We start from the raw sequence: 144,179 nt of genomic DNA, 5'->3' as shown, positions 1-144,179 counted from the left end.
TAACCCCGGATGAAAACTAGAAAGAAGCTATCCGTGAAAATGCTTTGCAATGTGTGGATTCATCTCACAAAGTCAAACCTTTCTTTTAATTCAGCCAGTTGGAAACTCTTTTTTTTGTAGAATCTGCAAAGAGATATTCAGATCGTATTAGTCCTAGAGTGAAGAATTGAATATCCAAAGATAAAAACTAGAGATAAATTATGTGTGAAAACCCTTTGCAATATGTGGATTCACCTGACAGAGTAAAACGTTCCTTTTGCTTTAGCAGGTTGGAAACTCTTTTTGTAGAACACAGGCAGGGACATTTGTGAGCCCTTTGAAGGCTATAGTGAAAAACTGATATCTAGTGATGAAAACCAGAAGGAGTCTATCTGGGAAAATGCTTTGTGATGTGTGGATTAAACTCACAAACTCACAGAATGAATCTTTATTCTGATTTAGCAGGTTGGAAAAACTTTTTTTGTAGTATCTGCAAAGATATATTGAGAGCCCATTAAGCCAGTAATGAAAAACTGAATATTCCACCATAAATACTAGAAAGAAGCTATCTGTGAAAACATTTTGAGATGTGTGGATTCATCTCACAGAGTAAAACATTTATTTTGATTCGACGGGGGGGAACAACTTTTTTTTAATAGAATCTACAAAGGGACATTTGGGAGCCCATAGAGACCTATATTGGAAAACTGAACATCCCATGATTAAAACTGAAAAAGAAACTATCTGTGAAAATGCTTTGTGATTTGTGGATTCATCTCACAGAGTTAAACCATTCTTTTTTCAGCAGCATGGAAACTAATTTTTTTGGAGAATCTGTGAAGGGACATTTTGGAGCTCATTGAGGCCAATAGTGAAATACAGAATATCCCTTGAAAAAACTAGCAAGAAGCTATCAGTTGAAATGCTTTGCAATGTGTGCATTCATCTCACAGAAGTAAAAGTTTCTTTTGATTCAGCAGGTTTGAAGCACTCTCTTTGGAGAATCTACAAAGGACATTTGGTAGCCCATTGAAATCTGTATTGAAAAAACAAATATCCCAGGATAACTGGAAAGAAGCTATCTGTGAAAACGCTTTGCAATGTGTGGATTCACCTCACAGAGGTAAACCTTTCTTTTGATTCAGTTGTTTGGAAACACTCCTTTTGTAGGATCTGTGCAGGGACATTTACAAGCCCATTGAAACCTGTAGTGAAAAACTGACACCCTGCAATAAAAACGAGATAGAAGCTATCTGTGAAAATGCTTTGTGATGTGTGGATTCATTTTACAGGGTTAACCCTTTCTTTTGACACATCAGGTTGTAAGCATTATTTTGTAGTATCTGTGCAGGGACATTTGGGGGCCCATTGAGGCTTATAGTGACAAAAAAATGAATATCCTGTAATAAAAATTAGAAAGAAGCTATCTATGAGTACACTTTGCACTTTGTGTTTTCATCTTACAGAGTTAAATCTATCTTTTGATTCAAGAGGTTGGAATCACTTTTTCTAAATCAACAAGTGAATATTTGGGGGCCAATTGACCCCTACAGTGAAAAACTCAATGTTCAGCAAAAAAAAAAAAAAAACTGCAAACAGTCTATCTGTGAAAATGCTTTGAGATGTGTGTATTCACCTCACAGAATTAAATCTTTTTTTAATTAGGCAAGTTGGAAACACTGTTTTTGTAGAATCTATGAAGGAACATTTGGGGGCCCATGAGGCCTGTAGTGAAAAACTGAATATTCCCTGAAAAATTACTAGAGAGAAGCTATCTGTGAAAACAGTTTTTGATATATGGATTCATCTCACAAAGTTGAAACCTTTCGTTTGATTCAGCAGGTTGGAAACACGCTCTTTGTAGAATCTACAAAGCACATTTCGTAGCCCATTGAGGCCTATACTAAAAACAGAATATCCCACAATAGAAATTAGAAAGAAGCTATCTGTGAAAATGTTTTATGATGTGAGCATTCATCTCACAGAGTTAAAACTTTCTTTTGATTCAGCATGTTGGAAACACACTTTTTGTAGAATGTGCTGAGGAACATTTAAGATTTTATGATGGCCTCTCATGAAGAACAAAATATTACCCAAAAAACTAAAATGAAGCTATCGGTGGAAATGCTTTTTGAAGTGTGAATTATCCTCACAGAGTTATACCTTTCTATTGAATCTGATTGTTTGAGAAATTATTTTTGTAGAATTTGTGCAGGGACATTTGGAAGCCCATTTAGGCCTATAGTAACAAACCCAATATCCCGTGATATAAACAACAAAGAAGACAACTGTGAAAAAGTATTACAATGTGAACACTTATTTCACAGAGTTAAACCTTTCTTTTGATTTGGCAGGTAAGAAACACTCTTTTTGTAGAATCTGTGAAGGTATATATGGGAGCCTACTGAGGCCTATAGTGAAAAAAAAAATTTCCTGATAAAAACTAGAAAGGAGCTATCTGGGAAGTCACTTTATGATGTGTGGATTCACCTCACAGAGTTAAACCTTAATTTTTATTCAGTAGTTTGGAAACACTCACTTTGAGGAATCTATGAAGGACATTTGGGATCCCATTGAGGACTGTAGTGAAAAACCGAATATCTCACCATAAAAACTAGAAAGAATCTATCTGTGAAAAAACTTTGTGATGTGTGGATTCATCTCATAGTGATAAACTTTTTCTTTGATTTATCAAGTGGGAAATACCCTTTTTGTAGAATCTGTGAAGGGACTTTGAAAACCCATTGAGGCCTGTAGTAAAAACTGAATAATTTTTGAAAAAAAATTTAAAAAACTATCTGTGGAAACGTTTTGCAATGTGTGGATTCATCTCACAGGGTTAAACCTTTCTTTTTATTCAGCTATTCAACAAGTTAGGAACACTTTTTTTGTAGAATCTGCAAAGAGACATTTGGAAGCTTATTGAGGCCTACAGTAAAAAACTGAATATTCCCTGAAAAAGATAAACAGAAGCTATTTTTGTAAATGCTTTGTGATGTGGGGATTCATCTCACAGAGTTAAACCTTTCTTTTCATTCAGTAGGTTGGAAACCCTCTTTTTGTAGAATCAGCGCAGCGACATTTGGGAGCAGATTGAGGCTTGTAGTGAAGAACTGAGTATTCCACTATAAAAACTAGAAAGAAGCTATCTGTGAAGATGCTTTGTGATGTGTGGATTCATCTCACAGAGTTAAACCTTCCTTTTGATACTTCAGGTTGTAAACACTCTCTTTGGAGTATCTACCAAGGACGATTGGGAGCCTATATTGGCCTATAGTGAAAAAATGAATATTCCACAATTAAAAACTAGATGGAAGCTCTCTGTGAAAATACTATGCAATGTGTGAATTCATCTCACAGAGTTAAACCTTTCTTTTGATCCACCAGGTTGGAAACACTTTCTTTGAAGAATCAACCTAGGATATTTGAGAGCCTATGGAGGCCACTATTGAGAAAACAAATATCTTGTGATAAAAACTAGAAAGAATCTATCTGTGACAATACTCTGCAATGTATGAATGCATCTCAAAATGGTAAACCTTTTTTGTGATTCAGAAAGTTGGAAACCCTCTTTTTGTAGAATGTGCATGGGGACATTTTTTATTTTTGGGGGGTTTAGGGTAAAAAATAGAATATTCCCTGATAAATATTAAAGAGAAGCTATCTGTGAAAATGCTTTCTATGTGTGGATTCATCTCTTGGAAGTAAACCATTCTTTTGATTCAGAGGGTTGAAAACGCTGTCTTTGTAGAATCAGTGAAGGGACATTTGGGAGCCCTTTGAGGCCTATAGTGAAAAACCGAACATTCCCCCCAACAAACTAGAAAGAAGCTATCTGTGGAAATGCCTTGTGTTTAAGTCACACAGACTTAAACTTTTCTTTTGATTCAGCAGGTTGGAAACACTCTTTTTTATCGTCTGTGAAGGGACATTTGGAGCACATTGAAGCTTATAGTTAAAACTGAATATCTCTCAATAAAAACAACAAAGAATCTATCTGTGGAAACACTTTGCAATATGTGGATTCATCTCACAATGTTAAACCTTTGTTTTGATTCAGCAGGTTGGAAATACTCTTTTTGTAGAATCTACAAGGGGACATTTGGGAGCCCATTGAAGCCTACAGTGAAAAACTGAATATTTTTTAATAAAACCTAAAAGAATCTATCTGTGAAAACAATTTGTGACGTATGGATTAATCTCACAGAGTTAAACCATACTTTAGATTCAACAGGTCGGAAACACTGTCTTTGGAGTATCTATGAAGGATATTTTGGAGCCCATTGAGGCTTGTAGGCTCAATATCTTGCAATAAAAACTAGAAAGAAGCTACTTGTGAAAATTCTTTGTGATGTATGAATTTATCTCACCGAGTTAAGGCTTTCTTTTGATTCAGTCTGTTTGAAACAATTTTTTGTAGAATCTGTGCAGGGACATTTGGAAGCTCATTTATGCCTATAGTGAAAAACCAAACATCCCATGATAAAAGCAAGAAGTAAGCAAACTGTGAAAATGCTTTACAATGTGTGCATTCATATCACAGAGTTAAAACTTTCTTTTGATTCAGCATTTTGGAAACACTCTTTTTGTAGAATCTATGAAGGAACATTTGGAAGCTCATTGAGGCCTATAGTAAAAAGCCGAATATCACATGATAAAACCTAGGAAGGAAGCTATCTGTGAAAATGCCTTGTGGTGTGTGGATTAATTTCACAGAGGTAAACTGTTCTTATGATTCAGTAGTATGGAAACACTCTTTTTGTAGAATCTGCAAAAGGACATTTAGGAGCCTATTGTGACCATTCGTGAAAAACCAAATATCCGGTGATAAAAACTGAAAAGAAGCTACCTGTAGAAATGCCTTGCCATGTGTGGATTCACCACACAGATTTAAACCTTTCTATTGATTCAGCAGGTAAAAACACTCTTTTTGTAGAATCTGCGCAGAGACATTTAAGAACCCATGGAGTCCTATAGTGAAAAACCTAATATTCCATGATAAAAACTAGAAAGAAGCTATCTGTGAAAACACTTTTTGATGTTTGGATTCATCTCACAGAGATAAACCTTTCTTTTGATTCCGCAGGTAGGAAACAATATCTTTGTAGAATCTACGAAGGACATTTTGGAGCCCCTTTACCCCTACCATGAAAAACCGAATATCCCGTGATAAAAACTAGAAAGAAGCTATTTGTGAAAATGCTTTGCAATGTGTAGATCCACCTTGCAATGGCAAATCTTTCTTTTGATTAAGTAGCTTGGAAAAACTCTCTTTGGAGAATCTATGAAAAACATTTTGGTGCACATTTAGGCCTATAGTGAGAAACAGAATACCCCATGATAAAAACTTGAAAGCAGCTATCCATGAAACTGCTTTGTGGTGTGTGGATTCAGCTCACAGAGTTAAGCCTTTTTTTTGTTTCAGCAGGTTGGAAATACTCTTTTTGTAGAATCTGTGAAGGGACATTTGGATGCCAATTGAGGATTATGTTGAAAAAGTGAATATCCTGTGATAGAAAATATAAAGAAGCTATCTGTGAAAATGCTTTGCGATGTGTGGATTCATCTCACAAAGTTAAACCTTTTTTTATTCAGCATGTTTTTATAAGTTTTTTGGAGAATCTATGAAAGACATTTGAGAGTCCATTGAGGCCTATATTGAAAAATTGAATATCCCAAGATAAAAACTAAACTAAAAAAAAAAAAAAGGTACCTGTAAAAACACCTTATGATGTGTGGATTCATATTACGATGGTAAACCTTTCTTTTGATTCAATAGTTTGGAATCACTCCATTTGTAGAATCTGTGTAGAAACCTTTTGAAGACCCTTCAGGCCTATAGTGAATAAATGAATATCCCACAATAAAAATTAGAAAGAAGTTATTTGTGAAAACTATTTGCAATGTGTGGATTTATCTCATGGAGGTAAATTTTTTTTTTATTTAGTAGGTGGAAACACTCTCTTTGTAGAATCTGTGAAGGGATATTTTGGAGCCTAATGAGGCGTATGGTGAAAAACCGAATATTCCATAATATACTCTAAGAGGAAGTTATCTGTGAAAGTGCTTAGTGATGTGTGGATTCATCTCACAGAGATAAATCTTTCTTTGGATTCAGCAGGTTGGATACACTCTCTTTATAGAACTGGCGAAGGGACTTTTGGGAGCTGATTAAGGCCTATAGTGAAAAACCAAATATTCTTTCAAAAAAACTGAAAAGAATCTATTGCAGAAATGCATTGCAATATGTGGATTCACCTCATAGAGTTAAAACTTTCTATTGATTTGGCATGTTGGTAACACTCCCTTTGGTGACTCTGCTAAGGACATTTTTGGGCCCTTTAGAGCTGTAGTGAAAAACTGAAATGCTGTGATAAAAACTACAACGAAGATTTATGTGAAAATGCATGGTGATGTATGGATTCATATTTCAGAAATAAACTTTCTTTTGATTTGGAAGGTTGTTTACACTCTTTTTGTAGTGTCTGTAAAGGGACATTTTGGAGCCCACTGAGGCCTATAGTAAAAAGCCATATATCCAGCAATAATAACTAGAAAGATGCTAGCTGTTAAAACGCTTTGTGATGTGTAGATTCATCTCACAGAGTTACACTTTTTTTGCTTCAGCAGGTTGGAAACAATGTCTTTGGAGAATCTACAGAAGACATTTGGGAGTCCATTGAGGACTATAGCAAAAACGAAATATCTCTCAATAAAAATTTGAAAGAAGCTGTTTGTTAAAATGCTTTGCAATGTGTGGATTCATCTCACAATGGTAAATTTTTCTTTTGATTCAGTAGGTTGGCAAAACTTTTGTAGAATCTGCAAAGGGAGGTTTGGGAGCTTCTTGAAGACTATATTAAAAAAAAATTCCAAGATACAAGCTAGAAAGAAGCTATCAGTACAAACGCTTTGTGGTGTGTGGATTTATCTCACAGAGTTAAACCTTTCTTTTGATTCAGCATTTTGAAAATACTCTTTTTGGAGAATGTATGAAGGACATTTGGGAGCCTATTGAGGCCTATAGTGAAAAACTGAATATCCTGCTAAATAAACTAGAAAGAAGCTGTCTGTGAAAATGCTTTGTGATGTATGGATCCATCTCACAGAGTTAAACCTTTCTTTTGATTCAGCAGGTTGGACACATGGTTTTTGGAGAATCTGCGAAGCCCTTTGAGACCTATAGTGAAAAACCGAATAGTCCCTATAAAAAAAAGAAAACTAAAAAGAAGCTATCTTGGAAACACTTAGCAAGGATTTATCTCACAGTGTTAAACATTTCTTTTGATTCAGCAGGTTGGATACACTCTTTTTATAGAATTGGCAAAGAGACATTTGAGAGCCAATTGAGGCCTATAGTGAAAAACCAAACATTTCTGCTGAAAAACTAAAAAGAATCTATTGTGAAAACACTTTGCAATATGTGGATTCATCTCATAGAGCTAAACCTTTCTATTGATTCAGCATGTTGGTAACACTCTTTTTGGAGCTTCTGCAAAGGACATTTTGAAGCCCTTTTCAGGCTGTAGTGAACAATAAAATATACCATGATAAAAACTAGAAAGAAGATTTCTATGAAAACGCTGGTGATGTGTGGATTCGTATTTCAGAGGTAAATTTTCTTTTGATTCAGGAGGTTGGATACACTCTTTTTGTAGTATCTGTAAAGGGACATTTTTGAGCCTATTGAGGCCTATGGCAAAAAACTGAATATCCCATGATAATAACTAGATAATAACTAGAAATAAAAATTATTTTTAGTCAACACTTTTTGTAGAGTCTGCACAGAGACATTTGGAAGCTCACTTAGGATTATAGTGAAAAGCTGAATATCTCACGATTAAAACTAGAAAGAAGCTATCTGTGAAACAATTTGTGATGTGTGGATTCATCTCACTGAGTTAACCCTTTCTTTGACTCAGCAGGTGGAAACACGATTTTTGTAGAATCTACGAAGGACATTTGGGAGCTCATTGAGGCCTATAGTGAAAAACCAACTATACTGCACTAAAAACTAGAAAGAAGCTATCTGTTAAAAATACTTTGTGATGTGTGGATTCATCTCACAGAGTTAAACCTTTCTTTTGATCAGCTGGTTAGAAACACTCTTTTTAGAGAATCTACGAAGGATATTTTGGATCCCATAGAGGCCATTAGTGAAAAACCAAATATCCAATGGTAAAAACTAGAGTGAAGGTATCAGTGAAAATGCTTTTTGATGTATGGATTCATATCACAATGGTAAACCTCTCTTTTGAAAGAAACTGCAAAGGGACATTTGGAAGCCCCTTGAGGCCTATAGTGAGAAATCAAATATCTCATGATAAAAACCAGAAAGAAGATATTTGTGAAAATGCTTTGCTGTGTGTGATTCACGTCATGATCATAAATTTTTCTTTGTATTCTGTAGGTTGGAAACACTCTTTGTAGAATCTGCGAAGTAACATTTGGAAGCCCCTTAAGGCCTATAGTGAAAAATTGAATCTCCTGTGATAAAAACTAGAAAGAAGCTGTCTGTGAAAATGCTTTGTGATGTGTGGATTCATCTCATGGAGGCAAACCATTCTTTTTATTCTGTAGGTTGGAAACACTTATTTAGTAGAATCTGCAAAAGGACATTTGGAAACCTCTTCAGGCCCATAGTGAAAAACCGAATATCCCATGTTGAAAACTAGAAAAAAGATATCGGTGAAAAGACTTTGTGATGTATGGATTCATCTCACAGAAGTAAACCATTCTTTTGATTCAATAGGTTGGAAATACTCTTTTTGTAGAATCTGTGATGGGATATTTTGGAGCCCATTGAGGTGTATAGTGAAAAACTGAATATTACATGATATAAACTATGAAGAAGTTATCTACGAAAATGCTTTGTAGAGAGGAGCCAAGATGGCCGAATAGGAACAGCTCCGGTCTACAGCTCCCAGCGTGAGCGACGCAGAAGACGGTGATTTCTGCATTTCCATCTGAGGTACCGGGTTCATCTCACTAGGGAGTGCCAGACAGTGGGCGCAGGCCAGTGGGTGCGCGCACCGTGCGCGAGCCGAAGCAGGGCGAGGCATTGCCTCACCTGGGAAGCGCAAGGGGTCAGGGAGTTCCCTTTCCGAGTCAAAGAAAGGGGTGACGGACGCACCTGGAAAACTCCGGTCACTCCCACCCGAATATTGCGCGTTTCAGACCGGCTTAAAAAAAGGCACACCACGAGACTATATCCCACACCTGGCTCGGAGGGTCCAAAGCCCTCGGAATCTCGCTGATTGCTAGCACAGCAGTCTGAGATCAAACTGCAAGGCGGCAGCGAGGCTGGGGGAGGGGCGCCCGCCATTGCCCAGGCTTGCTTAGGTAAACAAAGCAGCCGGGAAGCTCGAACTGGGTGGAGCCCACCACAGCTCAAGGAGGCCTGCCTGCCTCTGTAGGCTCCACCTCTGGGGGCAGGGCACAGACAAACAAAAAGACAGCAGTAACCTCTGCAGACTTAAATGTCCCTGTCTGACAGCTTTGAAGAGAGCAGTGGTTCTCCCAGCACGCAGCTGGAGATCTGAGAACGGGCAGACTGCCTCCTCAAGTGGGTCCCTGACCCCTGACCCCCAAGCAGCCTAACTGGGAGGCACACCCCAGCAGGGGCACACTGACACCTCACACGGCAGGGTATTCCAACAGACCTGCAGCTGAGGGTCCTGTCTGTTAGAAGGAAAACTGACAAACAGAAAGGACATCCACACCGAAAACCCATCTGTACATCACCATCATCAAAGACCAAAAGTAGATAAAACCACAAAGATGGGGAAAAAACAGAACAGAAAAACAGGAAACTCTAAAATGCAGAGCACCTCTCCTCCTCCAAAGGAACGCAGTTCCTCACCAGCAACGGAACAAAGCTGGATGGAGAATGATTTTGACGAGCTGAGAGAAGAAGGCTTCAGACGATCAAATTACTCTGAGCTACGGGAGGACATTCAAACCAAAGGCAAAGAAGTTGAAAACTTTGAAAAAACTTTAGAAGAATGTATAACTAGAATAACCAATACAGAGAAGTGCTTAAAGGAGCTGATGGAGCTGAAAACCAAGGCTCGAGAACTACGTGAAGAACGCAGAAGCCTCAGGAGCCGATGCGATCAACTGGAAGAAAGGGTATCAGCAATGGAAGATGAAATGAATGAAACTAAGCGAGAAGGGAAGTCTAGAGAAAAAAGAATAAAAAGAAATGAGCAAAGCCTCCAAGAAATATGGGACTATGTGAAAAGACCAAATCTACGTCTGATTGGTGTACCTGAAAGTGATGCGGAGAATGAAACCAAGTTGGAAAACACTCTGCAGGATATTATCCAGGAGAACTTCCCCAATCTAGCAAGGCAGGCCAATGTTCAGATTCAGGAAATACAGAGAACGCCACAAAGATACTCCTCGAGAAGAGCAACTCCAAGACACATAATTGTCAGATTCACCAAAGTTGAAATGAAGGAAAAAATGTTAAGGGCAGCCAGAGAGAAAGGTCGGGTTACCCTCAAAGGGAAGCCCATCAGACTAACAGCGGATCTCTCGGCAGAAACCCTACAAGCCAGAAGAGAGTGGGGGCCAATATTCAACATTCTTAAAGAAAAGAATTTTCAACCCAGAATTTCATATCCAGCCAAACTAAGCTTCATAAGTGAAGGAGAAATAAAATAATTTACAGACAAGCAAATGCTGACCGATTTTGTCACCACCAGGCCTGCCCTAAAAGAGCTCCTGAAGGAAGCGCTAAACATGGAAAGGAACAACCGGTACCAGACGCTGCAAAATCATGCAAAAATGTAAAGACCATCGAGACTAGGAAGAAACTGCATCAACTAACGAGCAAAATCACCAGCTAACATCATAATGACAGGATCAAATTCACACATAACAATATTAACTTTAAATGGAAATGGACTAAATTCTCCAATTAAAAGACACAGACTGGCAAGTTGGATAAAGAGCCAAGACCCATCAGTGTGCTGTATTCAGGAAACCCATCTCACGTGCAGAGACACACATAGGCTCAAAAGAAAAGGATGGAGGAAGATCTACCACTCAAATGGAAAACAAAAAAAGGCAGGGGTTGCAATCCTAGTCTCTGATAAAACAGACTTTAAACCAACAAAGATCAAAAGAGACAAAGAAGGCCATTACATAATGGTAAAGGGATCAATTCAACAAGAGGAGCTAACTATCCTAAATATTTATGCACCCAATACAGGAGCACCCAGATTCATAAAGCAAGTCCTGAGTGACCTACAAAGAGACTTAGACTCCCACACATTAATAATGGGAGACTTTAACACCCCACTGTCAACATTAGACAGATCAACGAGACAGAAAGTCAACAAGGACACCCAGGAATTGAACTCAGCTCTGCACCAAGCGGACCTAATAGACATCCACAGAACTCTCCACCCCAAATCAACAGAATATACATTTTTTTCAGCACCACACCACACCTATTCCAAAATTGACCACATAGTTGGAAGTAAAGCTCTCCTCAGCAAATGTAAAAGAACAGAAATTATAACAAACTATCTCTCAGACCACAGTGCAATCAAACTAGAACTCAGGATTAAGAATCTCACTCAAAGCCACTCAACTACATGGAAACTGAACAACCTGCTCCTGAATGACTGCTGGGTACATAACGAAATGAAGGCAGAAATAAAGATGTTCTTTGAAACCAACGAGAACAAAGACACAACATACCAGAATCTCTGGGACGCATTCAAAGCAGTGTGCAGAGGGAAATTTATAGCACTAAATGCCCACAAGAGAAAGCAGGAAAGATCCAAAATTGACACCCTAACATCACAATTAAAAGAACTAGAAAAGCAAGAGCAAACACATTCAAAAGCTAGCAGAAGGCAAGAAATAACTAAAATCAGAGCAGAACTGAAGGAAATAGAGACACAAAAAACCCTTCAAAAAATCAATGAATCCAGGAGCTGGTTTTTTGAAAGGATCAACAAAATTGATAGACCGCTAGCAAGACTAATAAAGAAAAAAAGAGAGAAGAATCAAATAGACGCAATAAAAAATGATAAAGGGGATATCACCACCGATCCCACAGAAATACAAACTACCATCAGAGAATACTACAAACACCTCTACGCAAATAAACTAGAAAATCTAGAAGAAATGGATACATTCCTCGACACATACACTCTCCCAAGACTAAACCAGGAAGAAGTTGAATCTCTGAATAGACCAATAACAGGAGCTGAAATTGTGGCAATAATCAATAGTTTACCAACCAAAAAGAGTCCAGGACCAGATGGATTCACAGCCGAATTCTACCAGAGGTACAAGGAGGAACTGGTACCATTCCTTCTGAAACTATTCCAATCAATAGAAAAAGAGGGAATCCTCCCTAACTCATTTTATGAGGCCAGCATCATTCTGACACCAAAGCCTGGCAGAGACACAACCAAAAAAGAGAATTTTAGACCAATATCCTTGATGAACATTGATGCAAAAATCCTCAATAAAATACTGGCAAACCGAATCCAGCAGCACATCAAAAAGCTTATCCACCATGATCAAGTGGGCTTCATCCCTGGGATGCAAGGCTGGTTCAACATACGCAAATCAATAAATGTAATCCAGCATATAAACAGAGCCAAAGACAAAAACCACATGATTATCTCAATAGATGCAGAAAAAGCCTTTGACAAAATTCAACAACCCTTCATGCTAAAAACTCTCAATAAATTAGGTATTGATGGGACATATTTCAAAATAATAAGAGCTATCTATGACAAACCCACAGCCAATATCATACTGAATGGGCAAAAACTGGAAGCATTCCCTTTGAAAACTGGCACAAGACAGGGATGCCCTCTCTCACCGCTCCTATTCAACATAGTGTTGGAAGTTCTGGCCAGGGCAATCAGGCAGGAGAAGGAAATAAAGAGTATTCAATTAGGAAAAGAGGAAGTCAAATTGTCCCTGTTTGCAGACGACATGATTGTTTATCTAGAAAACCCCATTGTCTCAGCCCAAAATCTCCTTAAGCTGATAAGCAACTTCAGCAAAGTCTCAGGATACAAAATCAATGTACAAAAATCACAAGCATTCTTATACACCAACGACAGACAAACAGAGAGCCAAATCATGAGTGAACTCCCATTCACAATTGCTTCAAAGAGAATAAAATACCTAGGAATCCAACTTACAAGGGATGTGAAGCACCTCTTCAAGGAGAACTACAAACCACTGCTCAAGGAAATAAAAGAGGATACAAACAAATGGAAGAACATTCCTTGCTCATGGGTAGGAAGAATCAATATCATGAAAATGGCCATACTGCCCAAGGTAATTTACAGATTCAATGCCATCCCCATCAAGCTACCAATGACTTTCTTCACAGAATTGGAAAAAACTACTTTAAAGTTCATATGGAACCAAAAGAGAGCCCGCATCGCCAAGTCAATCGTAAGCCAAAAGAACAAAGCTGGAGGCATCACACTACCTGACTTCAAACTATACTACAAGGCTACAGTAACCAAAACAGCATGGTACTGGTACCAAAACAGAAATATAGATCAATGGAACAGAACAGAGCCCTCAGAAATAACGCCGCTTACCTACAACTATCTGATCTTTGACAAACCTGAGAAAAACAAGCAATGGGGAAAGGATTCCCGATTTAATAAATGGTGCTGGGAAAACTGGCTAGCCATATGTAGAAAGCTGAAACTGGATCCCTTCCTTACACCTTATACAAAAATCAATTCAAGATGGATTAAAGACTTAAATGTTAGACCTAAAACCATAAAAACCCTAGAAGAAAACCTAGGCATTACCATTCAGGACATAGGCGTGGGCAAGGACTTCATGTCCAAAACACCAGAAGCAATGGCAACAAAAGCCAAAATTGACAAATGGGATCTAATTAAACTAAAGAGCTTCTGCACAGCAAAAGAAACTACCATCAGAGTGAACAGGCAACCTACAACATGGGAGAAAATTTTCGCAACCTACTCATCTGACAAAGGGCTAATATCCAGAATCTACAGTGAACTCAAACAAATTTACAAGAAAAAAACAAACAACCCCATCAAAAAGTGGGTGAAGGACATGAACAGGCACTTCTCAAAAGAAGACATTTATGCAGCCAAAAAACACATGAAAAAATGCTCATCATCAGTGGCCATCAGAGAAATGCAAATCAAAACCACTATGAGATATCATCTCACACCAGTTAGAATGGCAATCATTCAAAAGTCAGGAAACAACAGGTGCTGGAGAGGATGTGGAGAAATAGGAACACTTTTACACTGTTGGTGGGACTGTAAACTAGTTCAACCATTGTGGAAGTCAGTGTGGCGATTCCTCAGGGATCTAGAACTAGAAATACCATTTGACCCAGCCATCCCATTACTGGGTATATACCCAAATGACTATAAATCATGCTGCTATAAAGACACATGCACACGTATGTTTATTGCGGCATTATTCACAATAGCAAAGACTTGGAACCAACCCAAATGTCCAACAATGATAGACTGGATTAAGAAAATGTGGCACATATACACCATGGAATACTATGCAGCCATAAAAAATGATGAGTTCATATCCTTTGTAGGGACATGGATGAAATTGGAAACCATCATTTTCAGTAAACTATCGCAAGAACAAAAAACCAAACACTGCATATTCTCACTCATAGGTGGGAATTGAACAATGAGATCACATGGACACAGGAAGGGGAATACCATACTCTGGGGACTGTGGTGGGGAGGGGGGAGGGGGGAGGGATAGCATTGGGAGATATACCTAATGCTAGATGACGAGTTAGTGGGTGCAGCGTACCAGCATGGCACATGTATACATATGTAACTAACCTGCACAATGTGCACATGTACCCTAAAACTTAAAGTATAATAAAAAATAAAAAAAATTAAAAAAAAGAAAATGGAAAAAAAAAAAGAAAAAGAAAATGCTTTGTGATGTGTGGATTCATCTCACAGAGTTAAATCTTTCCTTTGACTCAGCAGGTTGGAAACACTTTGTGGAATATCTGATGGAACATTTTGGAACCCAGTGAGGCCTATAGTGACAAACAGAATATTCCTTGAAAAAAAGTAAAAAGAAGCTATCTGTAGAAACACTTTGCATTGTGTGGATTCATCCCACATAGTTAAACCTTGGTATTGATTCAGCTGGTTGGAAACACTCTTTTTTGTAGAATCTGCAAAGGGATATTTAGGAGCCCATTGAGGCTTATAGTGAAAAACTTAATATCCTGTGATAAAAACTAGAAAGAAGCTATCTCTGAAAACGATTTGTAATGTGTGGATTCATCTCACAGAGTTAAACATTTGTTTTTATTCAGTAGTTTGGAAACACTCTCTTTCAAGAACCTACAAGCATATTTGGGAGCCTATTGAGGCCTATATTGAAAAACCGTATATCCTGCAATAAATACAAAAAAGAAGTTATCTCTAAAACTGCTTTGCAATGTGTGGATTCTTCTAACAGAGTTAAACTTTCTTTTGATTTAATAGAGTGGAAACACTCTTTTCATGGAATCTTTGAAGGGACATATGGGAGCCCTTTGAGGTCTATAGTGAAAACTCAAATATGCCATGATAAAAACTAAAAAGAAGCTTTCTGTGAAAACGCTTTTTGATGTGTGGATTCATCTCACAGAGTTAAAACTGTCTTTTGATTTGGCAAGTTAGAAACACTCTTTTTAAAGAATCTGTTAAGGGACATTTCGGAGTCCATTGAGGCCTATAGTGAAAAACAAAATATTCCCCCCAAAAAAACTAAAAAGAAGCTATCTGTGGAAATGCTTGAAGTTGTGTGGATGCATCTCACAGAGTTAAATTTTTCTTTTGATTCAGCAGGTTGGAAACACTCTTTTTGTAGCATCTACACAGAAACATTTGAAAACCCCTTGAGGGCTATAGTGAAATACTGAATATCCTGTGATTAAAAAATAGAAGTTATCTCTGAAAATCATCTGTGATGGTTGAATTCATCTCACTGAATTAAACCTCTTTTTTCTTTCAGCAGGTTGGAAACACTGTTATTGCAGAAGGATATTTGGGAAACAATTTAAGTCTATAGTTAAAAACTCAATATCCCATGATAAAAACTAAAAAGAAGCTATCAGTGAAAATGCTTTGTGATGTGTGGATTTATCTCATGGAGGGAAATCTTTCTTTTGAGTCATTAGGTTGGAAATATTCTTTTTGTAAAATTTGTGTAGAGACACTTGGGAGCCTATTGTGAGAGCCATAGTAAAAAACTCAATATCCCATGATAAAAACTAGCAGCTATCTGTGAAAATAATTTGTGATGTGTGGATTCATCTACTAAGTTAAACCTTTCTGTTGATTCAGTAGGTTGGAAACACTATTTTTGTAGAATCTGTGAAGGGACATTTGGGAGCCCATTGAAGCATATAGTTAAAAACTGAATATTCTGTGATAAAAACTAAAAGGAAGCTAATTGGAAAAATGCTTTGAAATGTGTGGATTCATCTTATGGAGGTAAACTTTTCTTTTGACTCATCAGGTAGGAAACACTGTCTTTGGAGAATCTATGAAGAACATTTATTAGCCTATAGTGAAAAATGGAGTATCTCGCGATAAAAACTAGAAGGAAGCTATCTGAAAATGCTTTGCGATGTGTGGTTTCATCTCACAGACATAAACCTTTCTTTTAATTCAGTAGGTCGGAAACATTCTTTGTGTAGAATCTGTGAAGGGACATTTGGAAGCCCATTGAGGCCTGTACTGAAAAAAAATGCCCAGACATAAAAACTTAAAGAAAGCAATCTGTGAAAATTCTTTGGGACTCCACTGAGGTCTATAGTTAAAAACTGAGTATCCCACAATAAAAACTAGAATGAAGCTATCTGTGAAAAAGCACTGCGAGCTGTGAATTTACTTCACAGATTTAAAACTTTCTGTTGATTTAGCAGGATGGAAACACTCTCTTTGGAGAATCCCTTGAGGCTTATAATGAGAAAAAGAATATCCCATGATAAAAACTAGAAGAAAGCTACCTGTGAAAAAAACTTTGCAATGTATCAATTCATCACACAATGGTCAACTTTTTTTTGATTCAGTAGATTGGAAACAGCTTTTGTAGAATCTGTGAAGGGACATTTTGGTGCTCCTTGAGGCCTATAGTGAAAAACTGAATATCCTGAAATAAAAAAAAGGAAGAGGATACCTGTGAAAATGCTTTTCAAGGTGTGGATTCATCTCACAGAGGTAAAACTTTCTTTTGATTCAGCAAGTTTGTAACACTCTTTTTGTAGAATCTGTGATGGGACATTTTGGAGCCCATTGAGGCCTATAGTGAAAAACCTGAATTTTTTTTAAAAAACTAAAAACAAGCTGCCTTTGGAAATACATTGTGATGTATGGATTCATCTCACAGAGTTAACCCTTTCTTTTGATTCACCAGGATGGCAACACCACTCTTTTCATAGAATCTTTGAAGGGACATTTGAGAACCCCTTGATGCCTAAAGTAAAAAACCTAATATCTTGCAATAAAAACTCAAAACAAGCTAGCTGTGAAAATCCTTTGCAATGTGTGAATAAATCAAACAGGGTTAAATCTTCTTTTTATTCTGCAAGTTGAAAACAGCCTTTTTGTACAGTCTGCAAAAAACATTTGGGAGCCCATTGAGGCCTGCAGAGAGAAAGGAATATCCCACAATAAAAACTCTAAAGAAGCTACCTGTGAAATTGCTGTTCAATGTGTGGATTTATCTCAGAGAGTTAAACTATTATTTTGATTCAGCAGGTTGGAAACACTCTTTTTGTAGAATCTGTGCAAGGACATTTGGGAGCCCATTGAGGCCTATAGTGGAAAAATGAATATCCTGCAATAAAAACTAAAAAGAAGCAATTTGTGGAAATGCCTTGGGATATGTGGATCCATCTTACAGAATTAAACTTTTCTTTTGATTCAACAGATTGGAAACACTCTGTGTGGAATCTTCAAAGGGAAATTTGGGAGCCCATTGAATCCTGTAGTGAAAAACAAAATATCCCCCATAAAAACTAGAAAGAAGCTGTGTGTGAAAACGCTTTGAGATGTGTGAATTCATCTCACAGAGTTAAACCTTTCTTTTGATTCAACACGTCGGAAATGTTCTTTTTGTAGAATCTGCGAGGGGAAATTTTGGGAGCTTATTGAATCCTATAGTAAAAAACCAAACATCCGGCGATAAAACTAGAAAGAAGCTATCTGTGAAAACTCTTTGTGATGAGTGGATTTATCTCACAGAGTCAAATTTTCTGTTGATTCAACAAGTTGGAAACACTCTTTTTGTCAAATATGCAAATGGACATTTTGGAGCCCATAGAGGCCTATAGCCTAAGCCAAAATATCCTGTGATAAAAACTAGAAAGAAGCTATCTGTAAAAACGCTTTCATGTGGATAAATCAAAGAGTTAAAACTTTCATTTGATTTAGCAGGTTGAAATCACACTTTTTATAGAATCTGCGAAGAAACTTTTGTGATCCCATTTAGGTCTAGAGTGAAAAACCTAACATCCCACAATAAATAATAGAAAGAAGCTATCTGTGAAAACGCTTTGCATTGTGTAGATTCTTCTCAGAGAGTTAAACCCTTTTTTTGGATTCAGCAGGTTTGAAACACTCTTTTAGAATCTGTGAATGGACATTTAGGAGCCCATTGAGGCCTACAGTGAAAAACGGAATATGCCATGATAGAGACTAGAAAGAAAGTATCTGTGAAAACACCTTATGATGTGTGGATTCATCTCAGAAACTGAGTCTTTTTTTTCTGATTTATCATGTTTGAAACACTCTTGTTGTAGAACCTGCGATGGGACCTTTTGGAGACTATTGAGGCCTAAAGAGAAAAACAAACTATCCTGTGATAAAAACTAGATGTGTGAAAATGCTTTGCAAAGTTTGGATTCAACTCACAGATAAAACATTTCCATTGATTCAGCTGATTGAAAACACTCTTTTTCTTGAATATGCAAAGGGATATTTGGGGGCCTATTGATGTTTAGAGTGAAAAATCGACATCCAGCGATAAAACATAGAAAGAAGCTACCTATGAAAATGCTTTGCAATGTGTGTATTTACCTCACACAATTAAGCCTTTCTTTTGATTCAGCAGGTTGGAAACACTTTCTTTGGAGAATCTACAAAGGACATTTTTGAGCCCGTTGAGGCCTATAGTGAAAAACTGAATATCCCATGACAAAAACTAGAAAGAAGCTGCCTGTGAAAATGATTTGTGATGTGTGGATTCATCTGACAGAGTTAAATTTTTATTTTGATTCATTGGAAACTCTCTTTTGGTAGAATCTGTGAAGAGGCATTTGAGAGCCCATTGAGGCCTATAGTGAAAAATAACACATGATTAAAAATACAAAGAATCTATCTGTGAAAATGCTTTGCAAACTGTGGATTCATCTCACAGAGTAAATCTTTCTTTTGTTTCAGCAGTTTGGAAACACTCTTTTTGTAGAATCTGCAAAGAAACATTTGGGAGCCCATTGATATCTATAGTGAAAAACTGAATATCCCATGATAAAAATTAGAAAGACGATATCTGTGAAAATGCATTGCAATGTGTGGATTCATCTCACAGATATAAAGGTTTCTTTTCATTCAGCAAGTTGGATACATTATTTTCGTAGAGCCAGCGCACAGATGTTTAGGAGCACATAGAGGCCAATAGTGAAAAACTGAATATGCCACAATAAAAACTTAAAGAAGCTGTCTGTGAAAATGCTTTGTGATGTGTGGATTCATCTCACAGAGTTAAAACTATCTTTTGGTTCATCTGGTTACACTCTTTTTTTAGAATCTATGAAGGGACATTCGAGAGACCACTGAAGCCTGTAGAGAAAAACTGACTATCCCACAATAAAAACTAGGAAGAAGCTATCTGAGAAAATGCTTTGCAATGTGTGGATTCATCTCACAGAGTTAAACCATTCTTTTGATTCAGCAGGTTTGAAACACTCTCATCAAAGAATCTATGAAGGATATTGGGTACCCATTGGGGCCTATAGTGAAAAACCATTTATTTTATGATAAAAAAAGTGAAAGAAGCTTTATTTGAAATCACTTTGTGATGTATGGATTCATCTCACAGTGTTAAACTTTTCTTTTGATTCGGCAGCTTGGAAACACTCTTTTTGTAGAATCTATGAAGGGACTTTCGGGAGCCCGTTGCAGCCTATAGAGAAAAACTGAATATACTGCGATAAAAACTAGAAAGAAGCCATCTGTGAAAATGCTTAGTGACATGTGGATTCATCTCACTAAGTTAAGCTATTCTTTTGATTCAGGATGTTGGAAACTTTCTTAGGAGAATCTATGAAGGACATTTGGGAGCCCAATGAGGCCTATAGTGAAAAACTAAATGTCCCCTGATAAAAACTAGAAAGAAGCTGTCTGTGAAATTGCTTTGTGATGTGTGGATTTATCTCACAGATTTAAATCTTTTGATTCAGCAGGTTGGAAACATTGTTTTTGTAGAATCTGCGCGGGGACATTTGCTAGCCCATTGAGGCCTATAGTTAAAAACTGAATATCCCATGATAAAAACTTCAAAGAAGCTATCTGTGAAAATGCTTTGCAATGTATGGATTCGTGTCACAGAGTTAAAACTTTCCTTTGATTCAGCAGGTTGTAAACATTCTTTTCGTGGAATCTATGAAGGGACATTTGGGAGCACATTGAGGCTTGTAGTGAAAATCCAAACATCCAGTGATAAAAACTAGAAAGATATTTGTGAAAAAGCTTTGTGCTTGTAGATTGATCACACAGAGTTGAATGTTTTCTTGGTTAAGCAGGTTGGAAACACTCTTTTTTCAGAATCTACAGGAAACATTTGGGAGCCCATTGAAGCCTATAGTGAAAAACCAAATATCCCATGATAAAAAATACAATGAAGCTATCTGTGAAAACACTTTGTGATATGTGGATTCATCTCACAGAGTTAAACCTTTCTTTTGATTCAGAAGGTTGGAAGCACTCTTTTTGTAACACCTATGAAGGACATTTGAGAGCCCATTGAGGACTATGGTGAAAAACCGAGTATTTTGCAATAAAAACTAGAAAGAAGCATTGGTGAAACTGATTTGTGATGTTTGCATTCATCTCACAGAGGTAAAACTTTCTTTTGATTCAACAGGTTGGAAACTCTTTTTGTAGGATCTGTGAAGGAACAGTTGGGAGCCCACTGAGGCCTATACTGAAAAACCAAGAATCCCACCATAAAAACTAGAAAGAAGATATCTGTGAAACTGCTTTTCAATGTGTGCATTCATCTCACAGAATTAAACCTTTATTTTGACTCAGCAGGTTGGAATTTCTCTTCTTGTAGAATCTGTGAAGGAACATGTGGGAGTCCATTGAGGCCTACAGTGAAAGATTGATTATCTCCAGATAAAAACTGGAAAGAAGCTATCTGTGAAACTGCTTTGCAATGTGTGCACTCATCTCACAGAGTTAAACCTTTCTTTTGATTCAGCAGGTTGGAAATACTCTTTTGTTAGAATCTGTGAACTGACATTTGGGAACCCATTAAGGCCTCTGGTGAAAAATTGAATATTCCTTGTAAAATACTAAAAAGAAGCTATCTGTAGAAATGCTTTGTGATGTGTCGATTCATCTCATAATGCTAAACTTTTTTTTGAATCAGCAGGTTTAAAGCACTCTTTTTGTAGAATCTGTGAAGAGACATTTTGGAGCCCTTTAACGCCTACAGTGAAAAACTAAACAATATGTGATAAAAACTAGAAATAAGCTATCTGTGAAAATGCTTTATGATGCGTGGATTCATCTCACACTTGTAAATGTTTGTTTTGATTAAGCAGGTTGGAAACACTCTTTTTGTAGCATCTTCATAGAGACATTTAGGAGTCTACTGGGTGCTATAGTAAAAATCCGAATATCTTGTGATAAAAATTTAAAGAAGCTATCTGTGAAAATGCACTGTGATCTTTGGATTCTTCTCATAGTGTAAAACCATTCCTTTTATTATGGAGGTTGGAAACACTCTCTTTGTAAATCTGTGAAGGATATTTTGGAGCCTACTGAGGCCTATAGTGAAAAACAGAATATTTCATAACAAAACCTACAAAGAAGCTATCTGTGAAAACACTCTGTGATGTTTGGATTCATCTCACAAAGTTAAACCTTTCTTATTATTCAGCATGTTGGAAACACTCTTCTGTTAGAATCTGCAAAGGGACATTTTGGAGCCCATTGAGGCCTCTGGTGAAAAACAGAATATTTTCCCCAAAATGTTAACAGAAGCTATCTGTGGAAATGTTTTGCAATGTGTGCATTCATCTCACAGTGTTAAACCATTTTTTTGAATCAGCAGGTTGAAAGCACTCTTTTTGTAGAGTCTGTAAAGAGACATTTTGGAGCCCATTGTATCCTATAGTGAAAAAATGAAGAACGTGCAATAAAAACTAGAAAGAAGCAATCTGTGAAAATGTTTTGTGATGTGTGGATTCATTTCACATAAGTAAACGTTTCTTTTAATTCTGTAGGTTGGAAACACTCTTTTCATTGAATCTGTGAAGGGACGTTTGGGAGCCCATAGAGGCCTATAATGAAAAACAGAATATCCTCTGACAAAAACTAGAAGGAAGTTCTATGTGAAAATGCTGTGTGATGTGTGGATTCATCTCACAGAGTTAAACCTTTATTTTAATTCAGCAGTTTTGAAGCACTGATTTGTAGAATCTGTGAAGGGACATATGGGAGTGCACTGAGCCCTATAGTGAGAAACCAAATATTCCCAGAAAAAAACTAAGAAGAAGAAATCTGTAAAAATCCTTTGCTATGTGCAGATCTAAGTCAGAGAATTTAACCTTTCCTGTGATTCAGCAGGTTGGAAACACTCTTTTTGTAGAATCTGTGAAGGGACTTTTGGGAGCTCATTGAGGCCTATAGTGTAAAACCAAATCTTCCACAATACAAAGTAGAAAGAAGCTATGTGTGAAAACACTTTGCGATCTGTGGATCCACCTCACAATGATGAACCATTCACTTTATTCAGTTGCTTTGAAACACTCTTTTTGTAGAATATGTGAAGAAACATTTGGAAGCCCCTTGAGGTCTATAGCACAAAAGAAAATATCCTGTAACAAAAACTAGAAAGAAGCTATCTGTGAAAATGCTTTATGATGTGTGTATTCATTTTACAGAGTTAAACTTTTCTGTTCATTCTGCATATTGAAAAAATTCCTTGTATAGAATCCACGAAGGGACATTTAGGAGTTCATTAGGGCCTATAATGAAAAACCAAATATCCTGAGACAAAAACTAGAAAGAAGCTATCTAGGTAATGCTTTGCAATGTGTGGATTGCAAAGTGTGGATCACAGAGTTAAACTTCTTTTGACTCAGCAAGCTTTGAACACTCTATTTGTAGAATATGCAAAGGGACATTTGGGACATAGTTAAAAACCGAATATTCAGCAGATTGGAAACACTCTTTTGTAGAACCTGTGAATAGGCATTTGGGAGCCCTTTGAGAGCTATAGTGAAAAAAAAATATTCCATGAAAAAAACTAAAATGAATCTACAGTGGAAATATTTTGCCATTTGTGGATTTATCTTACAGAGTTAAACCTTTCTTTTGATTTGGCAGATTGGAAACACTTGTATTATAGGATCTGTGAAGGAATATTTGAGAGCCCATTGCAGTCTACAGTGAAAAATGAATGTCCTGTGTTAAAAACTAGAAAGAAGTGTGAATTCATCTCACAGAGTTAAACTTTTCTTTTGTTTCAGCAGGTTGGAAACACTCTTTTTGTAAAATCTACAAAGGACATTTGGGAAACTATTAAGACCTATACTGAAAAACTGAATATCCTGTGATGAAAACTAGAAAGAAGCTACCTGTGAAAATGCTTTGCGATGTGTAGATTCATATCACAGATGTAACTCTTTCTTTTGATTTCAGGAGGTTGGAACCACTCTTTTTGTTGAATGTTCAAAGAGACGTTTTGAAGCCCATTGAGGCATGTAATGAAAAACCAAATATCCCATGATAACAACTAGAAAGAAGCAATCTGGGAAAACACTTTGTGATGTGTGGATTCATCTCACAAAGTTAAACTTTTCTTTTGATTCAGCAGGTTGAAAACTTTTTTTGTAGAATTGGCGAAGGGACATTTAGGATTTCACTGAGGCCAATCATGAGAAACTAATATACTGCCATAAAAACTAGAAAGAAGCTATGTGTTAAAACGTTCTGCAATGTGTAGATTCATCTCCCAATGGTAAACTTTTCTATTGATTCAGTAGGTTGGAAACACAATTTCTGTAGGATCTGCCAAGGGATATTTGGCAGCCCCTTGAAGCTTATAGTGAAAAATCAAATATCTCATGATAAAAACTAAAAAGAAATTATCTGTGAAAATGCTTTGTGATGTGTGGATTCATCTCACAGAGTTAAACCTTTATTTTTATTCAATCGGTTGCAAACGCTGTTTTTGTACAATCTGCAAAGGGATATCTGGGAGCCCCTTGAGGCCTATTGTGAAAAACTGAATATACTGCAATAAAAACTAGAAAAAGCTATGTGTAAAAATGCTTTGCAATATGTGGATTCAACTCACAGATTTAAACCTTCCTTTTAATTCAGCAGTTTCAAAAGCCTCTCTTTGTAGAATCTGCGAAGAGACATTTGGGAGCCCATGAAGGCCTATAGTGAAAAACAAAATATCCCAAGATAAAAACTAGAAAAAACTATCTTTGAAAACGCATTACCATGTGTGGATTCATCTCACAAATTTAAATATTTCTTTGATTCAGCAGGTTGGAAACACTGTTTTTTGTTTTTTTGTTTTTTTGTTTTAGAATCTGCAAAAGGACATTTGGGAGCCCATTGAGGTCTGTAGTGAAAAACCGAATATCCTGTAATAAAACTAGAAAGAAGCTATCTGTGGAAACACTTTGTGATGTGTGGATTCATCTCACAGACTTCAACCATTCTTATGATTTAGTAGGTTGAAAACACTCTTTTTGCAGAATCTGTGAAAAAACGTTTGGGAGATCATTGAGACCTATAGTGAAAAACCGACTATTCCACCATAAAAACTAGAAGGAAGCTATCTGTGAAACCACTTTGCAATGTGTGGATTCATCTTACAGAGTTAAACCTTTGTTTTGATTCAGCAGGTTGAAAACACTTGTTTTGTAAAATCTGTGAAGGGACATTTAGAAGCCCATTGAGGCCTTCTGTGAAAAAATGAATATCCCTAGATGAAAACTAGACAGAAGCTATCTGTGAAAATGCTTTGTGATGTGTAAGTTCACCTCACAGAGTTAAACCTTTCTTTTGATCCAGCAGGTTAGAAAACTCTTTTTGTAGAATCCACAAAGGGACATTAGGAATCCTATTGAAGACAATAGAGAAAAACAGAATATCCCAGGATAAAAACTAGAAAGAAGTTACCTGTGAAAATGCTTTGCAAAGTTTGGATTCATCTCAGAGAGTTAAACTGTTCTTTTGATTTGGCAGGTTGGAAACACTCCTTTTGGTGAATCTACAAAGGACATTTGGGAGCTCATTAAGGTCTATAGAGAAAAACCAAATATACCGAGATAAAAACTAGAAAGAAGCTGCCTGTGAAATCACTTTATGATGTATGGATATATCTCACAGAGTTAAACCTTTCTTTTGCCTTAGCAGATTGGAAATGCTCTTTTTGTAGAATCTATGAAGGGAGATTTGGGAGACAATTGAGACCTATAGAGAAAAATGAAATATCTCATGATAAAAACTAAAAAGAAGATGTCTGTAGAAGTTTTGCAATGTGTGGATTAATCTCACAGTGTGAAGCCCATCTTTTGATTCAGCAGGTTGGAAACACTCTTTTTTTTTTTAATCTGCAAAGGGACATTTGGGAGCCCCTTGAGGCTTACAGTAAAAAACTGAATATCCTGCAATGAAAACTAGAAGGAATCAATGTGTGAAAACACTTTCTGATGTGTGGATTCATCTCAAAGAGATAAACTTTTTTTGATTCAGCAGGTTGGAAACAGTTTTCTTGCAGAAACTGAAAAGTTATATTTGGGAGCACATTGTGGCCTATGGTGAAAAACCAAATATCTCATGATAAACCCTAAAAGGAAACTGTCTTTGAAAATCTTTTGTCGTGTGTGGATTCATCACACAGAGTTAAACCTTTTCTTTGATATAGCAGGTTGAAAACACTTTTTGTGGAAACTGCAAAGGGACATTTTGGAGGCCATTGAGGCCTATAGTGAACAACCAAATATCCCATGATAAAAACTAGAAAGAAGATATCTGTGAAAACGCTTTGGAATATGGGGATTCATCTCACAGAGTTAAACTTCTCTATTGATTCAGCAGGCTGAAAACACTCTGTTTGTAGAATCTGTGAAGGGAAATTTAGGAGCCCATTTTGGCCTATAGTGAAAAACTGAATATTCTGTAATGAAAACTAGAAAGAAGTTATCTCTGAAAATGCTTTGTGATGTGTGGATAAATCAGAGTTAAACCTTTCTTTATGTGAAGCAGGTTGTAAACAACCTTGTTGTAGAATCTGTGAAGGGACATTTGGGAGCACATTGAGGCCAATAGTGAAAAACCAAATATCCCACAATAGAAAATAGAAAGAAGCTATCTGTGAAAATGCATACCAACGTGTGGATTCATCTCACAGAGTTAAACATTTATTTTGATTCAGCAGGTTGGAAACACTCTCTTAGTAGCATCTATGAAGGACACTGGAACCCTATTGAGGCCTATAGTGAAAACTTGATATCCCATGATTAAAACTAGAAAGAAGCTATCTGAGAAAACACTTTGCAATGTCAAAATTTATCTTAATGAAAAGAGTTAAACCTTTCTTTTCATTCAGCAGTTTGGAAACACTCTTTTTGTAGAATCTGTGAAGGGACATTTGGTAGCCCATTCTGGCCTATAGTGAAAAACTAAATATCCCACAATAAAAACTAGAAAGAAGCTATCTGAGAAAACACTTTCTGATATGTGGATTCATCTGAAACTTAAACGTTTCTTTTGATTCAGTAAACAGTCTTTTTGTAGAAAGTGTGAAGGGACATTTGGGAGGACATTGAGGCCTATAGTGAAAAACCGATTATACCATGAGAAAAACTAAGAAGCAATCTGTGAAAACACTTTGACATCTGTGGATTCATCTCGCAGAGTTAAACAATTCTTTTGATTTGGCACATTGAAAACACTCTTTTTGTAGAATTTGTGAAGGAATATTTGGGAATCCTTTGAGACCTATAGTGAAAAAGCAAATATGCTGTGATAAAAACTAGAAAGAAGCTATCTGTGAAAATGTTTTGCAATGTGTGGATTCACCTCACAGAACCAAGCCTTTATTTTAATTCAGCAGGATAGAAATGCTCTTTTTCTAGAATCTACAAAGGGACATTTGGGAGCCCATTGAAGCCTATAGGGAAAAACCGAATATCCCGTGATAAAAACTAGAAAAAAGTTATCTGTGAAAAGGCTTTGCCATGTGTGGATTCATCCCACAGAGTTAAACTATTCTTTTGTTCAGGAGGTTAAAAACACTTTCTTTGGAGAATCAACAAAGGACATTTGGAAGGCCATTAAGGCCTATAGTGAAAAACTGAATATCCTGCAATGAAAACTAGAAAGAATCAATGTGTGAAAATAATTTCTGATGTGTGAATTCATCTGAAAGAGCTACACTTTTTTTTTGTTTCAGCAGGTTGGATACAGTTTTCTTGTAGAACCTGCAAAGTGACATTTGGGAGCACATTGAGGCCTACAGTAAAAACAAACTATCCCGTGATAAAAACTAGAAAGAAGCTATCTTTGAAAACTCTTTGTCATGTGTGGATTCATCTCACAGAACTAAACCTTTCTTTTGTTTCAGCAGTTTGGAAACACTCTTTTTGTAGAATCTGTGAAGGGACATTTGGGACCACATTGGGGCCTATAGTTAAAAACTGAATATCCTATGCTATTCAGAAGATATCTGTGAAAACACTTTGCAATGTGGGGATTCCTCACACAGAGTTAAACCTTTTTCTGATTCAGCAGGTTGGAAACACTTTTTTTGCAGAATCTGCAAGAAACATTTAGGAGCCCTTTCTTTGAAGCCCATAGTGAAAAACCCAATATCCCATGACAAAAACTAGAAAGAAGTTATCTGTGAAAATGCTTTGTGATGTGTGGCTTCATCTCACAGAGTTAAACCATTCTTTTGTCTCAGGAGGTTGAAAATACTTTCTTTGGAAAATATACAAAGGACATTTAGAAACCCATTGAGGCTTATACTGAAAAACAAAATATCCCATGATAAAATCTTGAAAGAACTTTCTATGAAAGCAATTTGCAATGTGTGGTTTCAACTCACAGAGCTAAACCTTTCTTTTGATTCAGCACATTAGAAATACTCTTTTTGTAGAATCTACAAATGGGTATTTGAGAGCCCATTGAAGCCTATAGAGAAAAACTGAATATCCCACAATAAAAACTAGAATGAAGCTATCTGTGAAAATGCTTTCTGATGTGTGTATTCATATCACAGAGTTAAACCATTCTTTTGATTTGGCAGGTGGAAACACTCTCTTTGGAGAATCTATGAAGGACATTTGGGAGGACATTTGGGAGCCCATTGAGGCCTATAGTAAAAAAGCAAATATCTCGTGATAGAAACTAGAAAGCTTTCTCTGAAATTGCTTTGCAATGTGTGGATTCTTCTCACAGAGTTAAACATTACTTTTGTTTCTGCAGTTCAGAACCACTCTTTGTACAATCTGTGAAGGGACATTTGGGATCACATTGAGGCCTATAGTTAAAAACTGAATATCCTGTAATGAAACTAGAAAGAAGTTATCTGTGAAAATGTTTTGCAATGTATGGATTCATCACACAGAGTTAAACCATTTTTTGCTTCAGCAGCTTGAAAACACTCTTTTTGCAGAATCTACAAGAAACATTTTGGTGCCTTTTGAAGCCTATAGTGAAAAACCCAATATCCTGTGATAAAAAAATAGAAAGAAGCTATCTGTGAAAATGCTTTGGGATGTGTGGACTTATCTCACAGACTTAAAGCTTTCTTTTGATTCAGCAGGTCAGAAACACTCTTTTTGCAGAATCTGCACAGGTACATTTGGGAGCCCATTGATGTCTATGGTGAAAAACCGAGTATCTCCAGATAAAAACTAGAAAGAATCTATCTGTGAAACTGCTTTGTGATGTGTGAATGTGACACAGCAAAAATGCTTTGTAATTTGGGATTCATCTCACAGAGTTAAGCCATTCTTTTGATTCAGCAGGTTGGAAAAACTCTTTTTGGAGAATCTACAAAGGAAATTTGGGGGCCCATTGAGTCATATCGGGAAAAACCATTTTTCCCATGTTAAAAAAGTGAAGGAAGCTGTCTTTGAAATTGCTTTACAATGTGTGGGTTCACCTCACAAAGTTAAACCTTTCTTTTGATTCAGCAGATTAGAAACACTCTTTTTGTAGCATTCACAAGGGGACATTGGGGAAAACTGAACATCCCATGATAAAAACAAGAAAGAAGCTATCTGTGAAAATGCTTTGTGATGTGTGGATTCTCCTCACAGATTTAAATCATTCTTTTGATTCAGCAGGTTGGAAACACTCTTTTTGGTGAATCTACGATGCACATTTGGGAGTCCATTGAGGTCTTTAGTGAAAATCTGAATATAATGTGATAAAAACTAGAAAGAAGCTATATGTGAAAATGCTTTCTGATGTGTGGATTCGTCACACATAGTTAAACCTGTTTTTGATTCAGCAGGTTGGAAACACTCTTTTTGCAGAATCTACAAGAAAAATTTCAGAGCCCATTGAAATGTATATTGAGAAATCAAATATCCCGTGATAAAAACTAGAAAGAAGCTATCTGTGAAAATGCTTTGTTATATGTGGATTCCTCCCAGAGTTTAACCTTTCTTTACACTCTTTGTTTAGCATCTAAAAAGGACATTTCAGAGCCCACTGTGGCTTATATTAAAAAAGCTAATATTGGGAGGGCAGCCAAGAGGCCTAATAGGAACAGCTACGGTCTACAGCTCCCAGCATCAGCGACACAGAAGACGGGTGATTTCTGCATTTCCATCTGAGGTACCGGGTTCATCTCACTAGGGAGTGCCACACAGTGGGTGCAGGACAGTGGGGGCAGAGCACCATGTGGGAGCTGAAGCAGGACGAGGCATTGCCTCATTTGGGAAGCACAAGGGGTCAGGGAGTTCCCTTTCCTAGTCAAAGAAAGTGGTGACAGACGGCACCTGGAAAATCGGGTCACTCCCACCCTCATACTGCACTTTTCCTACAGGCTTAAAAAATGGTGCACCAGGAGATTATATCCTGCACCTGGCTCAGAGGGTCCTATGCCCACAGAGTCTTGCTGATTGATAGCACAGCAGTCTGAGATCAAATTGCAAGGCAGCAGCAAGGCTGGGGGAGGGGCACCCACCATTGCCCAGGGTTGATTAGGTAAACAAAGCAGCTGGGAAGCTTGAACTGGGTGGAGCCCACCACAGTTCAAGGAGGCCTGCCTGCCTCTTTAGGGTCCACATCTGAGGGCAGGGCACACACAAACAAAAAAGACAGCAGTAACCTCTGCAGACTTAAATGTCCCTGTCTGACAGCATTGAAGAGAGCAGTGGTGCTCCCAGCACGCAGCTGGAGATCTGAGAACAGGCAGACTGCCTCCTCAAGTGGGTCCCTGACCCCTGAACCCCGAGCAGCCTAACAGGGAGGCACCCCCCAGTAGGGGCAGACTGACACCTCACACGGCCAGGTACTCCTCTGAGACAAAACTCCAGAGGAAGAATCAGACAGCAGCATTCACGGTTCATGAAAATCCACTATTCTGCAGCCACTGCTGCTGGTACCCAGGCAAACAGTGTCTGGAGTGGACCTCTAGCAAACTCCAACAGACCTGCAGCTGAAGGTCCTATCTGTTAGAAGGAAAACTAACAAACAGAAAGGACATCCACACCAAAAACCCACCACTACATCATCATGATGAAAGACCAAAAGTAGATAAAACCACAAAGATGGGGAAAAAACAGAGCAGAAAAGCTGAAAACTCTAAAAAGCAGAGCGCCTCTCCTCCTCCAAAGGAACGCAGTTCCTCACCAGCAATGGAGAATGACTTTGATAAGTTGAGAGAAGCAGGCTTCAGACGACCAAACTACTCCTAGCTACAGGAGGAAATTCAAACCAAAGGCAAAGAAGTTAAAAACTTTGAAAAAAATTTAGACGAATGTATAACTAGAATAACCAATAGAGAGAAGGGCTTAAAGGAGCTGATGGAGCTGAAAGGAAAGGCTCGAGAACTACGTGAAGAATGCAGAAGCCTCAGGAGGTGATGCAATCAACTGGAAGAAAGGGTATCAGTGATGGAAGATGAAATGAATGAAATGAAGTGAGAAGGGAAGTTTAGAGAAAAAAGAATAAAAAGAAATGAACAAAGCCTCCAAGAAATTTGGGACTATGTGAAAAGACCAAATCTACGTCTGATTGGTGTACCTGAAAGTGACGGGGAGAATGGAACCAAGTTGGAAAACACTCTGCAGGATATTATCCAGGAGAACTTCCCCAATCTAGCAAGGCAGGCCAACATTCAGATTCAGGAAATACAGAGAATGCCACAAAGATACTCCGCGAGAAGAGCAACTCCAAGACACATAATTGTCAGATTCACCAAAGTTGAAATGAAGGAAAAAATGTTAAGGGCAGCCAGAGAGAAAGGTCAGGTTACCCACAAAGGGAAGCCAATCAGACTAACAGCAGATCTCTCGGCAGAAACTCTAGAAGCCAGAAGAGAGTGGGGGCCAATATTCAACATTCTTAAAGAAAAGAATTTTCAACCCAGAATTTCATATCCAGCCAAACTAAGCTTCATAAGTGAAGGAGAAATAAAATACTTTACAGAGAAGCAAATGCTGAGAGATTTTGTCACCACCAGGCCTGCCCTAAAAGAGCTCCTGAAGGAAGCACTAAACATGGAAAGGAACAACCAGAACCAGCCCATGCAAAATCATGGCAAATTGTAAAGACCATCCAGGCTAGGAAGAAACTGCATGAACTAACGAGCAAAATAACCAGCTAACATCATAATGACAGGATCAAATTCACACATAACAATATTAACTTTAAATGTAAATGGAAAAAATGCTCCAATTAAAAGACACAGACTGGCAAATTGGATAAAGATTCAAGACTCATCAGTGTGCTGTATTCAGGAAACCCACCTCACGTGCAGAGACACACATAGGCTCAAAATAAAAGGATGGAGGAAGATCTACCAAGCAAATGGAAAACAAAAAAAGGCAGGGGTTGTATTCCTAGTCTCTGATAAAACAGACTTTAAACCAACAAAGATCAAAAGAGACAAAGAAGGCCATTACATAATGGTAAAGGGATCAATTCAACAAGAAGAGCTATCCTAAATATATATGCACCCAACAATACAGGAGTAGCCAGATTCATAAACCAAGTCGTGAGTGATCTACAAAGAGACTTAGACTCCCACACAATAATAATGGGAGACTTTAACACCCGACTGTCAACACTAGACTGATCAACGAGACAGAAAGTTAACAAGGATACCCAGGAATTGAACTCAGCTCTGCACCAAGTGGACCTAATAGACATCTACAGAACTCTCCACCCCAAATCAACAGAACATACATTTTTTTCAGCACCACACCTATTGCAAAATTGACCACATAGTTGGAAGTAAAGCTCTCCTCCGCAAATGTAAAAGAACAGAAATTATAACAAACTGTCTCTCAGACCACATTGCAATCAAACTAGAACTCAGGATTAAGAAACTCACTCAAAACCACTCAACTACATGGAAACTGAACAACCTGCTCCTGAACGACTACTGGGTACATAACAAAATGAAGGCAGAAATAAGGATGTTCTTTCAAACCAATGAGAACAAATACACAAGATACCAGAATCTCTGGGAAACATTCAAAGCAGTGTGTAGAGGGAAATTTATAGCACTAATGCCCAAAAGAGAAAGCAGGAAAGATCCAAAATTAACAACCTAACATCACAATTAAAAGAACTAGAGAAGCAAGAGCAAACACATTCAAAAGCTAGCAGAAGGCAAGAAATAACTAAAATCAGAGCAGAACTGCAGGAAATAGAGACACAAAAAGCCATTCAAAAAATTAATGAACCAAGGAGCTGGTTTTTTTAAAGGATAAAGAAAATTGATAGACCACTAGCAAGACTAATAAAGAAGAAAAGAGAGAAGAACCAAATCGATGCAATAAAAAATGATAAAGGGGATATCACCACTGATACCACAGAAATACAAACTACCATCAGAGAATACTGCAAACACCTCTACGTAAATAAACTATAAAATCTAGAAGAAATGGATAAATTCCTCGACACATACACCCTCCCAAGACTAAACCAGGAAGAAGTTGAATCTCTGAATAGACCAATAATAGGCTATGAAATTGTGGCAATAATCAATAGCTTACCAACCAAAAACAGTCCAGGACCAGATGGATTCACAGCCGAATTCTACCAGAGGTACAAGGAGGAACTGGTACCACTCCTTCTGAAAATATTCTAATCAATAGAAAAAGAGGGAATCCTCCCTAATTCATTTTATGAGGCCAGCATCATCCTGATACCAAAGTCGGGCAGAGACACAACCAAAAAAGAGAATTTTAGACCAATATCTTTGATGAACATTGATGCAAAAATCCTCAATAAAATACTGGCAAACCGAATCCAGCAGCACATCAAAAAGCTTATCCACCATGATCAAGTGGGCTTCACCCCTGGGATGCAAGTCTGGTTCAATATATGCAAATCAATAAATGTAATCTGGCATATAAACAGAACCAAAGACAAAAACCACATGATTATCTCAATAGATGCAGAAAAGGCCTTTGAAAAAATTCAACAACTCTTCATGCTAAAAACTCTCAATAAATTAGGTATTGATGGGACGTATCATCTCCAAATAATAAGAGCTATCTATGACAAACCCACAACCAATATCATACTGAATGGACAAAAACTAAAAGCATTCCCTTTGAAAACTGGCACAAGACAGGGATGCCCTCTCTCACCACTCCTATTCAACATAGTGTTGGAAGTTCTGGCCAGGGCAATCAGGCAGAAGAGAGAAATAAATGGGATGCAATTAGGAAAAGAGGAAGTCAAATTGTCCCTGTTTGCAGATGACATGATTGTATATCTAGAAAACCCCATCGTCTCAGCCCAAAATCTCCTTAAGCTGATAAGCAACTTCAGCAAAGTCTCAGGATACAAAATCAATGTACAAAAATCAGAAGCATTCTTATACACCAATAACAGACAGAGAGCCAAATCATGAGTGAAACCCATTCACAATTGCTTCAAAGAGAATAAAATACCTAGGAATCCAACTGACAAGGGATGTGAAGGACCTCTTCAAGGAGAACTACAAACCACTGCTCAATGAAATAAAAGAGGATACAAACAAATGGAAGAACATTCCATGCTCATGGATAGGAAGAATCAATATCGTGAAAATGGCCATGCTGCCCAAGGTAATTTATAGATTCAATGCCATCCCCATCAAGCTACCAATGACTTTCTTCACAGAATTGGAAAAAAAAATTTGAAGTTCATGTGGAACCACAAAAGAGCCCGCATCGCCAAGTCAATCCTAAGCCAAAAGAACAAAGCTGGAGTCATCACGCTACCTGACTTTAAACCACACTAAAAGGCTACAGTAACCAAAACAGCATGGTACTGGTACCAAAACAGAGATATACATCAATAGAACAGAGCCCTCAGAAATAACACCACATATCTACAACTATCTGATCTCTGACAAACCTGAGAAAAACAAACAATGGGGGAAGGATTCCCTATTTAATAAATGGTGCTGGGAAAACTGGCTAGCCATATGTAGAAAGCTGAAACTGGATCCCTTCCTTACACCTTATACAAAAATTAATTCAAGATGGATTAAAGACTTAAATGTTAGACCTAAAACCATAAAAACCCTAGAAGAAAACCTAGGCATTACCATTCAGGACATAGGCATGGGCAAGGACTTCATGTCTAAAACACCAAAAGCAATGGCAACCAAAGCCAAAATTGACAAATGGGATCTAATTAAACTAAAGAGCTTCTGCACAGCAAAAGAAACTACCATCAGAGTGAACAGGCAACCTAGAAAATGGGAGAAAATTTTCTCAACCTACTCATCTGACAAAGGGCTAATATCCAGAATCTACAGTGAACTCAAACAAATTTACAAGAAAAAAACAAACAACCCCATCAAAAAGTGGGTGAAGGACATGAATAGACACTTCTCAAAAGAAGACATTTATGCAGCCAAAAGACACATGAAAAAAGCTCACCATCACTGGCCATCAGAGAAGTGCAAATCAAAAACACAATGAGATACCATCTCACACCAGTTAGAATGGCAATCATTAAAAAGTCAGGAAACAACAGGTGCTGGAGACGATGTGGAGAAATAGGAACATTTTTACACTGTTGGTGGGACTGTAAACTAGTTCAACCATTGTGGAAGTCAGTGTGGCGATTCCTCAGGGATCTAGAGCTAGAAATACCATTTGACCCAGCCATCCCATTACTGGGTATATACCCAAAGGATTATAAATCATGCTGCTATAAAGACACATGCAAATGTATGTTTACTGTGGCACTATTCACAATAGCAAAGACTTGGAACCAAGCCAAATGTCCAACAAGGATAGACTGGATTAAGAAAATGTGGCACATATACACCATGGAATACTATGCAGCCATAAAAAATGATGAGTTCATGTCTTTGGAGGGACATGGATGAAATTGGAAATCATCATTTTCAGTAAACTATCACAAGGACAAAAAACCAAACACCGCATGTTCTCACTCATAGGTGGGAATTGAACAATGAGAACACATGGACACAGGAAGGGGAACATCACACTCTGGAGACTGTTGTGAGGTGGGTGGTTTGGGGAGGGATAACATTAGGAGATATATCTAATGCTAAATGACAAGTTAATGGGTGCAGCACACCAGCATGTCACATGTTTACATATGTAACTAACCTGCACATTGTGCACATGTACCCTAAAACTTAAAGTATAATAATAATAAAATAAAAAAAGAATGTTTTCCACGAAAAAAATAAAAATAAAAATAAAAAAGCTAATATTACATGATAAAAACTAGAAAGAAGCTATCTGTGAAAACTTGTGATGTGTGGATTCATCCCAAAGAGTTAAACCTTTATTTTGATTCAGCATGTTGGAAACACTATTTATGTAGGATCTCAGAGTGATGTTTTAGAGCCCACCGAGGTCTATAGTGAAAAAACAAATATTCGCCAAAAAAAAAAAAAAACACCTAGAAAGAAGCTATCTATGAAAATGCTTTGCAATGTGTGGATTCATCTCACAGAGGTAAACCTTTCTTTTGATTCTGCAGGTTGGAAACACCCTTTGTGTAGAATGTGTGCAGGGAAATTTTGGAACACATTTGTGGCCTAGAGTGAAAAACCAATATCCTGTGATAAAAACTAGAAATAATGTATCTGTGAAAACGCTTTGTGATGTGTGGATTCATCTCTTGGAGTTAAACCTTCCTTTTGATTCAGCATGTTGGAAACATTCTTTTTCTAGAATCTGTGCAGGGACATTTCAGAGCCCTTTGAGGGCTATAGTGAAAAAGCTATATCCCGTGATAAAAACTATATCTGTGAGAATGCTTTGCGATGTGTGGATTCATGTCACAGAGTTAAACCTTTCTTTTGTTTCAGCAGGTTGGACACACTTTTTTGTAGAATCTGCAAAGGGACTTTTGGGAACTCTTTGATGACTATAGTGAAAAACCAAATATCTCGTGATAAAACCTAGATAAAAGCTATCTGTAGAAACACTGCGAGGTTTAGATGCATCTCACAGAGCTAAACCTTTCTTGTGATTCATCAGGTTGGAAACACTCATTTTTTTAGAATCTGAGAAGGGAGATTTGGGAGACTTTTGAGGCCTATGGTGAAAAACTGAATATCCTGTGACAAAAACTAGAAAGAAGCTATCCGTGAATACACTTTCTAATGTGTGGATTCATCTCACGGAGGTAAATCTTTTTTTTTTATTATTCACAGAGTTTGAAACACTCTTTCTTTGTAGAATCTGCAAAGGGACATTTGAGAGCTGGAATATTCTGCAATGAAAACTAGAAAGTAGCTACCTATGAAAACCCTTCGCTATGTGTCAATTTATTTTGTTGGGAATAACGCTCAAAATCCTAAGGAGATTGAAACTCAAACAAAATATTCTTAGCAAAGCAATTTTGCTTTTGTGCAGAGGGGTGCTTTTCCTTGGCCGGTAGCCATGGATCACACCTGAACATTAAAGAATAAAGATTCATCAGGTTATTTGAATAGAAACCTCATCATATCCCACAACTTTCCCCTTCTTTTTTTTATATAACTATTTCTCTTCAAATCTTTTTAGCATAATTTGGTTCTGTTGTTCTACTTGATCTTCTAGAAGGAAAAGGTCATTTGAATGAGGAGTAGGAGGATCGTAAGAGGTTTTAGTGATAGCTGTTTTAATAAATCTTTGTATTAATCCTCAAACACAATGTATAATACAGCATCCTACAAGAATAAGCAACCCTATTCCGATGGCCAGAAAGATGAAGATTGAGGACATAAGTCCCTTCCATCTACTGAATCAACTTCCCATTAAATTTGGGGAGGGATCGTTTAGTCCAGAATTTTTGGCTAGCTCATTTGATAAGGCAGTAAGACCTTGTAATGCTTTAGTTATGGTCCCACCAGGAGCAGTATTATTAGGGATATAAGTACAGCATTGGGTCCCAATCATCACACAAACTCCACTCTTCTTTGCTAGTTTCATGTCTAATGCTATCCTATTTTCCCAGGCCATTTGACTTGTGGGTCCTAATTGTCTAGCTATCCCTTTAATAGCATCTCCAGTATAATTAATAAATCATTGCTGACTGTAGTAAATGTAATTTATCCAATTCACATTTTTATTTACAGTTAACCACCAGAAGAACATAGATTCAAATCTGGCTGTTATTTGACTTGGGGCTCTAAATTCATTTGGCATTCCACTTGGGACCCCATTGGCATCTATATAAACATGAGAATCTAAGGACCCATGGGGGGCTTCTTTTATTTGACGATGTTTGGTTCCTCTCTTTTCTGGTTGATGAAATGTCAGAGTGAAAGAAATGGCCAATTGAATTAGAGCACAAATTTTGCTCCAGTTACTTGGCAGAGGGTCCAGTATTGGTCCACCACAATACCACCACACATCCGCTTGAGGATGGCTAAGGGCAGACTGATAGGTAAGCTCTTGGAAGAGCTTAAGCTCACTACATCCCATTAAGGTTCCTAGGAATGCCAAGTTTTCTCCATGTCGTGACAGACACGAAGTAAAATTGGCATTGGGAGATGGACGCTGAATGGCCTTGGGGGCTGACCCACAGGGTGTCAAACCTCAGGGAACAGCAGAGAAAGAGCTTGGCATGATTTGTTGCCCCAGGCTGAGGGGTTTTGGAAGAGAGCTACATACAGCTACATACAGCTGATGCCTGGTCAACTGGAAGACCATCCAAGTGGAAAGGGGACAATCTGGGCCTCTCATCTACCTTGTACACAAGTGTAATATTCACTTTTGTTTAAAGTGCAGATGGGATATTTAATCCATTCCAGCCAAGCATTTGCATCTTGATATCCTGTCTCTAAAGCTATAGTTTGCCTTAAGTTTTCTACCTCCACAACTGTTGCCTTGGTTGGGTCATTTTGGAGATGGGAGGAAGATGTTGGACTCACTATACTTAGTGAGAGCATTGGGTTTCACGTGTCTCCTGGACTCTGGGTCTGAATTCCCTTATTATTATTAACCAGTGGTTTAACTAACCTTAGGGAGAAGATTCCTATAGGGTCATGTCCTTCAATGTCTGCTCCTAACCCATACCGCTTGAATATAGAGGGTTCTTGGGCCATTGTCTGGGGATTATTTATAATCAGCAACAAGGGGTTACAGTGTAATGGCTTACAATTTGGTGGGGTGGGACCATGGACTAGCTGGAGCTTGTTTTTGTCCCCATAACCTGTTTGAAACAGGAGGCTTGGCTGTCCACCCTTTGTACTTAGTGGTCCATCAAACATCTTCCCAGTCACCACAGGGACCTTTTAAATCTCCATGCTTCTACTTGATTGACTCTTTGCAGTATGGCCATAGATACTTATCAACATGGGATAGCTTGCTTTGAGCTTTTGAGCTTGCTTGTCTCCACACGGGATGACTGAACAGGCATTGAACTGAAGCATTAAAGGATAGCTAGACTGAGTTATATTGATGACAAGATGACCTTCTGTTGAAAAGGAAAAAGAAAATAAACAAGTGATTATGAAGCTCCTTTTAGAGTTAGTTTGGTGGGGGTAAGCCCTGGAGTGACAGTACATGATTCTGGAGGTTGCGGCACCTTTTTGACTCAGGTGTGATGAGTACATCCTCTTTCCACTGTCTGGACTGCAGTCTCGGTAGTTAGAGGCACTAGGTAGGGACCTTCCCAGGCTGATCCAAGTTTCCCTTCCTTCCACCCTTTGATGACGACATGGTCTCCAGGCTGATGCTGATGTACTGAAAACTCCCGGGGTGGCACCTGGGCTAGAAGACCTTTAGTCTTAAGGGAAGAGAAAGTAGAGGATAGACCAAGTATACAATTTTTGAGGAACTGATATTTTGTTTCAAATGTAGGGATGTCAGCAGTGGAGTGTTCGTAGGGCAATCCATAAGCACTTAATAAGGGGAAAGGCCAATATCTCTCCGAAGGGCAGTCCAGATTCTTAATAAAGCAATAGGAAGACATTTAATCCATGGCAATCAAGTTTCTAAAACTAACTTAGTTAAGAGGATTTTAGAGTCTGATTCATCTGCTCTACTCTTCCTGAGGAGGATGGATGCCTGAGCTAACTTCTTAATGACATGTGCGTTGAAGTGGGTTTCATTATCTGAATCAATATTTTCTACTAGTCCAAATCTGGGTACGATGTTTTCAATTAATGCTTTAACTACATTACTGGCGGTTGCACTTGAGAATGGGATAGCCTCCACCCAGTGGGTAAAGTAGTCTATTATTACTAATAAGTATTTTAATCGACCAATTCGGGGCATTTCAGTATAATCAATCTGGACACTTTGAAAGTCTCAGCCCTGGATTCCTTCCTCCAAGGGGTGATTTCCTGAGAATCTGCTTATTAGTCCTTTTACATATTAAGCAACTATGTATAACTTGTTTAGCCATGGTATAAATTCCTATACACCCATAAACCCGGAGAACTGCAGTGCACATTGCTTGGGGTCCCCAGTGGGTCCCCTGATGTAATTGAAACAAGACCTCCCTCATGAGAGGTTTTGACATCTCCCTTTCATCTGGTAATATCCATTTCCCTTCTGCGTTCTCTTTAGCTCCTATTCTTATTGACTTCTCTTTTTCAGTGGAAGAGAAAATGGGGGTTGCAGTAGGAGAAGGAAGGCATGGAGTTAAATGAAAAACAGGCATTTTGGAAGAAACGGCAACTTGCTTTGCTATTTGATCTGTGAGATTATTTTCCCAACTTGTGAAATACAAGTCCCTTTGATGCCCTGGGACATGCACAATAGCTATCTCTTCCCACAATTGGAGATTGTTAAGGACATGGCCAATTAGTTCTCCATGAACTAAATCTCTGCCTCTACTATTGATAAGACCTCTCTCCATCCAAATTTTTCCAAATGTGTGTGCCAACCCAAAGGCATACTTAGAGTCAGCATAGGTAGTTTCTTCTTGGTTTTGTAAATGTTCTAAAGCTTGGCTGAGTGCAAACAGTTCACATGTCTAGGAAGACCAATTATTAGGCAGTCTTCCTGATTCTACTTCTTCAAGCATTTCTCCACCAATCCCTGAATACCCATTATGTCTTTTCCCTTCAATTACCCAGGAGGACCCATCTTTGAATATATGCCACCCTGTTTTGAAGGGAGTTTCTCCTAAGTCTGGTCAAACTTTTGTATGGTAATCAATAAGATCTAAACAGGTGTGTTCTCTTTTTAAGTTTGGATGCCCCATTAAAAAGCCTGCTGGATTAAGTGAATTATCAGTAGTTAATATTAAATCATCCTTTTCAAGTAGGATAGCCTTATATCTTAAAATCCTTGAGTCAGTGGTCCACCTTCCTGCTTTCTGATTTAAAATATCTCTAACTTGGTGGGGCACGCTTACTATTAATTTTTCTCCAAAGGTTAATGTCCTACTTTCTTCAACTAACATTGCTGTAGCTGCGATGGATTGGATACACTGGGGAAGCCCAGGAGTGACTAGGTCTAAGACCTTTGACAAGAAGACCAAGGGCTGTCGACGGCCTCCATGCTCTTGGGTAAGCCCTCCTAGAGCTACCCTCTTCTATACGTTAAAAAAAAAAAAGGTGAAATGCCTTTTCTAGGGAGGGTAGAGCTAGAACAGGGGCATTTATGAGCATTCCTTTTAATTCTTCCATTTGCTGGATATACTCAGAAGTCCACAACAGACTATCAGGCTTCTACTGGGCAAGTTTCTCATATAGAAGTTAACCTTTTTGTTTGTTTGTTTCAGATGGACTCTCACTCTGTTGCCCAAGCTGGAGTGCAATGGTGCAATCTCGGCTCACTGCAAGCTCCCCCTCCCAGGTACATGCCATTCTCCTGCCTCAGCCTCCCGAGTAGCTGGGACTACAGGTGCCCACCACCACATCTGGCTAATTCTTTGTATTTTTACTAGAGATTGGGTTTCACTGTGTTAGCCAGGATGGTCTCAATCTCCTGATCTCGTGTTCTGCCCACCTTGGCCTCCCAAAGTACTGGGATTACAGGTGTGAGCCACTGCACCCAGCCAGAAATTTACTTTTTAATGTATATGAGTCAATCCATGAATGGCAATATTCAATTAGTCCTAAAAATTTCTTGAGTTATTTTTTAGTTTGAGGCAGGGGTAGGGAAACAATTCTCTCCACTCTTTCAGATCTTATTCTTCATTTACCTGCACTAATTAGGTGACCTAAGTATTTTAACTTTAGGTTCTGCATACTGAAGTTCCTATTTTGAGACCCACAATCCCTCACATTGCAAGTGATTGAGAATATGTGTAGGGAAGTCACCTACTTCCTTTATATCTTTACCAGATATAAGAAGATTACCTACATACTGAAGCAGGCATATCTGCTTAGGGACTGTGACTTTCTCTAGTACTTGTTCTAGGATCTGACCAAAGAGATTGGGAGAGTCTTTGAATCCATGAGGCAAGGCAGTCCATCAACATTGTTGTCTCCACCCTGAGTGGGGGTCTTCCCACTCAAAAGCAAATATATCTCGGCTATCCTTAGCCATGGGGCTTGCCCAGAAGGCATCCTATGAATCTATCATCACTGTAAACCACTGATGATTGTATGAAATTTTGCTAAGAATGGTGTAAGGGTTAGGAACAACAGGGTGAGTGGTCTGGACTGTTTGATTAATAGCTCTAAGGTCTTGCATTAATTGATACAACCCATCTGGTTTCTTGACAGGCAGGATTGGAGTATTGTAAGGAGACATACAGGATTCAAGAAGCCCATTTTCAATGAAACCCTCAATTATAGGCTTCAGCTCTACTCTTCCCTCTAAAGGTATGGGGTATTGCTTTCTCCTTTCTATTTCCCCAGGAGTTTTTAGTTTGATATGTGTTGGAGGGATTTGGAGTTTCCCTCTATTTCCTTCCTTTGACCAGACATCAGGACGAATACATTTCTAATCCACAGCAGTGAGTAAATGTAGTGAAGTGAGGAATCCTTTAGAGCCCACTTGAAGGCCTATGCCTAGCCTTAACATTAAGTCACTTCCTAATAGATTAGTTTCCACATCAGGAAGTAATAAAAATTGAATATGAGTAAATCGATCTTGATATCTGACTTCTCTGCTTTCTAAAATTTTTGTCTTAAATCCTTTTTCTTTTACCCCAGAGACTAAAAGTTCTTCTGAAAAGCAGGGAAGACCAGGTGCGGGGAAACAAACAGAGGAGCGTTAACCCCTGAATCAACTGAAAAGGTGATAAATCCACATTTAGGTCCCACTTCCAAATTTATTAAGGGCTCCTGGTGGGACTCAAAATAAAAAAGGTGGAGCCCCTTACTCCCCTATTGCTCTTCAAAAGTCATGAGTGTGAAAGTTTCTCTCTCTTTCTTTAGTTCAGGACATTCCCTCTTGAAGTGACCTGTTCTTCCACATCTGTAACACATCCATAACATCTATCTTGCCCTTCTTCCTTCTCAGTCTCAGCATTCTCTCCCCTTGCTCCCCTATACTCCTTAGGGGGCTTATCAAATGAGGGCCTCAACCCTCTGGATGGAGGCTTGGGTCCTCTCAAGGAGGGTTTAGGCCCCTTATAATCTCAGGCCCCTTGAAAGTCCTGCTTAGGGATATATGGATTTGGAGCTATCTGTTGGAAGGTGGATAACTAAGTTTTTCCTTTTGTTTTTGTTTTCCCTTTTCTCTTCTTACATATACTTTTTAAGCCTCCCTAAGCAGTTCACTTAGGGACGGTCCTCCCAATTTTCTATCTTTTGTAATTTTCTTGAAATGCCTGGCCAACTTTTAGTAATGAAGTGAAGTTGTAATATTCCTAGCCCAAGGAGGTTTTCCAAATCAAGGCCTGCATATTGTCCCATTTGCTCCCTCAATCTATTTAAGAATCTAGCGGGTCCCTCATCTTTTTCCTGTTGAATATCAAATGCTCTAGAAAGATTTTGAGTTTGGGGTACTGATTTTTGTATTCCTTTTATTATCATCTCCCTTGGGTCTGCCATGTTTTCCCAGTGATTTGCATTGTTATTGTCCCACTAGGGATCTCGAGAGGGAAATTTATAGTCCATAGGAGGAACACTTTGACCGGGAGGGTGCTCCCATTCCCAAACTACCATAGCGGCCCTCCAAATCATCCTTTGTTCTTCCCCAGAAAAGAGGATGCCCAAGATGGACACCAATTCAGCCCAAGTGTATATTTGAGGCCCTAGAAATTTATCAATTTGATCTGATACTTCAGTAGGGTCATCCAGTAGTGGCTTAAGCTCCTTTTTAAAATTCTGGACTTCTGAACTAGTCAATGGGGCATTTACAAAGCCAATAGCCCTCCCCTCCCCACCCCCTGGTACCTCTCTTAGTGGAAAGAAAGTCGGATCTGTCTCTCTAGGTGTGGAGGGAAATGGAAAGTTTTGAATTTCCTTTTTACATTGCTCTATGTCATGTTGAAGCCCCTTTAATGAGGGATACTTAATAGGTTGGGGGGGCAGGCTCACAAGGTGGTAATTCCGCAAAGTCGGGATTATAGGGAGGGGAAGCAATATCAGTAGAGACACCACAAGCGGGAGAGGGATCCGCAGCAGCAGTTGGGGGAATAGAACACGGGCAAGTAACACAGGCAAGGGAGTGCCCTGAAACAGCTGAGGAGTAACCCAAAACCGCAGCTGAAGGGACAGATGGCACAACCTGGGGAGTGACCTGGAATGGAAATGTGGGGAGTGGGATGGGGACAACTGGAAGAGTAACGCAAGCTGGGGAAGGACCTGAAACAGAAATGGGAACCAGAAGGGCGGGTTCGGGGACAGCTGGAAGAAGGATGCAAGCAGGGGAAAGACCTGAAATGGAAACAGGAACCGGAGGGTTGGGATGGGTGACAGCCAGAAGAGGGATGGAAGCAGGGGAGGGTCCGGAAATGGAAACTGGAGGAGTGGGGTCGGGGGCACTGAATGAAGGAAGATGATCTAGAGGGTCCGATGTGTTAGTGGTTGTGAGTTGTCTAGACATGGGGACACTTTCCCTTCCAGAGAGGTTGGTTTCTGGTTTTCTCCCTCCGGATTCTAAAGGGTTAAGGAGGACAGGCCTCTGCCACCAACAGAAGGTGTAATTGATTTCTTCCCAGGAGACAGGGCTCTTATTATTAACATGCTCGATTAAGAGCTGAAAAATCGCTCCTCATTAGACCCAAATTTTGGCCAGAAAAGTCAGGGTTTAAGGATGGGTTCTTGAACCCAAATAAAACAATATTTTATCATCTGCTGTTTTCATTTATACTGGGTTCTCTCATTATCTTTCCAATACTTCAGCATAGGCCCCAAGAGGCTATCAGAAGGAATTTCGTCACTATCTAGACTCCTTAGTTTTCCTGTCTTATTTGAAACATTCCCCACCTTAGAGGCCATGTGTTGGGGGGGGGAGCTCCAAACTCTCCTATTAGAGGTGTCTAACCCTCTCTTTCTGTAGGCTCACTAAGGCTTTTAAGAGGGGGTCAAACCTCTCGTATTAGAGGTTTCTCACCTCCCAATTTCTGGAGGCTTATTAACACTTTTAAGAGGAGGTCCAATATCCCAAGATAAAGACTAGAAAGAAGCTATCTATGAAACTGCTTTGTGACGTGTGGATTCATCTCACAGATTTAAATCATTCTTTTGATTCAGCAGGCCTATAGTGAAAAACCAAATATCCTGCAATAAAAACTTGAAAGAAGCTAGCTATGAAAACATGTTGCAATGCTTGAATAAATCAAACAGAGTAAAAACTTCTTTTTGATTCAGCAGGTTGGAAAACTATTTTTGTACAATCTGCGAAGGAACATTTGGGAGCCCAATGAGGCCTGTGATGAAAAACCAGTATCCTGCTGTAAAAACTATAAAGAAGCTATCTGTGAAAGCGCTGTTCAATGTGTGGATTCATCTCACAGAGTTAAAACTTCCTTTTGATTCAACAGGTGGGAAACAATCTTTTTGTAGAATCTGTGCAGGGCCATTTGGAAGCCCATTGAGGCCTATAGTGAAAAAATGAATATCTTGCAATAACTAAAGAGAAGCAATCTGTGAAAATGCTTTGTGATGTGTGCATTCATCTCACAGAGTTAAACCTTTCTTTTGATTCAGCAGGTTGGAAACACTCTTTTTGTGGAAACTGTGAAGGTACATTTGGGAGCTTACTGAGCCCTATTGAAAAACCAAATATCCAGCAATAAAATCTAGAAAAAAACTATCTGTGAAAACACTTTGCAATGAGTGGACTCATCTCACAGATTTAAATTTTTCTGTTGACTCCGCAAGTTGGAAACACTTTTTTTGTAGAACCTGTGAAGGGACCCATGGGAGCCCATAGAGGTCTATAGTAAAAAACTGAATATCCTACCATAAAAACTAGAAAGAAGCTATCTGTGAAAATGCTTTGCAATGTGTGAAGAAACGAAATTGTTAAACCTTTCATTTGATTCAGCAGGTTGGAAACACTTTTTTGTAGAAACTGTGAAGAAATATTTGGGAGCCCTTTGTGGTTTATGGTGAAAAACTGAATATCCCACGATAAAAACTTGAAAGAAGATAGCTGTGAAAACACTTTGCAATGTGTGAATAAATCAAACACAGTTAAACCTTTGTTTTGATTCAGCAGGTTGGAAATGCTCTTTTTATACAATCTGTGAAGGAACATTTGAGAGCCCATTGAGGCCTGCAGTGAAAAACAAATATCCCGTGATAAAAACTTGCAAGAAGCTAGCTGTGAAAACACTTCACAATGTGCGAATAAATCAAACACAGTTAAACCTTTGTTTTGATTCAGCAGGTTGGAAACACTCTTTTTATACAGTCTGCGAAGGAACATTTGGGAGCCCATTGAGGCCTGCAGTGAAAAACCAATATCCCGTGATAAAAACCACAAAGAAGGAATCTGTGAAAGTGCTGTATGATGTGTGGATTCATCTCACAGAGTTAAAACTTTCTTTTGATTCAGCAGGTTGGAAACACTCTTTTTGTAGAATCTGTGCAGGTACATTTGGGAGCCCATTGAGGCCTATGATGAAAAAATGAATATCCTGAGATAAAAACTAAAAGGAAGCAAGATGTGAAAACGCTTTGTGATGGGTGGATTTATCTCACAGAGTTAAACCTATCTTTTGATTCAGCATGTTGGAAACACTCTTTTTGTAGAATCTATGAAGGGAAATTTGGGGACCCATTGAAACCTCTAGTGAAAAATCAAATATCTGCAATAAAAACTAGAAAGAAACTAACTGTGAAAACGTTTTGCAATGTATGAATTCATCTCACAGATTTAAACCTTTCTTTTGGTACAGCAGGTTGGAAACACTCTTTTTGTAGAAACTGTGAAGGGACATTTGGGAGCTTATTGATTCCTATAGTGAAAAACCAAATATCCGGTGATAAAAACTAGAAAGAAGCTACCTGTGAAAATGCTTTGCAGAGTGGATTCATCTCACATAGTTAAACCTTTCTGTTGATTCAACAGCTTGGAATCTTTTTGTAGAATCTGCAAAGGGATATTTGGGAGCCCATAGAGGCCTACAGTGAAAAATGGAATATTTTGCAATAAAAACTAGAAAGAAGCCATCTGTGAAAATGCTTTGCAATGTGTGGATAAATCAAACAGAGTTAAACCTTTCATTTGATTCAGCAGGTTGGAAACACTCTTTTTGTAGAATCTGCGAAGGGACATCTGGTAGCCTATTGAGTCCTACAGTAAAAAAACGAATATCCTGCAATAAAAACTAGAAAGTAGCTACCTGTGAAAATGCTTTGCTGTGTGTGGATTCAACTCACAGAGTTAAATCTTTCTTTTGATTCAGCTGGTTGGAAACACTCTTTTTCTAGAATCTGCAAAGGGACATTCGAGAGCCTATTGAAGCCTATAGTTGAAAACTGAATATCCCATGATAAAAATTAGAAGGAAGCTATCTGTCGAAACACTTTGTGATGTGTGGATTCACTTCATAGAGTCAAACATTTCTTTTGATTCAGTAGGTTGAAAACGTTCTTCTTGTAGAACCTGTGAAGGGACATTTGGGAACCCATTGGGGCCTACAGTGAAAAACTGAATATCCTGTGATAAAACTAGAAAGAAGCTATCTGTGAAAATGCTTTGTGATGTATGCACTCATCTCACTGAGTTAAAACTTTCTTTTGATTCAGCAGGTTGGAAACACTCTATTTGTAGAATCCGTGAAGGGACATTTGGGAGCCCTATGAGGCCTAGAATGAAAAACCAGTATCCCACAATAAAAACCAGAATGAAGCTATCTGTGAACATGCTTTGTGATGTGTTGATTCATCTCACAGAGTTATACCTTTCTTTTTATTCAGAAGGTTGAAAACACTCTTGTTGTAGAATCTAACAGGAGCATAGAGTCACGATGATAAATAAAATGGGCTTGAGATGTTAAAGACATGGGAGAAAGACTTTACAGATATCTTTGAGAGTGGATGAAATAGGATTGACAATTCAAATAAGACAATTGAGAATGATATCTTCTTCAAGATAAGCCAGTTGACAGAAGAGGAAGCAGAATGAACTGTATATCTAAAAATCACACACTTACACAACAATCCATTCACTGGTATGTGAAACACAGTGGTGGGCATTTAGTTGAGAATTAAACAAAAGAGAAATAGTAGTAATATTTTCATGGGAGGGCACTTTATAATGTCTTGACACAGTTAGATATAAATTAGTAGGTTATTTATATCATAAATGCCTATGTTTTCATGCTTTATTGTGTTTTTATTGAGGTGAAATTCACATAACATCAAATTAACCATTTTAAAGTGAACAATTCAATGTCATTTAGTATATTCACAATGTGGTACAATCACCTCCTCTATCTAGTTCCAAAACATTTTCATCACCCTACAATAAAACCCTGTGTCTGTTAAGCAGTTACACCCCACCCCTCCTGACAACTACCAATCCATTCTTTGTTTCTATGGATTTACCTGTTCTGAATGTATTATATAAACGGAATTATACAATATGTGACCATTTGTGTCTTGCTCCTTTCACTTAGCAAAATGTTTCCAAGGTTCATCCACATTGTAGCACGACTTCATTCCTTTTTATAGCTGATAATATTCCATTGCATGTATATATTACAATTTGTTTATTCATTCATCCATCCATGGACATTTGGGTTGTTTCTACCTTTTGGCAATTGTGAAAGTGCTGCTATTCATGTAAAAGTAATTGCTTGAGTGCCTGTTTTAAATTATTTGGGGTATGTACCTAGGAGTGAAGTTGCTGGGTCAAATAGGAATTCTATGTTTAAATTTTTAAAGAAATCCCAAATTATTTCCCACAGTGGCTGAACCATTTTACATTCTCACCAGGAAGAGATGAGGCTTATAATTTCTTTACATCTTTACAAACACTTGTTATGTTCTGTTTTTTTTTTTTAATTATAACCATCTAAGTGGGTATAAAGTGGTATCTTCTCGTGGTTTTGATTTGCCTTCTCCTAATAATCAATAATTTTGGGCATCTTTTCACTTGCTTATTGTTTGTTTGTATATCTTTCTTAGATGAATGTCTATTCAATTCCTTTGTCCATTATAAAATCTTGTTGTCTCTTTGTTGATGAATTGTAAGAATTCTTTACGTATTCTGGATACCAGGTCCTTGTCGGATGTGATTTGTAAATATTTTCTCTCATGTGAATTGTATTTTTTCTAAATAAATTAGATAGATTTAAAATTATCTTTATATTAACTTCAATTTCACTCCCTTGTATTCTCATATTCTTGAGTGGAGACTTGGTTAGGGCCCTGTATACATAAAAACCTATGCTATATATATTGCAGCACTCCTGATCTTAATAAGTCTTTAGGAACAAGTTGCTCATGGGAACATAATTTTTTATGTGTATTATGACAGAAAAATGATTGAGAACCACTTTTTTAGACCAAGTGTCTAGATTCAAGAATAGGATTATGTCTTTCTTATTCCTGGGTACCAAAAACTGGTACAGAGGTATGAAATAATGGCAACGAAGGATACCAACTAACCTAACATGAATAGGAAGTCTCCTGTAATTAAAAAGATAGTGTTTGAATAGCCTTCAACACAGCCTGCTGACATTTCTATCAGAAGTTAAAAGTATTAAGGGAAACTACTTCTGTAAACTTAATGGCTTAAACTGCATTGTTTAAGACTGTTTTTTATTGCGTTAAGACTCTTAAATCCCAACCTAATGTACTAAGTTCTCAATTATTTCATATGGATGCAGTTTCATTCTTTCTGTCTCTTGGCTCTGCCCTCTGCTGGATTGACTCTCTTCTTAGACAGGTTTTCCTTTCTAAGGGCAAGATGGCTCAGGTAGCTCTTCCAGGTTTAATACAGAAGGAGAGATGGAGACTCGAGTACCTCAAATACATGCTGGCTCTGACTGACTTGACTTCAGTCATGTGCCTGTCACTGAACCAATTACAATGGCCAAAGAAATTCAATGAGCTCATTGACTTAGGCCTAGGTCTAAGAGGAATTACAGGGGCATATGATAACTCTATGTTTAAACTTTTGAAAAACTGTTTTTTAAAATTTAACTCTTATTTTAAGTTCAGAGGCACATGTGCAGGTTTGTTATATAGGTGGGTAAACTGGTGTCATGGGGGATTGTTGTGCAGATCATTTCATCGCCCTGGTATTAAGCCTAGTACCCACTAGCCATTTTTCCCAGTCCTCTCCAACCTCCTACCCTCTACCCTTTGATAGGCCCCAATATATATTGTTCCCTTCTATGTGTCCATGTGTTCTCATCATTTAGCTCCCACTTCTAAGTGGGAAGATGTGGAATTTGGTTTTCTGTTCCTGCGTTAGTTCGCTAAGGATAATGGCCTCCAGTTCCATCCATGTCCCTGCAAAAGACATGATCTCATTCTTCTTTTATGGCTGCACAGTATTCCATGTGTATATGTACCACATTTTTTTTATCCAGTCTACCATCGATGAGCATTTATGGTTGATTCCATGTCTTTGCTATTGTGAATAGTGCTGCAATGAATGTACACACACAGGTGTCTTTATGATAGAACGATTTAAATTCCTTTGGGTATATACCCAGTCATGAGATTGCTAGGTTGAATGATATTTCTGTTTCTAGGTATTTGAGGAATTGCCACACTGTCTTCCACAATGGTTGAAGTAACTCACACTCCCACGAAGAGTGTATAAGCATTCCTTTTTCTCTACAACCTTGCCAGCATCTGTTATTTTTTAACTTTTAATAGTAACTATTAGGAATGGGGTGAGATGGTATCTCGTGGTTTTGATTTGCCTTTCTCCAATGATCAGTAATGTTGAGCTTTTTTTCATATTATTATTGGCCACGTGTATGTCTTCTTTCAAAGTGTCTATTTATGTCCTTTGCCCACTTTTTAATGGGTTTGTTTGTTTTTCTTTTCCTTGTAAATTTAAGATCTTTATAGATGCTGTATATTAGACCTTTGTCAGATGCACAGTTTGCAAATGTTTTCTCCCATTCTGTAGGTTGTCTGTGCACTCTGTTGATCACTGCCTTTGCTGTGCAGAAGCTATGTAGTTTAATTAGATCCCACTTGTCAATTTTTTCTTGTGTTGCATTGCTTTTGGTGTCTTTGTCAAGAAATCTTTTCCCATTCCTAGGTTCAGAATAGTATTGCCTAGGTTATGTTCCAGAGTTTTTATAGTTTGGGTTTTACATTTAAGTCTTTAATCCATCTTGTGTTAATTTTTGTATATGGTGTAAGGAAGGGGTCAAATTTCAATCCTCTGCATATGGCTAGCTAGTTACCCCAGCACCATGTATTGAATAGAGAATCCTCCCCTCATTGCTTATTTTTGTTGAAAATCAGATAGTTGTAGGTATGCAACCTTATTTCTGTGTTCTCTATTCTGTTCCCTTGGTCTATGTGTCTGTTTTTGTACCACTACCATAATATTTTGGTTACTGTAGGCCTGTCGCATAGTTTGAAGTCAGGTAGTGTGATAATTCCAGCTTTGTTCTTTTTGTGTAGAATTTCCTTGGCTACTCAGGCTCTTTTTTAGTTCCATATGAATTTAAAAATATTATAGTTTTTTTCTAGTTCTGTGAAGAATGTCAATGGTAATTTAATAGGAATGGTATTGAATCTATAAATTGCTTTGGGTAGTATGGCCATTTTAGTGATATTGATTCTTCCCATTCATGAGCTTGGAATGTTTTTCCATTTGTTTATGTAATCTCTGATTTCTTTGAGCAGTGTTTTGTAATTCTCATCGTAGAGATCCTTCACCTCTCTAGTTAGCTGTATTCCTAGGTATTTTACTTTTGTGTGGCAGTTGTGAATAGGATTGCATTTCAGAGTTGGATCTCAGCTTGACTGTTGTTGATATGTAGGAATGCTTGAGGTTTTTGCACAACGATTTTGTATGCTGGGACTTTGCTGAAGTTCTTTATCAGCTTAAGGAGCTTTTGGGCTGAGACCATGGGGTTTTCTAGATATACAGTTATGTCATCTGCAAATAGGGATAATCTGACTTCCTCTGTTTCTATTTGGATGCCGTTTATTTCTTTCCCTTGCCTGATTTCCTTGGCCAGGACTTCTAATACTGTGTTGAATAGGAATGGCGAGAGAGGGCATCCCCATCTTATGCTGGGCTTCAAGAGGAATGTTTCCAGCGTTTGTCCATTCAATATGATATTGGCTGTGGGTTTGTCATAGATGGCTCTTATTATTTTGAGGTATGTTCCTTCGATACCTAGTTAATTGAGAGTTTCTACCCTGAAAGGTGTTGAATTTTATTGAAAGCCTTTTCTGCATCTATTGAGATAATCATATGGTTTTTGTCTTTAGTTCTGTTTATGTGATGAATCACATTTACTGATTAATGTATGTTGAACCATTCTTGCATCCTGGAGATGAAGCCTACTTGATCATGGTGGGTAAGTTTTATGATGCGCTGCTGGATTCAGCCTGCCAGTATTTTGTTGAGGATTTTTGCATCGATCTTCATCAAGAATGTCGGTCAGAAGTTTTCTTTTTTGTTGTGTTTCAGCCAGGTTTTGGTATCAGGATGATGCTAGCCTCATAGAATGGGTTAGGGAAGAGTTTTTCCTGCTCAATTTTTTGGAATAGGTTTAGAAAGAATGATACCAGCTCTTCTTTGTAAATATGGTAGAATTCAGCTGTGAATCTGTCTGGTTATGGGCTTTTATTCGTTGGTAGGCTATTTATTACTGACCCAATTTCAGAGCTCATTACTGGTCTGTCCAGGGATTCAATTTCTTCCTGGTTCAGTCTTGGGAGGGTCTATGTGCCAGGAATTTATCAATTTCTTCTAGATTTTTCTAGTTTATGTGCATAGAGATCTTCATAATATTCTCTAATGGTTGTTTGTATTTCTGTGGGGTCAGTGGTATATCCCCCTTATTGTTTCTGATTGTGTTTATTTGAACCTTCTCTCTTTTCTTCTTTATTAGTCTAGCTAGTGGTCTAGTTTATTAATTTCTTTCAAAAAACCAGCTCCTGGATTCATTGATCTTTTGAATGGTTTTCCGTTTCTCAATCTCCTTCAGTTCAGCTCTGATTTTGGTTCATTCTTTTCTTCTGCCAGTTTTGGAATTTGTTTGCTCTTGGTTCTCTAGCTCTTTCAGTTGTGATGTTAGGTTTTCAACTTGAGATCTTTTAAGCTTTTTGATGTGGGCATTTAGTGCTATAAATTTTCCTTGTAACACTGCCTTACATGTGTCCCAGAGATTCTGGTATGTTGTAGCTTTGTGCTCATAGTTTCAAAGAACTTCTTGATTTCTGTCTTAATTCCATTATTTACTCAGAAGTTATTCAGGAGCATGTTATTCAATTTCCATGTAATTATATGGTTTTGAATGAATTTCTTAGTCTTGATTTCTAATTTGATTGCACTGTGGTCTCAAAGAGTAGTTATTATTTCAATTCTTTTGCATTTGCTGAGAAATGTTTTCTGCCCAATTATGTGATTAATTTTAGAGTATGAGCCATGTGACTGAGAGAAGAATCCATATTCTATTGCTTTTGGGTGGAGAGTTCTGTCGATGTCTATCAGGTCCATTTGATCCAGTGCTGAGTTAAGGTCCTGAATATCCTTGTTAATTTTCTGTCATGATGAGTTGTCTAATATTGTCTATGGGGTATTGAAGTCTTCTACTACTGTTGTGTGGGAGTCTAAGTCTTTTTGTAGGTTTCTAAGAACTTGCTTTATGAATCTCAGTACTCCTGAGTTGGGTGAATATATATTTTGTATAGTTATATCTTCTTGTTTAATTGAATTCTTTGTCATCATGTAACGGCCTTGTCTTTTTTGATCTTTTGAAAAATTGCTTTCTAAAGCTGCTTTATCATTTTACATTTTCACTAGCAGTGCATAAGGGTTCCAACTTCTCCCAGATGTGTTGGCCTGTAACACTTTTGCCAAGACCTGTTATCATTTGTCTTTTGATTACAGCCATCCTAGTAATTATGAAAGGGTGTCCCACTGAGGTTTTGAATTGCACTTTCCTAATAAGTAAGATACTGGGAAACTTTTCATGTGCTTATTGGACATTTGTGTATATTTTTTGGAGAAGTGTTTATTCAGGTCCTTTGCCCATTTTGAAATTGAGCTAGTTGTCTTTTTAAAGTTGAGGTGTGAGAGTTCTTTATATGTTCATAATACCAATACCTTGCAAGATATATGATTTGCAAACATTTTCTCTCATTCTGTGCATGGCCTTTTTACTTTCCTCATGGTGTCCTTAGAAGCACAAAAGTTTTTAATTTTGATGAAGTTCGGTTGATCTGTATATTTTGTGTCACTTGTGCTTTTGGTATTATATCTAAGAAACCATTGCCTATTCCAAGTTCACAAAAAAATGTATGCCTACGTTTTCTTATAAGCCTTTATTTACAGTTTTAGCTCTTACACTGAAGTCAATGATCCATTTTGAGTTATTTTTTGTATATGGTGTGAGGTAGCAGGGCAAATTTATCCTTTTGCCTGTGGATATCCAGTTGTCCCGGCACTGTTTATTGAAAAGACTATTCTTTCTCTGATGAATTGTTTTGGCAGCCTTGTCAAAAATCAATCAACCATAAATGCTTACATTTTTATTTCTGTGCTCTGAATCTTATCTTATTGATCTACATGTCTATCATTATGCTAGTAACACGTCATCTTGATTACTGTAGATTTGTAGTAAGTTTTAAAATCTGAAAGTGTGAGCTTCCAAATTTGTTGTTATTTTTCAATATTGTTTTGCCTTTTCAGGGTTCCTTGAATTTCTATACATGACTTTTTATCTGTTTTGCTAATTGCTGTATCCCTAGAGTCTAGCACAGTGCTTGGTACATAGCAAGTGCTCAACAAGTATTGTTAAAACAAATGAATGCATTGTCATAAAATAACAATAATAATTACAAAGTGACATCTTTAAAAAAATTTCCTGCTTAGCATTTCTTTCCTCTATTCTTCTGGAAACAGCCTCATGCCTTCCTTGGAGTACTGCCCCTTCTTTACTAACTTTATGTTGTTCCTTTGGGGCTCCCAATCATAGTACCCAATGGCCCCAGAAGAAGTTATATGATTCAGTCCTGGCCAATTCTATTCCATCCCCTGCTGTGCCATGGACTTAGATATATGCACATGATTTAAGCCCTGCCAATCAAGATCCTGAGATCACACATTTTAAAGAGTGACCCTAAACTGCAAGATAATATATCCTTAACAAAATGAGAAGTGTGTGAAACCACACACACAAAAAAACTCAAAACCACCATCACAACCAAAACAAGTCAAAACATACATAGAAGTGGAAACAAGACAGTGAGAGGAATCCCTTTGTGTTCCGGTTCCTAGATCAAGTTGACCCTGAGACTAGATTGTGTCTGCTGAACTTGGCAAGATTCTTGGTTGCACACAACAAAAGTGACTCTGGTTAACTTATACAGATGATTCACTTAGTGGGAGAGCACTGGGGAGTTCATAGAATGCATGGAAAGTTTGAAAACCCTAGCTTATGCAAGAACCAAGCAGTTTAGAGCATAATTTAAGTCCTGCCACAGAGATGGGCCACTTAGGATGCCGCCACTGGCACCAGGCCAGTGCTCCAGACACTTCCTGCACAATGCTGGACTCTGCTGCTTCTGAATTCTCTGTGTTGCTGTTAGACTCTCAACTTTGCTGGAGTCAAGTGACGATCTCTAATACACTCTTGTACCTTTGCACCACGTTGTAAAAGTGCAAAGTCCTGGGCAAGAGTATCTGCTTTTTGTTTTACGAGGTCCCAGGCAAGCCACTGGGGCCCCTCTCTCAGTGTCAGGGCCAGTGCTCAATAAATACGTTTTCTTCTATTAGCATACCTGTTTTGCTTTGTTTTGATTACTCCTTTTTTACCTAAGCTATACAGGTTGAACTTTTATCATTTATAACAAAAGTGATCTGACTAAAGGAAACAAAAATAATAGTGAAAGCCACAACAACTTATGAAATTTTATCAGGTACCTGAATAAGTGTTTTACATGCCGTATTAATTTCTTATGACTGCTATAACAAATTACCGCAAATTTTAGTGGCTCAAAACAGCACATATTCATTGTCTTACAGTTCTTGAATCAGAACTCCAAAATGGCTCTCATGGGATTAAATCCAGGTGTTGTCAGGGCTGTGTTCCTTCTGGAGGCTCTAGGGGAAATCTGTTTCCTTGCCCTGTTCAGTTTCTAGAGGTCACCACGTTCCTTGGCTCTTGGCTCCTGGCTCCTTCCAGCAATCGCCTTACTCTGACTTTATCACATCTTCTTCTCTGATTCCCTCCTTCACTTCTAAGGACACTTGTGATTGCATGAGGCCCACAGTGAGAATCCAGAATAACCTCCCCAGCTCAGGGTCCTTAATCACATCTACAGTCTCTTTTGCCATTATCCTGTCTTTCGCATTATGCATTGTCTGTTTGAGTCCCCACAACAGGCCTGTGAGGCAGGTGGCGCTATTGGGCCATTTTAGAGACAGAAAATCTTGCCTGGAAAGGCCATATAACAATGTCCTCTGTTGGGTGGAAGAGCCAAGATCAAACCTTGGCTATTTCATTGCAAAATGTAGGTGTACCATCTTTTTGCAACCCCCACCACCCGGTTTCAATAGATTTGCTGGTTCTATAGTCTTGGGGGAGAAAGTGTGAATAGAATCTGATGGATGCATTGTCTTCATGTTTATCCTCTTATGAGATGAATTGTGAAAAGAATGAAAGATACTCTCAAACCCTTGGGTCCCAAGATTCTGGGAAGAATAGCAACCTAATTCTATGATTCTTATGCCCAAATATCGGTTTATTCAGCAGCCTCTGTAGGCCAGCCTGGGTCTCAGCCAATAGAGTCTGGCTTATTAAAAAGGGACATGAGTCTCAAACACTAGCTCAAATACCAGCCTTTTTAGCAAAAAGCTTCAAACACCAGCTTCTTTAACAAAACTAATAGCAATGGTGGTGGCAGCAGCAGCAACAGCATGAGATGCGATAAGAAGCTGAAATTCTTCAGGCCCTGGAGTTGCAGGGGAAGGATATGCTGCAAAGAGTGATTGCCTTTAATCTAAGAATAATACAGAGACCAATGGGAAAGCAGACTGTTGTTGGATGACAAAACCACAGAGGATTTCAAGTTGCCTGACACCTCTAGACAGGGCCCTAGTGGATATTAAGCACAGAGTGAAAGTCATCTTTAACATTCAGCAATAGACTTTCAGATCTGGAAAACACCTTAACCTAAAGGTGGCCCACTGGCACTCAACACACCGAGACAGAATAAAAGCTGCAGACTCTTTTCCTCATGAAATCAACCACTCTAGCTATCCATAGACAAATTCTAGAGTCATCAGACTCAAATCAGAGTCATCTACTAACATAAGTATAAGCCCGAGACTGCGTATAGAAATAGTACCAGTAGAAACCTGTGGATGAATTTGGAGGGTGATGAGAGAAGTACAGAAAAGCCAACCTATCCCTCAGTACTTCACCACATCGTCCAGCCATGGTGGATGAAATGACTACTAGCAAAGAATTTGTCGAATCTTGATTTGTGAAATATTTATTGAGCTTCTATTATCTGCTAGAGACAGTGCTAAATCATCAACAATAGAGTTCTTGCCCTAAAGGAGAGCAAGTCATACAGAGTAGAAGTTTCTATCATGGAAGGAAGGGGTCTGGTAGAGATAATGGAGGCTCCCTGGACTTGGGAGGAAAGAGAGTTGGACAAGCTTTGCTCTATGAGCTGTGACTTTCCTGGTTTCAACGGACAGAAACCTAACTTGAACTACAGAGGGGGATGGATTGCCATGAGACCAATGCCCTGGAAGGCCAGAGAATTGGCCAGGCCTTGGGAGTGATTGAAACCATCATCAAGACAAGGCCATTGCATAGGCTGTTCTCTGTGTCTGGAAAGCTCTTTCCTCCAACTTAGTTTATCTTTTGCTCATTGTTCATGTGATTCCAGTCACCTCCTCAGTGAAGCCTCCCCCTCCTACCACTCAACTCCCTGACTGGATCACACCCAGATTCCTGGCTGTTCCACTCAAGTGTTTGGGGCAAATTAGAAAAAGGTGATCCCTTTGGCTAGACAGTGCCAGTATGTGAAAAACAGAGTGCCCCTTTTTCTGAGCAAACACAGCTTCTTGCCAGGGCTCTTGGCTTGATGAGCAGAGTATGACATTTCAGCCCACTTGGCCCCTTGCCTCATGCTGTTTTGTGCAGTGCACAAATTGCACAACTGTATACAGCAACTGAGCCAGATTCCATAGCTCTCAAAAAAAACTGTGCACTTTTTCATCTCACTACTTGTTAAAATGGTAGTTTTACTTTGCTTACATGATTATTTAAGGCAAGCCCCATGAGGGCAGCAACTGGGTCCATTCTTGCTCAATGTATAATGCCTAGAGCCCAGGACAGTGTCTGACACATTGAAGGCCCTGGATAAATAATGGTTGTTTCATGAATGAAATGAATATGCAAGGAAATGAGTGTTTCTGCCTATTTCTCTTAGACTAGCTTTTTCTATGAGGTGGGAGCCGTGGTTGTTGGTAGCTATGAGCTCACAGCCAGAGAAGGCTGCTTCTCCTTAATTCTAATTTTTAGAATTCCAGGGAAGGATGTTCACTGGTGCAGCTGAGATCACATGCTCTCTGGGAGTGGGAGTCTCCCTGACTGGCAACCCCTATTAAAACTTTGTTGCATAAATGGTGGAGTAAACAGTTTCCCAATAGATGAAGGAGTCCTTCTCAGCCAAAGACAGGAGGGCTAAACAGAAACAACTCCAGATGTCCCCCAAACAGCCCACTGATGCCCACAGGCTGGCCACTTCTGTGTCTTCCTTTCCTCACCTGTGAAAGGGGAGAATGTGCTGAGCTCACCTCTGAGATTATCTAGCCCCAAGATTCCATTCCCTTTTGTTCTGGTTCTGGTTCTGGTTCTCCTGCAAAATTCTGTTCTAGTGCTGGAGGCAGTAAGTGGAAAAAGACATGACTGTGGGGAGCCTCAGTCAAGGAAGGCTTAATGGAGGTGAGCTTTAAGCTGTGGCATCAAGGTGGATGAGGATTTGTATACCAAGAGTAGAAGGGGGGAGATTTTGCAGAGTGGGAGCCTGGCTTGGGGAAGTATTTTAGGTTTTGGTGTTGAGCCACTTGTTTGTTAGGAGTCTTTCTCTCTCTCTCTCTCTCTCTCTCTCTCTCTCTTTTCTTTTCGTCTTTTTTTTTTTTTCTTTTGCTGTAAATCTGTTTGCAAGGGGTAATATCTTAACTCATCTATATTTTTCCCCTAACCGAGAACAGCAAGCCAATCATCCACAAGGATCTGAGGGAATGAGACGTTGGAAAAGCAAGTTTTGATAAGGGCAAGTTAATCAAAATAGGTCCTAAATACAAACATGTCTACGGTGTCTGAATTAGGCTGATTCCCTTGGGGTCTATACTTCGTATGTGTGCTGGGGGTTTTGGGGGTGGTAGTTTGTGCTCCAGTAGCACAAACTGAGAGCGCTTCAGGGAGGCAGGGAAGAAAGAAGCATCTCCATTTCATGATGCTGAAAGGACATGAGGCTTTTACACACCCGACTGGCCCTATACCCTTCCCTAGATCATTAAAATAGAATAATCTTGGCACTCGTCTATTCTCCTTCTGAGTCTTCAGGCTCCTTCTCCACGGCTTTCCTCAAGGATGTTGTTCAAGCTCTTTTTAATCTTCTTCAGCCTATTCACAAGTTTAGGGAACAAAGAGTGAGGTTTGCCTTTACTTGCTGAGAATGGGCCTTGTCCCGAAAATGGGAGCAGTCTGTCCAGGAGGGCCACCCACCAAGAGCCATGGTCAGAGGCCCTGGGCACCCGGGACAGGAAGCTGGAAAGGGGAGCAGAGGCTCCCAAAGAGGATGTAGGAGAATGGGAGCAAATGACGCACTTCTGATCCATGCACAATGGCAATCCTTTAAAGTCGCATTGCTTGTAACTACACTCTGCTACTTAGGGACCTACTCTTACATATGCCAACTTGTGGTCCTGTTTCCAGATCCTCTAATCTGCTTATCAAGGAAGAGAATAAAGGCCCATACCCTGATATTGGGGAAACTGTGTTTCATGTTGCCTGTAATGGTGGGCAGAGAGAATACAGGAGATTTGCCTTGGACTCCAAAGACTATGCTAGGTGTTTACGGATGCTAGGAAAAAAAGCACAGCTTTCACATTAAAGAATTTGGAATCTGTGTTGGGGATGCAGGTAGCGGGTGGGCAAGCAGCCCTCTGTAAAATGTTATCAAAGAGGCAACATAGCACAGTGAGTAAAAATAACAATCTGAAGCTCGTCTGCTAGGATTTCATTCTCTGACTTCCATCACTTACTAGCTGTGTGTCTTTGAGAAAGTTACTTTACCTCTCTGTGCTTCAGTGTTTTCACCCATAAAGTGGGTTTTACAAAAATGTCTACCTCTTGGGATTGTTGGGAAGATTCATGACTTAACATGAGTACTTGAGACAGTACCTGCTACAAAGTCAGTGGTACTTAAAATGTTTGCCAATATTTCTATTCCCCAATCTGTTATCTGTGGATTTGAAATGTTTCTCAAAGCTAAAGCTATAAAATGTGAATGGAGGTTTAGGAACCACTGAGGTTGTGGTGATGGTGCTTTGAAGCCAGAAAAAGTGCTTGTGAGATGGAAGAGTAAAGAATAAGAGAGAAGCTATTGTGGGGGCCCAAGGCTGGACTTGTAGGCTAAGACTAGCCTGTGGGGTGGGGACAGGGCAGCTGGGAGGTCTGGGGCATTTCTGGGGCTTGAGGAGCTGCTTGGGGCCTCGGGTTGAGGGTGAGGGAATGCCATGATGAGATGAGAGAGATGGCAAAGGAAGACTGTGGGTGGGGGTACCTGTGTCTGGGTGTGGGTGGCCTCACAAGAAGCAGTTCTGACTAGACCCCTGTTTGGAGCTGGAATTGGGTAAAATTTCGAAAGAGATGAAATCTATTCTTGGCATTTCATCTCCAAGAGCTCTTCTCCTCTCTTGCTTCATGTAAAGTACCTTCCCACTGCCTTAAAATACTGGCCCCCCAAGCCAAGCCTTCCTCCTCCCACTGCTCCACAGCCTGAAACTTTTCACTTAACCCACCAGCCCCCTAACAGAATTCCCATCATTTGAGTGCAGGCTCAGATGTCAATCAGACTCGGGAGGAAAGCTAACAGAGTGGAACTAATCTCTCACTAACAAAATTACTGAGAGCCATGGATTGTTCCCTAAAGCCCCTGGCTTTTAAAAATAAAATACTTGTTAACTTGAATGTTTAATCTAGGAATTCTTAACTCAGGAGCTGGTGGGGTAGCATGAGTGGGTTGCAGGCCTTTGATAATCATCACTGTGAATGATTAGTAAAAGGGGTCTGTGACCCCTAAAATGTTAAGGACCATTTGCTTTAACCTGTCTTAGCTGAGGCAGTGTAACAAAGTAAAATGTAAGCATTCGGGTTAGTTGGAAATAAATATTTTTCAATGGGGTAAGCTAGTGGTTTGCATGTGTTTGTGTGCATGCCTGCAGATGAACATATGTGTGTGTGTCCAAATTTATTTCTTTTTCAATTTTGGAACCATAGATTTTTCTTCAGTGCTTTGATTCATTGCTTTCCTCCCACCAACATAGCCCCTGTGGTAGATTCAACTGGGGGTTCAGATCTGAGTGTTGGGCAGAACGGGGTGGCTGAGGCGGCTGTAACCCGGTTGTAGGGTCTGGAATCTGCTTAATCATGGGTTTCTGACATACTTCATGCTCTTCCCCACTAGGACAGGAAGTTCTTACTTCCATAACACATTATCATCACCAAGGAAGTGAGCACATATTTTCCACAGCTCCCATCCTCCTCTTCCCTCCCCCATTTCCTATTGCTGTCTGCCTTCGCCATCCACTCTCCCAGAATGCTTCACTTTGCCATAATGAGATGCTCAGCTGCCATGCAGCCACCAACAACCGGAGATGGATGGGGTCTCCTGTACTGCCCTGAGAGGGATGTTAGAAAGACACTGTATTCATGGTAGCAGGCTAGAGAAGGCAAGGAGAAATTAAGAGCCTGACAATACACAGAAGCCATTATCCAAATAAAATGATTATTCTTTCTGTCCAGCCCCTGCTAGCTGGAGTAATTGAAACAATGCTATATTTATGAAAAACACCATAAAGGTCATGCATTGTTTAGACTCAGTTGGAAAATTGCACCTTCTGAGATCAAATTTAATGCAGCATCATTAGGACTTGATTAGCTCAATGCAGAATAAGGTGAAAGTACTCAATTCAGAGAAGAACATGTGGTAATGAATGAATACATTTTTATTCAAATACTTTGTTAATTCCCTAGGCAGGTGTGATTTCCATAAAGTAAAAGGTCCTGAGTAAAAAGGAAAAGAGTCAGTTTAAGAATTCTATGGCTGTACTGGAATAAAATATTAGCAAAAAGACTTGCTAATGCTACCCTGATAGTGATGTGTTAAGAAATCTTAGAAGTTAGAAATAATTTACAAATAAATATTTTCTCTATATCCAGGAGAGGCAAAAAAATCATTGCTAAATGAAATTAAAACTGAAACACAGATGTCAAATATAATTGGAAAATTCTTAGCTTTTCTGAGAGATTTCTAAGATGGCTCCTTCATGAGGAAAGAAATCAGGATTTTCTAGAAAATTTAAAAGTATAGGGCCAGGCGCTATTGCTCATACCTGCAATCCCAGCACTTTGAGAGGCTTGAGGCGGGCAGATCACTTGAAGTCAGGAGTTAGAGACCAGCCTGACCAACATGGTGAAAACCCGTCTCTACTAAAAATACAAAATTAGCCGGGCATGGTGGCACACACATGTAGTCCCAGCTACACGATGAGCCACAAGGATCACTTGAACTCAGGAGATGGAGATTGCAGTGAGCCAAGATCATGCCACTGCACTCCAGCCTGGGTTCTCAGTGATATATCAAAGTCGAGAATTTATAACATTCAGCAGAGCTTCATTAGACACTCTGAATAAATAATCTCATTTGCTGTGGGGATAAGGTCAAAAGGGTAAAATAAATAAGAATTTAGTAACCTGGATGTAATCCTTCTGACCCATACTTTTCATTATATAGATCTATAAAAGGAGCCTGAGTGGCTAGATGTTCATCCCTAAAAAGAGGCCTGGTTTCACTTTATTTATTTATTTATTTATTTGAGGCAGGGTCTCATTCTGTCACCCAGGCTGGAGTGCAGTGGCGTGATCTCAGCTCACTGCAGCTTCCACCCATAGGGCTCAAGGGATCCTCCCACCTCAGCCACGTGAGTAGCTAGGATTACAGGCAGCTGCCACCACACCCAGATAATTTTGCATTTTTTTGTAGAGATAGGGTCTCCCTGTGTTGGCCCAGACTGGTATCAAACTCTTGGGCTCAAGTGATCCACCCACCTCAGCCTCCGAAAGTGCTGGGGTTTCAGGCATGAGCCACCATGCCCAGCCTGATTTCACTATCTTTTGAGAGCACGTTAACATCCATATTATTGTATCCTTATAAATAATCTCTGAGGTATATAGGGGCATATATTAACCTGATTAAAAAGAGAAGGAACTGGCCAGGTGCGGTGGCTCATGCCTGTAATCTCAGCACTTTGGGAGCTGAGGCGGGCAGATCACCTGAGCTCAGGAGTTTGAGACCATCCTGGCCAACATGGCAAAACCCCGTCTCTACTAAAAACACAAAAATTAGTCGGGTGTGGTGGCGTGTGCCTGTAATCCCAGCTACTTGAGAGGCTGAGGCAGGAGAATCACTTGAACCCAGGAGGCAGAGGTTGCAGTGAATGGAGATCCCACCACTGCACTCCAGCCTGGGTGACAGAGTGAGACTCCGTCTCAAAAGAGACAGAGAGAGAGAGAGAAAAGGAAGGAAGAAGGGAAGGAGAGAAGGAGGGAATGAGGGAGGGAAGGAAGGAAGGAAGGAAGGAGAAGGAAGGAAGGAAGGAAGGAAGGAAGGAAGGAAGGAGGGAAGGAAAGAAAGAAAGAAAGAAAAGAAGGAAAGGAAGAAAGAAAGAAAGAAACTAAAGCCCAACACAGGAATATTAAAAACATGGAGTCTGGCTACTTAGGGGCACGTTTACTTATTAGCTGGGTGGCAAGTTACCGAAGCTCTTGAAGCTTCAGTTAACTTACCTGTAGATTGGGGATACTATTAGTTATTAGTACTCCACTGTGTTGTTGTGAAGTTAAGTAGATTAGTTTACCAGTACAGTACTATTAGAGTAGTGCCCGTCACATAGGAAGCATTAAGAAAGAAGTTGTTATCACTTGGGACAGCAAATTCAGTTGGTCATATTTGGAGAAAGAAAACTATCCTGCCCTCTATGGATAAATTCTCCTTTTGGAGGGGGTTTATTTTCATTTCCAAATACTGGAAACCCACCTAGCCTGACATTTTATTACTAAAGGAGTTCTGCCAACTCTCTCACTGTAATCTAAGGCCAAATTAATTCCTCTCTGTCCTGTGTTCTTTCTTATTCTCTTTAAATCTTACCAGGGACACATTTATCTGTCTGTGCAGGCCCAATTTATTTTCAGTCTCAAGGACTATGCTATTCTTCCTCCTACTCCCAATCCCAACACATGCAGGAAAAGCATGCTACAGTGGGCTTAGCAGAATTTAGGGGAAAGCTTAACATTTGATTGAAGAGCTCTGCTGTTTTTTTTCTCTTACTAGACTTCTCCATATCACATTCTAATCTAGGCTTAGGGCATTTCAAAATATATCTGATTAAAATTAATATTGTATGACTAATAAAATAGAAAAATTCCAATTAAATTAGGTATCATTAACATGGAGTAACTTGCTTCAATATTACCTTAAAGCGGTAACTGGGTGAAATGAAATGGCATAAAGACTGCATCTCCAAATATCTCTACCCATCACAGTCCCAAGATATTCAATTATTAATTTTTTTCTCCAGGGATTCAAATATAAATGTACAGAAGTATAACATTATTATCTCAGTAAACCTCTCCATGGGGATCATGTTCTTTGGGAATACTACAAATGAGAAAAAAAAAGTGAAGTATTGAATTACATATTGAAAAAAATCCTGAATGAAATACATAAAAAAGAAGGCAACATTTCAACCATGAAGCAGACTTGTATTAGATTGGCATAGTAACTTTCAGATGGGAAGGGAGAGTAGTTTACCTATCTTTGGAATTTGAAGCTTTGATATTAGACAGTGTGGTACAGGGGATAGAGTTGAGAAACCTGAATTTAAGCCCTATTTTGTTATCAACTAGCCAAGTGACTCAGATTAAACATTTAACTCCTTTGGACGTCAAGTCTCATATTTTTAAAATGAAGATGTTGGATTTGATAATCACCAAGGTTCCTATCCAGATCTAAAATTTCATGTACAGTAAACATTCATTTTAAGGGGTATGGTTAACCAGTGCCTACCACAATATTTGAAAGCATTGTACTAGGTGCTAGGCAAGTAAAAAGATAACCATAACAAGTTTCCTGATATCAGAGGTTTATATGGTGTGGATTATTTAAATGACCAGGTAATATTTGCAGAGCATTATGTAATCATTTTATTATACTTCGTAAAACGTGGGGGCAGTGAGGGTCAGCCGACTAGGAATGAGCTTTGCCTCTCAATCCTTAGGCTATAGCTGACTCTTTATAAAGATCTGGGTAAATTACTTCTAAGTCTGTTTTCTACTTGAAAATAATCATACTGACTCAACTGAAAGCAATGTTGAGAAATAACAGAGGTTGTACATTCTATAAATTTTTATGGACACCATGCATATGCCAGGCCAGTGTTGGGAGCTGGGGCAAAGCAGCCGACCCATCCTTCATCTAGCTTAACTCTTATACAGATTATTATAAAGTATGCTGCAAATAAATTAATAGAGCAAATGACTAGCTATAATTAATTGTGGGCTTATTGTAATTTAGAGGTGTCACGAAGGAATCCCTTTTCTGTGCAAAATAACATGTGTCTCAGTCTTTGAAGTACCATAGTAAACGGTAAAAAAAAAATCATAAATATTACACACACAAAAGATTTGAAACTTGTATTAAATGACATATAATTTATTATTTCCTAGATGTAGATTAAGCTGAAACATAAATAGAATAAAGAATGCAGGAGCAGCTTCCCTGCTCAGAGTAAGGGCGGATATTCTTACTGCTAGATCTGCCCAACAAGCAATCCCCTATCTCAGAGTCCAGAGGTACCTACCCATCACTGTGGGGCCCCGCTGAGGTACTGTCATGATAAAGGTGATCAATAAGGATGTTCTATGAGAGATTCTTGTCTTGCGAAAGAACCTGAAGCAAATAATAAATAACTTCAGGTACAGTTCTGAGATTCCATAAAGTGATTCATAAATGTTTGAATGATAAAAATATTATATAAATAGTATTATAAGGATGTAATTTATTAAAGAGAAATTAGCGATTAAGATGGAGGGAGCATTTTACCGTGGGACACAGAAACTGGTTTGTCTGAGCCCCTTCCAAATAGCATAACATTTGTGTCCTGATTTAAAATCTAAATTTCAGAGCCTCGAAACCCAAAAGCCTGGGCTGTAGAAATCTAAAACCAAAAAGACCGTGCGTTCTGTTACCTGTGATTTGTGGTGTCACCTACTCTTTGAGGCTCCCAGATGGCCCAGGGCCTTAGGATATGGGGATGCCTTGTAGGTGTGTTGTTGTTGGAGTTGGTGGCTGGGATGAGGGTGGAGGCAGGGTAGGGTGGGGGTGGGTTGGGGTGGGGGGAATCCTCCGTTAATATCTCGAAATATTGTTCTGTTACCATAATGCGGTGTGATAAGTTAGTTTCAAGTATTGAAAAATCAGGGAAGAACTCATGGAAATGGTGCGAATTCTTGACTTAGGGTCAGAAGAATTCACCAAAATTAACGTCTCCCTCTGCCAAATAACAGCCAGTTTCAATTTCTGGACGGCCTCTCCGCGGGAGTGACAGGTTTTCTTAGATGCTGCCGGGGGTCTTTCACGGGCTGGTGGTCTGCCCCCTGGACTCGTCCATGTGTTAGGCTCAGTCCGCAGCTCAGAGCGCGGCCCTGTATTTCTGTCTGATGTCTGGGGCATACAGATGTGTGTGACGGACAATGCTCGTGGCATTCGAAGCCTCTTTAACAGACATTAGTGGCTAGAGGAAAGAAGTGTGCGAACTCTGCGAAACAAGTGTGCGGACTCTGGAAAAGAAGTACATTTCGAAAGTGGGGAGAGGATGGATCTTCGTAGGACAAATGGAAATTTGCTCCCCACCAGAAGGTTTGCTGGAAATTAAGACGCGGCAATTCTTAATCCAGTTTCCTGCGGTAGGAAACAGCTGACAAGAGAAGTCCCAGTCCGAGTTCGGCGCGAACTGGACAAGTGTCGTGGGACAAGTGGCGGGAGACCCGGCCGCGTCGCGCCGGGCGCTAGGGACGGACGCATTTCCCTACTTCCAGCAGCGGGTACGAGCCGCCCCCAACTGCGCTGCGCTGCTCTATTCTTTGGGAAACACTTCGCGTGCTTTGTTTCAGACGCCGACCCATCTTTCTTGGTGGGTCTCCAGCTCCACCAATCCCGCCCGCCACTGGGCGGGGTTTCAGGGTCAAGATGGACCAATTTCCCAGCTTCGCCCCTACACGCGCTCTCGGACCCCTGGGGGTGACTGACAGCAGCCGGGCCCAACCCGCTGCTCCGGAGCATGGCCTCCGCCAGGGGCGTTACGGAGACATGGCCCCAGGACCAATCGTATTGGCCCGTGGGGGGCGGGGCCTCGTTGCCAGCTCCAGACCAGCGCTATGGGCACTCCTTTTGTCAAATGAGAGACGCAGCAGGGCGGCCCCTGAGCCGCGGTTTAGCCAATGGAGAAGGCGAGATGGGCGGGCTGGGAGTGCCCGGCGGCGGGTCCTCAGCTTCGAGCCGAGGTGCAGTGAGCTGGTGGGGGGACCGCGAGGCGAGCGCGGAAGCCTGGGCGGCGAGCCGGGTGTGAGCTGCCTGAAAATGCACTCGGATGCCGCCGCTGTCAGTGAGTAGCAAAGAGCCAGCCAGCGGGCCGGTGCCGGGCGCTGCCAAACTCGCCACTCGGCTCCCGCAGTCCCCGCCCCACGCCTCGGGTCCCGAAACGCGCCGGGAGCCCCTGCCTGGGAACCACCCCTTCCCCTCCCGGGGCCGGGGCGGGCGGTGACGCTGCGGGCGGCGTGGGGCGGGGGCGGGCGTGGGGGGAAGGGACCGGCCTGCGGGGAGGGCGGAGGTGAGGGGGGTGGGGACTGGCTCTCTTTCAGTGTTGGGGGAAGGGAGGGCTGGACGTGCGATGAAGGGCCGAGATCGGAGTGTCCGGGGTGCATGGAGGTGGAGGCAGCGTTGGGCTGTAGCGGGCAGGACCGGGGATGTGGGGGGGTGGCACCGGCGGGGAGAGGGAGGGAGCGAGCGAGCGAGCAGGGCACATGGGTGAGGATTTCCAAAGGGCTGAGCGGTGCGGGCGGCTCCGTGAGAAAGGCGGGTGAGTGCGAGGGGGGCGCGGGGGCGGGGACAATAGGAAGAAGGGCTGGTTGGCGGGGGGGTGGGGGGGCGGCGAACAATGGGGTGGGGGAATGGGGGCAGCGGCCGAGCGGGGCAGGAGGGCGGGCGACTGGACGAGGGCTGATGTAACGGGAAAGCGAGGTGGTGGGAGGGACTGGGGTGTAATGGTAGTTGGGGAGTCCGGCGGGGCGGGAGGGGCGTTGGAAGGGCGGTGGGTAACGGAGAGTGGTGGGAGTGGAAGATGTTGGGGTAAAGAGATGGGGCAGGTGTGGAAGGGTAGGGCGATTGGGAGGAAGAGGAGAAAAAGGTGGGGAGGATTTGGGGTGGCAGAGTGGGGGCAGGGGTAGAGAATATGAAATGGGGGTGAGGAGCTAGTCGGGGAGGAAGGGGAGGTGGGGCGGAGTTGGGCAGGAGGACTGTCACGTCCAGATTCGGTCCGGAGCCGGGCTAAGGGGGTGTCAGACTGTGCTTAGGGGAGGTGCTTCCTCTCCCTGTCGAGGCAGGGTCCCTTGAAGGGGGGAGTCCAAGCTTCTGGGTGCGGAGAGAGGAGGGGGCGGGGCTGAGGTGGAGGAGACGGGGTAAGTGCCCTAAGGTTGGAACTGGCCGTGGTTCCCCCCGGACGGCGGGAAGCGAGGTCAGCGCTGGCGCGGGCTCCGGCAGCGGGACTAGGAGGCGGGGCAGGGGTGCGGGCTGCGGGGTTTCAGCAGCGGGAGCCGGAGGGGTCGGGCCCTGAAGGCCGGGTCGGGGGCTTGGCGCCGGGGAGGTGTGGGGGTCCCTGGCAGTCCGTGGGTTTGGTAGTCTGTGACGCAGTTGTCTAATTTCTGGCTATCAGGTGTGGGGGTTGGTGCCATGGAACCCGCTTCCTTAGAGGGATGGCCGGGCCCTAGGCCGCGCCCCACGCCCGGGGGGCGCGACTTCTCCCAGGCGTGCTGGGAGGGCGCTTGAGGGGTTTCCTTTAGGGTTTGTCTCCAGTCAACGGGTGTGAAGGGGAAAGGCGGTCCCGCGGAATTCTGGGACTTGTAGTCGCGGCCGCGCCCGGCGGCGGTTGGGTTGGGTGCACGTGGGTAACTGTGGAAACGGGTCCCGGCATGCAGCGCGCCCTTGGAGCCTTCCTGCTCGGCGAACTCGTGCTTTATTCCCCGGCCAGCTCCTGCGCGCTCTCGGGAGGCGGTTGAGTTCCCAGGGACGGAGCGACTCCCCAGCCCTTCTCCCTTGGGAGAGGGAGAGCCCACGCCAGGCGCAGCCCTCTTCACACTTAGGTTCTTGGTCCCCAAGTGAATTTCCCCCTGCATTTTGTGGCCTTACTTGTGGAATAAATGCTTGGTCTTGAACCATCATGCGCACGGGTTGTGGGAAAACATTCAAGAAGCAACACAATGTAAAGCAGCCTTTAGAATGGTGTATTTAATTTTGGCATCCAGTGTGCGTAAGCACTGGGTTCCAGCATTCCCTTACATAAATATGAGAACACAGTGGAGGTACACGTAACCCTTGTAACGATAATATAAACTATGTGTTGGTATTTCTTGGGGTGTTTGAAAAAATAACTGTCTTGAAATGAGTGATGGAGGTGGGTTAGTGGAATTTAGGGTGGAAATGTGAAGGTGAGCAAAGGTAATATGTGACGTCTTCAATTTTCGAAGAAGCTTGGAAAGCAAATGAGAATAGAAGAAAACTGTAAAAAGTGGAGAACCATAAGACTTTTTTTGTTTGCTTGTTTTATTATTAGCTGCAGGCTGCAATTCCTTCTCTCCTTAATACTAGAAACCTTCCTCTCCATAAGTAGACTCCCTAAACGTCACATCCTTCACCAGTTCCCTTTACTGTTTACAGGAAAGGGACTCCAGAATCTGTAATGTAGAAGGCTAAGGTTAATGCAGAGATGATAGATTTTTGTATGTAATATATAAGGTATTATGAAGCTACTTGCAACATAGTCATTAGAAGAATATTGTAATTTTTCTGATGATAAAAATATTACCAAGAAGTCCTAAGATTTGTAAACCTTTTGGTGTGGTTACAAACATACTGAACTTGGATACTTGATTGTTTGATGGTTCTTTTCATGATGAGTGAAAAATTGGGCAATGTGTGTGGTGTTCTTGTGGAGATCATTTATATCTATCTGTCGTATTTTACTTAATCGTGTGGTGAAATATCCAGGAAACTCTTGGTAATATAAAAATATGTACAAAAATGTGCACTTAACTCTGGAATTTTTTCTTGCAGAGGGTAAAGTGATGAGGTTGAAAAACATGCAAGAGCTATAATTGTCTTCAAAATGGTGTTTTTAAAGAAAATATGAAGCTAGTCATAGCTTTCTCTTTTTCTTTTGTTCTATTATATCCCAAAGGGCAGGTGCTTTTTATACACATATAGCCCACCTCCCTCCATTCCCCAAAGCCCTAGGCTCCTACACACTTTCTGCTCTGGTTTTTAGGTTCCTTTTTGATTTTTGGCGCTTGGGGAGGTCCTTTATTTTCTTGTGAACCTAGCTGTGCATTTAAACAGATGTTTCTTACACGTTATCCAGAATTTTTGACTGTTTTATATTAAGAAGGATTTTTAGGTAATCTTGTCTGTAACATTGCCAGGAAAGAAGGCCTGCCTCATTTTCTCTTAGTGGACTTCACTCTCTTCTTCCTCTGTTCTTAATTCTATGTACCCCTACTGGCACTTAATCGTGTTTTTTCAAACTTTATCATTGTCTCCTTTTCTGTTTTTATGTTAAGTTCTCCCAGCAGCTCTTCTTGGCTTATTACCTTCTTCCTGGCTACAGGTTTACATTATTATCTCAATCATCATCTGCTAATTATAACTAATAATTAATAGCTAATAATCCTGCTAACTTAGCAGTATAAAAATCAACCTGTGAGAAACTGACCTCATGATGATCTCTTGTATCAGTTAGGATGCCTTTGCCAATACAATGCTCAAATTAATGGCTTAAATAATAGGGCTTATTATTGTTCGGTAGCAAGAAACCTAGAAGTAGTTGGTTCTAAAGCTGGTGCAGTGGCTTAATGATGTCATTAAGGATCTAGGTTCTGCATCTTTTTCTTCTTCTATTAGTGTTTTAGCTTTTATTCCTCAGGCTCATTTGCCTCATGTTTGCAGTATGGTTGCTGTAGCACCAGACATCATGCCTGGATTGGAAAGCAGGGAAGGAAGGTGCATATTTCCTTATAACTCCCTGTTAACAGAGAAGTCTTTTGCAGAAACTCACTTTGGAGAGTTCCATTTCAGTGTCATTGGATTGAACTGATCTCATGCCACTGCTAGGTGTGAGGAAGGCTGACACAGTGAATGTCTGGCATTTACCAGCATCTCTTGTAAGATATGGCCTTTCGTAGGGTGGAAGAAGGGTGAGAAGAATGTGCTGGGTTGGCAACTTGCAGGTTATATCCCTGAACCAGCTACTTTGGCCAGCTGTCTCTGGCTTGGTCTCAACCTTTATGTTGATTTATTTTCTGCCTTATTCTAAAAGAATTAGGGGTGACTTGCTAAATATAGATAAAATCCTGTCAAGAGAAGAAAAATTTATATATAGACTTGTAAGGTACACAGAAACACTTGCCATATGTTAGAAATATTTGGCACTGAGCTTCTTAATAGTCAAAGAAGAGAACAAAACTAATAAATTTTATTCATTTGGTAAATGAAGCTGCAGTAATTTTAATAACCCACACTGAAATCCTGGACATTTCTTATCCTCTTCTTCCCTGGTCAGTGGCAAGGAGAGATTGCATCTCTTCCCATGCCCAGCCTCTCTTTCCCATACCTATTGCCATGGCCTTATGTCTGAGACAGCCTTTCTTACAGTGTTATAATAACCAGCAATACATTTTTCTTTCTTTTTTGTTTTTTTTTTTTTTAGAGGTTGGGTCTTGTTATGTTGCCTAGGCTGGACTCAAACTCTGGGCTTCAGGGGTCCTTCCACCTCAGTCTCTGAGTAGCTGAGGTTATAGGTGCACGCCACTGCACCCGGCTCCAGCTGCCCTCAGTGCTGCTGTTTTAGAATTTTTCTTTACTGTGCTCCCTCTCTAGCAGACTCTCCTTTCATGGAATCTCTGAAGCAATGCTTCCTTCTGTTACTCAGTTTTATGTTACATAACAATAGCTGCTTGTTTACTTTTATTTCCCCTGCCCAATTAGATTATTACCTTTTTGAGATCTGGGACCATGTCTTACCTAGTATCCACTTTAGCATCTAGCATGATGCCTTGCATAGCTACCCAAATATGTATTGAATTGAACTTAAATGATCAACTATTGAATAACTTGTGCATTATCTAGAAAAATTAATTCTTCCTGCTGCTGTTGTCTTTCATTATCTTTAGATTTTTCTTCAAGGAACACAAGCTTTCACCTATTCATTCTTTGCATTTTTTAGACAAAGTCAGTTGTATGCAAACTAATTTAATATTTCTTTTTCAAACATGCAGATATCAGTTTTAGAGAATGTGGCATGGAGAAATTCTCAAGGAAAGAGTAAAATGCTGGTGATGTGCTGAGGGAACAGAAGGAGTGTTTGTGAATGTGCACACGTCCGTTTCTGGTCTCTCGTGTCAGCGTTCTACCTGCAGAAGGTTAAGGCAGCATTAACAGGTCTGATGTTAAGGGGCCTAGAGTGTTTGTCCTTTTCCCTTCTTTTTGTTTTATATCCATATTCTGGTCCTAAGGATTTATTTCTTAAGTTAACAATATAGTGAGATCACTGAAAGTCTTTCTTCAGATTTACAGAGTAAAATTTTCTTTGATGAATCTGACATAAATGCTGGTAAATTTTTATAGTTGGTCAACTCGAATTGGTATTAATTCTTCTCATAGCTTGCTTTTTTTCTTTTGAAATTTACATTAGGAGAAGTACCTCTTGAGAAGTATTCTAAGCAGAACATGTATTTTAAAATGTGTTTTAAGAAGGAAAACATTGAAATGCATTTTAAATAGAATTAGGTATTTTAACAATTATTGTGTGACAGTTTTAGATGTAGCAAAGTATCTGCTACTTCAGGTTTGAATTGCTTTTCATGAGAAAATGCTGTTAATGAGTTATGTTCAATCTAGGAAGATAGGCTTGTCATTTGTAACTAATGTACTGAATAAAACACTAGATATGAAAAAGACCCCTGCCCTCTTCAAATAGCATTACCTGTGGTATGATTTATTTTAGTTCTGCCTTCGAGGATTTTTTTTTCCTTGTGAAATTTTTTGCTGGCCTGTATCAGTAGATTTGCAGAGACGGGGAGTAATCCATTTGTGCTTCTCCCCCTGCCCCACCACCACAATTGTTGGCTTTTAACATATGTCATCTTAGGCCTCCTCCATATTAGTTTATGATTAGTGTCTGTAATGGACACTGTCAGTCCATTGACTCTTGGTCTGATTGGAGAATTCTTACCCTAGCAGGCAGATCTTCTCAGACACACTCGCCTGAGACTGTGAACCTGAGGCTGGAGGCAAGGAAAGAAGAGTAGCCCATGTGGCCATTTTCTGGGGGGATGCACAGTGGTGGCTGCTGTGCTGCTTCTAGAGGCAAGGTCTAGTTGTTGCTGCAATGATGATGCAGTCTGCTGTGTGCCCTTAGGCATTGTTATGGCCAGGGGGAGATTCTGTGAACTAATAGCCGCCTCCCCTTTTTTTAAATCACTTTTCTGTTTAAATTAGCTAGAATTAGTTTCTGATGCTCTCAACTAAGAATTCTGATACTTCAGCATCCAGACTTCTCACTGTCGCTGGTCAGATACGTGGTAGAAGCCCTTGTGAAGAGCAGTGATGTATCTTTTTCATCCTGGCTGCCTGTACATTCTGGTCAGAGGTGACCCAGAGGACTGGAGGAGGACACAGTCAATATCAGCTGTGGGTCGTGGGAGCTGTGTTTGCTGGTGGTCAGGCAGGACTCCCGAACCACACACTAGCCCAGCCCACTGGGTCTCATCATGTGCCACTCTTTACTGCTGCTTTTTCCTAATTCTTTGTCCCCCAAAAGTTGGGATGCCTAGGAGCTAATACATAACTCCTTGTGCATTTTTTTTTTGGCTCTGATGTGGGAATACTAGCTACAGAAATATGTGTGTGTGCGCGTGTGTGTGTGTGCGTGTTTTAGTGGAATGTTTATTTTGTTTAGCCAAAAATTACATCTGATGTACCAAATACCCCATGTATTATAAAATTATACTCATTTTAAGTGTTGTTTGGTGAATTTACTAAAGATATAGAACATTTCATTACCCCAAAAGTTCCCTTGTGTCCCCTTGTAGTCAGTGCTTCTCCTCCTGCCCCACTACCACAATTGTTGGCTTTTAACATATGTTACCTTAGGCCTCCTCCATATTAGTTGATGATTTGTCACTTTGCTGTTCCTGAGGATATTACAGTATAATAAAGGCATGATAAATCTCTCGTTTTTACTGAACTATGAAATCCAAAGAAAAGCTATCAGTGCTGTATAAATTATCAGTCTGATAAATAATACTTTGCCGCACAGAAGTGTCTTGAGTTAGATGACTTGTTCTGGTGAGCGGCTTTCCAGTGGATGGCTTTTCTGGCTTCTCTGTGGCCTGTAGACATGCAGGGCTCGGGTTTTCTCCCTGGATGTGATGATGTCTTTTAATTGTTATCTGGGTCAGGTTGGGAGGCAAGAAAGCCAAAATGGCTGAATTCAAATCCTTGCTCTGTCATCTCCTAGCCAAGGGACTGGAGTAGAGTTACCCAGCTGCTCTGTGTGCGCTTCGGAGCCCTCATGCCTAAAAATTGCCTGTTGAAGGCTGTTCAGTCACCAAGTGTTTATTGGGTATCTACTATGTACCAGGCCCTGCTCTTCATATTTCATGAAGTTTTCCTTTTAGTGTAGGGGAGGGGGCAGATAATAACAAGTAAATTGTGTAATACGTCAGATGGTGATAGGTTCTGTAGAGAAAAACAGCAGGGAAGGGGTGCATGCAGGCACCCCTGTGTGCGGGCGTAGGGTGGGGTGGAGGGTGTTGTAATTTTAAATAGCGGAGCCAGGAAAGGCTTCACTAAGGAGGTTTTAAGCTAAGCCCTGATGGAGGTGAGGGGCCATTCCAGGCAGAGAGAATACAAATGCAGAAGCTCAGAGTGGGGAGCAGGCCTGTATTTGAGGAACAGCAGAGGCTGGGGTGCTTAGAGTAGAGTTGTGGGGGAGGGCAGAGGGAAGAAAGTAGGAGGCAAAAATCATAAGTGGTCCAAAGGATTAAATGAGATGAAACACGTAAAATGTTTTTGATGCTTACAATTACTGTGTGATGACAGTCTCCTAGGTAGGCTTTAAAAAATCACTCTTGAGAAGAAAAGGTTATAAGAAAGAACAGAACCAAATGAGGCATTCCCTCACTCAGCCATTCAGCAAACATTCAAGGGGATTTTTGCTGCCAGGTGCTGCTGTCACAGGCAGGACTGTGTGGGGGAGACCGGGGCTTCAGGAGCTTCCTTCAGTGAGTTCATTGTGGAGACAGAAGGAACGGATGCATGGGACGATGATGCCTGCTAGGTTAGATGGATGCCCGGGGGGCTTTGAGAACATGTGGGCAATGGTTAGCAGTTGTCATGTGAGTTTTAGCTTTTGAAGTTGGATTATGTGAAGAACAGGATGTGTATGCATGTGCAGGTGGCATATGGGGTCAGGTGGGAGCTTTCCAAGCCCAGCGACAACATGGCATGGTGGGGACAGAGAACTGTGGCAGGAGAGTGGGTGTTTGGTAGGCTAGAGTGGAGGGGAAGGTGAGGTGCAGGGCTAGGCAGGAGCTGGTGGCAGGGGTGGGGTGGGGTCGGTGGGAAGAACTCAAAAGAGGCACCAGGGAGAGTGTATGAGTGGAAAGGAACTGAGAGAAGGAAAGAGAAGTCCCAGGTGGGGCACAGGGAGGGAGGGAGGAGCAAAGGGGAATGGGGAGGGACTAACACGAATTCAGTGATGATCTTGGATTTGCTTCAACTGCTTTGCCTGCATTAACTCATTTAATCCTCACAGCAACCCTCAATAAGTTAGGGACTGTTATTATCTCCGTTTCACAGATGTGGACGCTGAGGTGTAGAAAGGTTAACTCCCCTTCTCAAGGTCACACAGCTTATAAGTGGTGAATTGAGATTCTAACTCAAGCATTCTGACTCCATGGTCTTGGTAACCCTTTACTGCCACTGAAATCATTCTTCACATTTTGTTTGTGCTTTTCATTGAACCCTGATTGGAACACTGCATGTATATTGGAATTCTTTTTTTTTTCTTTTGTCACTGGCCTATGAATGACGATGACAGAGCTAGTTGATGGATTATCTCTTGGTTCTTTTCTTCTTGGAATGAGTCCCAGCAGGATCAGGATCTGGGATTTCTGAGTCTCTTCTTTCCCATTCTTCTTCATCCCCTCTCATTTTTGCTGGTTTGCTTACAATGAGAGTAGACATTTAAAAACTGATTTTAAGTGGGAAACTGAAGAATTGTGGCAAAGTATTTTCATACTCTTAACTAATGAAATAGTCATTTTTAGTCTTCTTAGATTTTATTTAAATAGACTTTGTTATTTTTAAATATAGGAGATCTCAACGACATTGCAGCAAAACTAGAAAACAACTACTAACATCATTTTTACATAACATTTTTTAAATTATTTTTCTTTTTTTTCCTGTAGGTTAGGGTAAGTTTAATGTCTTGTCCTACATATGCAATTCCCAAAATTAAGCCACAGATCACTTCTTAATTATTAATTAAACAGGAAATGGGATAGTTGTACATTTAAGTCCAATAGCTAGTGAATTAGTAGTTTTAAACACCATCACCTTGTGATCTCTTCTGCCCTGTCTTTTTTTAGTTCTAGGTTCAGTCTGTCTCAGTGTCTTCTACGTTCTAAATAATAATAGGGATGAAAACAATTAACGTTGATTGGCACATAATATGGACCAGCACTGTGCTAAGTGCTTGACGTGCACCATCTCATTTAATAATCCCCACAGTAGCTTCGCAAAGAGGTTCTGTTATTTCGGCTTTATGGATGAGGACACGGGCACAGTGAAGTTTGGAAGCATGTACAGTGTCATTCAGTTGGGACTCAGTTGGAGCTCTGACTCCAACCCAGGGCTTTATGTTATCAGAGCTGATTGACATTCTTTAACCAAAATCTGGGCTCATTTAACATTAGTGAGATGGAAGTATTTTTACTGTGAACTACCCAGTGATTCTGTGTTCTTCAGTGGGTAGTACAGATCATTTGTGCTCACCTTCAGCGGGTAGGTGGGGTGAGGAGAATGAAGCTAGGGCCCTTTGTACCATGTCACATTGGGAGTGCAGCCAGACGGGTGTCCTGAAGTGACTGAGTCCCTTGGGATAGCACCAGCAGGCACAGGCAGTGTGGTGGGCGATGGATGGATGCTGCCTCCCTTGGGCGGATGGTTTCTTCTCCCAGCCCCTTTTTTGAGTCCTGCAAGAGGAAGAAAAAGCCAGCAGCAATATGCTTGGATAGCTTTAACTTTGGATCTGTGTTCAGTGAAAATGCTGAGTCACTTTGAATGACCTGTTCCCTTATCAATTTTCTCCCTTGGCTTTTGTGCCTTGTAAATAGCAAATATTTATTGATGAGGAGAATGAAGTTAGTTAACACCTTCCTCACCTGCTACTTTCAATTCTTTTGGTTTTTACCCTGCTTTTCAGCTCTGCAATGTTTTTCCTGGACCTTGGCCTTTTCATCGTGTGCTGATAGGGTATGGTGAATGAGTTAGATTCCTGTCTAGCAGTGCTGAGGTTGTTCCAGGAGTGGATTGGCTACTGGCACGCCAGGGATTGAGTTGAGAGTCAGGGATAGAATCTACTTCTCTGGTTGCATGTTAGAATCACCTGGGCTGCTTGAGAAACACATGGTGCCCCACACCCATTTTTATTTAATTGATCTGGATTGGGGCCCTGGTATTTGGTGTTTTTCAATCTTCTTAGGTGATTCCACTGTGTAGCCAATGGTTTCATTTAAATATTAATAGCTTAATTAGGAAGCTGGGTTTATTTTGGGCTGTGGAGATGGGGCTCAAAAGATGCAGCAGCTCCCCCATGGGCACTGCACTGGGCAGATCGTGCAGACCCTTCCTGCTCGCCTGTGACATAATAGCCAATTCTTGGTAGTGCTTCCCCTGTGCCACGCACTGTTTGAAGCACAGTGCAGCATTAACTCATTAATCCACACGATATCCTTATGAGGCAGGCACTGTGATTATTCATTTTGTAGAAAAAGAAATTCCTACTTGTAGCCATGAAGGACATGTAGTATGAAACTGACCCATAAACCTAGGTTTTGGTTTTTCCTAGATTTACAGTATAGAAAACATTTCAGATCTTTGTGTTTTAGTAATTTAGCCTCAAATGTGAATATATTTGTTTTTACAAATGAAACTGAGACCTGTGCCATGTCATGTAGCTAGTGACTATCAGTTAGCATACAGAGTTGTAAATTGGTATTGTAAATCATTTAAAACACTACTTTTTTATGGTTTTGACATAGATTTTACTTTATGGTACATTTTATATTTCAGGTTATTTGAGATGTACCTCATTTTTAAGGGGATCTTTTTTACTTAAAATTGTATTTTGTACTTTTAAAAAACATATGTACTGTGATCTTTGAGTGCATATTAGATCTTCACTGACTTGTGATCTGACCTGCCTCTTCACATTCTGGCTACTGTAACCCTCCAGGATACTAAGCAAAACTAATAGCAGCATTTGAAGCATGCTCAAGTCCTGCCATTGTAAAACCCAAACTCCTTCAAACCCACATGCATTTCTAGTCTCCCCTTTAATAGCCAACTTACTGAACAAGTTGTCTTTGCCTGACATAGTCTGTATTTCTTCATCACTCATACAATCCTCAGCCCACTTTGTTCTGGTCTCAGTTCTGTCATTGCAGTCTTTGAGGTCATGGAGTAACCTCCATGTTGCTAAATTTAGTAACTATTTTTAAAGCATTTATTCCCCTATTTATTGGTACCTGCCTTGTGCTAGGTTTGTGCTGTTGTAGGTACAGGTCAAATGTCCTTTATCTGAAAATCTGAAACCCAAAATGCACCAAAATCTGAAACTTTTTGAGTGCTGACATGACACTTAGAGGAAATGTTCATTGTAGCATTTCAGATTTTTGGATTAGGAATGTTCAACTGGTGAGTATAATACAAACAACAAAACCTGAAGAAATCTGAAATCTGAAATGCTCTTGTCCCAAGCATTTCTGATAAGGGATACTCCAAAAGATATTGGGATAGAGTAGTGAATAAAGCAAAAGGAAGTCCCTATCCTCATGGAACTTGGGCTCTAGGAAGAGTGACAAAGACATAAATAAATATTTAATATAATGTCAGGATCATGAAAGACCTCCTGTTGTGTGACTCTGCTGATATAAAATGTCTAGAATAGGCAAATCTATAGAGACAGGAAGTAGATTAGTGGTTGCCTAGGGCTGAAGAGGGGTGAAGGGAGAAATGGGGAATGACTGCTAATAAAAAATGTTTTATTATTAGATTGTGGTGATGTTTGCACAACTCTGAATATACTGAAACCATTGAATTTTACACTATAATGAGTGAATTCCATGCTATGTGAATTATATTTCAAAGCTGTTAATATCAGGAAGTGGTAAGTGCTATGAAAAAAATCTAAATCCACTGGGAGATGGAGGTACTGTTTTGCATAAAGAAGTTAGATGAGACATCTCTGATGAGGTGACATTTAAATAGATATTTCAGGAAAGATAGCTGTTGGGCCTGTGAACGTCAAGGGTCATGGAGGCTGAGGGGCACAGTAAATGCAAAGGCCTTGAGGTAGGAATTCACTTGAATATTCACGAATTGTGTGGCTAGAATGGAGTAGGCAAGGATAATGGAATGGAATGACTTAGGTCAGATCATGTAGAGCCTTGTGAGGACTAGAATTTTTTTTCTTTTATGCTGCAATAGCAAATACAACATCTCAGTGATTCAAGTAAAAGGTTGTAATGCATCCTTTGTGGGTTGGAATGGGTCTCTGCTCCACATCGTTGACATTCTCATCCCTAGTCTCTCTGAAACCCATGGGAAAGAGGGCATGTGTTTCTAGAAGGAAGGAAACAAGGCAAATCTAAAGAGCGGCTCCCAACCGCAGTGCAGCCTTGGCTTTAACAATTTTTGTTTTCTTTTCCCATATCACGTGGTAAAATTGACTTTTCAGGAGGCTGAGCCATGTGACCCATGGCTTGAAACACCCTTAAGCATTCCCTGGTGAATCCCAGTTAGAGAGGCAGATCCCTATACCTCAATCGTGTTCTTGTTCTGTTCCAGAGACATTTAGATGAGTGCCAAGGTTAGATGGTAACCTTTAATTTTGTCCAATTTTGTTTTGCTTTTTTGGCAATAACATGGTCACTATTTTGCCCTTTCCTTCTGCCGCCTTTACAGGTTTATTTCATCATTTTCATCGTCACTGAAAAGCATTTGTTAAGAGCATAATACTGTTTAAAACTTTTATATCTGAGAGAATTGTTCAGCTGTAGTTTAATAATAAAACACTTTGATGATGCTTTAGTGACCAGAAGAGTGAATTGTGCTTAAAAATAGAAAGTTAACACTGGTGTTAAATCTTTTCTGTACCATTATTTCCCTGGGGGAAAAATGGTGAATTGTTTTAGATTCAGCCAGTTTTAAAATTTTTTTCTTTAATATTAAATTACTTTAAGTGTGTGGTTGCTTATTGACAGCTTTGGTTAGGAAATGTTGCTGCTTTTTTCCTATTACAGAGTGTAAAGTTAGATTGATATTTTTGCTTTTATTGGAAATAATTTAGAATGGAAGAAGTAGCCTTGGATTGGGAGTTAGAAGATAAGAGTTTTGCCCAGCTTGGCCATAGCTAGCTCTCTGACTCCGCTCAAGCTAATAAAATGAGAATTGGACAAAAGAACATGAACCATTGAGTGCCTCACTCGCTCTCATCTCTCACATGCAGTCCTGTTAGTTTTTCCTTACACTGCAATCACATTTTATATAGAGGTTGGTTCTAAAGTCCCTACGTAAGGTGAAGATCATTGGTGTTAAAAATACCATTGGAAACACTTGCAGAAGATTCCCCTTTGGAAGCTGTCTCAGAAGAATCCAGCGCAGCCTATTCCTTCCTCCAGCATTGGAATAGATCTCTGGCTGTTTATTTGAGCACCAGTTGAAGCATCTGGCCTCGTCTTCAACTTCAGTTTAGGGACCATGTTTTATGAAAATACATCACTTTAAATACTCGACTCATACCGTATTGTGAGATGCACAAAATCTGATTGGCATGTGGAAACTGAGACCAACGGAGTGACTATTCATGTGTCATGTCTTGTGCTCATTAAGTAGAAGGGGGGGTGGGCAGTTAGTGAGACAACTGAAATTTCTTTTCATCTCACTTCTTCCTTTTTTTATTTTTTTTGACCAAATGAGAAGAGTTGAATTTGTGTAAGCTAAATATCTATTTTCTGCAACTCCAGTGTACTCAGAATCTCTCCTCTCCATTTTTACAGCCAGTGTCTAACTTACGGCCCTAATGCTTTCCCACCTCAGTCACTTCTAGTCATCTCCATAAATGGCCACTCTAAATTCAGATCACCCATCATCTTTGCTGCACACTTGTCCTAGAGTGATCTTTTTAAATAACTCTCCTGATCAGAACACCTCCATGGCACCAAGACTCTCAAAGGAGTGCTTCTCAGACTTCCCACCAATGTTTTCCTGTACAGAGTTTGGTGGAATAAGTTGTTTCAGGGTCCTGGGAGCACAGCTTGATGTGGGGATTATGTTTGTTTTCATGTAAGACTGTCATATTATTGCTGATTAGAATTGATGCTGCTGGAATGTGCCATTCCTGTCATTACGTTTGCATGGTCTCTGGTGCCTGTGTTTGAGGTACAGATCCTTAGGAGATTAAATCTAAACGCTCAAGCAGGATTCACAAGTTCTTCATTTTCTGATCTTTGCCTTCCTGTTCAGTCTCCTCTTACCATGACACTTCTCACATTTGAAGATCACTTGAAGTGCCCTGAATGTATTGAATTTAAGCCTTTGGTGCCTTTGTATCTGCGTTTATTCATTTGTTGAATATTTATTGAGCACCTAATATGTGCCAGGTACTCTTCTAGGTATTAATATTACGGGATACAGCAATGGGCAAGATTTAAGTCTTGGCCCTTGTGGAGCTTACATTCTAATGGGAGAGGATGATGACAAATATATAATATAATGTCAGATGGTATTAATGCTGTGAAGAAAAGCAAAGCATGGTAAGATGATAGAGTGAAGATGGGGCTCTGTTGGTCTGGCAAGGTTATGTAAGGAGGTGATTTTTAAGAATTTTATCCTTAATTGACAAATAATTGTATATATTTATGGAGTACAATGTGATGTTTTGATACATGCATAATTGTGGAGTGATCAAATCAGGCTAATTAACATATCCATCAAAGGTGATATTAAAATGGAAACCTGATGAAGTATGAGAGCAACCATGTTATTATTAGGGGGAAGAGGGCTCAAGGTAAGGAGAACAGCACGTGCAAAGGCGCTGAGGTGGGAGTGTTCTTGGAGTGTTAATGAAGCAGTAGGAAGCTCACTGTGGCTAAGTAGAATGAACAAGGGGAAGATGAGTAGAAGATGAGATTGGAGAGATTAGCAGATGCAGGGTGTACAAGGCCCTGAGCCCATGATAAGTTTTCTTTTGCTTTGAACAGCTTCCCCTTCCATCTGTAACTATTGGGTGAGGTGGAATTAATTTCAATTTGTTCTACATGCTGACCAGTTGCCCCTCTGTTTACTGAATTATTATGTCTTCTCCATTGAGTTTGAAATGCCATTTAATTATATGTTGTGTATGTGTATTTATACATATATGTTTATCAGCTCTCTGTCTTTGATTTTTCTTCTTGCACACATAGTATAACATTTTAATTACTGTACCTTTATACCAGGTCTTGGCAAACAATGGCCCATGGGGCAAATCCAGCCCTACCACCTAGTTTTTATAAATAGAGCTTTATTGGAAAGCAGCCATACTTATGTATTGTTTATGGCTGCCTTTGAGCTACTATGGCAGTGTAGTTGCAACAGAGACTGTATGGGCCAGAAATCCAGAAATATTTACAATCTGGCCCTTCACACAGAGTTTACCAGGCTCTGCTTTATACTGTGTGTTGATATCTGATAGGGCAAGTTCATCCTCATTCTTTTTCAACAATTTCTTGGCAGGCCTAACATGTTTATTTCTCCAGATGAACTTTAGAATCAATCTGCCAAGCTTGCCTGACTTCCTTCTTTTCCCCACCTCTTTTTGGGGTGGAGAACTGGGGAGCCAGCAGAATAGGAATTTTGATTGCATTAATTTGTGGTTTAGTGAAGGGAGAAGTGATTGCTTTACAACGTTGGGTCTTTCTATTCCAGAAATATCTCTTTATGTGTTTATCTTTCAGTAAACTTTAATTGTTCATTCTGAACAATAAAATCATACATATTGGAGTTTATTCCTGTATGTATTGTTGCTTTTTGTTGCCATTATAATTGCGTTCTTGTCCCAGTTATATTTTGCAAGTGACTATGGTATAAAGGGAAGTTTTTGCTTTTTATGTATTTAAATTCTGTTTCTAACCCTCTTATGAGAGTAAACTATTAGGACTGTTAATTTTTGTTTCTTTTGATTGACAGTCATTGTTTGAACTTACCAATAATTGTTTTATTAATGTTTATGTCTCCCCCTGTATTGTGTAGTTTTCTTACCTAGAGTAGTTTGGGGGAATGGACTTTGACCCCCTCAATGGCATTCATTTTTTTTTCTTTTGTGTAGGTCACAGCAAATGGTAGTTAAAACAAGCAAAAAAAAAAAAAAAAAAAAAAAAAAAAAAAAAAACCCAGACAAGTTTATGCCCAATCAGCAGTTGTTGGTAGTTTTAAGAAAATCCAGAAGATAATCTAGGCAAGCTATTTATCAAGCAGGCTGTGCCTTTGTAGAGCTGATTGCTGGTTTTAATACAGACTATAGAGTTGCCATGTCACACAGGAGAGTCAGACTCAGCACTGCTTTACTCTGGAGAGCCGTCTGATCATGGAATGCAGTCAAAACCCAGCATTTATCCTTTGGAATTGAAATACGAGCAGAAGGAGATTTTTATCAATCAGTGCTTTCCAGAATACGTTCTCGGTAAAGCATTTGATCTTTACCCTTAACATCTATGCCTTAAGGAGGTGAAATCTACTGTAGATTTCAAGGGCTATTACTTGCCATGAGCATTGAACAGATGAACTGTAAATCCAATGTGTGTTAACCTTTGTGAATCTATCTTTTAATGACATTTTTGTCTTTTTTTTCTCCTGAATTTGTGTCTTAACTTCTCCTTATGTTGATGAGACGAAAGAAAAATTATCCATGTTACTGGTTTCATTTCTTCCTTTTTCTTTTTTCTTTTTTTAGTTGAAGTGATGATGATGTGGTAGCAATAGGGATTGGATATAGAAATGGATAATTGGTGACATATATTATGTATTTGTGAAATGAACCTGTTTACTCTTGTTGCCTTTAGTAAAGTAAAACTTCATATGTGGAACCTGATTTTAAACATAATATCTGTATTTTTGTTCCTGTGTGTTGTGATTATCTGCAGTCAACATTATGAACATCAGTTGCTGGTATATGAGTAGCAGTGCCATTCTTGCATTACTATAAAGAAATACCTGAGACTGGGTAATTTATAAAAGAAAAGAGGTTTAATTGACTCACGGTTCTGCAGGCTTTACAGGAAGTATGGTGCTGGCATCTACTTGGCTTCTAGAGAGGCTTACAATCGTGGAGGAAGGTGAATGGGGAGCAGGCACATCACATGGCGAAAGCAGGAGCGAGAGAGAGAAAGGGTGAGAGGAGGTGCCACATACTTTTAAATGACTGAACCCCATAAGAACTCACTCACTGTCTCAAAGACAGCACTAAGCCATGAGGGATCCGCCCCCAGGATCCAAACACCTCTCACCAGGCCCCACCTCTGGCACTGAGAATTACAATTCAACATAAGACTTAGGTGGGGACATATCCAAAGTATATCACCATCATAGGCTAAAAGATGTACCAGGCCACCTGCCTCAATTACAGAGGAAGCTCTGACCTTGGGATCATTGATGTAAGGCGAGAATTGAACCTAGGAAAAGTTAGAGACTATTTTAGACAGCTGTGTGGTATGGAGAATGGTGTAAGTAAATATAGTCGGAATTGATGTCTTTTATTGAGCACTTACTATCTTCCAGGTATTGTAATGGGTACCTGACATACCTAGACATTGTAATAGGTGTCTGATAAATATTTTCAACCATACAACAACATTATGAAGGAGAATTTTTTATCCTCACTTTACAGATGAGAAAATTGGTAGACCTGAGATTTGAACCAGCTGTTAGACTCCAGAGTCAGGTTGTGAAGCAAAGTGGATTTTTGACAGGAATAGAGTGGTTTTGTGTGTGTGTGCAAGTGTGTGCACACATTTGAATTCTCTTGGGTGTAGGAAGGGCAGTGGGCAGAATGTGGGGTTGGAAGGAAGGGTTTTGTGGAGTGGGGTGGTGAAAGATGTTTGGAGTATGAGTTGGGCCCAGCTCACCGAAGTCCTGGAATTCCAGATTGAGGATAACTTGTGTTTCTTGTCTTTTCTACTTCTTCCACATTTATATAAAGGAGGGAGAAAGATATAACAGTTTTGGTTTATTTAGATTCTCTTATGGGAATTTTGGGAGTTTAATTAACAGCAGGGTGGTGAAATGACAAAAGCATAGCCTGGAGAGTTAGAAGAGACCTCATTGCTGGAATGGCTTTTGGCAAGCCCCTTTTTCTCTCCCCTCCCTTACCCTCAGTGAAAAGAGAATCAAGAGGCTAAAGTTTTCTCAGTTTTTGCTTTTTGTTTTTTTGGGGGCCCAAGAGTTTAACTTCATATTTTAAGGTGATAATGGAATGTATCATTTGTCTTCCTATATTTAATCTGAGAGAGTACAAAAAGGGGGCTATGGCTTGGTAGTGGATGGGGTGGAGGTGCAAGAGTTGAATGTTCAAGCTCCTCAGCACCTCTTGCTGGTCCTGAGAGGCCTCTTGCTGGTGAGAGGGCTGTAGCTTCTAGCTTCTACCCCTGTTCACGTTTAATAAATATAAATGTAAATACATAGGTATATAATACACATACTTTTCTAAACCTCTGTGCAGTCGTATTTAGATGAAAAATCCAGATTCTCAGCCACTTTATGTCATCATTTACCTTAAGCATGGCTGGGCTATTCAGATGCTAAGCAATTCAAGCATGTCTATATTGGAGGGCCATTTAGAGCTTGAGGCCCTGCTCTGGCTGTCTCTCAGCACAAAATGCTGGTTTTTGGGACCATTCTAGATGGCTATGACTGTGAACAGTGCATATGCACATGTATGTATACAGGTATGACCTGCTGTTCCTGACACTGCATGTGAATGTTAGGGGCTCTGCTTCTGCCAGCCCCTCTGCCCTGCAGACCTACTCAGAACTGGATGCCCAACAAGCTTTAGAAGAGAAAGTAAAGCTTTCTAACTGTGAACAGGGAGGCCAGCTTGTTTTCAGGGTTCAGAGTAGCAGCCCAGAGGATCCAGCCCAAGCACAGACACCTGATATTGTAGCACCCGCTCTTTGGATCTGATACGTGTCCTAAATAAAATGTTTCAGTAAAGGGAGCTTTTTTTCTTTCTTTCTTTTTGTCAGAATGGTATAACTTGGAGAGTTACAATATCTTTTCATGGTCATTTTCATACTAACCTTTAATAGGAAAGAAGGAACTAATGTAAATCCTGATATTTTGTGAAAATACTTCCAGTGGTACTTATATATGAAATTATTAATAAACTTTCAGCTTACATTTTTATTGCTTAATATATATGCAAACATACTTTACTTCAAGTTGAGGCTGCGCGTAGTGGCCCACACCTTTAATCCCAACATTTTGGGAGGCTGAGGCGGGAGGATCACTTGAACCCAGGAGTTCAAGACCAGCCTGGGAAACATAGAAAGACCCTGTCTCTACAAGAAAAAAAAAAAGAAAAATTAGCTGTGCATGATGGTGCACACTAGTAGTCCCAGCTACCATGCAGGCTCAGGCAGATCACTTGAGCCTGGGAGGCTGAGGCTGCAGTGAACCATGATTGCACCACTGCACTTCAGCCTGGGCAACGTAGTGAGATCCTGTCTCAAAAAAAGGAAAAGAAAAAATAAATACTAATGTTGGGATGCTTTTCTATCATTTTCTTGCCATGAGCTTACTTAATTGTACCAGTAATCCTAGGGAAGAGAGGGGAAAGTGAACATTTCATTTGAGACTTATCTTTCTATTAAGTTCAAGTTCACTGCTGGCAGGATTTTATAACTACTGAAGTACTTTTTGTTTTACCTTAGAATTCACATGAAAATTTCATGAACTTTAACATTTGGTTGGGAATTTAACTTTATTGTCAGACTATTTCTAGGAGGTCACTAATTGCATGTTTTTAAAAAACTTTAGTGTCAAATTAATTGAGATAGTATTTAATTATATCAAAACATTTGTTTATTTTCTGAGTTTGTTTTTTTAAAGTGTTGGAAATAAATGACGCTGACATTTTTCCTTTTTCTTTTCAAGATTTTCAGCTGAACTCTCATCTCTCAACACTGGCAAATATTCATAAGATCTACCACACCCTTAATAAGCTGGTAAGTCATTCTTTTAAAGACAAAATTACCAACTGTTTGAAGTAGTCATTTTGTATAAGTGTATTTGATAAAAATTTAGATTCTAGATATTAGGATATCAGTTGTTTATGAAAATGCTAACGGTATGTGATTTCTTCGTAATAACGAACATATTTCTTTCAGAACCTAACAGAAGACATTGGCCAAGACGATCACCAAACAGGTATCTGTAAATGCTAACACTACTTAATTTTAAATAGCTTCTTAATATTAGGAAAGAGAAATACTAGCTATGAATGCGCTATGTTGTCATAATGTACTCCATTAACAAATTGTTCCTTGGCTGAGGTTGTTTTTCAGGGAGTAATGAAGGCAGCCATGTTATAGCTTCTTCCCAGTAGGAAATCTCTTCTGGAAGCACTTTTTAATGCCTTTAAAGAGGCTCGGGATTCTCATAGTTTCAAGATACCTTGTTTTCTCTACTGCAGTATTTTCATTTATATTAAAAAGGTGCTACAGTAATGCAATTTGAAAGGTATTCCACAAATATTTGAGAAATTCAGCTGAAAAATGATTTAATCTGGTGTGTGTGTGTGTGTGTGTTCATAGTTACTGAAGATTTAGAAATCAGAAAATTGAAGCTTGATTAGTATAAGTTATCCTCTAACCCTGTGGTTCTCAGAGTTTAGCTGGCATTATGATCACCTGAGGGAAGGCCTTGTTTAAAGTACAGATGTTAGGTTCCACCCCAGAGTTTCTGGTTCTGTAGACTTGGGGTGGGGCCCCAGAGTTTGCTCCTATGTGATGCTGATGGAGCTGGTCTGGAGACCACTCTTTGAGAACCACTTCTCTCAACTGTTAGTAATCATCAAGTCCAGAAACTTGCATTCGATCTATAGTTACTAAAATCCTAGCAAAAATTATTTAAACACATTTTAAAGTTTTTGAAAATGGCCATAGTAATAGACGAATTGAAATTTGTCTTAGTCTGGGCTGCTGTAACAAAAATACCTTAAACTGAGTAGTTTATAAACAATAGAACTTGATTGTTCATGGTTCTGGAGACTGGTAAGTTTAAGGTGAAGGCACCAGCAGATCCTGGGTCTGGTGAGGGTCTGTTCCTCACTGATGGTGCCTCTTGCTCACTGCATCTTAACATGGCAGAAGGGGCAGGCGGCTCCCTCAGGCCTCTTTTATAAGGGCACTAATTCCATTAATGAGGGCTCTACCTCCCTGACCTAATTGCCTCCCAACTCTACCTCTTAATACCAGCAGTCTGGGGATTAGCTTTCAGCATGTAAATTTTGGAGGGGCACAAACTTTCAGGCCAGAGCAGTGCTTGTTGGGGAATTTTGAATAGCACAAAAGTAAATAGAGTGGAAAGTTACAGTCGTCTTTTAGACAACTATTTAGACATCTCTTTAGATGACTAAATAGAGTGAAAAGTGACAGCTGTCACTTTCTGCCAGCACATGGTTTAACATTGGTTCTTTCAGACTTTTTTTTCAAAGCAAAAACTCTTTAAGAAAAAGGTATGATTTCTCATTTTCTATTCTTAGCATAAGTTTTAATTCTTTCCAGTGGAACCCAAACCTCCTGAACCTCTTTCAGTGTCATCCAAAGCTTTGAACTTCTATTTCTGGATAAAGATTTGTTCACAAATGAACTGCAGTTCAATCACCTTTTTTGACTTCAGACTTTTCTTTGCCAAAATAAAACAGTACAGCACCAGCATTTCCTCTGTAATCTTCCTTTATGATACCACCTCCTACATCTATAAAGTGTTTTGCAGCCAAGCCAGCGTGGAGCTACTCTTCCACAACACCTGGAAGGAGGAGCTCTATCTAAATGTCTGTTCACAAGAGCTTTCTCCATAGGTGGTATTGTATCATCTTAGGCACTGTACAGGTCATAGCCTGCAGCCTGTGCAGACCCTCGGGTCAGGCCGTGGTATGCTTGGAGAGCTGGGCAAGGCAGAGCTGCATGCTGACCTCCTCCACAGACCAGAGAGCTTGCTGGGGGAAATGGCAGGTATCTCTTTAGAGAAGGGCATGGCAGAACGAGAAGGTGAGCGAAGGAGGGAATGAGAGGGTGCAGGATCCCTTCTCACATTTGTATGCATGCATATATGTTTATAGTCATGGTTTTTAATTTAGCATTGGTGATATCATACTGTACATGTTATAGTGTGTTTTTCTTTTTCATTTAATGGTGCATTTTGGGGGCTGTTGAGATTTAAGACTGTCCCCACCTTCTCTAAATTGGTTCAGAATCAATTGAAAATTAGGTGTACGTTGGAGACTGAAGTAACAGTGTTTTTGGAAAACACAACTTAGATGTGCAGCAAGAATGCACAGGACTTTCAGCATTTCACCTGAATCACTGTCACAACTAGATAAGCACAAGCCAGCATACCTGCTGACCCTTTACACCCTGCACTATGACAGTGGAAGTGTTCATACTCTTTCAGCTTGCTCCACTGCAGGCAGATCTGAAAGGGAGTTCAGAGGGGTTGGGCTTTCTGCTCATTTCAGGCTCTCTGCTCAGTTCAGTCTCTCAGCACTTGGATCAGGCACTCCTTCTTCCAGGGAAAGGAGTGAGACAGAGAGGCAGAGGATGCGCTAGGAGTGTTCTAGGAGTTCAGGGGTACTAAGGGTCCCTTCACCTGATCCTTCCATATCAGCAAATATAGATCAACTCAAGGACAGTCAAAAACAATTTATTTAATAATTTTAAAAGCAGTATATTCGCATAGTTTTGAAAGAAGTATTGAAAAAATATAAAACAAAAAGTGAAGATTTCTGTCCCAGTTTATCACCCCTAGGTTCCATCCCCCACTAGTAGTCCACGTTTGACTTTCCAGAGGTAACTCTTCTGTTTGTTAACCAAATTATGGTGATGATGATGATGATGATGATGATGATGTATTTTTTCCTTAAATACAAGTGTACATTTATATTTGCCACTTTTCCACTCAGTATATCCTTGAGATCTTTTCATATTAACACATTTATAAAGCATCTGCTTTCTTTTTTAATGACTGTAATTTTCTAATCCATGGATATTTTATAATATGTTCCTTCAGCCTCCTGTTGATTTATGTACACTTATGCTTATATGTTTAATTTTTAGCCACCACTAATAATGCAGGAATATAACTTTTGGACCAGTTTTAGTAGTTCTCAACTTTTGAATTAGATAAGTATTGTTACTATAGTAATTTTGCATGTAAATATTTAACCCAAAGTGTGGCACTTGAAATTCAGTTAAACGAAAGTATACTTGGACTCATGCCTCCACTTTTGCCTTGGTTACAGTGGATACGTCCAATACTGGGAGTACTTTTCATGGGATTCTTGGGGTGTTGCTTTGCTAGCCGGAAACTTCTGTGGCTGGTGGCACCTTCTGCCTGAGTATTGCCTGTGTCTGCTGGGCTCCTTCCACCCACTTGGCCAGGCAGGCTGCACTCAGTTCGCACTACTGGCCTGGATCCCACACCTGCCAAGTGTGAGTTAGACATGGAGCAGCACGCGGTGTGTGGGTGAGCAAGCACCCGCTCCAATCACTGCACACAGCCAGGCATGCTGGCTGCTGCAGTGGGGCAAGTAGCTCCAGGTGCCAGCACAGGCGCCAGTACAGGCACCAGCTCTGTGCGAGGCTGCAGCTGGACCAGATGTACTGCATGTGGCTTCCACTGCGGGCACCTGCACCTGGATGAGGGGAACAAGGTGGCACCCGGAAGCTTGGAGACACCAGGAACCACAGAACCCCAAAGAGGGTGTCACAGCCCTGGCTCAAGGAGCCCATAGGTCTAGGCTCCTCAAAGGGCTGCAGCTCTTCTCTCTTCACCGCCCACAACGTGGCAAGTGGCAAGGGGTGCGTTTCAGCCCTGTTTGTGTTACAGCTCTTTTAGTCCTGCCATTTGGTGGATCCTGAGTTCTTGTCCCGCATTCAGGAAGAATGAGGTATGCAGACAACTGGAGGGTAAGCAAGGTGTAGAGGAGCTTCATTGAGTGGCAGAACAGCTTTCAGCAGACCCAAAGTGGGTAGCTCTTTTCTGCAGGCAGGTCCTCCTGACATCTGTGCAGCCCTCGGTGGAGAGGAGACCTGGAGTGAGTAGCTCCTATCTGCAGGCAGGTTGTCCTGTCCTCTGCCTGAGTCTGGCAGAGTCTGAGGTTTTTAATGGGTTTCAGAGGGGAGAAAGCACGTGCTGATTGGTCCATGGGCAGCCATGAGCTGGCCTGGAAAAAGCACCATAAGTTCTCACTCTAGTCCCTGGAACTGGCAGCCCAGCCTCCAGGCCTCAGGCCATTCCAGGCTTGAAGTTGGGGATTTACCGGGGACCCACCCCTTTCTGCGCAGAAGCCTGCTTCCTGACGCCATCAACCTGCCATCCATGGTGCCCACGGCGCTCAGGTTGTTCGTGCCAAGGGGCACCTGCAGGTCTGCGCCAAGCTGCTCTCAGCCCCCCTCGGCTTCCCCCTCGTGCTTGTTGGTGCCCAAAGTTTGAAGGGGGCTGAGGTGGCAGGGGGCTGGTGTGTCAGCGTTGCCCCAAGCATGTGCACACCTGGTCAGGTCACGACAGTGCCTGGGCTCAGCCTCAACTTTACTCTGATAACGGACAAAGCACCAGGAGTGGGGAGATGCCAGGAAGTGGGAGCAGTCACTTTTGAGGCTGTGGGGGCAGGGGGCCTTCCCAGTCCTTGAGAGTGCAGGGATGCCTGGGTCCGCAGCCATGGCTGGGCGGCTGCAGCTGTTCCTGGAAGGGCGAGAGTCCTGCCCCCACAGCTCAGAATGGGGTGGGGCTCCTGCCTGTTCCAAGCTCCATGGAGTGTGCAGCCCCTGCTGCTCCTCCTCCACTGCAGCCCACCTCATGGCAGTGATTGCTCCAGACGGGCTGCTGCTGCCATCAGTATGACATGCTGGTTTATTGCCTGTTACCTTGTAAGTGCCCAGTCAATGTCAGTTAGTGTTAGTAATTTCTTGGAGTAGTCAACTTCATTAACATTTGCCATCTGGTTATAGCATCACTTGTGATTCCTGTACCCAACAGAGTATACTTTAAAAACTGAGCAACATAAAATCTATGATGTTTAGAAATCTGAAATACTTGAGTCATTGTAGTACTTCTTTGAGTCTCTTGGCCTAACAGTAGTCTGGGCAATGCTACTGTGTGTGGAAGAGCCAAACCTAAGTCACAGAGATCTGGTATCTTCCTGCTCTGCCTCCTCTCAGGCCTTTCTTTTGTGTGTCGCAATCTTCCTCCTACCAAAAGGAAAAGGAGAGAATGAATTAGTGGCTAATCTTGGAGAAATAGCGCAAAATAGGAGTGAATTTTAAAGAGCCCAATCAGGCTGGGTGTGGTGGCTCATGCCTGTAATCCTAGGACTTTGGGAGGCTGAGACCAGTGGATCACGAGGTCAGGAGTTCAAGACCAGCCTGGGCAACATGGTGAAACCCCGTCTCTACTAAAAATACAAAAATTAGCTGGGCATGGTGGTGCACGCTTATAATCTCAGCTACTCGGGAGGCTGAGGCAGGAGAATTGCTTGAATCTGGACCCGGGGGGCCGAGGTTGCAGTGAGCTGAGCTCATGCCACTGCACTCTAGCCTAGGCTACAGAGGGAGACTCCATCTCAAAAAAAAAAAAAAAAAAAAAAGCCAATCAGAGAGGACCAAAAATAAAAAAAATAAAAATAAATGAGTAGGGATGATGATGATAGATGTCAGAAGTATTTAGAGAGAGGAAAAAATTCTTTTGTCTTTAGCAGTTCAGTGATCTGTTCAAGAAAATGAAATAAAAATATTAGCTACTGGTAAGATACCTTAAGCGGCAAGCTATTTATGAACTTAAGTTACTGTATCTTTGTGACAATGTTCAATGAAAAGTGAGGTGAAATAGCTATATAAAAAGTACTGAAGTGGCAGAATGAGCTCCGTAAAATGTTAGTAAGTGAAACAAGGCTGTGATACAATCAGCTCACTAAAATGAAACATGAGACAGTAAGATTTTTGTATTGGCACATCTATTTGTATTAAGTTTGGAGAAGTAAAATATATTCTCTAATTTTGTAAACCTCTTGTACTCTTTTGTACTTGAGGACCACAAAGCAGAAAGATTAAAAAAAAGGAAGTGAAGCACATACTTAGGCACTATTTGTTAAGAATAATGTGCTACGTAATTAAATTATTATGAAAATAGCAAGCTGGATAGATGATAAAGGGCCTTTAGTCTGAACCAGATGAACTCAAGTTGCCCTTTAAAATGGACTTTCTGTCATAAATATTAGGATAGACCTGTTGAAAAAATGTTGGCAGTATTTCTGATTAATGTGGGAAGAAAAGCTCTATTCATTGACTGATTTATTTGAAATCAGATGGGGTCAGTTAAAAAATATTTAATTTGTTCTCTTGAAACACTGAACCCAAAAGAAATGAACCTGAACTTAAATAATAATCTTTGGGCAAAAATTGCACACAATTTTGATTGCTTTCCTAAGTGTCATGTAAACACCAAAACATTAAGAAAGAGCTTCTAATGATAGGAGGATTGATTTCAGATTCACTAAAACATCAGCCTTAATATCTTGCTTCTACCTCTGATGCCAGATGTTCGTACCTAATTAAGTACTTTAAAATGGTTAAAATAGCTCATTTTCTGAAGCAGATAAATATTCCGTAACATTCTTGTTTATATTATTTGTATTTTTTTTTGTAGTTTAAAGATAAACTTGTAAAGTCAAGTAATACAACTCATACAAGTTCTAAGTCGGTGAAGTCTAAATTTAATGATACAAATAAATACAAATTTGTAGAAATTATTTATATTTAAGTATTTTTATCATAAAAAAATCACAGTTATTTTAAGAAGCAAACATTCCTTGAATATGTCTTTTAAAAAAATCCTATCTGCCAAGAAACTTAAAGTTAACTCTTTGTTTTAGTGACAAATGGGGAAAAAATCTGAAATGATGGTGTTTTATTTACTCATAGGTGTTTTAAGTCTCTGGAAATGTACTTTTTTTTTTTTTTAGAAGAATCTGATTTATACATCTTTTAGGAGCATTTATTCAACAAATATTTACTGAGAGTCTACCGTATGACTCAGTAATGGATGTATCTTATTATTACTGTAATAAGATACTGTATTAGCTGCTGAGTATGCACAAGTGAACCAAACAGGACCCCGCAAAGCAGTATGTGCCTTTGCACGTGCACTTGAGAAATCCTAGTTGTTGCTCTTGCTTAGTTGGGATCCCTGCAACCATTGGGGGAGCAGGTTTGGGGTAAACAGACTTGAATTGGGTGTTCTCTGTGCATTTTGTTTATTTAGTTCATGTTGGCAAATTACTATTTTAAGTAAAGTTGTTTCCCTAAGCATTAAAAAGTTGTTTTTTTTTTTGTAGCCTGAATGGGTTCCAGGGTGGCTCTGCCTTGACCAGCTGTGCTGTGTGGTCTTAAGTCAATTCCCTTCCCTTGCCTGGATCTGAGTTTGCCTCATCCTCCTTGTGAGCCAGCCATGTGAGAGTCAGTGAGTCAGTGCCTGAACTAGGATGGCTGTTGGGGCAGGTGGATAGACACAGTTTCTTTGTGAAAAATGACCCCTTAACTGTCACTTGCTTACACTGATGATTAGAGTGGAGAGATTAAAAAAAAAAAATCATGCCTCTTAGTTAGGAGATAAACATTTTAATAAATGACAGAATCATTGGGATGATTTGGGTCTCAGAGATGAGTTACTTTTCCACAGACACAAGAAAAAAGTATTTGTGAAACTTTTAATAGAAAGCATTTATCAATAAGAAAGAAACATGAGAAAGCTGAAAATGTTAGTTAACTTATGATGTTTGTGTATTTACCAAAAACATGCTAATCTTGACAAGTAGGATTCAGTGGAAACCAAACATTGTACAGTGTGTGTCTAGGAAGAACCAGGTGGTAGAGGAGCTAATGAATGAACTTTTATTGGTAAATGTTGGTGTAGATGTTATTTTAAACAGTGTTCCTCTTCTTATGGATTGAGGCGATAAGTGCATTTTCTTCTGTGTTTTGCACATGTGGAAGGGGAGGGGTTACTGCTAGACCGGAAGCTAAGAACCAAACCGTGACTGCTATTGGAAGAAAATGTCCTTTCTTCCTGCATATACATCTAAGGAGGGAGAAGCCAGCCTTGAGGATCAGGACAGACTTCATTTCTGGGCAGTATAACAGGCTTTACAGCTGAGCAGGGCAAACTTTTTCCTTCTGCAAGCCCTGCCCTAGGGCATTAATAGATATGAATAAATCTTTGTTTTTGTATGTTGGCAGTCTGCAGAAGCTTGGGTCACTGCAATTCTTTGGACCTTTTAATATGCTTTAGTGGTGTTTGTGAACCAGGGCAGCATTTTACAGGGAAGATGAATGGGGTGTGTGGGGTGGTGGGCAGCACTCCCCTTGACTCTTTCTCTTCCACACCCTGCTGGTGTGGGAAGAGTGATATGGGGGTGCCTAGTGTCTCTGAAGAGCCCTCTACTCCAATCCTTGGAAGGAAAGAGTCTGGTTGGTTCCCCAGGAATGGTGGCTGAGGGTCATCTGTTTAGACCTGAACTGGTTTTGTGCCGAAGGAGCAGGCAGGATCCTTGAGCCTGGGCACTGTCCAAGACTGGGGTCTGGGAAGGACCCTCATCTGGGCCAGAGTCCCAATTTATAATGGAAAGGGTGCTTTGAACTGGTATGTTGCTGAAGCATGTCACCTTAGGAACTTAGCACAGTGATAGAAGCCCAGATATGAACTGGGATTTAGGTTTCAGCTCTGATCATTGCTCTTAGCAGGGTTGTGAATGTTGGCTATTGACAGCTCTCTCTGCCTTCAGAGCAGGTATCTGGAAAGAGCTGTTCACATTCACTGTGTCCACTTCCTCACCTCACATCTCTCGTCTCTCCACAGCCCGCTGCAATCTGGCCTGCACTCCCACCAATCCATGGACACTGTACTTGATTGCTAAATCTCATGTGTGCCTTCACTCCTTACCTGAGTTGACCTCCGTGCTGCAATTGAACACTCCCTTCTCAAAGCATGCTCTCCTCCTTTGGCTTCCAGGACATGACACTCTCCTGGATTTCCTTCCTGCCTGGGTTTTACCTTTTTTTCCCAGGGCTCTGTCCTTAGTCCTCTGTTTCTGTTTCTGCTTTTATGGCCTCATAGAAGTGGCAGCAAATGGTAGCTGAGAGCTTGGGCTTTGCCACTGGGCTGCTTGGGTTCATACTGACTTGGCTTTACGTGCTGCTTTCCAGCTGTCACTTAATCTCTCTGCTTTGGTTTCCCTGTTTGTTAAAATATGATACATGCTGGTGAATCGTGTCCTGAGAGTTCAGTGAATGCTGAAGGCCGCCATGAGCGCAGTGCGCATGCCTCCTTCCGTGATGCTGCTCGGAACCAATGTCTTTATTTCAGCAACACCTGAACACAACACATGGCACCTAAGCACTTAGTGAATGGATATTTTTTTCTTTCATAAAACTCCTGAGAGGTAGCTATATAACATTTCTCATTCTTCAAATGGCGAATGAGAGACCCTAAGTAGGTTAGTGACTGATAGAACCACATAGGTGAAGAACTGGAACTCACTCATTGACTGCAGATCATTCAGTCCCCAGCACCCTTCACGCTCTCCTGTCCTCATCACTCCCTGAGAGCCCTGGGCCTTCAACCAAGGGCTTGTGCAAGGAGGAAAGGCATGAGGTTCAGAATTCACCATGTCTCACTCCTGAGACCTCAGGAGGTCACTTAAATACCTAAGCCTTAGTTTTCCCTGTCTGTTAAGTAGAAATAATTATGTTTGCCCTGCCTGTCATTCATGATTATTGTAGGAACCAAATGACATAATATATTTGAGGGCACTTGTACCAAGGTGGGGTATTTTAATCATCTTATAGTTGTCTTGTAATTTATAACTTAAGACGGCCTGAAGCAAGACTGCCCAGATTCGAATCCTGGCTTTGCCGTTTGCCTAACCTCCCTCCGCCTCCGTTTTCTTATCTGCATAAGGCAATAATAGTTCTTTTCTCATGGAAACTGAACCTAAATGAGTTAGTACATGCAAGTGTTAAGAACAGGGCCTGGTTCAAAGTAAGACCTCAATAAGTGTTCAGTGGCTATTATTATCTGTTATTACATTTTTGTATCAGACAATTACCAAATGAAAGTTATGTTTCCTAACTGAAAACCCTGACTGAACGTGGCAAAATCTTCAAGTGGCAGAAACAAACAAAATTGTTGTGGACATTTTGCTCAAGGTCATGTCAGACTTCTGCTTAAAAAACCCCAAATCCTGTTTTTTTTAAATCAGATATCTCTTGAAGCTTAAGACTACTGGGACTGATGTGCCTACATGTATTTTAGAGTCAGGGTTACTTGTTGAGCTAACCTTGTTTCATGAAGTGTGTACATGAGATAGCACTGCAGTGCATTTTGAGAGAACATTGACATATAAGAGAAACAGAAAGGTTAGATGACTTAGATTAGTATTTTTGGAGAGTAAATTGAAATTATAATAACTTCTATTTCTGGTGTGATTTGGGTTGGTGGAAGTATTAACTTATTTGTGTCGTCGCTAGGTTTATTTCTTGACCATAACATTTTTTCAAAAAGGAACTAAAAACCCATCTTTTCTTTAACATCTAAATTCCTTACAATACAAGCTGTGGAAGTGTTTAAATTAGCAGTACTGTTCTTTGGAAGTACAGAGTTAGGATGTAGCATACCTTAATTTTGTGCTCTTTGAATTTGTTTTGTAGGAAGTCTGCGGTCTTGCAGTTCTTCAGACTGCTTTAATAAAGTGATGCCACCAAGGAAAAAGAGAAGACCTGCCTCTGGAGATGATTTATCTGCCAAGAAAAGTAGACATGATAGGTATGATGTAGAGACAGTAGATCAGAATCAGTGATACATATGTCGAAGATGCACATTTCTACCTAATTCAGTGTGGGTCTTCTAAGTGTGCAAATGCCAAGTGGAATGGGCTTTGCCAGTCGATTTTTCAAAATGTAATTATTTAATCATGTTTATTTTGTGTTTTAGTTTAAAAACATAAGAACAAATTAGGTAATTTGAATTCTTAGAAGTTAAAGTTTTATCTTAATCCATTGATCGCCCAAAACTGGTGCAGAGTTGGTTTCTTTCCTTTCAAAGCCTTGCTGTCTGTGCCTGCTGAGGACCACAGAATTGGTGTCTTGTTCTTTAAGCAGGTCTCACTCATTCACTTCAACCACAGAGCTGGAGAGATCTTCCTGTACTTAATGGTCTGTGCCTGCCCAGAGTATCAGCCAAGCTGAGGTTTATTCTCACATGGGTGAGAATTCGATAGAACTGTGAAAAACAAGGCTCTTTAAATCGCTTCTCTTTCAGATAAGTGAACTTGTTAATTTTGGTAACTCCAAGGGCCTGTTAGATTCGTTTATTTCAAACATCTTTATTGTTTCACCCTGAGTTTAGTAAGTAGTTTTTTCTTCCTTGTTTTAGAAACAACGAACGAACATCATTGTCTAGTCTTTTCTACCTTTCTCCATCTTTCCCCATTCTGGCTTTGTGGGTCATACCACTAATGGGCCGGAATTTCCACATGTATTAATCCAGGGAATTTAAGTGAGATTTTTCTGTTTCTTTCTTGCTGTGACTCAGAGGAATAAGAAAGACTCTGAAAATGTAAAAATAATGTCATTGTTTATATCTCAAATGAATAGAAAATATTATCTGAAAGAAGATAGTAGTGATTTAGAAAATAATCACCAGCAATCTTTAGGCCAGTGATTTTTCAACTTTACAAAGGCAGGCTACTTTGATACTTTTTTGGTGGTGTGGACGTTATTATCAGAATTGTTAAATTCTAACAATCACATAACATTTTGTGACTTTGTAGCACTTAGTATTTTCTCACCACAGTCTAATAAAATATAGTATGATAAAGCCAGATTTGAAACTGGCAGTGTAGTTGCAGTTTCTGAGTTTCATTCTTGGCCTTTCTTTTTTAAACAACTTTATTTACATACCATAAAGTTCATCCATTTTAAGTGTACAGTTTAGTGATTTTTATTAAGTTAACTGAGTTGTACACACCATCACTACAAACCAGTTATAGAACATTTCCATTATCCCAATAAGATCCCTAATGCCCATTCAGCCACTCCCAGCCCCAGACAACCACTAATCTACTTTGTCTCAACAGATTTCCCTTTTATGGATATGGTCTTTGTGTCTCGCTTCTTTCACTAAGCATGATGTTTTTGAGATTCTTGCATGAAATAGCATATATCAGCATATCATTCTTTTTATTTGCTGAATGGTATTCCATTGTATGCTCTTGGTTCTTTTTTATGTATTTTTGAATAATTTATATAGTGTCTCCAAGTTATTGACTATTTACAGGCTTCGAGCTGAGATAGGAATGCCTGGGCCCAGAATTAGATCATATCTATTTGAACACTTGGCCGGTATCCACTTTTGTTTCTAGGTGGTATGGCTACCTTTTATAGAAGAAATACAAAACTGCTGGTTTGCAGTTTCAGTAACCTAACACCTTATTATAACCATGTACTTTTTTTGGTGTTAAAACCCAGAAACTAATCAGAGGCATATACTGATAATCGGGTGAGTGTCTAGGTCATGAATCAATGTTCAATAAAAAAGAACTATACCAAATGTCCAACAATGATAGACTGGATCAAGAAAATGTGGCACATATACACCATGGAATACTACGCAGCCATAAAAAATGATGAGTTCATGTCCTTTGTAGGGACATGGATGAAGCTGGAAACCATCATTCTCAGCAAACTATCGCAAGGACAAAAAACCAAACACCGCATGTTCTCACTCATAGGTGGGAATTGAACAATGAGAACACATGGACACAGGAAGGGGAACATCACACACCGGGGGGCCTGTTGTGGGGTGGGGGTGGGGGGAGGGATAGGATTAGGAGATATACCTAATGTTAAATGACGAGTTAATGAGTGCAGCACACCAACATGGCACACGTATACATATGTAACAAACCTGCACGTTGTGCACATGTACCCTAAAACTTAAGTATAATACAAAAAAAAAGGATTATACAGTTGACTGTTGAACAATACAAGTTTAAACTGCACAAGTCTACTTCTGTGGATTTTTTTCAGCCGAACAGAGATGGAAAATATACTATTGAGGGATGTGAAACCCCACCTGTATGGAGCACTGACTTTTGGTATACACGGGTCTTCCAGGGCTGACTGGGGGACTTGAGTATGTGTAGATTTGGGTATAGGTGGGGGTCCTGGAAACAGTCCCCTGCATATACTGGGGAATTACCGAATATTATTTTCATATTCTTACATACTATGAAAATAAAAACTGTATTTATAAATGCTTATATACACCACTAGGTAATTTATATATAAGTAAGGGATATAAAAATGTATATACTTACAATTTTTATATCCATATCATCATTTTAAAGCTATTGCCTCCTCTTCCCTCTCCATGTAGGGAGTATCACCTTCCTCAGCCCCTGGTTATTATGAAGTATGTCATTTTTGTGGAAGGTCACAGTTGCAACAGGAGGCTGCTGTGCTTCCTGATTCAGTTCTCTAGTTTATGCTGGGCTGTCCACAAGGCTAGAATTAGAAGAAAAAGGCAGAAGCTAGTTTCTCTATACTTCTGTCTCCTGAGGTTTCTAAGGTTATACTAATCAAGAAACCACCCAAGGGACATTGTCTTTGTCAGCCTTACATCAAAGTTTATTTTTTTCCCGGAAGCTTGGACATGATTTGATGTTTCTTTTTATTTGCTTAATGTTCTCTTGAGTTGTCTAATATTGAGAGATTCTTCCTTAGACTGTGTTCCGTGCCCAGTCTAACTTGTAAGACACAGAAGACAGACATGAGTTGTAGGCTACATTAATAAATGTAGGCAAGACATTTCTTGCCATATCTCACCATTATTTTGTAGTTCTGGCTGGTGAGGTAGAAGGGAGTATATCAAATACCTGTTCTGTTCAGTTCTTACTGATTATTTGTTAATCAGAGAAAAACTTGTATTAAGTGCTTACCAGTTCTATATTAGGAGTGACTGTGTTTAAACACTGTAGTTAAAAGCTGAAGCCTGCAAATGCAGGAAATAAAACGTTTAAAATATACTTAAAATACTGATTGAATGGATGTCTGGTTTGGGTAAAAGAATATAAATTATCTGCTACTTTAAAGAACTCAGTATCTTTAAATAACTTAAAACTGCCTTTTCAATTTCCAGCATGTATAGAAAATATGATTCGACTAGAATAAAGACTGAAGAAGAAGGCTTTTCAAGTAAAAGGTGCTTGGAATGGTTCTATGAATATGCAGGTAGGTATTCATTTGTATCATCTAAGACTGATCCTTATGACAATAAGGAGTACCTTAGAGATGATTAAAGAATTTAAAAATGTGTACATTTCAAATTTGGGTGTGTGTGTGTCCCTGTTAGACAGAGGGAGAGAGGGACATAGCTGTAACAAATCACCAGATGGCCTATTTTATAGCCAGCAGCTAAGCCAAATAATTCAGAACACTAGAAAGGAACTGAAAAGATGAAATGACTTGGGAGAAATACTTTGGATTGCTAGGAAACCTATTTGGAATGCTGATAATGGGTGATTATTTGGTCAAAGCACCTGTGTTAAAATAAGCTTTGCTGCTTTGAACCCTTACTTAGTGCAGTGAAATTTCTTTATATTAAGTGTTGCTATTTGGAAAGATCATTTGGCAGAAAATGTTTGTTTTGTCACTTAAAATGTTTTAAATTTAGTCTTTCTTTTTGCAACTTACTATAATTGGTTGGGGAATATAATGTTGCAACCTGGGGCTTATTTGTTATTGTGGCTTTGTATGGTGTAAAAAAGAAAAAGAAAAAATTTTCAAACAAGCTCAAGCTGAAGCCTCTTTTATCTTTCTTCTTTCTCACCTTATTTCAGGCTCTTTTATAACTTACCAACTGGCTATTCTAGCAACCTTTAAACCAATTTTCCTGTCATCTCCTCTCCAGACAACCTGCCATGTGCCACTGTTGTCTAATTTTTTTAAAACTAAGCTGAGCAGATCATACATACATTCCTTAACAACCCCAACCACTCCCCTCTAATCCCAACCCTATCTCCTGGCCAAAAGAATCCCTGCTATCTGCAGGATAAAAGAGAGTGAACTCCCCGTGCCTTTGCCTGAAATGATTTTCTCCACTTTTCCATCTGACATGCTCTTACATCTTTTAAACCCTTAATTACCTTAGTAGCCTTTTCTGTACTTCCACAGGATAGTGTTTATAACTTGTTGTAACTTGTTTTGGTTCCCTTTTATTGGTATCAAAATGAGGAATTCCCCCTGTAGCCTGATCTGGCTGTTTTTCTCCTATTCCCATGCAACCCTTTTTGTGATAAGAGCCTTGCCCCTCTTGGCCACAGAGATTGGTCTAGGTGGCTGGCACATAACCCAGGCCAGGCCAGTCAGACAAATCTTCACAGGGGTTTTCAGATGGAAGCTGGGAGGATCATGTCTTTCTCTTCTGGTGGAGGACTCGAGAGGTTATAGTTCTGATTCCTGCAGTTCTTCTTTGGACTTTTATGAGCTACCCCAACATCTTTCTAATGGATTCTCTGTCATTTCTTTAATGAGTTTGATCTGGATTTTGTTTGCAGGGCATGGACACTAGTGCAAACACATGGATGCTGTTAGCATTTGTCTGTTTTCATGTTTACAGACAAATTAAACATGAGTTCGTTTGATTCATTGAACCTGAATCTCTTGGAAACCTTTAGAATTTCTAGTAAAAGTGATTGACGGCTGGGCGCGGTGGCTCACGTCTGAAATCCCAGCACTTTGGGAGGCCAGGGCAGGAGGATTGCCTGAGTTCAGGAGTTCCAGACCAGCCTGGGCAACACGGTGAAACCCCGTCTCTACTAGAATACAAAAAACTAGCCAGGTGTGGTGACATGCACCTGTAATCCCTGCTACTCAGGAGGCTGAGGCAGGAGAATCACTCGAACCTGGGAGGCAGAGGTTGCAGTGAGCCGAGATTGTGCCACTGCACTCCAGCCTGGGCGACAGAGCAAGACTCCGTCTCCAGAAAACAAAAATAATTGACACTGTACCAGATATTCTGTAAATAGGTTCTGAATGAATGAAGAGCGTTCTCATATTCTTATCACATTGATTATGAAGATCTCTTGCTTTCCTATATTGATTCACATTTATTGTTATGAAAATGTTTTATAAGAAGGAAATTTTAAAGAAAAAGTACACTTAATCCCATCACCATAGCATAGCTATTCTGATTTTTTGGTACCTTCCTTTATAAGCAAATACAGATTTTTTCATAATATAAGCCAAGAAAATAGCAAGGTGTGACTTTTCTTCTTGTTTGCCTTTCTCTGACTTTAGAAGGGTGACATTTTGGACATAAAGATTAAGCTACATTATTTAGGTTCCTTGAAATCCCTGCTAAGTCGTTCGTTTTAACTGAACCCTTCAAGAAATTTGTGTGGAGGTGACTATTCCTATTTTTAGCCACCCCCTTCTTTTTCCCCCTTTTGCTATAGCTTGTCCATAGGGAAAATAACTGGCATTGGGAATAACTGAAAGCCCCATTGGCATGTGTTTTCATTTTGTGTATCTCAACCACATAAACTGAAACTGTAGGTCAGTATTAGTCAAGAAAAATGAATCGTGAGAAGAACCAGTGTGACTAACAGGTTGTGCTGTAGGATGAGTCTGTGGGAACAGGCTGTGATGCCAGAGACCCCCTAGATACCAGCACGAAGAGGGCTTGTAAATGAAATTGAGCCATGTTCATTTTCCGCAGAAGAGAGCAGGCTGGTTTGGGCTGAGGATAAATGCTGACTCCCTGCCTTTTAATCTGGAGTAGAGTGGAGTGGAGGGGCAGCGGGGGCCTGGTGTGTGATTATTTCACATGGATGGACCTTCAGCTCTTGCCAGAATTCTCAGTTCCACTTTGTACTTTGCCCTCTGCTTTCCGTGGCTCCTGAGGCCTGAGCCCAGCTCCTCCAAGTTTCTGTCTGGCCAGTTAACCCCAGTCATCCTCTGCACATTCTAGGATACAGCTTCTCACTTTCTAAAATCTCCACCAGCTCAATTTCTGATCTCCAGAAATGTAATGAATAAACCCTTCTTCGCTGGGGGCTTTTCCTCCTGTTCTCTGGTTGTAGGTGTACTCCCTTTCACACTTTGGTACTTTAGCTCTCTGTGACTTTAGAAAGGATCGGCTGGGAGGTTCAGGGGAAGTGTTTATTTAGACCTTGATCTGAACCTGGAATCCCATTTTGTTTCATTAGAATGAAGACAACCAGGCTGGGCATGGTGACTCACGCCTGTAATCCTAACACTGGGAGGTCAAGGTGGGTGGATCATGAGATCAGGAGATCGAGACTATCCTGGCTAACACGGTGAAATCCCATCTCTACTAAAAATACAAAAAATTAGCCAGGCGTGGTGGCATGTACCTGAGGTGCCAGCTACTCGGGAAGCTGAGGCAGGAAAATCACTTGAACCCGGGAGGCAGAGGTTGCAGTGAGCCAAGATTGCGCCACTGCACTCCAGCCTGGGCAACAGAGCGAGACTCCGTCTCAAAAAAAAAAGAATGAAGATGACCAGTTTACATAATTTATCTAATAACTTCCACTTTTTGAAATATATCTAAGAATAAGGAATTAAACCAAATACACAGGTGCCAACATTGGTTTTACAGTTATACTAAAGCTCACATACATAGGTCATAATAGTTCTACAAGTCCTGACTGTAGGCCCTTAGTCTATTTTGGATTAAGTTCTATAGCAGAATTGTTTGGTTTACCAAAAATAAAGTCAGTCATGGACAGTTGCAACAAATAATAAACTGGTCTGATAGCGAAGGAAGAGATGTTAAAAACTACCTAAGAGACCATGTGGGCCCCATTTGCCTCTGTGATGTGGTATGCTATAATTATGGGGCCATTATGAAAAGGTCAAATATCTTTAGTTAGGGGCCCCTGCTTAAGATGGCAGGGAAAGTGGAAGGACCACTTCTTTCTGGATTATTGTCAATATATCAGCCTTACCAGATGTACCTCCAGTATCTTGTCACCTAGGGCATTTTATAGCTTATTATTTTAGATACAAGTTAAAAAAAAAAAACAGGAAAAAAAAAACCTCTCTCTCTCAAACTTCACTTCTAACCCACTTTGTGTTAGCCAGTGGTGTATTTGTTAGCTTGCTTGACAGAGGTAATTACCTTAATTCTACAGGTAAATTTAGTGTAAAATACAACTAGAATCCCAACAAATCATGCAATTACAACTAGATTTAAATGTGTGCATGGGAAAGATGAGAAGAAAAGTGTTAGGGCTGGGTGCAGTTGGTCACGCCTGTAATTCCAACACTTTGGGAGGCTGAGGTAGGAGGATCGTTTGAGCTAAGGAGTTTGTGACCAGCCTGGGCAATATAGTGAGACCCCATCTCTTAAAAAAAGTGTTAGATGGCAGGGTTATTGGTAGCATTTCAATAATGTTGATTGGCAAACTATATTTTAACCTATTTTGGATAAGGTATTACTTTGACAGTCATGCCATTGCAAATTATACTCTAAAATCTTGCTCTTCTAAAACACACAGACACATGTATTTATAAGTAGTACAGCAACACTATAAAATTGGGAAAAAAGAAAAAGCATTAATAACTTACATAACCACTGCAAAGGATACCTCAGTAGACCTTCGTTGAGGTCTGGGGTGCAGTCAGCAGAAGCACCGTGCTCAGAGTTCATTTTCCCATGTGGCAAACAGGCAAATAAGTAGAGAAACATTACCTTTATAGTGAACATTGACAGAAAGAGAAGGCAGTAGCCAGGTTGGAGGATGCACAACGGGGAGAGGAAGCCGGGGAACACCCAAGCCATGTGCAGAGGCATGGCAAATGCAGGCGGCTTGCTAGGCTCAAGAATAAGTTGCACAGGCCGGGCACAGTGGCTCATGCCTATAATCTCAGCACTTTGGGAGGCCGAGGCGGGCGGATCACGAGGTCAGGAGATCGAGACCATCCTGGCTAACAGGTGAAACCCCGTCTGTACTAAAAAATACAAAAAATTAGTCAGGCGTGGTGGCGGGCACCTGTAGTCCCAGCTACTCTGGAAGCTGAGGCAGGAGGATGTCATGAACCCGGCAGGCAGAGCTTGCAGTGAGCCGAGATTGCACCACTGCACTCCAGCCTGGGCGACAGTGCCAGACTCCATTTCAAAAAAAAAAAAAAATAAAAAAAAAAATAAATAAATAAAAGAATAAGTTTCACAGAAAGAGCTTTTTTAAATTAGGAAGAATAGAAACCAAAGAGAGAGGAATTTCAAAAGAATTACAAAGTAACTTTCCCCCCCGGCTCTATGCAGCTGCTTCTCAATAAGCCATATCAGTAGATACCAAAAAGTATCTGTTGCTAAAAAAAAACACCTCTTAACAAAATAGGAATAGATGAATATTTCCTTATCAGAATAATTATTCTTCAGTCTCACAGCCTAAATACTTTAGTAGAATGATGAAAAGAACTTTGATTCATATAAATAAACACACATATGTACACTTACAATGGGATAACATAAAATGTATTAATATTAGCTAAGAAGAATGAAGTAGATGTATGGGTACTGTCACAGGAAGATTACCAGACACAGTCAGTGAAAAAGGCAAGGTGTAGAATTACAAGTACCTCACAAACCCATGTGCGTAGGTGAACAAATTTGAAAACTGCATTTTAGTATATATTTGCCCATATGCAGCAAAAAGGTCCAGGAGGATACATGTCTTATCTGGTAAAGAAAGGGAGAAGGCAAGTTTCTTTTTTTTACTGTTTATTTTACTCTGTATGTTCTCTATTTAAATATTTTATCATGTGAATGAATTGATGTGTAGTGTGTCTAATACATACATGAATGTGCACATGTGGATATATGCACTCTCAAACCAAAGAAAGCAGGCAATATATTGTATGATAAAATGCTAAATGTCGTATTTGAGTCAAGAATGAGATAAGAATATCCACTCTCACTACTCTTATTTGCCATTGTTTTGGAAGCTACTAGGCACTGCTGTTAGACAAGAGAAAGAAACGAGGAGTGTAAATATTGGAAAGGAGGAGACAGAAATGATCATTGCAGATGAAATGATTAAATTATTTTACACTTGGAAGGCCAAAGAGAATTGCCTGGGCAAACTTAGAAACACTAAATAAATATGTATATATTCCATGCATATACAATTCTATAGATGGCTTATTTTGAGAAGTGTTGTTAAAGAAGCTCTTTAATAAATAGTTGTCTCTGCAGAGTAGGGAGGAGTTAGAGGGGACAACTTCACTTTTGGAACATCTTTATTTTTTATTTTCAAATGAAACTTTGTATCATGTTTATGTATTAATGTACAAAACTAAAATATTATTTGGTTTTCTTCTGATAATCAAGATAAGAAAACTAGGAATATATAAATATATATATTTATATATAAATTTATATTTTTAAATTTATGTTTATACATTTATATAAAAAGGGGATAGAAGGGGACAAAACCCCAGAAAAAAGTAACAGATTTGAATATATGAAGTAAAATATTGTATAACGAAGTAGAACATTTGTGATTAAAAGGAAAATAATGGCAACAAGAAAAAAGTATTTGCTTTGGCCAGATTATGAGGAAGGGCCTGAGTTTGAACTTTAGGGGGAGCCAAGGATTTGAAGCAGAAAAATGACGTAAGACTTCCCAGCAGGAGCTCCGGGTGACTTTAGTGTTCCTCCTTTGTTAAGAACAGCCACCTTATAATTTGTGTTAGTGAAAGTCTTGTTGTTACTTTGTATTGAAGTTACTCCTGTACTTTGTCTCCCTTCATGGAGGGCAGGGACTATTTGCACCCTAGGCAACTACTGCAGTGCATAGCTCCAGGATGTGTCTAGCAAATGTTATGGGAATGAAATGGATACATACTAAGAAGGTGAATTCTGCTGGACTTGGTGACTTGCTAGATCTAGAGGGTATAGGAGGATTGTAGAGCGTTTCCTATATTCTGGTATTCAGCCATTCATTTAGTCCTTCATTCAGCTTTTATTGGACCAGCTATTCTATGCCAGATAGTATGCTGAGCTTGTAAGAAGAATAAAGGAACTCTTGCTCTTGAGTTTAGAGGGAAAGACAGATGAGCTGGGACTTTGAATGCAGTGTGCTAAATGTGTGAGAACCATTCCTAGCATTGCGAGGGGTCACAGTACTGCCTGACCCAGCCTCTGCAGGTGGGGAGATTGTGAGGACTACCCATTTGCTCTCAGTCTTAAAGGTTGAATAAGTTAGCCAGGGGAGTTGGAGGAAGGGAGAGGAGGGGACAGGAAGGGGACTAGAGGAAGACAGGCAGAGACACAAAGAGTAATACCATGCTGGGTGTGTGTTCGGTGGTGGTGCAGAGTGAAGCCACAGGTAAGTAGGTGTTTCTGGACCTTAATTTTTTTTCATCCAGCAATATTTATTGATTCATTTACTTCTGAGAAACTTGTTTTGCAGTTGGAAAGACATAAGACTGAAGAGGGAAGAAAGGCACTAGATCATAGAGAACCTTATGTGATAAGCCAAACACTTTGGATTTTATCTTTAGGCTCTAGGGAGCCATTGAAGGATTTTAAGCCAGCATGGGATTGCGTTTGAAGTGGATCCCTTCAGTGGCTGTTTGCAGGATGGGTCGGGGGCAAAAGACTCTGGAATTAGGAGATCATGAGGAGACTGCTGTAGTTGTCAAGAATAAAGCCTTGAAAGAGCATGGTGCAGGAGAGGCACAATTAAGAAATAATTAGAAGGTAAAATTGGTAGTACACTTGATAATTGATTGGGTGTGAGAGAAAGGAGGAATACAAGAAGACTCCCAGGTTTCCATTTCTGGGTGTGCCACCAGCTGGGACAGCATACAGGAGGATAAGCAGGCCTGATATCGAGAGACATTGGGCTCCGTTTTAGTGAGGCAGTGTTTGAAAATGTGAAATGCGGGAGGAGTAGGTTTGAAGCAGAAGATGAGTGTAGTTACGGCAGTTAAACAGGAGGTGGAGCAGCTAGTGATAAAGAGGCAAGTAGTTCAAAAGTAAGGGGAAAGTGTGGTCTAGAAAGACATTTGGGTAGGACCCGAGACCTTGAGTATGGTTAAAATTTCCTAGGAATAATGTATATAGCAGGCACTAGAAGAGGTTTAAGGATGAATCTTTGCACATCAAATTTAACCATCTGGGAGAAGCAGAAGAACCCATAAAGAAGCCAAAAGGGGAGAGGAAGGAGGAAAGCCAGATGAGAGAGGGTGCTTCAAGAAGCCGTGGGAAGAGACAGTTTTGTGAAAAAAGAACTGCTTCAGATTTTCAGATATCACACAATGGTCAGATAAAACAAAGACTGAATTTGTCTGTTAGATTTGACATTTAGGGGCTTATTGGAGACCTTGGCAAAAAGAATTTCAGTGGAGAGCTAGGAGAAGAAGAAACCAAATTCCAATGGTTACAAAGTGAAGGGGAGATAAATTAGAGATGGAATGTGTGGACGCTTCCTTCAGGAAGAATCAGAGCTAATGCTAGAACGGAAAAGGGGGCCTTACTGTCTTTATCAAGAACAGAGTGATAACTTGATTTTTTTCTATGTAAAAGAAACATTTATGTTTTTTCTTATTTAATTTTATAGAGACTATTATGTGGTTCTTTGCTATGTTTCCAAAAATTATTTTATGTATTGAAATTATTACCCAAGTAAGAGTAGAACATTAAGCTGTTTTAAAGAGCAGGAATTGAATTCAGCCTTAACTTTAGACAAATGGTATATACCATATTCCAACGATTGAAAGACATGGTGATAAGTTGATTTAAATGATTGTACAAAGTAGAGTCCTTTAAAGATACTGAAATTCGAGAATACTTCTCAACTTAGACTTGATTTTTTTTTTCCAAAAGGAGTTAATGGCCTTTAAGTCTTACTTGTTGACAGTATAATACTACTACAGTGGTAATAGTATGGTGTGCATGGTCAGATTTAATTTACATAAGACTATTTCACAGGAACTGATGATGTTGTAGGCCCTGAAGGCATGGAGAAATTTTGTGAAGACATTGGTGTTGAACCAGAAAACGTGAGTCTAACTTACTGAATTGGGTGAATCAGTTGGTTGTTTTTCATACTTAAATCTTTGTTCTTTAGCAAATAAATAAATAATTAAAAAGTAGTGGTATGTTAGTTTTTATGAAGCAATCTAAGAAATAAGTTCTAATTCTAGTTTGACTTATAAGCAGATTCTCCATTCTTGTAAGTGATATGGTGTAACTACAGTTATTTTTTCTCTCATTTAATTTCTTGTATGTAAAAGGTACAGTAAGCCAGATGCTTACAAAATGGTGTGGCCACATGTGCCTACAATGACGGATCAACTGGAGGCCACATTGTACACTGTGTACCTTCGTGCCCCTCAGTAGTTGTTTTAGCCTAATGTAGAGTCAATCTAGGACTTATAATTATTCATCATGATTTTGAGTAGATTGTAATCATCAAGAATTTTTCATAGATCGTTTACTTCCAATTGAATTTAGCTCAGAAGTGATTGCTTTTTTTTTTTGAGATGGAGTCTCGCACTGTCGCCAGGCTGGAGTGCAATGGGATGATGTCGGCTCACTGCAACCTCTGCCTCCCGGGTTGAAGCGATTTCCCCTGCCTCAGCCTCCTGAGTAGCTGGGACTACAGGTGTGCGCCACCATGCTTGGCTAATGTTTTTTGTATTTTAGTAGAGATGGGATTTCACCATGTTGGCCAGATGTCTCTATCTCCTGACCTTGTGATCTGCCCGGCTCAGCCTCCCAAAGTGCTGGGATTACAGGCGTGAGCCACAGCACCCGGCCATGATTGCTTTTTATAATGTAAAAGCCCTAGGTATTTATTTTTAATTAGAGTGATTTTTATAAGCTTAATTATTTTTGCCTAATTCTTAGCATGTTATTGTTGAATATTTTTTCTGTTCCCACATCACCTCTCTTATACTAAAATGAAAAACTATGCTTATACACATGCCCTGCCTCATTAACTATGCAGTTTGATATTACATTAGCTGCAGTTTAACAAATATGTCCAAGATCCTAAATGAATTTGTGATCTGGGAAGAGATCTCAAGGATCATTCTCTTCATTCAGGCTGTTTCCAAGACATCTGGTGCCCAGGCATGTATGTCATGCTTTTAAAGAAACTAGCAAAATTCACATTTTTTTCTTTAAACTTTTTATTTTACCCTTACCATTTCTGTGCTTCTGTCATCTATCTTGGCCCCCAGCAATGCTAAATTTTCTAAAGAGCCTTTGGAATGTCTTTCACTTATTACATAGATTTTTATCTTGTTTTTTTTTTTTTTTTTTTTTTTTAATGTATTCCAGTTCAGGTATTTCAATAAATTACCCAACTTGGCATGAAGGTTTGGGGACACCTGGGTCAATAGTATTTTGCCACAGACTGGGCCGTAGACACAAGAAAAGACCATTACATTGAATTTAAGAAGGAAGTTTTCTATGAGAGCTGGGCCAAGCTTGGCAGAGTGTTTTCTAAACATGTAGCCAGAGGGCTGAGAGTGAGTTGGGCTTGAGAGGGGCTCCGGAGGTTCCACATGGGGTACCGTAGTAAGTATATGACAGAGGAGTGGCAGCAGGGCCTGGGCTTGAAGTTAGAGGCTGAGAAGACTGGGAGACAAAGGGCTTGCTGGTATGTGAGGGATTAGCTGAGCATTTAGTCTCAGAGGCAGAAAAGCCTGTCCAGGATGGGAGAGCACTGACGTTGACTCTAACTGAAGAAGAAAGGGAGGCACAGCTCTTCAAGTTTCCTCACCCCCAAATACCAGTACTCAATAAAAGATAGTTATTGTCATTCTTTTTTGGCAGTTATGAGTCCTTTAGAACTCTATTTCTGGCCTGGCATGGTGGCTCACGCCTGTAATCCCAGCACTTTGGGAGGCCGAGGCAGGCGGATCACCTGAGGTCAGGAGTTCGAGACCAGCCTGGCCAAAAAGGCGAAACCCCGTCTCTACTAAAAATACAAAAATTAGCCAGGTGTGGCTACTTAGGAGGTTGAGGCAGGAGAATCGCTTGAACCCAGGAGGTGGAGGTTGCAGTGAGCAAAGCCGAGATCATGCCACTGCACTCCAGCCTGGGCAACAGAGCAGGACTCCGTCCCCAAAAAAAAAAAAAAAAAAAAAACTCCATTTCTGTAGGAATAGAAATAGCCTTAAAATTTATAATCATATTAAAGACTAAAAGACCATATTATCCAAGTATGTAGGCCAGGCGTGGTGGCTCACGCCTGTAATCCCAGTACTTTGAGAGGCTGAGGTGGGTGGGTGGATCACATGAGGTCAGGAGTTCAGACCAGCCTGGAAAACATGGTGAAACCCCATCTTTAATAAAATACCAAAATTAGCCGGGCGTAGTGATGTGCGCCAGTAATCCCAGCTACTCAGGAGGCTGAGGCACAAGAATCACTTGAGCCCAGGAGGTGGAGGTTGCAGTGAGCCGAGATCGCACCACTGTACTTCATCCTGGGCAACAGAGTGAGACTCTGTCTCAAAAAAGAAAAAAAAAGAGAGAATATTATCCAAATATTTATACTGTATGTACTTCAATTCCAAGCTGTCACCAATAGAAGTTGTATTATTTTATATCACTAAGAAAGAAAAAACGTGCTAAATAAACTCTGATGTGCTATATCAATTGTGGGTGCATTCCCATTTCAGAGACATTAACATTTGTAAAACAAGTGCTGAAATATGGTGTTTTCAAGCCTTGTCTGCATTGATGGGCAAGCACGTTTAAGGTATTTAAAACCCTCACCTTGCCTGATACTTACAGCTTATGAAATTAAGCAGGCTTGTAAAATTCAAGTCTATGTTCATTTACCAAGATAACAGCAACATTCTTTATTTAAGTACTTAGCTTTCTTGTTAGTTAACTTACGAAAGTCTCTTTTTTATTAACTTTCCCATTATGAGTACCTGTTTTGGCTGTTTAGCCATGTTTCATTCGTGCTTGTGTGTGTGTGTTCTTGCACCCTCACCATTTTTTTTTAACTTAACAAGTGTTTATGTAGAATATTTAAGTCTTTTTGGTAGAGAGTAGAATAGAGATGGTTTGAGAATACCTAGTTTGCATTAGAAAATGTGAGTTGGTTAGTTGTCCTAGGTAAATCGATATACAAGAGTCAGAATTCCTAGAAACCTGAGGGATGAGGAGAAAATCCACTAATGTGTGAATAATTTGAAGAACTGTAACCCCATCTTTTTGGGAAATTCTTAGTAGCCCCTTGGTGTTTTAAGTCACCACTTTAACCTATTTAACAATCATTGCCTTTTAAGCAGTCATTACTAATCAGTCCTAGTAATTTACCTAGTAATCTAAATTTTTAATCCAAAAAAAACCTAATGACTTTCAAAAAATTGATATGTACTAATTTATTTGATGAAAGATCCTAAAAATTTCGTAGGTTCTCACTGATATTAATTTCCAGTGAGGAAAACCATAAAGTCAGCATCAAGCGAAAGCTTCTCCTTACTCCCCTGCATGTAAATTAGACAAAGCTAGAGATTTTTTAGCCTACAAACTAGCTTATTGGCAGACAGATTAAAAAGAGCTTCTGAATCTCCTAACTACTCTTGTTCTAGAGTTTTTAATGGACATGTTGGCTCTCGGAGGCTCAGAAATCATTAAAAATGATTTCTTGCCTCATGTTTCATGTTTTTATGTCATCCTAGTTCCTTTCACCATAGCCGTCATCTGACCCAGTTGGGCACAGGGATGGTGTTTTAATGGTTTTGAATGGTTCTTTCAGTAGCTGAAATGAAGCCTTAGGCTCTACGTAAAGAGATCAAATTAACTGCCAGTGTTGGATATCCTAGTCCTTGGAGAAACATGTGTTTGTCTACCTATTGGCTTTTTCTGTTTCAACACAGAGAGAGAGCCCATTAACAGTGTATACCTGATCCCTAATTTAGGAGTTGGGTGTTCCTTATGTATGAATGACTGTCCAGAGATAACCAGCTCTACAGAGTGGCTGGCAGAATGGTCCTAAGAAGGCCCTGTCCCTCTTCTTTACCTTTTTAGGACTGACATTCTTTTTTAGTTACTTCTCACCTCTTCTAGGATCTTTGAGGTAGATGAGAAGGAAGGCTTCCTCCTCTTGTCCTAATCAGGCATGGCCTCAAACCTGTCCCTGTGTAGCATTCCAGATAGCTTAAAGCTGGGTGCACCTTTGAAATGTCATTTTGTCTTTACACCTTTAGGTATTTATTAAAACTCACCATCAGTTCCCTGTGCTATCTTTTCTCTAAAATAGCTAAGGAAAAAGTAGTAAGCAGTGGCATAAACCAGAGTTGTCACTGTTTCTGAAACCTGCATGGTTTCAGAAGAGTCACAAAAGCACAGGTGGCACCTGGGGGCCTGCCCTTCCTTTACAAGTGATGACACCATGCCACAGACCCTGGGCCCATTCCAGGCATAGTGCTGTCTTAAGTGGAATGTGGGGCTACTTTAAAATAATTTCCCACCAGTGTATATAGTGAATTCACAAACATTAAAGTATGTGTGCTACAACTTCACTGCGTGTCTCCCCCTGTCCACCTTGTTATGTTTTAATACACTGTTCTACACCTTGCTGTTTCACTTAATACATCTTGGAAATTATTCCATATTTGTCCAGCTAGTTCTACGTCATTCATCTTAGTGGTGTCATAGTATTCCTTTATATGGAATGTATTCAGCAAAGAAGTATTTAACCAGTCCCTTATTAATGGCCATTTGGTTGTTTTCAGTCTTTAACTGCTACAAATTGTACTGCAGTAAATACTGTTGACTAAAATTCATCTTTGTGTCTGTTTACAGGTAGACCTATAAGATAACTTGCCATGGGTGGAATTGTCAATAACTGGTTTTACATTTGATATTGCCCTCTGGAGAGGGTGATCACCTTACACCTCCACTATCGTGCATCAGGAGAATACATGCTTCTCCAAACTCTTGTCAGCAGACTATATTGTCAACTTTTTTAGATGTTTGCCAAACTAGAACTCATTTTTGAAGTTAACTCTGCTCATATTTCAGTGACTAAACTACTGTGAACAGAAGCATTTAGCAAAACGTTAATGTATTAATGACAGATCTATTTGTTTATCCTTTTTAATTTGTCTAATATATTTTTTTTAATTGTGTATTTTTTTTAACAGGTAGTTATGCTTGTCCTAGCTTGGAAATTGGATGCACAAAACATGGGTTATTTTACTCTACAGGAGTGGTTAAAAGGAATGACTTCTCTCCAGTAAGTCCTAGGCTGCACTAGTGGGGGTCCCTGCCCTTCCCAGGTGGTTGCCTCCTTCCTCCCTAGGACTTCAGGAGGTGATTGAGTGAGTGGAAGGAAGTCAGGTGGTCTGGCCAAGCTTCCCCAGTGGCCAAAGATGTAAAGACTAAGACCCATTTTGAGGACTATTCTGGGCAAATTTATAAAGTGTCTATATGTGTATTTGGAGCGAGAGAGTGTGTTGGTATTCTTGTAGAGCAGCTCTCTCCAGGAGAAATAGACCAACATTTTCTCATATGAGAAAGCCACCTATGTAACTTAAGTTTTTTTAATAGCCACATGTAAAAGTAGAAACAGGTAAAATCAGCTTGAATCTATTTTATTAACCCCAAACAGTCCAACATATTTTCATTCCAACATGTAATCAATATTCTTAAGAAATCAATGAGATATTTTTATATTCTTTTTTCTCATGGTTAGTCTTCAAAATCTGGGGTTTATTTTATGATCCATCTCCATTTGTATTAACCGCATTTCAAGTGCTCAGTAGTCACATGTGGCCAGTGGCTATTGAGTTGAACGGTGCAGTTTTAGAGCTTAAAAGGCAAAGACTTACTGGCATCTGGTTTATACTTAGTGAGAAAAAGTTGAGTAATGTATAACTTGTAAGTTAAAATATTTGATATCTCTATATATTCTGATTTTAGCTTTGGGCAAAATTAAAACTTCATTACTCCAGTGATTTAAAAAATTAGAAGGATTTGGTTTGTGTAACCTGACCCAGGATAAGAAAAATCAATGGTTTTATGTATTTGCCTTGTGTATGCAATATGTGCGTGTGTGCATGCGCCTGTGTGTTGTGTATTTGCTCAGTTTCATTCAAGAAAACAAATTGTCATTCTATATTAGGCCTTGAAAGATACAGTTGAAGTGGATAACTAAATGTTTCAAATAGCATTGACGATGAAGTGCTAATTCTTAACATAGTAATTTTAATCTAAAGTAATTGGGATGACTTTCTTTTCACTTTAGGAATAATAGATCTTGATTTTTACTGGATTAAAATTTGAGTTGAAATGGTTTTATTTAAATAATTTTGGAATTTGTGCACTTTTAACATCACTGTCCATTTGTTATTGTTGAGAATGCTTTCGCATTGTGCTTTAGTAGTTTATGAAGACTGTTCACTATTCTCCCATTTGAATGCCTCATAGCTACTTTGTGAAGAAGACAGATCAGATTTTATCCTGAACATGTTACAAATGAGGAGACTGAGGCATAGAGGGGATCGGTGATGTGTGAATGTGGCAGAGATGGGAAGAACACTTAAGACTTCTGATTCTTAAATCACATTCTTCCTTCTAACAATATTATCTGATGACAAATGAGTTTTAGGTAAAAGCCAAACCACCCTTTTACAAATATACTTTCCTATCAGAGTGTGTTCTAGAATTTTAGAGTTAAATTCTCTGAAATCTTTTAAAACTTGTTTATCCTTTTGGGGGAACATCTCCTTATGATTTTAATCCTATTCACTAGTTTTTTCATTGTTTTTCTCACTTTTCTTCATTGCTTCCTTTTTCTTTTCTTTTCTTTTCTTTTTTTTGAGATGGAATGTCCCTCTGTCGCCCAGGCTGGAGTGCAGTGGCGTGCTCTCAGTTCACAGCAACCTCCGCCTCCCGGGTTCAAGTGATTCTTGTGCCCCAGCTTCCCCGAGTAGCTGGGATTACAAGCAGACACCGCCACGCCCGGCTGATTTTTGTATTTTTAGTAGAGACGGGGTTTCGCCATGTTGGCTAGGCTCGAACTCCTGACCTCAAGTGATCTGCCCGCCTCAGCCTCCCAAGGTGTTGGGATTACAGGCGTAAGCCACCGTGCCTGACCATCATTGCTGAGTAGAGCAGCCGATGGCTGCTTTTTAAAGTGTCATTGTGATGATGAATGCATGGGCATATCAGGATTGTATTTCAAGCCTTCAGACGAGGCACCATCAACATTTTCAGGTCCATTTTTATTTGTCTTAAGAAGGTGTGATACCCAGTTTGTATAGTACTGAGTTCTTTACAAAAGAATGTCCCTCTACAAAAGAATATTACTTGATACCAGACCTTGCCCATGTGTTTTGAGGGCCCTATCTCCTGGGAAGTGAGAAGCAATTTCCTGGAAGAGGTCTGCGTCTGCGTTCTGAGTCCAGGGTACTCCTTCAGGTTGTTTGTTGGGAACCTTGCTTGCCACTTTGTATGATGCAGGTGGTGGCAGGTGGGTTCTCAGGGTGATTGCCACTTGATCCTTGCAATTCAGGGTTTAGTGACAAGCCTGATCCACTATAAAGGCATGGAAGAACCGCTTGCTTTTTGTGGTATGAAACTCTGAAGTTGGTGTCCTCATCAGTGAGGTGGAGATAATTATTCAGAATAACTTTTAAGGTTCTTTGTAGTTCAAAAATAGTCCAACTTCAAGTTTAAGAACCTCTGCCTACCCTCCCACCCCCACCTTCCAACCTTTCTAGATTAGTCATTTGTTCGGCAAATGTTTGAATGACAGTGATGTGCCAAGTGTAGTATTCCAGGCCCTAGGGAATCAAAAACCACGAGTAAGATAAAGTCCATTAAGAGGAGGGGCTTATAAACAATATTCAGACAAAAGATCCAGAAGTCATAAGGTCACTTCTCTTTATGCCAGTAAAGTAAATAAATAAGCATTGTATTTGTGAAGTATGTGCACCTAGTACACAAGAAAAACCAGAGAGTAATCATTTATGTGCTCTAAAGGCAGAAAGTAGTCGATCTTTAAACCATTTTGTCTTCTATTTTGGATTTCTTTTCTATTTTTGCTCATTTTAATTTTATTAAACCTATCTAATGAAATATTTTGATCTCAAACTAGAATTAACAAGTATAGAACAAAATATTTTTATGTATTCATATATGTCTTAGGCCATTTAGGCAGCTATAACAGAATGTTTTAGACTGGGTGGCTTATAAATAAAATTCCAGAGAATTTTATTTCTCTGGAGGCCCAGAAGTTCAAGACCAAGATGCCGTAGATTTGGTGTCTGGTGACAGCCTGCTTTTTGATTCATAGATGGTGCCTTCTAACTGGGTCCTCCCATGTTGGAAGGGGCAAACAAGCGCCCTTGGGTCTCTTAACTAATCTCATTCAGGAGGATTCTGCCCCCAGGACCTAATAATCTCACAAAGGCACCACTTTTTGATACCATCATCTTGGGGGTGAGGATTTCAACCTACAAATTTCAGGGGGATACAAACATTCAGACCCTTCATTATATTTGGTTAAAATGCTGTTAAAAAAAAAAAAAAAAGGTTACTGTATGATGGGAGTGTGATAGAAACAGAAAGCCCATCGGCTGTGAAACCAGAGTTTTTAATCATTTCTGTCATTTCCTGGGTGTCTCTGGTAGCATCCTTAAACTAGGGTGGTGAAGTATGGCTTATGGCTTATGCCTGGCCTCTCAGAGGAATTGTGTGCTTGGCTTCCCTAGGGCCTGTGAGCCTGGGGCAGGACGTGGGTGGTATGAGAGTTTGGACTTAGGCCGGCAGCTGGTAGGGAACATCTATCCTTGCACTGAGATCATTCCCCTGCCAGAGAAGACACAGCTCCTGTTTTGGTCTGATGAATTAAGCTAATTGTGGTGCTTAAACTTAAAAAAAAAAAAAAAAAAAAAAAAAAACAGTGACAATTGTTAATTAACTGCAATAAACTGATGATGGGCTGGAAAAATACCTTTGGGATGACTAAGTGAAGGGGCAGAGGCCTTTTCCTGGGTAATAGGGGAAAGCTACCTCTGATTTTATAAACTTCGATGATTACTGTATTGATTTCTGTCCTTACAAATCTGTTAGAGCAGCAAACTCAAAAAGAAATTATCTTACATTGTGTGCATTTTTTTGTGTTGGGAAATGGTGTTCCTTAGAAGCGTGGCACTGTCACTGTGACTTCTACACATTTTTTTATACATGGTACACAGAAACATGTGGGAAGACTTGAGTTGAAGATGTGACTGCTTTCTGAGGTCACATTGGTGGCTTACATGTCCCAAGCCAGGCTCTAGAGTCCTCTGAAGATGTGTATGTTGAGTGGCCACTAGATGGCAACCTGTGGTTCTGGACAGGGTGACTCAGCAGCCTGTTTCACTATTGGGGGCCAGTCCAGGGGCTTTGTGTGTTCAAGACACCCTTTAAAGCAGATTAAACTCTGTATTGGCAACATTAGCTCCCAACCCCAGGTTTTTAATGGGTACCAGAGTTAGTAATATTACTTGTGTTTTTTATGTTTAAAGCACAAGAACTGTTCATTTCCTGCATTTCAGACAGGATCTCTGAGCATCTTTCAAACATAGGGACATCTTTTTGCCAGGATGTTGGGCTTGCTCCCAGGCATGCTGCAGAACTTCACATTTCTTCTCATAGCTCTGCCTGGAGTTTACAGCTAACTTTATTTTCTTTTAACTATGGGGTAGTTACCTAAATGAGTGCTTCCTGCTCTTGAATCTGTTAAAACAAACAACCGCTCTTCTTCTTCTTAGACAGGACTAAACTAAACTACCAGTCAGATCTATGGCTTTGGTCCTTGACCCTCTTTCCGGTGAAGAACAGGAACCTCGACCTTATGTTTTTGGGTTACCCAGTTTCCCTCCTCTTTGACCCTCTCCGATTATTATTGATATTATATTATTATATACACACCATTAAAAAAATCTAACCCTGCAGTAGAAAATCTAACCCTATAGTGTGAATTCAGCCCTGCCTCCCAAACTTACTCCTGTTTACTGCTTTCTTGTGTATCTTTCTAGTCCCTGTGACCCCCTCATTGGGATTCTGGCACTAGATCTCCAACTGGCTCTCAATATCTCTTTTCCTTCCCACCAGTCCTTCTCCATGGAGATCAAGAGTGAGCTTGTCAAGATGCAGCCCTGATCGTGGTCTTTCTCATAGTGGCAGGTGGCCTCCATTGTTCCTAGGATGTAATTTTAAAAACCCTCACTGTGGACTACAAAAGCCTTTTATGAGACTGACCCCATGTTCCTCTCAGCATCATCTTATGCCTCTTTCCCACTTCCTCTATCCACTCCAGCGACAGTGGCTGTCTTTTAAGTCTGTTGGACTTACCATACTCCCATCTGCTTCTGGGCCTTTGCATATGCTGTTCCTAATAGACAGAGAGCCTTTCCCACCTCTCCAAAATATCTAGTTCCTGCTTATCTCTCAACTCTTAGCTTATGTGTCATTCTCTTGAAGAAGTCTCTTCCGACTCTAAAATAGCCTAATTTTAATCTTTTTTATTTTCCATATTAGGAAGAAATAAGGGGCTTTCTAAATTGTTCTGTTTCATAGAAATTAAACATTTAATCTAATTGCAGGCTTTTAGATAGTTTATCATATCAACAAAGAGATCATAAGGACTTATTTGTAGTTAGGTACAAAGAAGGAGCTTTCACAGGTTTGTTTTTAAAAATAGATTAGTGTGCTCTATTATGAACCATTTTAGTTCATACAGTATACAAAATATATTGATAATACTTGGTGTATGTATTATCTGTACTTACTAGGTTAAAGATCTGTAGAGAAAATACGTATTCAGTGTTGAAAATCTTTAATATTGCTGGTGAAAATGGTGACTCTTGATTCTCATTTTTAAGGGCTAGATATTGCAAACAAAATTAGTTTGTAAAAATAACCAATAAGTATGCTTGCTTATGAAAAGTAAACACTGTATCACTTACTGGTAAAAACAGGTTATTATCACCAAGGCTCCCTGGAGAAATGGCTGATTTCAAGTCTGGAATAGGGTAAGAACAGGGTGAGCTGTTCCATCTTGTGCCAGAAAGCAAGGAAATGCTCAGAGACTTGTGGGGGACATGTCAGAAGGAAATTGGAGCCAGCTTTAGGGGGCTACTGCCCAAATGGGGAAAGTTTCTACAATCAAAAAGAGTAATGACAGTAACAGATTATAACACACTGAATTAGACGCAAAAAATCCTAAGTCCAGAAAATAAGAAGGTCATGTGTGGAGCTCTTCTTTATAGAAGAATTATAGCCAATAAATGTAGAAGGAATGATAGGATTAGAAAATCACCATCTTGGGTATTCAGATGTTACTGATTCAGGCAGGTATCACCAATGGTTGCTATAACCATTGTGTGTTGTCAGGAGTATGTCCTCCTTGTGAGGTCTTTAGAGATCATTCCAACGTGGCCACAGAACTTCTACTGGGAGAGGAATAGGAGATTAAAGGATTTATTTTATTCTCAGTTCCTAGAGAGGGAAGCATGGCATGCCACCCAGGGAGCTATATGGGAGGAGCTCCCAGGGAGTGGGCTCCGCTAAGCAGGTGGGGAACTAAGAGAGAGTGAGGACCCATGGGCAAGTGCCTTCCCTGGATGTCAGATTGGTATGTGTGGATGTCACTCAGTCATAGTCAGGGGAGTGTAAGAAGGGGACCTTGTGGCAGGGGGCAGACTTACCGCTAGTGGACTTGGTCTCCTGGGTAGGATGTTCATTGCTTATTTGTGGGGCTACTGAGGCAGGAGGAAAATAGGAAGTTTAAGTGGTGTACAATACACATTGAGTGAAATGTTATTGGGGACTGGACATTTATAGTCTCAAAGTATCATCCTGTAGATACTTACTATTTCAAAGAGGAAGAATTGCCTTTAAGTGGAAAATGGTGGACACCACCATAACCATAGGAATCCACCAATAACGGAACAGGGACAGACAGACATGATGAAGGACACACATCTTGTCAGAAGTGTTGGATCTAAATATAATCATAGGGACATTATCTGACAGATGGACATTCTACAAAAGCAAGTGGTCTGGTCTCCAAAAATGACATTGTCAAGAAAGAAAAAGGCAGAGAACTCTTCTAGAGACTAAGGAAATGTGACAGCTAAAAGCAGCACATGATCCTTGATTGGATCCTGATTGAAAACAGCAGCTATAAAAGAAATTGGGGAATAATTGGGAAATTTGCAGGTGGTTGTATATCAGCTAAGAAAGTTAACATTGATACAGTAGTAAGACTGATGATGGTGTTGAAGTGCTTAGGGATGAAGTTTCATTATGTTTGCAACTTTTAAATGGTATAGAAAAATGTATATGTATATGAGAGAGAGTACATAAATATAAAAAAAGTTAATTGCTGGATCAAGGGGATGGTATATGAGTGGTTATTTGCTATTCTTTCAACTTTTCTGTACATTTAAAATTTTTTTAAGTGTAGAAAAAATAGGTTATGGATGTGTTTCAACTTCAGGGATTTGTTCTTTCCTTTGGTATTGTGTTTATATTACTGCCTCTATTAAAAAAAATAAATAAATGAACTCAGGTCATAATTTGCCTTTATTCTGTTTTTCTAGATGTGATACAACAGAAAAACTCAGAAATACTTTGGATTACTTAAGATCATTCTTAAATGATTCTACAAACTTTAAACTTATTTACAGATATGCGTTTGACTTTGCACGGGTGAGTTCTCTGGAGCCTATCCAGATGTTTCCCTCTCTTCCGTCCCCTTTTTAAATTGCCTTTTGAGGTTAGTTTTTACATGCCACAGCAAAAAAACTTGAATAAGTTAACTCCCAGGATGCTAGTTAGTATTTCTTTCTACATGTCTGCTTTTGAAAACTAAGTTTGATTCTGGGCAAACATTCTGTAGGTCAGCAAAAAGCTCCAGTGGCAGACGTTTACTGGCTCTTGGAATTGGCTTAAAAGTGACATGGGCATGCAATACACACTGTCTTAAATGTCTCTTAGATAAGGTTGGAAAAGCTTTCCTTCTCACAGAACAACAAACCTTCTCCTGTTGAGTTTACTAGAATAAGCTAATCATATCTAATTCAGATTCACCGTGGGTGCTATTATTGTATTTGGAAATCATGTGAATTTTAGACCTAAGCTAATTTCTTACATTACTTAATGTAATACATTACTTAAATGTATTTTTCTAATCATCGTTTTGAAAAGCAGTTACCCTATTTGTCACATAGTGAGTCAAGTCGAAGTATGAGAAAGTGGTTCCCTTGGAGTGAAATAAAAATCTTACTTTTCAGCCTAGTCACCATACATAGAGAATTTTGAAGCACCAGTTGGCATCATACTCAATTCAAACAAAATCTATATCCCATACAATTACAATTTATTCTGAAATGATGTTTTCTGTTAGGTCTGTTTGTTTAGTGGATTCAGGTGACTAGGCTTTCTTGTTTGATTGCACTTTTTTAAATGATTTTTTTTTAAGGCAGAGAACTCGGTGACAATTTATTCTTTTTTCCTTACCACCATATTGATTTTTTTCACTTTTTACTCTCTTTGGCTCTGCCAGTTCAGCACCAAAGGTTTATTTGATGGTGAATTTTGATGCATCTTGCAATAACGTTCTCTGTGGTGCCCTCATTCATGCATTTTCCTATTACTACAACCTTCTAGTTAAATCACACCACGCATAGAAATTTATTGATGTTAAAAACGATAAGGTGAAATTCAGATACAGTGTTTGATAAAATGGCATTTGCATAATAATAGATAAAAGTTACCTGCCAGGCCAGGGGCAGTGGCTCATACCTGTAACCCCAGCACTTTAGGAGGCTGAGGCAGAAAGATCACTTAAAGCCAGAAGTTTGAGACCAGCCTGGGTAACATACCCTGTCTCTATACAAAACAAATAAAAAAATTTAAAAATTAGCCAGATATGGTGCCTATAGTTCTAGCTACTCAGGAGGCTGGGGTAAGAGGATTGCTTAAGAACAGGAGTTCGAGGTTAAAAAAAGAAAAAGGAAGTTATTTGCCAGATGCTTTTTTTTGCTAGACGCTTTTAGAATAGTTGACTGGTTTCTAGGATTAAATAGTTTATTTCATGAGTGTTTTTTTTCCTCCCAAAGTCAGCTGTTTCTTATAGTATGGGTAGAAATTCATTTAGAAACATCATACCTTCTCTACCCAAATCAGCTCTATTTTCTAACTTCCTTGACTGGGGGGGTCACAGTTCTCCCAGATATCCAATGTGCTTTAGATCTAGGTTCTGCTTTACTCCTCCCTGGCTAACGTCCTGTTCTGGGGCAGTCACCCTGGCACATCTCATGAGTGCTCTTTGGCCACCTTTTTCTTGGTGCCTCCACTGCAGCCTCACCGGTGGAGGCCTTGCTTCTCCTTACCAGCCCTCTTCTGGTAGCCTCATGTCCACATTCTTTCACTTCTTACCCAGTGCTCACATCACTAGGGTGTCATTCGTCTTCCTTCAGCCCCTGGGTCACTCAGCCACCTTCCTGCTCCCCACAGCCTCTAGTACCTCCCCACTGTGTTTATATCGACCCAGCACTTCCCTGTGTATACGACACAGTTGTTCCCATGTCAGCTCTGAGGGACAGCCAGGGGTGGTTTCAGTCCACTTTACAGAGTAAGAAAGTGCGCTTCAGCAAAGGGGAGAAATGGCCACGTTGTTCATAGTAGATCCATGACTCAAACCTAGGCCTTCTGTCTCCAAGTCTAGTATGTGGGTTACTCCAGACCCTCACAACTAAGTCCCAAGCTTCCCCACTCAACGCCTGCATTATGATGAAATTGCACTAACGGTTGCTCACTGGCCCTGCTTCCTGGCCTCTCTGCATTCTGCCTTTGGGAGTGCTGGGCCCTTGCCTAGAGCCCCGTTTGCATTAGCACAGTTGTACCCATCCAGGCCCTGGGTCTGAGCCATGTGCTTCTGCTTCCACACAGCCTCCTGGTCAGCCTGTCAGGGATCAGCCTGTTGGGGTGGGATTGTGCTGGTTTCAGTTACATACCCCTGGTGTCTCCTCTACTTGGCTTTGGAGTTTGAGTACAGGCCTTAATTTTTCCTGGCAGATTGAGGGACTCTGTAATTTCTTTCTTTGTACATCCTTTGTTTTAAAGGAGAGTCTCAATTAATATTGGTGAATTAAGCCCTTTCACATAACAATAAATAAAAACAACCATATTTAATCATTGCTTAATTACCAGATAGATTCAGTTTAGCTAAAATATGCTCTAAGATAAATTTTTTAATGAATCCTGTTCTTTTTTGCTTTGTTTTGTTGAGCTGTATCTTCACAGATTTTGAGATGTTATATTTTCATTTTCATTTAGTTAAAAATATTTTCTAGTTCACCTTGTGAATTCTTTTTTGGCCCATTGATTATTTAGAAGTATGTTATTTTCCAGGTATTTAGGATTTTCCAGATAATCTTTCTATTATTGATAGTTTAATCCTGTTGTGGTCAGGGAACATACCCTGTATAATTTTTATCTATTTGATTTATGGTCCAGAATATGGTCTGCTGCGGTGAATATTTTATGCGTACTTTAAAAGAATGAATATTCTGCTGTTGTCAGTGGAGTGTTCTATAAATGTCAATTAGGTCAAGTTAGCTGATAGTGTCTTTCAGGTCTTCTGTATTCTTCCTGATTTCTACTTGTTCTATCAATTACTGAGAGAGGAATGTTGAACTCTCCACCTGTATGTCTTCTGTCACCTCTGTCACTTTTTTGCTCCACATGTTTCGAAGCACTGATACTAGGTTTAGTATTGTTATATCCTCTTGATGAATTAAGATGCTTTACCATTATGTAATGTCTCTCTTTATCTCTAGTAATATTCCTTATATTGAAGTCTACTTTGTCCAATACAAATGTATTCACTCCAACTTTCTTTTTATTAAAGTCTGCATGCTATATCTTTTTTAAATCTTTTACTTTTAACCTGTTTGTTTCTTTATGTTTAAAGTGGATTTCTTATGGATAGCATGTGGTTGGATCTGACAATATGTGTTTTAACTGGGATGCTGAAACTATTACATTTAATGTAATTATTGGTATGGACAAAATTTATATCTCTTCTCTTGCTGTTTTTTCTCTATGTATCCCACCTATTTTTTGTTCCTTTTTTCCTCTTTTCATGCCTTCTTTTTGGATATTTTCACTATTGCCTTATTAACTTTTTTTTCCTAGTAGTTGCTCTGGGTGTTCCAGTATACATCTTTAAATTTCACAGCCTACCTTCATATAATGTTATGCCACTTCATGTATAATGCAAGAATCTTTACAACTGTGTACTTTCATTTTGCCCTCTCATATTTTATGCTGTTTTTGTCATTTATTTTATTTAGGCTATAAATGTCGCAATATGCTGCTATAACTTTTGCTTTAAATTGGCAAAAATGTCTTTTATTGTTACTCAGAAATACCAAATATATCATATATATCTGTGCTCCTTATTTCTTTTGTGTAGATCCAGATTTCTATCTGGTATCATTTTCCTTCTGCCTAAAAAACTTTCTTTAATGTTTCTCATAGGCTAGATCTGCTGGTGATGAATTCTGTAAGCTTTTATTTTGCCTTCAACTTAGAAGAGACTTCTGGGTAAAAAAATTCTAGGTTGACACTTTATTCTTTCGGTACTGCAGTAATGTCTCTGCATTGTCTTTCATCGTGTAATTATAAATCTGGTGTCATTCTTACCTTTATTCCTCTAAACATGTCTTTTGTTTTCTGACTTTTTATTCTTTTTCCATTGCTTTTTTAGCAAGTTTATTATAATATTCCCTGGAATAATTTTCTTTATGTTTATTTTGGTTGGGGATTGTTGAGCTTTTTGGATCTGTGGGTTTATAGTTTTTATTAAGTTGGGAAATCTTTCTGCTGTTATTTCTCCAAATATTTTTTCTGTTCTGTCTCTGCTCTTCTGCGACTACAGTTATAACTATGTTAGGTTGCTTGAATGTGTCCCACAAGCCACTGATGCTGTGTTCCTTTTTATTTTTTCAGTTTTTTCTGTGTCTCATTTTTAATCATTTTTATTACTGTCTTCCAATATTAATCTTTTCTTTTGCAGTGTTTAATCTGTTCATCTCAACCAGTATGTTTTTCATTTCAGATACTATATTTTTCATCTTTAAAAGTTCCATTTGGGTCTTGTTTATGTCTCCAGTTTCTCTCCCCATCATGATAATATTTTTTTCTGCTTCGTTGAATTTCTAGAACATGTTTATAGTAGGTATTTTTATAACCTTGTCTTCTGGTTCCATCATCTGTTATTTCTGTGTCTCTTTATGTTGGTTTATTTTTCTCTTGGTAATGTGAGTTACTTGCCCAGCTTCTTTGCATTGCTTGTATTTTTTTTTTTTAATTGGAGCTGGATATTATGAATTTTAGGTATTTGGTTGCTGTGGGTTTTGTTGTATTCCTTTAGATAGCGTTGAGTTTGTTTGTTTTTTAAGTGCATAAATTACTTGGAATCAGCTTGATCCTTTGGAAGGGCTGTCCAAAGCAGTCTTGATAGGGATGATTTGGCCCCACTACTAAGGCAATATTTTTTTTTGAGGATTCTACCCAATGCCTTGTGTGCTGTGAGATCTTTCCATGCTGACTGGTGGGATTACAAACTGTCCCCAGCCCTGAATAAACCCTGGGGACTTCTGCTCACTCATTTGCAATGTTTCTTTTCAGACTCAGGTTGTTTCTTCACATGTTTATATGGCCAAAGACTGAAGGAGACCACTCTGGAGACCTTCACATCTCTTTGTGTAGTTCCCACCTCACTAGTATTTGGCTGCATAAATTATAGTTATCTTTGCCACCTTGAACTCCAGGCTCTGTCTTTTCCAACTCAGCAAGATTGCTAGGCTCAGTTTTGGGTTCCCCCTCCTTTGCTATGGCCTAGAAACCACCTCCACAGAGTAAGCTGGTATCAACCTAAGGCTTACCTTATTTATTTTCTTTTTCTTGGGGATCACAGTCCTGTGTTGCCTGTTTTTCATCATCTGAAGCCATCATTTCACCTTTTTTGTCCAATTTCCTGGTTGTTTTTAAGTGGAAAGGGAAATCTTACCTGTTAGCCTATCTTGGTTGGAAGAAGAACTCAAACCTCATTTTTTCCCCCTCAAATCTGTTTTTTCCTACTAGAAAAGTGGACTCCTGGAGGTAAAACTCAATTAACCAGCAGTGGACCTTTTAAAAATCACACTTTAATGAAAATTGAGCTTTATGATATAATTTTAATATCCTAAATATTATATTGCAACTGACAGTGGTGGTATATATTAAATATTCTGAATTCTGCTTTAATATGCTGGGAAAGAAACTACAGTACAACACCAGAAAATGATAAAATAGCCCCTTTAACAGCTCTCTACCAAAATTGCAGCCCCAAGGGGCTGATCATTTCTTTCTTCCCCTTTGAACCTTGTAGCCAATTTAAAATAGTACTTGGCTATAAAGTTATGTTATTTTTTTCCTAATTTGTCTTTGACTTGAACTTATTTATAGTTCTATATGATGCTTGAGAGCTGAAAGGATCCTCAGAAGTCATCTGGTCCAGGCCTGTCAATGTAGGATGATGAGATTGAGAGCCAGCGAGGAGGGGCAGCAGCAGGGCCCGCATCTGCCCTTGACGTCCAGGCCAGTGTCCTTCACAGAGCCACATTGCTTTCCCTCCACAAAGCTCTCCTCCCGCTGTGGAATCTTGCTAGAAGAAGACGGTGGAATATACACAAGGGCCAACATGATCAGTTCTCTTCTACAGTTGGAATTTTGCCTCAGTATTTTTATGCATAGGGTTTTTTGCCCTCAATATAAATTTTATTATATAAACAATTGTTGTTAATATGGATTCTTTTAAATAAAGCAGCCATTTTTCCTTGCTTCCTTTTTAAAAAAGGACCTAGTGAGAACAAGATTAGATGAAGGGAATAGACTAAAATGCTATATAATTTTTCATTGATCTGAGACTAGTTATAAATATCAGTCCATTGGATGTTTTACCTTCTCTGTGGTGGAGACAAGCTTGCTGGTTCAAGGTTGTGCAGAGGCTGGCGCATGGCATTTGGAGGAGAGTGTGCGCTGATCAGCAGCATTGAGGGCCAGGTGAGAGCAGAGACCACGGATTTGCAGTGCTGTTGTTCTCCACAAAGTAGGATGTGTTTCTAGCATTGCAGTCCTGCCTTGATGCAGGAAGGGACAGATTTAGAGTGAGAAGTTTGAGAGGAGCCCTGGTGGAGTGATCGAGGTGAACCAGACAGAATCAGGAAGGAAACAAAGTTAGGAGAAACTGCTAGAGAGGGAGAGAAAGGGAGGCCTTTCAGGAGAAGGGGAACGAGTGAAAGGGAAGATGGGAGGAGGGCACTGGAGAGGTCGCCTTTTCACTTCTTGAAATAAAACCTTAAAGAAGTCAAATGAAGAGTCTTGTGGAGGCAGAACACTCAAGTGGGAATGGCTTTTACTGAGAGGTAATCTTGTGGCAGGTTAGAGAGCAAGTCTGTCAGCCCCTCCATGTACTCTCTTTCCCAGCAGAACGTGCCAGCTGCTCTTCTCCAGTGTTTCTGAGGCTGTGTTTCAGGAAGCTGTAAGCAGCCACACAGGTTCAAGCTGGTACACTGTCCTCTTCTCTGTACCACAATGGCCAAACCAGAAATGATTAGGGATGTTACTCATAGAATTCACTAAGGAAAATTTTGCTAGGTCTTGTGTTCAACAACCCCTGTTATCAGAGAAATCCTCTTGAAGCTTAACCTAAATCTCCTGCAATCATTTGGATTCACTTCCTCTTCTGATGTGAGTCAGCCTTTCATTTGTTAGTTGATGTATTCGTCCAGTTTCCTTCTCCACACAACCCACCCCCGACCTCAAACACACGTGTGTCCACGTGCACACTCATACACTCTCCTCACACTTTCCCTCATACTTCATTGTCAATTACAAAGAAAACAGAAGGTAGGCCTGGGTGACAGTAAGAATAAGAATATGATGGAGTCATCTAAGCCCAGGTCTATTACACTGAAAATCTTAGTTTTATCCTTAAGATTCCTCTTTAGTTGTTGCAGAGCCAGGCATATTTGCTCAGCAGTTACTGATAGAGCCCACTGGCCTGTATGTTTCTTCATATCGAAATCTCCCTTCCCTCCTTACTTCTGAGGGAAGCAGCCTGGTAGGCAGTGAAGAGCTCCAGCTTAGAATCAGCTTCCTAGCTCAAGTTCCAGCTCTACCATTTATTGATTTTATTTAACTCCTTGTGCCTCAGTTTCCTTATTTATAAATTGGGGATTATAGTAGTCCCTATTTACTAATAGAGGTGAAATGAGTTTAAGTGTAAGGCACTTAGAACAGTTTCTAGCTTGAAGTAAGTTCTCAGGAAAAGTTAACCATAGAATTAGAAATAATTGTTGAATTCTTCACTGATATTACCTAGGTGTCTACAGACGTCATTTCAAATAATGACATTTTTTTAGAGTAGTGCTTACAGTAGTAGAATCAGATTGTACCAAATAAAATAATAAAGCCTGTGCCAGCTGGCAGATGTTTTCCTTTTTGTTTTAAAGGAAGTGTCAAGAATTGAGCTTAATTGATTGCCTTGCAAACATTGTTGTCTCTAAATTAATGTTAGCTAAGTTCTAAGAGCACAATTAAACTCCCGTTCAAAAAATTATTTTGCTGTATTTTTGGTTTCATAAACTGAGCCACAATATTTCAGATACGAGCTTTTTACAGCCCTCTATTTTTATCTTTTGGTTACTTAAGTTAGCTGGGTTAAGGAGGACTGCATTTTCTCTATGTCTGTTTTTCCTGTGGCCTCAATTGGAACACCATGACACATGTAATAGGTCTTCACTTAAGGCCTTTTGATTTCATGTAGCAATTTCTGACTTCACCATTTATGTTTGGAATTGTGATTGCCTGTATATTATTTCTTGATTCCAGCTAGTCTCTCTTGAAAATCTTCTGGGTTTTTATTTTTCCCGTTGAATTTTTTTCTTTGTAATTTTAATAATTCAGGGTTCCTCTTTTCCTCTTTTCATATGTAAGTCTTAAGCTGTAAAGTTTGGTATAAATTGGAAATACATCTTTTGAAATAGGGGCCTTTGATTTAGCAGATCTGGATACTCAGATGTTTAAAGGTTCATTTTTGTAATATATTTCTATTTACATGTTTACAGTTAACTATTTTGTTTCAGTTGTTAAGTCATTTCTTAGTGTCATCTAAGAAAAAAAGGCTCAATTGTCACCTCTTAGAGGAGAACCTATACTGAAACAGTAGTATGTAAACAAAGGCACTGGTTTTTTATTTCATACTAGAACTCTAAATCAGATTGTAATAAAATTTCACTGTTCTCTACACTAGCTCTTAGTCTTTAGCTTACGGAGTATATTTATTCCATTTATAAAATATAACGTAGAATATTTAGAGTAGGATCCTTTGGTTTTGCAGCTGTACTATATCATTCTATAACTTCTATTTTTAATCTGCATTAAGGAAGACCACAAAGTAGAATCTAGTTGTATATTGTGGGGGATTGGTATATCTTTCGTGTATAGAGCCTGTTCAGTTTGTATTATTATTTGAAAAATGACACAAAATTCCGTTGCTTTTTATCTTAGTAAATTAAAGTTTATGAAATACCTACATACACATTTTGGGTCAAGAGGTGGGTAGAGAGAGATGTTTTCATTTCCTTCTCCTTTAACCTTGATGGGCCTTCTGGGGATGCTGGTTGGCTCTTGGCAGGCTCTCAAGGTACCTTCTGTGTAATTCTGACCTTGGGATCCAGGAATCTATTGGTCTGCCCCTTGCTCCTTGGTGCTCCATGAGCAGAGAGTCACAGGATTTGTGTTGACAGCGTATAATTTTAATTTCTTACAAAGAGCTTTTGGATGTCTTTACTCCTTGAATTTGTTACAGTGATTTTTTTTTAAATGCCTATAAAGTTGATGGCTGCCTGATAGCATCCTGGGAGATTGATTTCACTTTTAATTGGGAACCCCTTTGCAGAGAATGTCATTAGGATCATTGTTGTCAGAGAACCCCCTGCGAGTGTCTCCAATTTTGATGTTTAGTAGATGTTTGCTGTGGGAGCTCTCGACTGTTGTTCCCGGGAATTTTTAGTGTTTCCAGTCATGGTCATTTGCACATAGCCACAAGTCCACTCACAGGAAATGTTGGTTATCAGTGAGATGCCACTATTCAGATTGTGAGTGCATCCATAATATCTTTCTCTTATTTGCTAGGCCGAAGATGGTGTTAGTGATTGCGAGCTGCTGGCTGGCACCCTTGCAGAGCAGGAGTAAGTGAGTGCTGTTCAGCTTTCCAGTCCTGTGAGTCTGATGCCTTTCCTCCGTGTTTTGGCATCACTGCCAAACATATGCATTGAAATCCTTCATGATCATCAGTTTGTCAGATGATTATATTGTTGCAAAGAGTCTGTCCAGGTCTTTTGTATCTTTTTTTTCTTTTTTGTCACCTTAGTGTATGTCCATTGTGACGGGGACATAGGTATTGATGATGGTGGAAGAAGGCACAATATATATCACAGCAAGACTAGAGATTTGGGGTTTAGTGAATGATTACAAACTCTGCAAAGGGAAAACTCTTCCAGAGCGCCAGTGTTGTCAGCCCAGTGCTGCATAAGCTGTTGTTCAACAAATGGACTTTGGCCGAGTCCTGTGGTGCCGCGTGTGTTTCTCAACAGTTTACTCGTTTATCTTGTGGATTGCTTCATAGTATGGTGTGCTGTTGCCGTCTGCCACACCTGTGTTACAGGGTAGGAGGAAGTTTTCCATTTGCTTGCACAGTGTCATCACAGAAGTGTAAGCCCTTGAAACACAACAAACCAATGCAGTTTGTCTGGCAAAAGGCAGGCAGTCTCTAGATCACCTCTTCTCCTGTCCTCTTCTCCATTGGGAGTGCGTACTGCAGCCCTGAGCAGGACAATACATATGGCCAAGGGACAGGCAGAGAACCCTGTGGAAAGGAGGTCCCACCTGTTTGCATAGAACTGTGGAACTGGGATACACCTGCCCTCATCAGACTTACGTTATGTGACCTCTGAAAGAAGGGTGATGTGGAGCCATCTGACCTGGTCTATTCATGGACAGTCGTTACACTTCACAACTGAGACCAAAAGGCCAGATCTATTGCACATCTTCCTTAGGCAGCAAGTTTCCTTGTCTTCATCTACCTTGATTGTTGTTGTTAAGTGAGGCCCTTACATTTGCTGTATTAAGTCCCAATTCAGGGTCATGGCTAGAAATGGTTTGTATACTAAAGAGTACCTCACTGTTAAGAGTCCTTGCAGTGATGATTTATTTTATCAGGAGGTATATATGGCTGCATATGTGGCTTAGGGTGGTGGTCACAGCATCATCCCTTAATTTGAACGTTTAGATTCCACTGCACTGGGCTAGCCAGGCACTTTCTCCCTTTGTAAAAAACTACTTTTACAAATTTCCACTGTAGTTAAGATAACACATGGAGGCTAGCTTTGGATATGTAAGGTATGCTTATGGTCCCAGGCCCTCTATTCCTTTCCATGGAAACTGACCGCTTGTAGTTCTGGAATGGAAGCATATAAGAAAGACGGAAATGAGAAATTAGGATCCTTAATTGCAAATGTAAGTGGAATGAGCTTACCCTGCCCTTATTTAGGTTTATGTTCTTATCTTTTTTCTGGTGTCCTTATGAAATGTTGTCTTTCACTTGGTTACTAGTTAGGAGTATTTTACTAGGAAATTTACGTCTAAGAAATCTATCTATCTATCTGTCTATTGAAGGACTGTATTGATAGACTTCCTGCCTTCCACCAGAGTGGGTAGATGAATATATCCTCTGATTTAGAGAGACACTTCAGAGCCCCAGCATTTGGTATGAGCTGAAGTCAATTCCAGCATGTTTAGGTTCAAGAAAAATATTTATCAATGAAATCAAATTGATTTCATTTTTATTAAGGAAACCTGATTCCTAATCATAGGCATCAAAACCTTTAAGCTCCGTTGAGTTATAGGCTTTATGGTCAACAATTAGGATTTTGATAATTATCATAAATGTCAAACAAGCAAGTGATTGAGTTACAAGTTTTTATTAATCCCATGAAAAGCCTGTAGAAACTGCTACGACATAACTAATTGATTTTGCGTTAGGGTGATCATTCAGTTGACATAAATCTTTCTCACAGTAAATTTATACAATATCGCAATGCCCAAGCCTTCCATTGTGTTTGACTACCTCCCCTCCCTAACCTTAGTCTGGATGCAGGGTCTTTAAGGTGTATGATAAATGAGCTGTTTACTAATTTCCTGTTGAAGTGAATACACATTTGCAATTATTGGAATTTATTATTTGGGGGCATCTGGCTCATCCTTGTTTTTGTTTGTTAAACAGGAAAAGGACCAGCGCAGCCTAGACATAAACACTGCCAAGTGCATGTTGGGACTGTTATTAGGAAAAATCTGGCCCCTTTTTCCAGTTTTTCACCAATTCTTAGAGGTACCAAATTGTTGTTTTATGAAATGTATGTTTGCTTGCTTGGAACTACCAAATAACTTTATTCACCCGTTGTATGTAATTTTTTGTTTGTTGTACTTTTCTGCCTATGTAGGAATTACGGTGACATAATTGCTGTCAGTCAGCAGCTACCTATCTTCTTGGAGTGCATCTGTGTATGCGTTTAATGTTGTGTTGCTTCATTCCACATTAAAAATGCATCCGAAACAGCCACAGCTCTGTCCTTTTCTCTCTTTTCTCATCCCCATTTTAAAGCTTCACTTTTGTTTAGATTTTCTGTTCTTTATAACAATAGAAAAAGAAGATTTACTTTCTTTTGACTTTAGATGAACTTCCACTTTTATTAAGCAGAGGTTTAAAAGACAGTCATCTGCCTTCTTACCAAAATTAGTTTGTAGTATGTTCTTATCTACTCTTGTCACCAAGTAACTTGAGGACCTTAGATCAATCTAAGTATTAGGCAAACTGACAATATCTCCTTCAGTTTAAATTGTCTTCAGATCAGTATCAGAACAATCCAGCACTTTATTCCATCATTGTTTGTGTGCTTTTAAGTATTGATGATCAGAAATTCTGAGCTACTGGTTTTGTTGAAGTGTCATTCTGTGGGACCTGGAAGTATATGGGATACAAGTTTGAGTTACTTGGGTTGTCATATATAGCATCCTCCTTTCCCTCCTGCCCCAAGCCCTTCTAAAAAGTGTCCTTTGCTTGCAAGGATGAGGGTGTTGGGTCTTTGAGAAAATGCTGGGCCGTAAGATGACTCTGGCTTCACTCTTGAATAATCTTTCTCACAACTTACTTTATGTAATGGTCCAGAATATTTTTAATATCTGATAGGAGTCTTTGAGAACTGTTATTAAAAATTTCTTTTAACATTACTAAGTGGGACTCCTCAAAAATTTAAAAACTAGTTTTACGTAAGTATCTGTTTACCCAAAATAGTCCATGTTGACATATGGTCTGTTCTAATTTCTCTGACAATCCCTTGAGATGAGTTAGCATTATTTGGAAAAATAAATAGAAATAGTTCCCTGTTCTCAGAGAGTTTAGCTGGATTTACACCTGTGTGTAAAGTGTCTTAAGCTGGAAGACCTGGCCTGGAGGAAATCTGACTTTACTTAATTCCAGGTGCATCATCAACTGTTTCAGGACTGGTTTTTGCTTTTACCTGCTTAGAAAGTTAAACTTGTAGTCTGTGCTTTGTTCTCTCTCTTACATTAGTTTGCATTTTTCTTTAAAAAAGACAGTATTCCTCTCATTTCAGCTTTTCTTGTGTTTGCATCCTCAAAACCATTGACTCAACTCTCTTTGCTTTTTATGTACTTGTATTGTTTTACTATGTTTCTGATTTTAGTGGGGAAGATTTAAAAATCATTGGTTCTGGATTTTATTTATGAATCTTCATACAGGGATACTGTATTTTTAAATAGATACATGGCAAATTTCTTGTCTAAGAGGAATAGAAAAACGATTTCACAGCTATTCTAGCTTCTTTTATGATCAGATTCGAGTTTTGAATTATTAGAACAGTAATTTTTTTCTGTGACAAGAACACCTAATTTTGAGACCACTTGCATGCAGCACTTACCGGATCTCGTCAAGTAACCTGCTGCTGCATGTGCTTTAAGCCGAAGGCTTGGCCATGGGCAGTGCTGGTTATGTCAGGGGTTATATTAATGGGAGCTACTCTTTATTTAGCACTTACTTTGTGCCAAACACTGAATGAAGTGCTTCACATAAATTAGTAAATGATCTCTTTTAATTCTTATAATATCTTTATGAAGTAGATATTATCTGCATTTTATATAAAATGGCTTTTGCAGTTTAGAATTTTCACTTCTGGGGATATATAATCATGTTATTTTGATGTGCTTTCCATTTTGTATTGAGACCCTGTCATATTTTTGTAATGACAATTGTCATCTTAAATTCTACTCTTGCTCTCCCTCACCATCCTCCTACATTGGTGCTTAACAAACCTCAAACAGAAAGAGTTAACCTTACATGAACTTAATTAAGTTGATTCATAAAGCAATTGAAACCGTCCCATTTGTTCATTTTAAGTGTCAGTAATTCATATTACTTTTCCCTCCATCAGCAATCAAAATACAAAGTTATTAATAAAGACCAGTGGTGCAATGTCCTAGAGTTTAGCAGAACAATTAATCTTGACCTCAGCAACTATGATGAAGATGGAGCATGTAAGTACTGCCGCTACCATTCTGCCATTCATGTACATTTCTATATCATCCTCATTGGGAAAAGCCTCAGCTACATTATTATTATTATTATTGTTATTATTATTATTATTACTACTGTTTCTCTCTTTCTCTCCAGGGCCAGTTTTGTTGGACGAGTTTGTGGAGTGGTATAAAGACAAACAGATGTCCTAGGACTTTATGCATAGCAGCGAGAGAGTCACTGTTACCACAGTTTTGTCACCCATTAGCCATAAATTGCTGTTTGTATCAAAGCGCATGCTGCTTCTCTTGCACTGTTTCCCTTTCGCAGGGACATGTTGGTGTTTGCTATTGAATTGGCCAGCTCTGCTTGCTGTGTGGCATTGTTCTCTTGGAAGGCTGCTTTGCAGTTTGTATTTACACTACAGATTGGTGAATTTGCCAACGTCCTCACTGTGATTATGTGTATATTGCTGTTTAAATTTTGTATATGTGTATAAAAGGAAAAAGCTTCACCTAGAGATTATTTCTGAAAAATGTATTGTAAAAATAATTTTGTGGCATTTCTAGTCCCTTTTTTTGAATGAACCAATTATACTTTATTTGGTCTCCTATGTAGCATTTCAGAAAACAAGACAAAACTGTTACCATGAACAAACATTGCCAGAATTAACCTTACTGTTTAAGAGGCCAACTTCTGGAAGGAGGTAGGAGTCATAACTTTTTAGAGGCATATGCCAAATATCATTTGGTATACTTAACAATATTAGTGTTTTAAAATGATGAGTTATAATTATTTGAACATATAGATATGTAACATGCCACAAATCATTTCTACCACACAAGATATATAAGTTGTTTATTTTTTAGTGTTAAAACTATAATAGCTTGAATATAGGTACCAATGAACAAATTCAAATTGCACCTCTTTTCTTAAAAGAATGGGATTTAAACTCTTATAAACATTCTTTAACTTTTTTGTTTGTTTGTTCTCTTTTTTTCCTTTTGCATTCTTCTAGCCAGTGATTGATCTGCTAATGCTTTCTTTGCCACTCTAAGTAAAATTTATTTCACCTCCTCAATGAAAACCTCATGGTTTTGCTGGCTGTTTATAACTGCATCGCACTTCTAGTTGTGGCTTGAATTTTCAGTTAAGCTTTCATGGTATGTAATTTTCCAGCCTTTTGAGAAAACAAGCATACTGTAAGTGAGAGCTGTTTTGTTTTCCTTGTTTGTTTGTTTCATGCTAGGCTTTTCCTGGCAGCATGTCCATTGCAGGCAGTGGACAAGAAACCACCAGCATTGAGCTAACCCAGTACATGCTAGGACCTGTCCTAGAGGGGCCACTTTTCATTACCTGAGTTATTTGTACAGAAGGGCAATAGCCATTATTTTTGTGGATGAGGAAACAAGAATAAACAGAATGGTATTTTTAGGTTTGTATTTTATGTCTTTTTTTTTTTTTTTTTTTTTTTTTTGCCATTCTTGAGGAAATATAGAGATGACATGTTTTCACCCCAACTATCTGGTGCTATTGAATGACTAATTCAGTCCCTAAAGTTCTGTGAAAACACAAAAGTCTAATGATTTGAGTGAGTAAAAGGTAATGGTGCATTTGAACAAGTAAATGCTGTCGTGGTCAGCAAGATCCGTGATTTGAACATGTGATGACTGGAAAAAGGTTTGGGTTATTTGGAAGTCTGGCTAAAACTTCTTTTGGGTGACATGTGATCGTTTAAATGGCATTAAATGAATAAAGCACACAGACAGTGCTACTCTTGACCACTATTTTACCATTTCTTTGCAAACAGTGTTCACATTTTCATATTTTTTCCCTAACTAAACCACCAAAGAAAGAAATTTTGTATGTATATACAGTGTGTGTGTATACAAAATCATGATATAGTAGAATGCAACTACTTTCTTTTTCTACCAAACGAAAGGTTTTATTTGCTGTGAAATAAACCAGAAGTTTAAAAAACCCTGTAGTGATTAAGCATACTTAACCACTCCTTATTTGTAGATTCACTTTCAACCTTAAAAATTAATACCAGTTTGCATAAACCAATATCTGAAAAGAACAGAAAATGTTGATGGCAAGCAACAGCTATTAATACTGATGTGACGGATGCATTTGTTTTGCAGTGGTGACTGGCCTAGGCAGGTTTGGATCTGTGAAGAATTGATTCATTTTCAAAATTATTCCATAAAGTTAAAAAGTTACACTTTAAAGGCAACAGGTCATACAGTTCTTTAAATCTGATCAACTGTAGCTTTATTTAAAGCAAATATAAATCATAGATGAAGTTATTTTAAACACTATGTTAGAATATAGAGATTTTTAAAAAATGCTGATAAGCACAGTTAATTCTAAAATGAGAGGATTGTTACAGGAGGGAGATGTTACAGTTAATCCACAATCAACATTTTGATGGTAGGGAAAAAACTGCGTAAAAACTATTGCATTATGTATGATAAGAAAGTAAGTATTCCAAAGGGATAATCTTGCATATTAAGAAAACTCCAAATAATCTTTAAACTGCCTTGAAAAATAAACCTCTTTGACTGCTGAACGGCAGAGTGCTTACCCTTGGTTGTCTTGATTTTATATATTTATTTCTAAGGGGAGAAAAAGGGGTCAGACAGAGTAATATGATACATTTTCTTAAAAACTTCTCTAAGTTGCACAAAACTGAACAATCATCAAGCACTTATTTACTGGCTAATGTAGAATAAATTAGGGTGCCTTCATCTGGGTTTTCTTTAGTACCTAAGTCTACAACCCTTTCTCTTTTTCTATTGTGTTTCGAACTCCACATTGCAATACTCTGTTGTCATGGAATACAACCTTTAGATGTTTACTGCTGAAGTAGGTCAGAAATTGTATTATTTGATTTGCCTCAAACATCCACTGTAATGTTACATGCACCTTTTTTGAAGCATGAACTCTGAATTATGTTTTTATAAATCTGACTAGGCAAACCTAGATTCTGGTTTCACAATGGATTTATTTTCTCTCTCAGTCTCCATTTTAACAGTGCTTTTGAAGTTTATACAGAAAGCTTTAAAAGTTAGTTTGTGCCCTTGGTTTTTATTCTTAAAACTGCTAAAATACCTCTGTAAGCCTTATCCTTTATTCTTTCATATGTTGTATAATAAATGTATAGATTTCATTGACCAACTAAAATGTTGGGTGTCTGTAAATGAGACCAAAACGTGGGTTGCTTTTTTCATAAAATAATTTCTATTGGGGGTTACTGTTCAATGACAGCAGGTAACCTATAACTGTGAATGCTTCGTGTCGTCAGTATTTGCATTACATTCATAAAAGTGTGCAAGTCCTGTGACTCCCAGCTTAACTGAAATACTGTTATGCCACCTAACTTGAGTACAGCAAACTGGTTTTAGGTTTCAATGAAATTGATGTAAAATGATATCCCATGAATAAAAAGTATTTGTGTTTGGTTTCAGAACAGATGTGTAAATTTTTTCTTCTCTCTTCTGGCTTTCATTTCAAAAACCATTTAAGGTAGTCTTTAAAGCATTTTTTATCCTTTTTTGCTTGTTTTTTTTTCCAACTTTTTCTATTGAAAATTTCCAAAGCTACAATAATATAATGAACACCTGTGTACCTGTCACTTAGATTTTCCAGTTGTTAACATTTTACTGTATTTCCTGCCTTACTCTTGGGCTATACGTGTGTGTACTTCTCACGTTCTGTAAATAGATTCTGAGAGTAAATTACATTATGACACATCACACCTGTTATTTTGGAATAAGGGCATTCACCTATAACCATGATAAAATGATCACACTCAAGAAGTTTAATGGTGGTACTATACTATAATAAACAGTGCAGATTTAAATATCTCCATTTGTGCCAGTCATGTTCTTGATAGCTATTATCTTTTTAATCCAGGGATAAGCATTGTATTTAGTTGTTACGCCTCTTTAGTCTCTTTAAATCTAGAACACTTTCAGATACAGTATTTTAAACGTTTTGATTAAAGATAGTGCAGTCACTCCTCAGCCAAATAGTGATTTTTAAAAAACCCACCATGTTTTGTGTATTTCTACACATTGAGCTAAAGAATTAAGTACATAATGTGGGCCACAAGCTAGGCAGGAATGACCACTTTACTACCCTCAAGGCTGCCACGCAATTAGTCTATAAGTGTGTGTTAGCCCTGGCTACCCCTTTCTAAAATTGTCTTACACTATACTAGAATGTAAGCTTTCTGAGGGCAGGACCTCTGGCACGTAGTGGATGGCCAGAAAATGGAAGGAAGCAGGTAACAGAATTTCCTCTCTGGGCAAAGAATTGTCAGGACCTAAGAAACATGTAAAGATTAGAAAATCCAAGAATAAATCGAGGAAGACTTTTGATTTTTATACGCTTGAAAGCAAGAGAGAGGAAGTAGAAAATAAGATTCCTTAGAATCCAGGTGCACGCTGTTAAAATTGTCAATGTGGATGATTCTTTAAAACCATAATTTGGGCCAAAAGCTGAGCATCACACCAAGAAAATATCTCTGCTTCTAGACATCAAGAAAGAGAGGTGGAGATAAAGGAAAAAACTTAATCCCGAATTGATAGGAGTGAGAGACAACAAACCTTAGGACAGGGAATTCTTAACTTGTGGCAGAGCAAACAGTAGAAACTCATGAGACGTGTTATCCAATAATAGAAAATAGGAACATGAGATTTATTCCACTAGACAGTACTAGGACTCTACATGTAAATTCATGGGAATTGAAATAAAGTTCTCTGCTGTAATTGGAGCAAGATAGACTGAGGAGAGAGTAAACCACGAATGCTGGCTCAAGACAAAAAACCTAGCCAGAGGTGCATTGCAGACATACCCATGAAGGAAAAACTTACACAAGGTCACCCTAAAGGAAGGACATTGTTAAGCCCTTTGAAATAATGGGGTGGAGAGGAAAATGAACTGAAAAAATGAAAAACACCCACAGGAAGAAATCAAAGACGATTGTGTCAACCCCAGGGCTACAGAAGTGAGGAATAAAATTGGCTATTTCCGGACACTGACTTTCTTAATTTGTTGAACATACGTGAAAGCAGGACATGCTTTTTCCATGGTCGCTGGTTGCATCAAATAGAAATGACTCATTGGAATGTTACTTCCAAATCCTTACATGAAGAGTAAGCAAAAGATGAAAGCTTTTATGGTTCCTTTAGAAAAGAATTGCTTTTGGGACTTTATCATAGCTAGAAAAAAAAAAAAATATCAAGCGAAGAAATAACACATCAAGCTTTCTGGCCCGGTAAGGCAGAAGGTAATTCAAAATCGGGCATGTTCACCACTTTTGGCACATTCAGCAGAAAAATGTTTAGTTTTTTCTCTGCCAGAATTTGTTCCTAGCATTTATTTCCAATTGCCTTAACGAAAATAAAATCATCCCATGTATAGAAGTACTTGCTTAGAAATCATGGTGAATTAGTACGTAGGCTATGCTGAGAAGAATAATTGGAAACTGAAAAACAAAGATTGACTATAGTAATTAAATGGAAACTTTAAAAACCATCATTTAAAATGTAAATCTCTTCTCCAATAAATGTATTCGGTCCTTTGAAAGAAATTCCTTTGCAATCACTCTGAAGAATATAGATTGTAAAGAATCCTGGCTGTGAGAAAGGAAGCTGAAAAGGGTTTGTTTTTCCCTCTGACACTTTGCAGCAGAGACATCTCAGAATTGCCTAAGTGTGAATATCTAAAATTACAAACTAGTGTTCTCTAGAAA

At 39.4% G+C, this 144,179-nt stretch overlaps 1 protein-coding gene and 1 pseudogene across 24 annotated transcripts; one reads left to right on the top strand and one right to left on the bottom strand.

Annotated features, from left to right (window-relative positions):
• Positions 1-59,311: 59,311 nt before the first annotated feature.
• On the top strand, positions 59,312-141,890 carry DCUN1D4 (defective in cullin neddylation 1 domain containing 4). 24 transcript variants are annotated; one of them, XM_063809647.1, is made up of 12 exons: positions 59,325-59,393; positions 73,338-73,500; positions 88,537-88,607; positions 88,770-88,809; positions 99,363-99,477; positions 102,853-102,944; positions 111,679-111,749; positions 116,862-116,953; positions 124,314-124,422; positions 136,112-136,216; positions 138,336-138,438; positions 138,575-141,890. In XM_063809647.1, the coding sequence occupies exons 5-12, from the start codon at positions 99,407-99,409 to the stop codon at positions 138,628-138,630; spliced, it is 699 nt and encodes a 232-aa protein (XP_063665717.1). In that variant the 5' UTR covers positions 59,325-59,393; positions 73,338-73,500; positions 88,537-88,607; positions 88,770-88,809; positions 99,363-99,406; the 3' UTR covers positions 138,631-141,890. The 24 variants fall into 24 exon arrangements, 21 of the variants coding, with proteins under 21 accessions (XP_016807240.1, XP_054539116.1, XP_063665717.1 ...); XR_010156618.1 differs by lacking the exons at positions 59,325-59,393; positions 73,338-73,500 and adding exons at positions 68,043-68,398; positions 133,963-134,018; XR_010156620.1 differs by lacking the exons at positions 59,325-59,393; positions 73,338-73,500 and adding exons at positions 68,043-68,398; positions 133,963-134,022.
• On the bottom strand, positions 90,154-90,639 carry LOC107974324 (deoxyuridine 5'-triphosphate nucleotidohydrolase, mitochondrial-like; annotated as a pseudogene).
• Positions 141,891-144,179: the final 2,289 nt, after the last annotated feature.

The sequence above is a fragment of the Pan troglodytes genome, chromosome 3, assembly GCF_028858775.2.
Source record: "Pan troglodytes isolate AG18354 chromosome 3, NHGRI_mPanTro3-v2.0_pri, whole genome shotgun sequence".
Lineage (NCBI taxonomy): Eukaryota > Metazoa > Chordata > Mammalia > Primates > Hominidae > Pan > Pan troglodytes.
The sequence above is the reverse complement of the archived record's forward strand: the minus strand, read 5'-3'. Positions and strand labels throughout refer to the sequence as shown.

Bases quoted from the DNA above. Each gene is read 5' to 3' on its own strand.
- DCUN1D4 (XM_016951749.4), top strand. From the start codon at position 67,984: ATGGACCAATTTCCCAGCTTCGCCCCTACACGCGCTCTCGGACCCCTG. The intron at 68,399-88,536 runs GTGAGTAGCAAA...TTTCTTTTCAAG, and splicing joins CTCGGATGCCGCCGCTGTCA to ATTTTCAGCTGAACTCTCAT. The intron at 99,478-102,852 runs GTATGATGTAGA...TTCAATTTCCAG, and splicing joins AAGAAAAGTAGACATGATAG to CATGTATAGAAAATATGATT.